Genomic DNA, 129861 nt, shown 5'->3' with positions numbered 1-129861 from the left:
GGACTTGTGGGGACAGAGGGCTTCCAGAATAAGTGCTGCTGGATCGCCCAAGAATGGAGTGGTCCTGGGCTGAAGTTGTGGCTCAAGTGGCAGAGCACCTGCCTAACAAGCACAAGAAGACTCTGAATTCAAACCCCACTACTGTCAAAAAAAAGAATGGAGTGGTCCTGGTCATGGTGGAAATGTGGAAGGGGCTGAAGCAGGGGATCTCAGATTGCAGAAGAAGGAGCATAAAAACAGAGCCTCATTTTTGACAGTTTTTGATCAGACATGTTTAGATGATGCAGAGAGGGGACAGAGGAACATGGCTGGATGGAACCATCTCCACAGCTCTAAGAACATGAAGGGTAGGGGTGAGGTGGCTGAACAGGACCTGACACATCTCCTGGGCTTAACACATACTAGCTATTGTTTTTATTTTCCATCAAGCATTGTCCAAAGTCTAAAGCTGGGTGCCTTAGGACTCTATTCCAGAGTTTGGAGTTGGGCCATGCCTCCTTTGAGGTTCCCAAGACCACACCTGAAGGGTAGAGCTTGGCAAACCTCTCTCAGGAATGCCAGCTTGGCCTCCTTGCCCCATACTCATCCCAGCTTGGCCCAGACTGGGCCGGGCTGGGGCTGGGCCAGGCTTAGAGCTGCCCTCCTCCACTTGGGGTAAGGACAGTTCAGGTTGCTCCTTCTCCAGCTGGGCATTAATAAGAAGGGACAAAGTTCAGAGTCTTGGAGACCAAGGTATACCCAGGTGCTGATTCCCTCCCTCTGAGCCCCCACCAGCTTCGAGGCTGGCAAAGTGAGTCTTCACCTGCAAAGTAGACACCTGGGTCCAGAGTGGCATTGAGACCAGTCCAGGATGAGGGCTGTGGTCCAGGAGTCCAAAACTAAGTTCTGTCCCATCCTGCTAAGGGGTCCTAGGCAACATCCATCAGCCAGAGGAGAGGAGAGAAAAAAGGTCAGCACTTGGACTCAGACCCAAGTGCAGCTAGAAGTGGGAACAAGGTAAGGATGGTGTTGAATGGTCTACTCTGGGCCTCACTTTCCTTACCTGGGCAATGGGATCATTGTACAATACCTGTCTGCCTGCCTCACAGGACTGTTTGGGTGATCAGTGACAAGGCGGAAGCAAAAGAACTAAACATTGGAGTGGGCATGAGTTCCAAATTCAGCTCTGAATCTTACTTGGCTGTAGCCTTCGGCAGGCCACAATCTCCTTGAGGCTTGGTTTCCTCATTTGTAAAGCTCTCCCAGCTCTGCCATTTGTCGTTGGCAGGAGGGTTAGATGAAGTCATGGACTGCAGAGGCTTATTGTTTAAGCCAACAGTCTCTAGCCTTCTGGGAGTTTCCTGTTTAATGTAGAAATGGCTGAGAAAAGGGCAGACTCATAAGGAAAGCGAAATAGAATGTAAACAATTCCAGATGGAGGAGGAAGCTATTACTCCAACAAGAAGGAGGGGGATCCCAGCCACCAGGAAGGCGTCCAGAAGAGAAGTGGGCGCTGGCTGGAAGGGTGGGTCTACATGGCTCTGGGAAACTTCTGGGCAAAGTCTAGAGTGGGAGAGCCCCAGGTCTGTGGGGATGGAGTGAGGGAAGGGTGTGACTCAGCCTGAACAGCTGTGCTCCAGGGGTACAGTCAGGAGCTAGGGCAGGAGGTCAGGCTAGAGAGGTCCTAAATGAGACACAGGGCTTCCCGGTGTCAGAATCCAAAGAATCACCACCAGGGTACTGCTCAAAATGCAGATCCCTGGGCCTTGTGCCTTTGATTCTGGCCCAGGAATCTGGCGCTATGGGGGTGAGTTATCTTGCAGCCACATGTTGGACTATATTACCTCAATGGTTCAAGATTCGAAACCTTGAAGGGTAAGGCTAAAGCTATGAGTTCTAATTCTGACTCTGCCACATTCTGACTCAGATCTTGAGTAAATGACCCCACACCCTAATCCTCAGTGTGTATGCCTGTGACATGGGAGTTGTTTCACCTGCCTTGGGGATGAGCCTGAGTGGGCTCTGTGCTGAATCAGTTGTAGTCCCTCTCCTGGGCTGCTGTTTCCCCTCTGCCTCTTCCTCCTCCTTCTGCTTCTTCTCTCCCTCCCAGAATCCCTCTTTCTCTCCTTTCTTCTCTTTGCTTCCGTCTCTGTCTCTCCTTCCTTCCTCTCTGCTCAGAACTGCATTATACACTCATCTTATCACCTGCTGTGGGCCCTGGGCAGGAAAGCCCAAACTGCTAGAGTTCAAACAAGGTTATCCCTCTTCTGAGATTGTTACTGGGGCCTTTCCTCCCTCTCATTCAGTCTGTGTCACCATCACCTAAAGGGACTGCTGCACATAGCACTCGCCCAGCGGTCAAGGGAAAAGAAAAATGTCAACCCTTGCCCTAGAATTCCTCATTGGTGCTATTTTTAGCATAAGGGTTAAGAAACTCTGCCTGGGTAAGCTTACTGCTTTCCTCAGGGCCTCATTTCCTCTCTAGGAGACCCTGGTAGACATGGGACAGTGCTTGTCTAGCATGTGCAAAGGCTCTGGGTTCGATCCCTAGCATAGCAAAACAAAACAAAAAACCCTTCAGCCTGTGCTGTTGATGCCTGGTGCAACCTTGAGCCAGTGGCACTTCTTGGAATGCTAGTGCCCTTCTGTACAGTGGTAGGTGAGGCAGCTCGCAGAGTGGGTACAGGGTCTGAACAGCTCAGCTCTGCCCTGGAGGTTGGAGCTCCAGGCTTGCAGTGACAGGGCCCAGGAGTCATCATATGAGATGAATTTGGGGTTGGACAGGGCAGGGCAGGAGGATTGAGGGCCCCAGCTCCTGCTTTGTCTTGGCCCTCCCTTTGGAAACTCCTCAAACTCTGGCTGACCTGACACAACCAAGAGGAGCAGCACAGGCCAGGGCTTTGTTTGTGAAGCCAGCTGTGGGGCCAAGGTGGGCTCTGTTTGTAAAGGGAAGAGGGTGCTGTTGATGCTTAAGAAAGCAGGTCTGGAGTGGGGTTCATAGAGAACAGCACCGCCATCCTAGGGAGCAGGAAATGCCAGAGAGCCCCAGAGGTATCCCTGAATCTAGACCTCCATCCCAGCACCCACAAACTGTGGCCCATATATGTTCTGTTTGGCCCACAGTATACTTTTTTCTTTTGGTGGGACTGTGGTTTGAACTCAGGGCTTCACACTTGCAAAGCAGGTGCTCTACCACTTGAGCAACACCTCCAATCCACTTTGCTTTGGTTATTTTGAAGCTGGGGTCTCTTGAACTATTTACCCAGACTGGCCTTGAACCTTGATCCTCTAGATTCCAGCCTCTCAAGTAGTTAGGATTACAGGTGTGAGCCACCAGTGCCCAGCTTTTGTTTTTTAATTGACATGTATTTTATTTTTAGACAACCTACATAACATTTTTTTTCTTAAAAACAATGACTTGGCTCCAACTAAATCTCATAGTAAATGAAAAGCTCAAGATAACATCAGTCCCATTTGTCCTGGGGTTAATGGATGATTAACAAAACCAATTATGATGACAGGTGATAGATCCAAAGCCATGGCTAAATTTGTTAACATTTTTTCCAGTTCTAAACCATCCTTGAAGAAAATCATATGAGGGTACTGAGTACAGTGCTCTAACCTGTAATTCCAGATACTTGGGAGGCAGAGATTAGGAGGATCATGACTCAAAGCCAGCTTGCACAAAAAGTTAGTGAGGTCCCATCTCAATTAAACTGCTGGGTGTGGTGGGGTGTGCCTATTATCCCAGCTATGAGGGAAGCTTAAGTAGTTGAATGGTCTAGGCTGGCCTGGGCAAAAAACCCCTCCAGTTCTACCTGAAAAATAACCAAAGCAAAATGGAGTGGGGTGCGCTCAACTGGTAGAGCACTTGCCTAAGCGTGAGACCCTGAGTTCAATTCCTAGTATCTCAAAAACAAAAAAAGTCAAATATGGGATCACATCATCTTTAGGGTATTCCAGTGGTACAACCCTGCCATCTAGATGCATATTTTTAACCATTAAGGAGCTGGTAGTTTTGTTTTGTTTTGTTTTGGGTTGGTACTTGGATTTGAACTCAGGGCTTTGCACTTGCTAGGTATATGCTATACTACTTGAGCCACACATCCAGCCGTTTTTGGGTTTTTTTAGACAGTAAAAGTAATAGTAAGGTTTATTAGGAAAGGAATTTAGTTTAACAGGATAAAAGTGGGGAGAAATGGGGGGAAAAAAGAGAGAGAAACATTTTCTTCTTCTCATGCAGGAAATGGGAGTAGAAACTCCTGTTCCAAAAAGAAAACACAAAACAAACAAAAAAATAAATAAAAGAAACTCCTGTTCTGGTTGTTTTTGAGATAGAGTCTCACTTTTGCCCAGGCCACCCTGGACAATTATCCTCCTATCTTAAGCTTCCTGCTGTAGCTGGGGTGACAGGTGCATGCCACCACACCCAGTTTTTCTCTGTTGAGATGGGGGTCTCAAGAACTTTTTTGCCAGGGTTGGCCTCAAACCACAATCCTCCTGATCTCAGCCTCCTTAGTAGCTAGAATTACAGGTGTGAGCCCCCAGTGCCCAACTGGAATGGGTAGTTTTTTTTAATTAACAAGGATATGTTTGATTTGTTCTGCAGCCCTGGTCATAAAAGGTTTTACTCTTTCTAGTCTCTGTTCTTCACATTTGCCTTTGATTTCATGTAATCTTTGATACACTTTTTTTTTTTTTTTTGGTGCTGGGAATTGAACCCACGGCTTTATGTGTGCTATGCATGTGCTCCACCACTGAGCTGTACCTGCAGTCCCTGATGTACTTCCTGTAGACTTCTTTTGTAAAGCTGGTTTCCTGCAGGTGATGGTTCCTGACTGGTGAGGGCTGCCTCACTGGTCATTGTGCATTTGGTGCCTTCATGCTCTAGGGACTTTGGTGGAGGTATTGCTATCAATGAGTACTGGGGTTTGAACTCAGGGCCTCATGCTTGCTAGGCAGCCACTCCACCAACACTGTTTAGCCTTGGTTTTTTTCAAGACAGGGTCTCAAGAACTATTTGCCTGGGCGTGGCTTCAAACCGCAATCCTCCTGATCTCTGCCTCCCAATAGCTAGGATTACAGGTGTGAGCCACCAGAGCCTGGCGACAACTGTCTGTGGTCTCCCAATCATGTAGTGTCAGAGAAGATTTCACTGTGTCTGATGAGGTCCTAATAGACAACGACGATGGTTTCTGGAGCGAGATAAAAGTGCTCTGGTGCCAGAGGGGCAGTAAGAGTGGGGAGAACACAGAAAAGCTGTACTTGTTTTAAAAGGTGAATTAGTTGGTGACCTCAAACAACCAGAAGATTTCTCATCTGGTGCAGGCAGAACTCGCTCTCTCCAGTTTCTCCATCAGCCCTTCCTTCAGCAGAGTCCCTACCCCTAAGGACATCTGTCCAAACAACATCACCTGCCTGGTCTCCCAGGCAGCAGGGTGTGTCGCAGCCCTAAGCTACTTCGAGTCAGGGAGACTAAGACCCAGAGAGGAAAGAGGACTTAATGAAGCTCACACAGCCAGCAACATTTTAGGCTGCAGTGGAATACAAGTGTCCAGCATTCTAGTCCCACCCACTGGGCTCTAGAGGAGGGTCTTGGGAAGGATTATGGTAACAGTGAGGGGTTCTCTGGAAGGGACTACCCTCTTCAAGAGAGTGACATTCCTTAGACTCAGTCTCATTCCCCCAGCTGGTCATTGGACAAGGACAGAGTAGGGCCCCTCAAAGTGACAGAGTGGAGGCAGGTGACAGGAGCACCCTTCTGCAGGGTGCTGGATGCACAGTGATGGGAGCCTCTCTCCCTACCCTCCCAGGAGGGATCAGGAAAGGAGCTTAAAGGCTGTGACTGGTGTGGACCAGGGCACCCAGATAGAGAATGGTGGGAGAGGGAGCTATGTCAGAGCTGGGGCATGGTGTTAAGGACCACATGGGACAGAGCAGCAGGGCAAAGAAGCCTGGGTGAAAGCTAAGAGAAGCCTGGTGTAGAGGGAGAACAGTAAGAAGGCTGGGTCTGGAGCCAAGCAAGCAAGGGGAGAAGAAGGGCAGGTGGTCAGAGTTCCAGCCAGCTGCTACCAAATCCCACTGTACCAGCAAGGTGATTAGAACCCGATGCAGGGGCCTTCACTTTTCTCTGGCTCTGTAGGCATTTAGAGGCCTACACAATACTCTGCCCAGACAAGGTGGAGCTGGAACAAAGGAGAGGGGGAAGGTGAGAGAGTGAGCAGTTCAGAGGGGAAGTGGAGTAGATGGGCAGGACCAACCAAGACCAAGGCAGTTAGTAAGAATAACTGTGGCAGCAGCTCTGCCATTCAGCTGCTTGGCCTGGCACTGTGATTGCTGTCAACCTCAGATTCCCCTTAAAGCCACCGTACAAGGCAGTGCAACAATTAGCTCAGACATGGAACAGAGCTCAGAATGGTTAACTTGCCAGCAAGCAGGGGGAGCTTGGGCATCCTGCTCACTTTTGCCTTCTGGTCCAGTCCTCTACACCAGGGAGGTTGAGGAAGTGGAAGAAATGAGGCTGCAGCGCCATTGAGGGTGTCAGTTCTCAGTGGAGGTATTTATCTACTCTAGGTGATAGAGGTCCATTTGGAGCAGGCAGAGTCCAAGTAAGATGGCTGCCCAGGGTTTCAGCTCAGCCTCCAGCCAGACTGACTCCCAGAGTCTTCTGGGAAACCAACTACAACCTCAGGATGTAGGACTCCTTTTAGGTGCCACATACTAACCATTCTCTATCCCTGTGCCTGGGTCAGTGACTCTGGGCTTCTTCTCCCTTGTTGGGAGCCCCTGGAAGGAGAACCCCAGGACTTGTCTCCAATGGCAGGAAACAGAACCCCACTCCTCCTTGTATCATTTCCTGGTTCCAACAGCCACTCCATCCCTTCTCAGTGCTAAAAGCAGAGGGGTAACAGCCCCTACCTTATTGAATGCTGTCTCTGTCATAGGCACAGTAGAGCCAGGCACTGTGTGTTTTATGTCTCATTTTCACAAGCAACCTATGAAGTGGCTACCTGGAACCAGTTCCCCCTGTGCTGCCCTGTTTCAGCTTCCAGCGTCCTCCTCCAGCCTTAAGCAGCCAGCATAGCCTCTCCAAACTTCAATTTCCTCATGCACAAAAAAGGAGCCATACTTTCTGTGATGGTCAAATATTGGGTGCCGCCTTGCTTGGCCATGCAGTCCATTGTTTGCTTAAACACTAGCCTAGATGTTGCTGTGAAAGGATTTGGTACCTATGACTAACATCTGCAAACAGTTGACTTCAAGTGAGGGAGATTATCCTGGATAATGTGGGTGGGCCTCTGTCAATCAGCTGGAGGCCTCAAGAGCAAAACCAGATTTCTTGGGGAAGGCCTTCTGCCACAAAAGCCCTGCTGGATCATTAGTAAAACCACTAACAACAGGTGTTGGCGAGGATGCGGGTGGGGGCTGGGGAAGGAACCCTTTTACACTGCTGGTGGGAACGCAAAGTAGTACAACCACTCTGGAAAAAAATCTGGAGGCTTCTTAAAAATCTAAACATTGATCTACCATTTGATCCAGCAATACCACTCTTGGGGATATACCCAAAAGACTGTGACACAGGTTACTCCAGAGGCACCTGCACACCCATGCTTATTGCAGCACTATTCACAATAGCCAAGTTATGGAAACAGCCAAGATGCCCCACCACTGACCAATGGATCAAGAAAATGTGGTATTTATACACAATGGAATTTTATGCAGCCATGAAGAAGAATGCAATCCTATCATTCACAAGTAAATGGATGGAACTGGAGAACATCATTCTGAGTGAGGTTAGCCTGGTCCAAAAGACCAAAAATCGTGTGTTCTCCCTCATATGTGGACATTAGATCAAGGGCAAACACAACAAGGGGATTGGACTTTGAGCACATGATAAAAGCGAGAGCACACAAGGGAGGGGTGAGGATAGGTAAGACACCTAAAAAACTAGATGGCATTTGTTGCCCTCAACACAGAGAAACTAAAGCAGATACTTTAAAGCGACAGAGGCCAATAGGAGAAGGGGACCAGGAACTAGAGAAAAGGTTAGTTCGAGAAAAATTAATTTAGAAGGTAACACACATGCAATGTGTGCGAGTCAACTCCCTGTATAGCTATCCTTATCTCAACCAGCAAAAACCCTTGTTCCTTCCTATTACTGCTTATACTCTCTCTTCAACAAAATTAGAGATAAGGGCAAAATAGTTTCTGCCTGGTATCGAGGGCATGGGGGGGGAGGGGGGGAAGGGGGGAGAAATGACCCAAACATTGTATGCACATATGAATTAAAAAAAAGAAAAAAGCCCTGCTGGAATGTCCAGGCAGCCACCACCATGAAGATTTCTTTCACACTTGTCAACCACACAGTCATGTGAGCCAATTCCTTAAAGTCCTCCTGCTCTCCCTCTCCCTCATTTCAGTTGGTTCCGTTTCTCAGGAGAGCCCTGGATGACAACTTTCTTTGTATAGGTTTGATGGGAGGGTTTGGTGGGGACGCTGTCCCTCTGGAGCCATCAACAGCTAGAAAGGGCAGGCAGGTACTGTTAGCTGATGGCTGCAGATGAGGAAACTGAGGCTTGGAAAAGTGACTCTTGCAAAGTTTCAGAGCTGGAGTCAGGATTTGAACCAGTCCTGCCTTCCCACAGCCATACCACAACCACTGTGTCCTTCCCTTGTCACCTACCTCCTTGTCAAGACCCTTGTAAGGGGCCACTGATGGCTCCCTCTCTTCTGAAGTTTCTCCTTTGGTTTAACAAAAGCCCTCAGGCCCTGGTAGGGGAGGTAAAACCAGAGGCACCGTTGGGGCTCCCTGTGAGTTAACAGGTTTTTACGTAAGACTAGTTAGGTTGGGACATGTCAACATCCTCTTGACCCAGAATTTTCATGGTCCTGGTGTGGGCTTTGAAGTTATAAGTGAAATCAGAAGAGCAGTGATAGATGAAGTGATGACTCCTGACCTCAGGGAAGGTTTTAGCCCATTCCTCACCCTGCAGTCCTAGTGAGCTAGGGTGTGGACTTGGAATCAGCAACACCCAGGCCTTCAGGGCCTACACAGGTGAAAGCCGCAGGCCTCTGGAGGAGCCTTTGAAGGGGGAGTGAGAAGAAGCCAAAAGGCCATAGACCCCAAGTCTCCAGAAGTCAGAGTCTAGTGTTGCTTGTGATAAGGGGAATGAGGGACAGTAAAGGCAGTTGGGCCCAACTGAAGTGCTGAGAGCCAGTGAAGCGGTGGGCCTTGTTCTGGGGGACGAGAGAACAGCCCCAAAGCCTTAGGGCTTGACCTTGGGGGCCTCAGCAGGGTGACTGTGCCAGATCGAGCCTGGGGGGAGTTGGTGGGGGCAGATAGCCACATGTTTACTCAACCTTCAGAGTCCATCTGGCTTGATGCAGTGGCCTGATTGTGACACCAGCTCAGTGCTTCCCCCCAGTTAACGGCCACCAACCCACTTAGCCTCAGTTTCCTCTTTGCTGAGCCACCCACAGTGAAGTCCGTTGGGACTCTGACATGGGGGGGCCACAGGAGGTATTCAATGAGCACATGTTGAATGAATAAATGAATAAGTGATAAATAAACAAGAATTATCTGTGCACTGGGTATGAATGAGTGTGTGTAGGAGTGAGTCCTCAGATGTCAGAGAAGGTGCCGTTTGTGGGTTGCAGCATGCAGAGGGGCTGGGGAACCTGACAGAAGTCATTTACTGTGCATCCAGTTGCTTGGACATCTTTGGGAGTCTACCCTGGGAAGCTCTACAAGCATCCAGGTCCTGATTTTCTGCCACCGTGGTCCACCCAAGCACCGAGAATTTTCGTGGTCCCAATGTGGGCTTTGAAGTCAAAAGTGAAATCAGAAAATTGTGAGATTATCTGATCTCACCATGGGCCTTCCAAGGTGCCATAACACCTTTCTCTGTTCTCACCATGGTACAGGCCACCTTCAATCCCAGTCCTGGTCTGTGGACTGTGAATATGTGCCCGGAAGCCCACTTTGGAGGTGAGGTGGGGAGATTGCAAGACAGACCACAGAGCAGGTGGCAAATCTTTGTCTCAGACCCCAACACCTGAACTCAGTCAGTACATCAGAAGGTGACCATGGCTATGCAAAATAAAACGTCCTCACTTTATTTTGGGAGACTACATTTAAGATCCCTTTATTTTTCTGGTACTGGGTTTGAACTCAGAGCTTCACACTTGCTAGGCAGGCACTCTACCACTTGAGACACTCCACCAGCCAGGTAACTACATTTAGAAAATAGTTTTTCTGTCTCAACAGACAGAAAACCACTGGCCACTCTGTTGTATTTTATTTTATTTTATTTTATTTTGGGGGGGGCAGTACTGGGGTTTGAACTCAGGGCCTCACACTCTACTACTTGAGATATTCTGCCAGCCCTCCTGGGCCACTCTTAAATGATAATTCAGGCTTGGAAGTTCTGCCAGGGAAGCCTTCTGGTCCCATTCATAGGTACACATACTGTCTCTCTCTCAAATACATACAGTCCTAGGCCCACAGGTGCAAGAGTCACAAATGTGCCCTCACACATGGCCACATGCCCAGCCCTCTCCTCATAGGGACAGCAACACAAATACCAACAGCCACAGGTAGCTGAAAGTTTCACTGTTACAGGAACACACAAATATGGACATAGTGTGTTCCAGTGTTGATATTGTCACACATGGACAGCCACAACTTGGTTGGGACATCACACACTTGCACTGAGCTGAAGGAGTCACAGCGTTGTGTTGCATCACCCTCACGGCCATGCTGCCATCACCTCCCCCACCCCAAGGGCTACCTAAATCTGTGAGGTGGCATCACAGTCATTTCCTCCACCTGCACTCCTGATGAATTTGGGGCTATCATGAGCCTTGTTTGTCCCTGCCTTGGCCTGTCTCCTTTGTAGTCACCCTGCTCAGGGCTGTCCTGATGGTCCTGAACAACCCTAAAACTTCTAAACTGACAAAAGCATGGATCCAGTCAAGTTATGTGATCATAACAGCCCTTCTCCTTTTTGGGTCTCAGTTTCTCCACCTATAAATGGGGGCATGGACCTGGTGGTTCCAGATCTCATCTAGCACTTGTGATGGGGACAATTCTGATTCCAAGGCCCCTCTGGCATTTCCTGGGTCATCTGGCCCCTCAGTCTTTACTCAAACCTTATGGTCAGAAGCCTCTCACTAGTAAACAGGCCTCTGGCAAGGTGACCTTGGGGCAAAAGAGAACCAGCCATTCCCAAGGCCTCAGAGAAGCCTCTGAGGCAGTCTGCTGCCTGGCTGTCTGCAAGGGTCAGAGGAGTGGCTTCCCAGTTTGAGGCAGGGGGTTGTCTGAACTGACCTCCTGGGACCTACCTAAAGCCTGGGTCACCTGGGCCCAGAGGATGGGTCTCGGCAAAAAAAAAAAAAAAAAAGTCTAGAAAAGCTATCTTGTGACTTGGACATCATGAGCTCACGCAGGGTGGGCACTCAGTACCAGAGATGGTCATTGTTCTGAGAAGGCCAAGGTGGGAGCCCTCCCTTATCCCCTTCTTGTTCCTGGATCCTCAGTGTTTCAGGGCAGCCCAGGGGGTCTATATATGAGGGGCTGTAGAGAAGTCTCTCCAGAGTTTGGGGGAAAGGTCAGTTGGTTTTGAAATCACCCAAGTTCAACCAGTATCACTGTGGAGAGATTTGGACACTGAGTGGTCACCCAGTGCCAGGTATAGTATGGGATCCAGAGAAAATAAACCAAAACACCCTGAGTTGGTATTTTTTCAGTACACTTTATAGGGTGTTCTCGAGTGTTCCATGGTCAAGCCAGTTAGGAAAGTGTATTGCATAATTCACCTGTGCTAAGCAAATGTTAACGGGTTTCATTGTTGTGGGTTTTGGCACAAGCCTTTGACAGGCTATGCGTTCAAAAAGCATTTAGGGGTGTGGGAGGAGTTGAGTGCAACTGGGTTCCCACCTGCAGCTGACCTCAGGACCTGTTTTGAGAGTATCTGGTGGGGTCTGGTGGAGTCACAGTTTTTCAGAAGAACTTGAGGGCTGGGAATGTAGTTCAGTGATAGAGTGCTTGTCTAGTATGTGTGACGCCCTGGGTGGTGTTCCTAGGACTGCAAAACAAAACAAAGAACCCAGAAGCACTGGAGTGGGGCTGCTGAGCTGCTGCACAATCCCTGAATGGGCCTTATGAAACAGAGGTCTATGAGCCCCCAGTTCTCCTGATTCAGTGGGGGTGCCTCAGGATCTGAGAAGCTACCTGCAGACCTCTCAGGTCCTTCCCTTATGGCCACTTGAGATACCTCTGATGGTACCTCAGAGTGGTGAGAGTAGAGTGACCTTTTGAAAGCCCAGACTGCTCAGAGTTCCTCTTCCACTCACAGCCTGCTTGTGACTTCCTCCCTTCTGGAAGCCAAGTCCTCATAGGAGACTGCTAGGCCTAGCTACCTATTGACTACTCCCTCCTAACTCATTTTTCTGTCCCTTAAATCATCCAGCAAATCCCTAGCTCAGGCCTTTGCTACTGCTGCTCTTTTGGCCTGTAGTGTTCCTTCTTCCCCACATGTAGGTGGAACAACCTTTTCCTTCCCATTCTCCTGTTCCATGCCTTTCCTTCCCTTTCCCTTCCCTGCCTTGTCCTTGTACCCCTACTCTTCTGTGAGGCCCTATACCTTTGTGCCCTATCCCCATCCAGTTCCCAGTCTCTTTCTGCACCCCCAACTTCCTTACCTTCTTAGCCTCTGTCAAATGTGGCCCAGTGAGTGCTCCACCATCTTACTCACAGCTCCTCCTCCAGTGCTTTTAAATGGGTAGAGCCTGGAGCAGCCCAGGGGGGCCCTAGGAGAGCTCTCAGGCCACCCAGGCCTGAGTATCTGGGATCATTGCATAGGAGGAAGCAGAGGGGGGCTTTCTAGTCCCATGCCAGGTCTGGTGTACTAGGAGCGTACAGGGAGGGAACCCAAGTTTCCTGGCTGGGGCAGTGGGGAGTGGCCCTGTGTGGTCCTTGAATCTTATCAATGTTGAACTGTGTTCTATTAATGGAGCACTACATGTTCCCAACGCAATGCCCAGAGATCAAGGCAGAACTGATGAACTCAGCTCACCCAGCTTCCCACAGTGACCCTGAGGAGCCCACAGGCTGTCCTGTGGCAGAAGCTACAAGGTTTTGAGTTGGATAGGAACCTGGGCTAGGTCTGTCTGTCCCAATCCATCTTCCATTGGTCCTTACCTGAGGATGACCCCAGGGAGCAGCTGTAGGGAAAAGGTGTAGCTGAGGCTTGTCCAATTGCTAGATGCATAGGTGTTACAGTAAGGGATGGGGGAGTTGACAGACCTCCTCTGACTCACTCCTCTGTCTGGTGGGGGGTGGCTGCCCAGAATTGCCACTAAGATTCCCAGAGCCTGGCTGATTCGGTGTCCTGATCCCTGTCCCCCAAGTGGCTATGCTGGCTGCACCCCACATCCCTCCCCCATCATGCCAAAGCTGTGGGTCTGAGTAGCCTTGGTTGTATGTATGTGTGTGTGGGGGGGCTGTCTGTAAATTTGCATATGATGTCATTGGTGGCCTTGCTCTTCAAGATTCCCAAGCAATGTTCTGATAGGCAAACATCTTTGACTTTGGTGGCCCTTCCACCCAGGAAGTTGACATTATGCCCTGAGCCTGGCTGTTTCAATCAAATGGGCTACAGGCTGAGGTACCTGAATCACCTAACCCAGCGCTGTTGGGTGTAACTCTACAAGTAGGGCTTTGCTTCCTGTGAATGCATATCTGCCTCAGCACACACATGCATGCACGTGTATGTGGGTACACGTGGAAAAGACTGCCAGCCTGAACTCTCAACCTCCCCTACCTGACACCTGATCTTTTTGCTTAAACTACCATTTAGTGAGAATTAGCTGTGTGCCAGGCTTTATAGCGTGTACAATGCCCTAGGGTTGTGTTCTCCTAAAAGATATGTTCAATCTTCAAACCCCCTCCCTCACTTGTGAATATGACCTTATTTGGAAATAGGGACTTTGAAGATACGGAGTTAAAATAAGTTCATATTAGATGAGGCTGAGCCTGAATCCCTTGACTTGTGGGTGTGCTTATAAGAAGAGGGAAATCTGGACACAGAGAGAAGTTGACCATGTGAAAAAGGAGGCAGAGGGTGAAGAGATACTGCCACAGCCATGGAGCTCCTGGGGCTACCAGAGGCTGGAAGAGAAAAGACAAGGTTCTTTGAGAATAACCCTGCCCACATCTTGGTTTTTGACTTCCAGCTTCCAGAACCACAAGACAAAACATTTCTGTTGTTTTGAGCCACCCAGTACTTGGCGCTTTGTCACAGCAGTGGTAGGAACTCATGTGCCTGGCCTCTGGTAGGATCTTGTCCTATTGGAGGCAGCTGAGGCTCAGAAAACCTAAGCTCTTGCCCTCAGTTAAATGGCGCCTGGGATGGGAGCCTAGCCTGCCCTAACTCCAAGCCTGTAGACTCAGCCTCCCCTGTAAAGATCCCCTTGACCTGTCACCTTTCTGGGTTCCATTTCCTCATCTTCTACAGTGCTACCTCCCAGCCCCAGGGGAGACCCCATCCCTTCCCTGCTGGCTCCGAAAGGTTCCCCCCTTGTCCTGACTTCCCTAAGCTCCAGCCCCACCTCTCTCCTAGCCTTCCCCAGCAGGCTTCAGGCTTGCCCTCACTGTCCTCCCACACCCCACAGTGGCCTCTGGGTGAGATTGGGAACTGTGCCCCTCACTGTACACCCAGCTCCCAGCACCCCACACTGCCTCTAGGGCAGAGGTCAAGTGCATCTGTGTAGCATTTGAGGGCTCATGGGCTTCTGTCAAGACTCCTGTGGGCCACAGCGTTGAGACAGAGGAAACCCAGGGTCTAGGCCTGGTATTTTTCTCAACAGCTGGTCTCCTCATCTCCCTGCACCCTCTATACTTTGACCCTGGCCTCCATTCTGACCTGACAGCAGGAGCTGCCACTGTCCACAGGGGGTACAGATCACTTTGGCCAAATTTATAAAAGCCTGGCATGATTTGGCAGATCCTGAGTCAGCCTGTTCAGGGAGGGAGAGGGCAAGGCCAGAGCTTGCTTGCGGTTGTACTGACCTTTCCTTGAACTAGAAGTTTGCACAAAGAAAGGTCTCTAGAGTTCCTGTGCCCATGTGGCATGGTAGGGGACCAGCACATACACGTAAGCATGACGCTCAGTGTAGCAGCTTGTATCGATCTGGTCCCTTCCCACCTTTCATTTTTGCCCACATGAGCCTGACTTCCAGCTTCCATGACCAGAGACCCTATGTGCAAGGCCTTTCCTTGACCCAGGAGCTCTGAGGCCCAGGTGTAGGGCAGACTAGAAGTGCCAGTCCCCACCATGTCTTTTGGGAATGGGTGGATAAACCAAGTCTGTCACTTCTCAGGGATGGCCCTGGGCATGTTCTGTGCTGTGGCCCAGGGCTGTCTTGTGACAATGGGCTCTGGTGACCCACCAGAGCAACTTGCCTAGTAACACATTTGTTACTATTGCTTTCCTTTCCCTGCCTCTCTTTCCCTCCCCTTCCCAGCGTTTCACACTCCCCGCCCCCCCTCCCCCCACCGCCCCAAATAAATGAATAATCTTTGCATCCTTTTTTCTAGGTCAGCCTCCAGAGGAACCAAAACTAAGAAACACAGCACAGGTACATGCATAAACTCACAAGGGCCCCCCCCCACCCACACAGACATGAAACCACATGCAAACGCTCAGACACAGCCACAACCACACAGACCCACAGATGCCCACATAACTGTAAACACATGCAAATACACATACACACAAAAGCACAGCCATCCCTCGCGTGTCCACGTGTGCATGCACACATACACACACTTACAGACCAGGCATGTCAGCATTCTTAGTGCTGCCACAGATACACACAGCTGTGACATATCTTCACCTGTTGTGTATGATGGAGAGAGGACCAGGATGAACTGACAGGACCTTTCTTCCAGGAGCACAAGGATCCTCAGCTAGAATAAGATGGGGCCGCCAGAGCCACAGGGGAGGAGGACTCAGCCTGAGCCCCCTGGGATCCAGAAGAGAGGCAGCCATAGGGGAGCGGGAGTATTTGAACCCAGATTCAGGTTAGGGGTCAGAATTATCTTCAAGGGGCCTGAACGTAGGAGCCTCCCAGGAATAGGGATCAGCATAGACTAGGCACAGGGTGGGAAGGTCTGGACATTGAGGCCATCGTAGTGGGTGGGGCACAAGGTGAGGCTGGAGAGGTTGCAGGGACTGAGCAGATGGTCAAGAGAGTCTGGCCTTATCCTCACATACATGACTTTGAGTGAGGGACCAAGAATCAAGGCCCAAGAAAACTGGCAAATGTAATCAACCACATATATGCACGCCTCCGCCTCCTCCTCCAGGCCCAGAGGACCAGCTTTCTTCTCTCTGGAGCTCAGCCTCCCCCCTTCACAGGGCAACTGTGTGGCTTTGAGCATGTGAGCAATTTGTGGAGATTGAGCCTGCCTGGGACACAAAAATTACTCTCCCTGGGAGTCCTTTGTCACCTGGATGAGCCCCTTGGCTCCTTGCAGCCAGGCTGAGAGGGGACAATTACTGAAGGTGAATCCCCCTCCCCACCCTCCAATGGACCTGCTCTTGTCCCCCTCAGCTCAGAAAAACTGTGTGTTCCATTCAGATTTTTTTTTTTTGGTCTTCCAGGGTCCAGAGCACACTTGTTGTGGAATATGTTCTTGGTCCTTCACCCCCTACCTCATGCTTCTCCTCCTCCCAGAAACCCCCTATCCTGTCAGCAGAGGCCACCCTCACCCCTGTGAGGACACTCAATGAGCTTCACCTCTCTGGTGGCCCTTTCAGTCTGCCTTCCCTGGAGCAGAGGCAGTATTAGCCATTGGCTTCTCTGAACCAGGCACAGGGGCTGTTATATACTTGCCACTCTGTCAGAATAGGGCCGGGCACATGGCCACAAATATCTGTGGAACACCTGCTTCTGACCCCATAGGAAGCCCAAGCCTCACAGAGGATTGATGGAGGGATTTCCTGGTGCTCCTTCTGCCCTTTGATTCCAGAACTGACTTGCCAAACAAGTCTGTTTGTGCCAGCCCTTTTTATGTGCCAGGCCAGGGAGGAGTGCCCAGTACCCACCAGTCACCAGCATAGCATGGTCCCTGCCCTTAGGGAGCGCATAGTGATAGGGTAAGACTGGGGAGGAACCCACAGCATGTGAGCATTAAGGAGGCTGGGGCCTGGAGGATGCTGGGGTGGGATCAGAGAAGGTGTCTCTGAGGAGGTGATGTTCAGGCTGAGGCCTCAAAGACCACAAGCTTCAAAGCAATGATCTGAGGCTGAGCTGACCAGGCAGAGGGGATGGCTAGCATGAAGGCTCTAAGAAAGGCCCAAGTTTGGCTCATGAGATGGGCAGCAAGGAGGCCAGTATAGTGTGATGATGAAGGAGGGACAAAGGAAGTCAATATGCTTTCCTCCAGAAAGTCCTCTGACCATGTCCATTCACTGAGATCAGAAACTCAGCTATGCATCTGGCAGAGAGACCCAAGCTAACTCCCCTTTTCCATAGTTGAAGAAGGCCAAGCCAGGGCCAATGGAAGGTGGGTTGGAGAGGACAGACCTGGCCTTGGTTCCTTCTGGCTTCTGCCACAGGACTGCCTGTGAACTCACCAGGGCCACTGTGGGAAGCTGGATGTTCTTATTTTACAGATGGGGAACTTGAGGCCTGAGATGGGATCACAGAACAAGGTGGGATCAGAGCTGAGATTTATCTAGTCTTGTGTCCCTGGCCAGAGCTTCATAACCGGGTCCCATTGCAGGATGTCTCCCCACTTTTTTTTTTGCAGTACTAGAGTTTGAACTCAGGGCCTACACCTTGAGCCACTCAGCCAACCCTTTTCTGTGATGGTTTTTTTTTGAGACAGGGTCTCGCCAACTATTTGCCCAGGCTGGCTTCAAACCATGATCCTCCTGATCTCTGCCTCCTGAGTAGCTAGGATTACAGGTGTGAGCCACCAGTGCCCGGCCAAGATGGCCCTTTCTTAGTGAGGTCCCAGGACTGAACTCTGCCTCCCAAGCAACTGGAATTATAGGCAGCATGGGCCACCATGCCTGGCTGGGAGAACTTAAAAAAAAAAAATCAATGTCCAAGCTCCCCATCTCAGTCAGGGCTGAGATCCACTGCGCTGAAGCTGTGTCACTTTATTTGCTGGAAAAGTTCTGAGTTTGGCTTCTTCTCTAACGTTGGCTGCTTTTGAGTGGTGAGCTTGTCCAGCCACAGTTATGACTGAGCCTGATGTAAAACCGAAGGCCTATCCCCTTGCAGATGCTCATCTCACCAAGAAACCATTGGACCTTGTTCAGCAGGTCATGTAACTACAAGCAGCTTCGGAAAGGAGCCAATAAGGCCACCAAAACCCTCAACAGGGCATCTCTGAGTTCATTGTGATGGCGGCAGACGCCAAACCCTTGGAGATCATCCTGCACCTCCTGCTGTTGTGTGAAGACAAGAATGTGCCCTACGTGTTTGTGCTTTCTAAGCAGGCCCTGGGGCAGGCCTGTGGGGTCTCCAGGCCTGTCATTGCCTGTTCTGTCACCATCGAAGCAGGCTCTTAGCTGAAGCAGCAGATCCAGTCCATTCAGCAGTCTATTGAAAGGCTCTTGGTCTAAGCCTGTGGCCTCTTCACTTTTCCCCACCCTCCCACTGAGGGTATCATATTGTTTGTGTTAGCATGTAGTATAGTATTTTCAGTGGCTTTCTATAAAATATTGTACTTAAAAAAAAAAAAAGAAAAGAGAAGTTCTCAGTTTGGAGTTCAGACCGTATGAGAGCTCTCAGCCTATATATTCAAGCTCAATGTAAAGCAATCTAGTTTTGTAGGATTTGATCTCTTACCCCAGTTGGGCTGCCCTGGCCCATCCCCTCTCCCTGGGCATTGTGAAAGAGGACTGGCATTTCTGATGGGACAACTCTGATGGACATGGGAGGGAGGACATCAGTTAGGCTCATGGGATATAGATAGAAGGACTTCGCACACAAAGGCATCCCCGTCTGACTTGAGTGACTGGTGTGGAGTGGTCAACTCTTATGTCCACATATTTCCTGGAAACTGGCCCTAGGGGTCCCTGGTCCATTAACAGCATTTTTTCCAGAAATCATGTGTCACTCACTACCTACAATATGGTTCCACACTGGACACTCATCCAGAAGGACTCCTGAATGTCCTTATCCGTGAGACCTTTTTACCAGAGTGGTCACTGCTGAGGGATGGAAGAGCAGGGCTTGGTGAGGCTGAAGGCTTATGGCCCCTTTGAACCTTTTCTTACTCTGGGATGTGGCCTGTCTTTAGAGAAAGCTGACTCACAAGAACAGGTCTTTTCCACACATGAGTGCCAGTGAGGCCCAGAATTGTGGTGGCACTCCCATTTTGCGGAGTCACTCACACAGGTAGGTCAAGGGTCACAGTCCCAGTTGTGTGTATATGTGTGGGGGATCTCCTTTGACTCACATCAGTCTTAAGAAGGGACATGTGACTCCCTGACCCTCTGAGATCAATTCTAAAGGACTTGTCTACGTTTGTGGCCTTATGATCTGGCTTTCCTCCAGACCCCATCTTCTGTGTTCCTGCTCCCCACACTCCTATTCAGTCCTGTCATCAGACCTTTGCTGAGTGTGTTTCTTATAATCAAACTACTTCCTTTTATATCTGTGCTCGAATCATGAGCCAAAGCTCAGGTCTCCCTGGCCCAGAGAGCAGCATTCCCTGATTATCCTAATTCCTGCCTCTTCTCTCCAGCTGAGAACCAGTTTTGCCCATCAGGGACCCCATTACGATCTATGAGCAGTCATGTTAATCACCTGCTTATTCAGCACATAATTATTGCATCTCCACTTTGTCTGGACCTTGTGTTGGGTGTAGCAGTACAGTCACATCTGTCCCCTGGAGCTGATATTCTCATGGATAGAAGACAACAATCAAACAAGTCCAGTGTGTCAGATGGGGATAAGCCACTGGAGGAGAATACAGCAGAGAAGGGGAAGGGGCGGGTTGACATTTTAAGTAGGGTGGTCAGGGAAGGCAATTCCAAGAAGGTGATGTTTGATGGACTGAAACAAGTGAGCACTGGGGCTGTGGCTAGTGCATTCTTGTTCAAGAAGGCCAATGTGGTCAGAGTGAGTTGGAGTGGCAGGAGTGGAGGCAGAGAGTTGTTGGCTAGGTTGTTGGAGTACAGGAAGTATAAAGTCACACACGTCACATAAAATGACAGCTCAGCATCAAGTTGTGACATGAATTAATAGTTCATGGAATCTCCCCTCTCTCACTGGGGCAGGTATATTATTATGATTATTTTATAATCAAGAACACAGAGGCTGGGAGAGGCGGTGTGACTATAGCTAGTTCACCCAGCTCAGAGGTGTCAGGGCCTGGATTCATTGCCCAACTCTGGGACAAGCCCAGAGATGCCCTGTTCAGAGTTTCAAACCCAGACTATCAGTAGGTGTAGAGCAGACTGATGGCATTGATGGGGCTTTCCTATGTGGCTGGCATAGGGTGGAGTGTGGTATGATTTCTGCCCCTCCCACTTCTTCCTCTCCCATCCTGGGTGAATTTGGCCTTTGGGCAGAGAGTTGAGAAGTTGTGACAAGATGAGAGGTTCTTGCAGGGGAATCTGACTGTAGGCTTTGTACCAAGACAGAGCCCCCCCTTGTAACAGGGAACTTGAAAAAGAAGCTCCTCTTCCATCCTCCCTCCATGTGGGGTCCCCCAACATTGATACTTCTTCAGTATTGAGCTCTGTCACATATGGAGGATCCAGTCAGAATTGCAGTCCAATTAGGAGGAGGCGGGGTTAGGGGCAGGAAGCCTGAGGTGGGATTTCCCCAGATCTTCTCCCCAGTGGGATTTGGAAAGATCTGGAGAGTGAGTAAAATCTAGTGTTTCTCACTTTGAGCAAACCTGAAATTTGAAAACCATTTTCTTGGTTTTTTGGTGGTAGTGGGTATTGAACTCAGGGCCTCAGGTTTGCGAAGCAAGCACTCTTCCACTTGAGCCATGCCCCATCCTGAAAACCATTTTATAAGAGAGTTTCCCAATTTTCTATTTTATAGGAGAGTTTCTTTAAATTCAACTTTCTAAATTGTAAGCTCCTGTAGACCAGGGGTGTTTGTGAAGGTCAGGCTGTGCCCTGGTCCAGAGTCACTCCATATTGTATAGAATAGTAGCTTTCAGGCTGCCTTGCCCTGAGTGACTCCATTTTATAAAACAGCAGCTTATTCCATTTTGCATGCAAATGCTGAGGCAGAATGACTCTACATCTTTGTGCAAGTAAACAACCACCATCTGTTCAGCACAAACCATGAGATGGACTGATAACTTCTTTATACAAATAAAAGATTGCCATCCACGAACTTATCAAATTAAACCAAGTACACATGGACACATAGGCATATCAAAAGCATATCAGAAAAACCAGCCCCATGAGCTTATCCAACACACTGGGCCAATGAATGATGCCACCCCCTCACCAGGATCATATAAAAAGGGGGGCACCTAACACTGGGGTAGCACAGCACAGACTGACCCATCATCTGATGGTCTGGTGACAAACTCCTAACTGTCTTCAGGGTTTCAGCTCAGTTGATCCCCCTGCTTGATGTAACACACTAGAATTGCTGAATTGCTGAATTTCAGACCCAGAAGCAGTTCTGAGCCTTGAACTAGCATTGCACCTTGAACTGACTCTGCATTTTTTTTGGGGTGGGTGGTACCGGGGTTTGAACTCAGGGTCTCACACTTGCTAGGTAGGTGCTCTACCACTTGAGCCACGCACCTAAGCCCTAGCTCTGCATTTTGACACCACTATCTCAACAGCTCTGTGACTGGCTATGTTAATATCTTGTCTAACCACCTGCCATAGCTCTCTTTTTATTGGTTATCAGCTCTCAGGTCTTGCCTTTGCAAGGTCTTTTTGAACTGCTTGAACTTTCTTAGCTTTCTGTAACCTCTCTATTAATTGTGAAATGTAATGTGTGATTTGAGATTTACTAGTCTGAGAGCTCATACTAGTAACTAAGACTGAAATAAAACAACCTGTTTACTAATTGGTTTATGGCTATCAAGCAAAACCAGCAGTATGTGACAAATTAATGACAACAAAATTGATGTAGCTTGTGAATTTACTGTTATTCAATAAATTCCCACATTGTGAAAGGACACAAGCATGTCCCTCTTTTTCTGACACAGCTTGTTCACAATGTTCCATAGCTAAAATTGACAAAAACAAGACCCAAAACTAAATATACTACCCAACAATAAAAGAACTCTTAAGTTTAATGAATAGATCTTTCTGTATTTTTTAACTTTGCTAATTTAAAAAAAATTGAATCGGTATATATTAATAATACAAGGGGATTTTGTTGTGGCAATTCCATACATGTATACAGTGTATCTTGATTTTTTTTTTTTTTTTTTTTTTTGGTGAGACTGGGTTTGAACCCAGGGCTTCATGCTTGCAAAGCAGGTGCTCTACCGCTTGAACCACACCTCCAGTCTGCTCTGATGTGGTTTATTTATTGGGGGGTATCTCAGGAACTATTTGCCCAGGCTGGCCTCAAACCCACATCCTCCGGATCTCAGCTAGAATTACAGCTAGGTATGAGCCATTAGTGCCCAGCTGATTTTTTTTTTTTTTTCTTTTTTATTTCACCCCTAAGTGTTTGGCTGGCAGACAAGAGAACAACAGAATAATATGTGAATGTTGGTAGACTTTAAAACTGTCCTTTGAACAATGTTGACCAATTTCAGGGCATGTGAACGACAATTATTTGTTTTAAGGATTTCAAAATGTCTGAGTTAAATTAGCCTGAATATTTCTAATGTAAAAGAACCAATTATATGCTAAATAACAATTAAGATGTGATTAAATGTATACCCATTTTTTCTGTCTGGCCATTCAAGACATTTTAGGTCCAGATGAGAGACACGCACCTCCATATGCACCCTCCCTCCATGTTCCAGCTTCTAGATTAAGGAACCTAGCTCAAGTGCGCAGATCCAGGAACACGGTGTCAGGACTACTATGCAAGAAACCTCAGAGCCTGGCTAGATCCTAATCTGTGTTGGAGTCCAGACAAGTTGGCCTGCCCTGGAGAGGTGATAGAAAATTCTTGAAGCTTGCAAAACATCCGGTTCAACTGCAGGTGGGGAAGATTCCTGCAGGGAAGCGACTGGGTATTTCCAACGCAGAAAGTGAATAGGAACGGCCTCTGGTGGCCAGGCCCCTGGATTACATCATCAGTTAGTTACTTAGTTACTGATTGATTGAAACAGTCTGGCGGTCACAGCGTTATTTATTTATTGAACAGAGTCTAGCTGTGGATTACATCGTCAGTTACTTATTTATTGAAGCAGAGTCTGGCTGTCCTTTTACGTCAGCTATTAGAGTATCGGGATTACAGATATGCTCTACGACGCCCAGTTCTTGTTTTAGACATACAATTTGTAATAGTTTTTCAGGGCCGAGGGTCATGAGAAGGCCAGCCAGGCTGCATCACATTCCCTAATAGTACAAATGGAGAAACTGAGCAGTGTTTCCGCCCCCCCCCCACCACCTGGGGTCACACAGCGAATGAGAAGTGAGAATGGAACCTAGGTCTCTTCACTCCACGTCGGTGATTCTGAGTGACTTTGGTTCTTTAGACACTTGTCTTAAGTGCGTCGGAGGGGTGAACCATTTATAGTGCCCGAGGGACTAATTGACTGGCTACCAACCGCTTCTGGCGCGGGTGCCTTAAAGCAAAGCTAACCCGCCTGTCATTTTTCCGGATCCCTGAGGCTGGAACTCCCGTGGTAAAGCCCAGTCCCGCCCCCGGTGCATCTCGGGAAATGTAGTTCCACCTGACTCCGACGCTAGGGTGTGGACGGCGCGGAACTCCACTTCCCAGAAGGCCGCGCTCCTCGTCACGTGGGCAGGGCGACCGGCCGGTAAAGCGAAGCCCTTATTTGCACTTTTTTAAGTTTTTAGGAGGAATGAGTGACGGAAGACAGAAGTTGGCAGCGCAGTCTGTAGATTGCTTGGCTTGGAAGTGCTGGGCGCGGGGGCCGTGGTGTCTGCCACACCGCTGTGCTTCCGGTCGGAGGACAAAAAGCTAAGGCGCCGCTCTTTCCATTGCGGTGGGCGTGGCGTGGCGACGCAACCCGCGTTGCTATTGGCGGCGTTTGGGGGGCGCGGAAACCGAATCCGCACAACTGCCGGGGCTGCTACCTCGGGCTCCTCTGGGCCCTCTGGCGCTGTCATTCCCGCCATGGCGGCGCCCTCTCTGGTAGGTCCCCCCGGTGGGTCCCCTTTGGGTCGGTCTGTCTGTCTGCAGCAGTGACTGCGAGTGGGGCGGGCGGGTTGGACGCGGGTTCCGGTCTGTGCAGCTGGTCTGGTCGGAGCGTTGACCGAGCGCCCCTGCGTACCAGGCCCGGTTCTGGGTTACCGGGGCGAACAAAACAAGTCCATGTTCTAGGGTTTGCATATTAGCGGGGCCGACTCAGGTGTGCCTCTCTGTGCTGTCTTCTCACCTGGAGCCGTGGGTGGCGGGCGCGGGTCTTGTTACTCTGCACTCTTTTTTTTCTTGGTGGTACTGGAGTTTGAACTCACGCTTGCTAGGCAGACGCTCAACTACTTGAGCCACTTCACCAGCCGTGTTTTTAATGTTGGGTTTTTTTGCGATAGGGTTTCGCGCGCTATTTACCCGGGTTGACTTTGAACTGTAATCCTTCTGATCACTCCCTCCTGAGTAGCTAGGATTACAGTTGAGAGCCACTGGTGCCCAGCTGCTTGGCACCCTTTTCTAGAGCAGTAGGCTTCTAGGAGGCCCACGACGGCCCAGGTGTGCGGTGGGACTTGGGTCCGCCTTCCCATCTGTGCTCCAGGCTTCTCCAGAGACCAGAGAGGAGAGGTTGCTGCCCGTGAGCCTGGTCTTCTCACCCTGACCTTTTTTAAAAAAAAAATTTTGGGCAGTTCTGGCTTTGAACTCAATGCCTATGCTTGCTAGGCAGGCATTCCACTACTTGAGCTACACCTCCAGCATTTGTTTTGCTTCAGTTATTTTTCAGGCAGGGTCTCTGATTTTTGCCCTAGCTTGTCTGGACTGTGATCCTCCTACCTACAGGATCTTGTGTAGCTGGGATCATGTACCACCACACCCGGCTTATTAGTTGAGATGGGGGTCTCACTAACTTTTTTTTTTTTTTTTGCCAGAACTGATCTGGAACCATGATCCTCCCTATCTCTTCCTGAGTAGCTGGATGACAGATGTAAGCCACGCTCAGCCTAGGACCCCAATATTTTGATTGCTAATTTGGTGTGCTCTCTTGCCCCCATCTCACCCTTTGCCTTTGTGGGGGATGAAGCCCACATGCAGGGATCAGCCTACGAAATTACAAAGGGAAGAGGGTGTTGGGAAGTTTCAAGGGTCCCACTGATCAGGGGTGGGCCTCAACTTGCTTCTCTAACATTGAGCCTAGAGCTGGACACTGTCCTATCCTTGTTTTTCCAAGAGGCTGAATGGGGCACTTGGTGCGCTGTTGGAGGCCCTCCCCCCGACCTGCCACTCCACCTGTTGTTGTTTTTTTTTTTTTCTTTTATTCATATGTGCATACAATGTTTGGGTCATTCTCCCCCTTTCCCCCCTCCACCTGTTGTTAAAAGGGGTACACCAGCAGGTGTGTTGCGGGGTGGAGCTGGGCAGAAGGCCATGGAGTCTGTTTTGGTTATAGCTCTTAGAGTGGCAGTGGATTTGCTGTGCTGCAGGGATGTCGTTTTCCAAGTTTTTTCTGGGCTCCGTGGAGTACCCAAAATGGATTTTTTCAGTTTCTTACATTTGAGGTGGAGAGAGATACTTGGATAGCAGGGGTATAAACCCCACAGTGCTGAGATACAAGCTGACTTGTGTCTCAAGTCAGCTGGAGAGGAGTGTTCTCTCTGTTGTCTTCCTAAGCACTGTGATGAATGTGCCTACTGTTTGATGTGTTGGATAGGGTACACATAGTGGTGATGCCACCTGGGGCCTGTCACTCATCAGTCCAAGGTGGGGTTAAGGTACAGGATCCAGTTCTTGAGATGAAAGGTATTGAAGGGCTAACATTTTTTTTTCTCTCTGGGCTTTTTAATCAAATAAATTTAGTAAGATATTCATGTACCATAAAATTCACCTTTCAACATGTATAGGTCAGTGGTGTTAGTACAGCCACAGTGTTGTGTAACCATCTTCACCAAAGGTTTTTTGTTTGTTGTCACTCAGTGGTATATAACACCTCTGGGTTTTCCATTTATTTGTTGGTGGACACTTGGGGTTATTCACTGTTTAGCTGTTATGAATAATGCTACTGTGAACATTTGTGTACAAGTTTTTGTATAAATGTTTTCAGTTATTTTGGGTATTTACTCATGACTGATGGGTCATTTGCTAATATGTATATGTATATATATATATATATATTTTTTTTTTTTTTTTCTTTTTTGGCAGTATTGGGGTTAGAACTCAGGCTTCTTGCTTGCTAGGCAGGTGCTTTACCACTTGAGCCACACCCGTAGCTCATCTTTTGCTAACTCTGGAGGAACTGCCACTGTTTAACACAGTGGCTATTTTGTTGTTCTTTTAAAAAGATTTTTGGATGGGGGATGTCTTGAGTTTTCATGTAGGTTTTAGGATCAGCTTGTCAGTTTCTACAAAAATGGCCTCTAGGATTTTTGACTGTGATTCTGTTGAATCTGTAGATTGATTTGGGGAGTATTGCATCTTAACAATGTTGTCTTCCAGTCCTCGAGCATGTATATCTTCAGTTCTCTTTAATTTCTTTGAGTGATGTTTAGTAGTTTTACTGTACAAGTCTTGTGCTTCTGTTGTTAAAATATTCCTAAGTACTTTTTTTTCTTTTTTTTTTAAGGCTGTCTCATTGTGCAGCCCAGGCTGGCCTCAAACTCACAATCCTCTTGCCTCAGCTTCCTGAGTGTAAGATTACAGGCATGGATCACCATGTCCAACTTAAGTACTTTATTTTTTTATTTATAATAATTGGAGCTGCTTTCTTTCTTTTATTTATTTATTTATTTATTTATTTATTTATTCAGTACCGGGCTTGAATTCAGGGCCTACACCTTAAGCCACTCCACTAGCCCTTTTTGTGTTAGGGAAAATACCTATTTCTCTGGGCTGGCGTTGAACCTCGATCCTCCTGATCTGGGCCTCCTGAATAGCTAGGATTACAGGTGTGAGCCACTGGCGCCTGGCATTACTTTTATTTTTGATTGTTCATTAGTAGTATACAGAAATATACTTTTTTTGTGTGTGTATTGATTTTGTATCGTGCTTCCTTGCTGAACTTGTTCTAGTAGTGTTTAGTGGCTTCCTTAGAATTTTCAACATACAAGATTACGCCTTGATTTTTTTGTGTGTGTGTGTGTGTGTGTAATAGGGTTTTGCTGTATAGCCCAGGCTGGCCTAGATCTAGGGAACCTCCTGCTTTAGCCTCCTAAGTGCTGGGATTACAGAAGTGTACCACCATGCCCATCAACCACTCGAGCATTTTTAACCTCTCTTGGCTATTGTAGGAAAAATGTTGGCCCCAGGAAAGCCCCTTCCTCACCGAGTCTTCTTCATTTGACCCTGCCTGTCCTGCAGGAGGACCCCTCACTGGAGAGGCATTTTAAGGGCCACCGAGATGCAGTTACATCCGTGGACTTCAGCCTTAACATGAAGCAGCTGGGTAAGAGAAGGCATCTTGTCTCAGTCTTCCATTCCACTGAGACCTTGTGTCTCAGGCACAAGGTCACGCTGTGAGAAGGCAGAGTTTCTATCTGGGAGGCATGGCATGGTGTGGGGGTTACAGAGCAAGGCCATGGGTGCTTTGTTTAGACCTGTACCTTGCCTCCACCTGCCAGCTTTCTGGGCACTGGGCTTTGTGTGCTCCATTTTGCATGTAAAGAGCGAGAGACTCAGAGAGGTTAGGGGCCTTCCCAAGGTCACATAGCCTTTGAGAGTAACACTAAGGTCTGAATTTTTTCTTGTACACCCCGGCCACCTGTAGGGTCTCTTCTGTGGCATTGCTGCTAAACAGCGACCCTTTTTCTTGAGTCTTAGATTCTGTTGCCCACAGTAATATGGCACGTTTTCTTGCTGTAGAGGCCTACTGGCGAGAGCCAGCACCCTTCCCACTGCCCTTTTGCTGTGGCTAGGACTCCCCTCCCTGAGGCTATTGGTCTTGTGGTTTCTGTAGACACAGAGAGAACTGAAGGCACTTTTGATCTATCTTGGCCCCTCCTTAGGCTTCTGATTGAGTTGGGCACTATTTTTTTTTTTTTTTGTGGTATTGTGGCTTGAACTCAGGGCCTACACCTTGAGCCACGCCACCTGTCCATTTTTGTGATTTTTTTTTTTTTTTTTTTGAGATAGGGTCTCACAAACTTTGTCCACTCTGGGTTCAAACCTCGATCCTCCTGATCTCTGCTTCCTGGTCGCTAGTGAGCTGGTGGCTCATGTCGGTAGCACGAGCCACCGACACCCAGCAAGTTGGGTCCTTTTTAATGGTACAAGGCCCTTTGGGTGGGGCCCTGGGGTGGCTGCCTGGTAATAGGAGTACTTGCTCTTATGCCCTGAGGGTGTCAGTGGGGAGACCCAGGACCTCACAGGAATGAGTCCTCCCCAGCGCCCTAGGTTGCAGCCTAGGGCTGGCCTATGAAGGTCCTCTGTTGGTCTGGTTCCCATGTCAGCCTGGTACTTGGAAAGCTGCAGACTGTAGGCTCTGCAGAGTCTCACCACTGGAGGTTGTCTGCCTCCAGCCTGACCTGTCTATGGATGCTGGGGAAGGTGGAGCCAGGCTTGTGGCTCTCCTGCTTCCCCAGTGTCCTAGCTGAGGCTCAAAGCCCACTAGAGCTGAGGTCATAGCTCACCTCTCTCCTCAGCCAGTGGTTCCATGGACTCATGCCTCATGGTCTGGCACATGAAGCCCCAGTCACGCGCCTACCGCTTCACGGGCCACAAGGATGCCGTCACCTGCGTGAACTTCTCCCCCTCTGGACACTTGCTTGCCTCAGGCTCCCGTGACAAGACTGTCCGCATCTGGGTACCCAACGTGTGAGTTAGAGACTTTGAGGGGCTTGACAGAGCTGTCCCCACCTGGGTCCCTGTCCTCTGGACTGGTCACAGTGGGGCATATATCCCACCTCCACAGAGACACCATCAGAGGCTGGGGCTTCATTTGGGGTGCTAGCCTCTGTTTGGGATAGGAATTCTGGGGTGGCTCCCGCCACCTTCAGAGGACTGCTAACTGGTGCTGCTTGCATATGGGCAGGTGCTGGTAGCAGTACTCTGCTCCTTTAGGGGAGGCTCTGGCCTTCGTTTTGGGGGTGTGGGGAGCTCAGCCTAGACTGACTTTGGGAAGGGTGTGTGAGGATGGGGAGAGCTTTGATGTACTTTGGGCCCTCTTGTCACTATTATGGTTTCCTGACTCTGGATGTTTGTCCTCATAGCAAAGGCGAATCAACTGTGTTTCGTGCACACACAGCCACAGTGAGGAGTGTCCACTTCTGCAGTGACGGCCAGTCCCTTGTGACAGCCTCTGATGACAAGACAGTCAAGGTGTGGTCAACTCATCGCCAGAGATTCCTCTTCTCCCTGAGCCAGCACATCAACTGGGTCCGCTGTGCCAAGTGAGCCTTGTCCTGTCTGGAGACACTGAAGGGGGCTGGGGCTGGGGTGGGCACAAAGGGGCTCTTAGGTGGCAACTGTGACCTTGGGGAAATGATTTAGTCACTCTTTAATCTTCCTGAGCCTTGGTTTTCTGTCTGTAAAACATCAGCAGTAATTGTTCCTATGTTGTATGTGTTGAGAAGCTTCACCAAGCTGGTGCCTGGGTATAAGTTAGTCCATTGCTAGCTGTGACCCTCTGGTGTCCGTATCTACTCAGCACCACCCGATTCATTTCTCAGCACCAACAGTATCAATAATAAGATGCTATCAATTGCTGTCTCTGGCAGCACATATTCTGAAATTGGAATGATTCAGAAAAAATTAGCATGGCCCCGTGAGTGAGGATGACACAAATTTGTGAAGCATTCCATATTTTTCTGTATACTTGCTCTTGTCCTATAAATCCTGTTTCTAAAAAGAAAAAATGCTATCTGTAGTCCCATTGTACGGTTTCTTCTTGTTCCTCATGACAGTTCTGCGAGCTAGGTAGAGTCATTTCCATTTGGCAGATGAGGAAACTGGCTTAGCACAGTGTCTTGACTCAGGGCATATGGTGGTGAGTGGCAGAGCTGGGGTCTGAACCAGAGTCTCTCTGGCGCTAGGCTTGCTTACTTTCCTCTGAACTGTTCTCCTCCTCAGAAGTTGACTGTACTTCAGAGCTGCCACATGGGACCTCGGGTTTCTGAAGGGACCCTGGCTTTGGTGTGTGAGGCAGTGTTGTGCACATGGGGAGCCAGGCATCCTGAAGGAATTTTCAAGGCCCAAGAATTGCTGACACAGATAAGACTAGTTTAGCTTATTCAATTCCTTTCAATAGAGTTTCTTCATGTCAGATCTCTTTGCTCCAGATGACGGGTTAGGGTGACCAGGGGACACTAGAATATCGTGGGAATAAGAGGTTTGGGCTCTTGAGCTGTCTTCTTCAGGGATGCCATGCAAGTTACTTTTCCCTTTGGCTGCCCCAGTCCTTTTTCCTGAGAGGCTTCTGATGGCTTTGAGAGGTCTCCTGGTCAGAATAGGAAGGGCCAGGCAGCAAAGTGGGTGTTACGTCCACAGTAGGCTTTGAGTGGTGGGTCACAGGACTTCTATCTTTTTTTGTTGGCCTGAAGGACCCGGGAGCAGGATAATTATACCAGTGAAGGGCTTTTGACTATCTTCATGCTAATAATGGCCACAAGTGGTGCTGGCTATGTGTGGCCACATGCCAGGTGCTTGCTGGGATGTGCATTGTGCTATTCAATGCTTACTGTGGGGTAGGTACTGCTCTTACCTGTCCCACAGAGAGGGGAGCCACTTCCCAGGGTCACTTGGGTCAGAGCAGGACATGTAACCTTCAGCAGTTCCTGGGTCAGGGAAAGGTAGCTGTGGAAAGTGGTGTGTGGCGCCCAGGCAGTTTGTTAATTGGTAGTGTGACTTGTTCCCCATCTGGCTCAGGTTCTCCCCTGATGGGCGGCTCATCGTGTCTGCCAGTGATGACAAGACTGTCAAGCTGTGGGACAAGACCAGCCGGGAGTGTGTCCACTCATACTGTGAGCATGGCAGGTGAGTCTTCATCTGCAGGTGCTCTAGCGCTGGGAACAGACCTGGGCGCAAGGAGGCCCAGTGGCCTTCATGGGCTGGAATTGTGGAGGGCAGCAGCCATGCCTCTGCTGCTCTTTAGCTGGTGCCTTTTGCATGAGCTCCGCATCTTTTCCTGTGTGGATGGAAAATTCACCCTCATCTTCATCCCACAAATAATAGGAATGCTTTATCCTGAAGCCATGTAATTCCTTGGCCTTTCTTTTTTCTCTTCACTTTGTAGTTGTTAGCATTGTGGTGTGCCGAACACAGCTCCCCAAACTGCATTTTTAAGTTTCTTAATGTTATCTGTGGAGATGGCTTTCTGAATGAAAGCTACTTCAGGTTCTTGTAGCAAATGGTGGTTACTCATACCATGCCACATTATTGAGAGAGGGAGGAGTCAGCATTTGGTTAGGTATTTAGTTTTTCTAGGTTCCAAAATAGACTGCAGCTTCTGCCCTCCTTAGTTAGGCTGGGATGTCCCTTCTTGTTAGATTGAGAATCACAGGCAAGGGCCTCTCCTGAGAGCCTGAGTATCATGTGTGGGCATATTAAGGGATCTTGGCCTCTCTCCTAGAGATAGCTAAGCCTGTATCTCTGCTGGACCTTCCCACCTGCACTTCAGCAGGCAGAACCTGTCTTGGAGCCAGCCCACAAGGGTATCGGCTCCAACTCTAGAACCCCCCAGAGCAGCCTGTCTGACTTGTGGGTTTGAAGTTAGCCTTCTCCATTTGTTCTTAAAAGTCAATGGTAAGTCCATGTTCATTCCCTGCTGGCCACTGTTTTCAAATACTTCTGACTTTCTCTTGGTCACTTAGTATAGAAATACAGCAGAAAGGAGATGTTCTGGATTGAGGAACAGCATGAACAGATGCATGGGAATGGGAAAGCAATTGACAGTTTTGGGTCAATCCCAAGCCAGGGTGGACCTCCTTTAGTGCGTGACAGCCCTTGTCTTTCCAGCTTTGTCACCTATGTGGACTTTCACCCTAGCGGTACATGCATTGCCGCTGCTGGCATGGACAACACAGTGAAGGTGTGGGACGTGCGGACTCACCGGCTGTTGCAGCATTACCAATGTGAGTGTTAAACACCTTCCTGGGACCAGGAGCAGCCATGTGGGACTGTGCTGGTGCCAGGTGTTTGGATCATTACTTCGGTGCTTACGTGGGCCTGAGGAGAACCTTGAGTGGGAAGGAGGCTTGGATCTGTTGGGATAACCGGAGATGAGTAGACTATGATGTGACTGTCCTTGCTTGGAGTGTTGGCTAGGGGGTGGAGCATGGTGCTACCTAACTTACCGCAAGCCCTTCGGTGCTCAGCTGTGAGAGGGCAGAGCCTCACTACAGCTGGGGAGTCTTCAGTGCACCTCTGCTAGGACTGTTCTTAAGAGCCACTTCACAGGGGCTGCCTGTGCCACTCCCTGCTCCCCATGCTGGAGGCTCCAGGGCCGAGGGATCTGGGCTTTCCATAGAGGTCAGTGTTGGTGCCACTTCTAGTCTTGCATTACCCTTCACAGATGGGGAGCCATTAGCCACATAGAGGGTTGACTCAGCTAGGGGTCAGGCTCAGAAGCTAGGCCCAGGCTATGCCTCCTGATTTAATTGTAGATTTTGGAAGGAATGGCAGTGGGGAGTTGACAGAGGTGTGAGTCTTGGGCTCCAGAGCTCTCCCCTGACATTTTATGAGTGCCTCCTCATTGCTTTGCAGATGTTTGAGAGGGGCATGTTATTGGAATAATTGTGTGAACAGTCCTCTCAAGAATGGGGAAGATCCTGGCCCAGAGCAGCACGTGTTCAGCATTGCTGGTTGTGTGGCGTTGTCACTTGGCTTCCTGGAGCTCCTGGGATGATGATAAGGCCTGTGTCACAGTGGTGTTGAGGGTTTATGAGTCAGCTTGTCAAGTACCGAGAGAATAGCTGGTACAAAGTGAGAGCAAGATACAGTGTTAAGGATGACAGTGCTGCTGCTGCTGCCATCCTTCTTCCTGGTGTCCAGGACTCTGGTCTCCCAGTGAGGCCAGCCAGGTTGGTCAAACTCTGTAGTTCCCTCCACCACCACCAGGTGGCAGGGCCTAGCCATAAGAACCAAGTCTTCCTATACAAACTTATTCTTGCTCTCTCAGAGGCTTCTAAAACAGAACAGCAATGGGGGCTGCAATGGGGGCTGCCTTCCACTTGGAGTACACCTCCACTTGGAGAGGTGTGGTCCCTCCCCTTCTTCAGGCTTTCTATTTCAGTGTCTTTTTTTCTGCCCTGGTCAGGCCTGAGTTAAGGGCTAGGATTTGGGATTAGCCATGTCTGTACATTGACTAGTAAAGGTGGGCAGGTGCCAAGCAGGAGGGCTTGGACAGGTTGAGAGATGGGTCTGGAAGGTGATGAGGTAGTTCAGAGGCCAGGAGCCTTTCTGTAAAGGGAATGATGACAGGGCCTCCCTCATGAGGTGAGGATCTCATGGGAGAAGCCATGTTAGGATCACAATACAGGCTCAGTGTGTGGTTTGTGCCATGTGAGTCCTGACACTGGGAGGAGAGAATCTGTAGTTGACTTGGAGAGTCCAGGCCCATCTCTGATCGGGAGCCTTGACTTGGTGTTCTTGGAGTTCAGCAGCAGGTACCCATTGGGCAGAGCCTTGAATGCCATTTCTGGCCCAGGTTCCCAAAGACTGTGGTGACTGGCAGTACTGGGAATGGGCCTGTCATTCAAGGAGTAAAAGGATGAGAGACATTTGGGTGGTCAGTAGTGGTGAAGATTTCACTTGGGTGGGTTGCTGGTGTTCCCTGGTTTCTGTCCATGCCCAGTGTTGACTTGGGGGCTGACATTGGAGTGGGATGAGTCAGGTCTAAGGGAGGCTGACACTGAGGGGGTAGAGGGGGAGCTGGGCACTGGGATATGGGATGTGAGAAGGTCTATGACCACATTCTGGGTCCCTACAATGGGAGAAGAAGCCCACAAAGCAGCCAGGGCTTGAGCCCTATCTCCCAGCATGAGAGGACTAATGGAAGGTGGAACTAGCAGGAGGAGAAGGGGTCTCATAGAGAGGAGGTTGGTCAGGAGATGAAATAATACAGAGCGAGTGAGGAGGATGGTTGGTGCTGGGGAGGTGGCCCAGTATTCTTGGTGGTGGACAGGAGTGGAGTTGAGTGTTGGCAGACCCAGGTGAGCATAGGGCTGAGTCCTGAGTGGACTTAATGCAGGCAGCCAACTGGCTTTTCTGAGAGCTTCCAGTCTGCTTTTGCTATTGTCCTTGCCTGTTGGGATGGAACTCCTCAGTGAGTCTGCAGTGTCTTTTTTCTAGCTGCCCTGATACATACCAGAGCCTTGGAGGGATTTTGCACACCCCATTAATGCAGCGGGGTTTTCCTCAAGCTCTCTGCCTAAAGCTGTTGCACTTGATGGGGGTTCACAAGAGAGGAAACTCATCTCCTCACTTCAGGGCTCACCTTCAGGAGCTTAGTGAACTGACTGTATCTGAGCTCATTGGGTGGGTGGCGGGGGAATGCCCCTTTCCTCTCACTCTGTTCACTTATGGAGGACCCTGCTCAGGTCTGCTTAAGTCTAGAGAGCTCCCAGAGTGGCTAAAACCCTACTACTTGAGAGACTACCACCCCACACAGGGGTAGTAGGATGTCTAGTTCCCTAAGAAGGGCCCTTGGCACTGCGGCAGGGAAAAGTTTTCATGGACACGGTGATGTCCAGTGACATTCTGGCACGTGAGACCGATGGATTTCTCTGAGAGAATTTGGTTAGTGATATTGTAGTGTACACCCAGCCTTTTCATGACCATGCTCTGTGGAGGGCACTTCTATCCTGGATTGGGTTGTTGGAGTCAAAGCTGTCTTGGGGTTTTGGGCTACAGCACATAACTGGCACCGTTAATCTAAGGCTGGATGACAGTCCTCCTGAGCAGGGAGTTTCTTGGCTCTGGCCTATTTCTGAGAGGAGTAGTTCTGATTTCCCAATTCAGTGAGGAGTTGATGGGCTGGTGGAGCCCTGGGAGTGCCAGTTCCCATGGAGGTGGGTTAGTTGGCTCCATATGCTCTGAGCCCACGTTAAGACTGTTCAAACATCTGAGCTACAGCCCTGTCCCAGGCTCAGAGTGTGTTTTATGGTTTTCAGTCACGTGTAGGTCCATGCTCCAGTGCTAGGCCTGGGTAGCCAGCAAGGCAGGGCCACACCGCACTTCACCAGTGGGGGAGTGTGAGACTTGCCCATGGTCATGCAAGTGGGAGGCCCTGAATCTGGGTCTCTAGCTCAGGACCTCTTTGGTTTTTTTTTCCTTTTCCTCTTCGTGGTACTGGAGATTGAACCCAGGGCCTCTCATGCTAGGCAAACACTCTACCACTTGAACCACACTCCCAGCCCTTTTGTTTGTATTTTGTTTTTGAGGTAAGGTCTTGATAACTTTGCCTAGGCTGGCCTGGAACTGAGATCCTCCTGCCTCTGTCTCCTGAGTAACTGGGATTACAGACATGAGCCACCACACCAGTCTTCTAGCTCAGGGCCTCAGGCATGAGGTCCATACCAGCTTCCAGCTCCGGGTCTCTGAGTCTGGCATTCTGCTCACCATTCCCACACTGGCTCCTTGCATCATGATGACTCTAGTGTTTTATTCTGAGACAGTTTGGCTAATATGATATCATAGTGTGTATCCATCCTCCCCATGGTCATGCTGTATGGGTTCCTGAGAGACAGTTTCCTTGGCTGGTCTTCAGTAGGCTCGGCCTGGCCTTTTCCAGAAGCTTGAGTTAGAAATCTGAGTTCTGAGTTTTCAAGCTCAAAGCTTGATGGAAAATGGATTGTTCCTGGGCAGTCACTGCTTAGGGCACTGTGAGCCCTCATGTGGGTCCCTAAGAGTGCCCCTGTACCCCTATTCTACTCAAGGTATAGTCACATAGGGTTTTTTGTGGTACTGGGATTTACACTCAGGGCCTCACACTTGCAGGGCAGGTGCTGTGCCACTTGAGCCAGTCTGCCAGCTGTTTGTTGTTTTTTTAATGCTATACTGTGGATTGAATGCTGGGCCTCACACATGCTAAGCATATGTTCTGTCACTGAACTAAAACCATAGACCCATCAAGGTGGGTTTTTAAGTGGTTGTACAGCTAGCAAGGTAGGCCTACACCTTTTACTTGGTGTTTTGAGACTGAAAGTATTGATCAGGAGCAGTGTGCTATCCCACCTGCTCTGGCCAACTCACCTGATTTTTTTTTTTTTTTTAACCATCCGGAAGTGAGCATTTCATGGTGTTTGCAAACAAGAATATTTCAGGTATCCTTGTTGCTAGTATGACTGCACTTCAGGTATGAGTACAAAGTCTCTTGGAAACTTCAAGCCACCATGTCATTGGTAGTACCAGTAGCCATCATGAGAAGTCATGCTAGACACTTGGAAGTGAGCTGACCTCTTTGTGCCAGGATGTGGAGATGGAGCTCAGCCCTGGCACATTCTGCCCAAATAAAGGTCCCTCCTAACTTGGGTACCTGGGCTTTCTCTGGGCCCTTTGGCTGGTTTGGAACCTCTCAGGCTCAGGTTTACCAAAGGCCTCTACACTGTGCAGAGCAGTGTATGCAGAGTGGATCATGAGTACTCAGGTCTTCCTTAGGTTCCCTGTTGTCCACAAGCTGCTGCTGGTGACCTGAAGAAATTTACTGTTGGTGTATCTCTTAACACTGAATTGAAGCTTCCCCTTTGGGAGTAATAGCCAGGAGTTCGCCACTGCCCTCAAATGAAGTCAGCAATGTAGTCTAGAAGAGGGCCCACAGCTTTGGATTGTTCTTGGAGAGTCATTTCTCAGGATATCGTGACCAAAGGCTTACTCCCTTGTGGGGAGTTGAACCCTCATGTGGGAGTATCGGGCAGGGATGGTTCTTTAGATGAGGCCTTCCTAGATAGGTCCTTCTCCACCACCTCTACAGCTGCAGAGAGGTGTGAGAGTTGATGCTGGTGTGGCCAGTGACAAGTAGGACAGTAGGGAAAGGTAGGTTGGGTATTGTGTCTCAGACATCCCCAAAGCCTAACATGGTAGGCCGAGCCCTCTTCAGGAGTAACTGACTCCAGATACTGGATATTCCTGGCACTTATAGTGGAGTGGGGTTTCTGTTGTCGTTCCTCTGAGGGAGATTCTGTCCTGTGGGTGGGTCTGACCGTGTGGGAGGCCATAGTGTGGTATCCACACACTGACTCTGCTGCCCTGGTGGTGCTAGGGAAGCCCAGAGCTCCCTGAGCATGCCCTCCCCTACTCCACTTTCCTGCCACTGGCTGCTCCTCTGCCAGCTTTTAGTTTAGTGGGGCAGGTGTTGCTGTCATCCCAGTGACAGCTTTGAGGTCCCTGTATTCTACCTCTAGGAGTGGTCTGTAAGGACCCTCAGCTCCTCTCCAGGCTGCCTTTTGGAGTTGCTGGCATTAGAGTGTGTGCTCAGATATAAATATTGTGTTATGTAAAGCTTTGGCTGTCTCCCTTAGGTATGCTGGGAACATGTCTCCACACTCCCCAGCACATCAGTATATCAGCTGGGTTGACATCTGAGGGGCTTTGCTGAGGGCTGTTTCAGGTGGGTGTGTTTACTGGTCCAGCAGTTGTTTCTGCAGTGTCTCAGTGCCAGGATGAGGGCTTGCCTTTATGTTTCTGGCATCGTTGACTTGACAGGGTCATGGTTAGCTCAGCCCTACTGGTTTTCCTCGCCAGGTCTGTGGTAGTGGATACGAAGGCACTGGGGTTTTCGTCTTCAGCGATGCTAAGTAAGAGTCTGTGATGGGCAAATCCACATACTGGCTGTGGATCTGCTCCGTCCCTTTGTGAATTTAGAGTAGCTGAATCTTGAAGAGTGAGAACATCCTCTTCCATAGGACAGCAGCATTGTATTGGTATTTCAAGGGTTTAAGCTTTCCATTTGGTTTCCCTAAAGTAACAGAATGTAAAACATATTCAACACAATTTTAGGGTGCTCTCTTCTGCTCCAGCTTGACTCCTGGGTCATGAGATAGTGTGAAGGAATCACTCTCTTTCTCTGGCTTACACATCTGTTTCCTCCTCCTTGTGTTTTCCACTGCCTGCCCTTGGCTCTAGATGAGTCTTCTTCCACTCTTGATCGTGCCACCATCCTAGGAAATTCATCTGGGCCCCCACCCCCAACTCTTCTGAGCAATGACCATCCTGGCCCAGTCCTGTCAGATTTGTGCCGAGACACTGTTGACTCTGATTGCTGTGCTCTGTGGGCCTTCCAGGCAGTGCCTGACTAATGTCCTTCCTTCAGTGCACAGTGCAGCAGTGAATGCCCTCTCTTTCCACCCATCTGGAAACTACCTGATCACAGCCTCCAGTGACTCAACCCTGAAGATCCTGGACCTGATGGAGGGCCGGCTACTCTACACACTCCATGGGCATCAGGTGAGGGGCATTGGCCCTGATGCTGAGCACAGCTTTGATGGCAGTACAAGGCTGGGGTTCACCTGACAGGGGCTTCCCTTGGTGACCACTGTGGACCCCTTTTAGCCTGGGCAATGGAGTGAGATGCAGAAATGGGCTTACCACCTGTGTGACCTACAGGAAGATGATGAAGGTCTTTCCTATGGTATTGGCCAGTTCCTGGGGCTGGGGTTGAGCTGGGCCTGGTATGACAGAAGGAAGTCACATTGGGAGGGGTGTGGGCATGGTTGGCACACTCTCCCCAGGGGTCTAAACGGAATCTTTTCTCTAATGACTCAGGCATCCCTTGGTCTCCTTGTTGAGTAGAGCCCTGGAATACCATTAGAGTTCCTGGGGATCCTGGGGTGGCTGACATCCATACCTTTAGAGACAGAGACAGTGACACATGTTTTGCACAGACTGGGGCAAAGGAGGAAGATCTGCTTATTTGTTGTTTGGGAATTCCTGGAATTGAATCAAAGGAGCAGAGGCCTTCTGACTAGCAGGCTTGGCTTCAAAGCATCCAGAACTGGGGGCTCTGTGGGTGGGTGGGTGATGGCCAGTGTGTTGTCTCTCTGGGCTGGCTCTGGGTGGTAGGCCATATGTAGCTCTCTCCAGCAGCTGGCCCTGGTTCAGGCCTCTCACCTACACCCCACCCACCAGGGAAGTTGTGTCCTAAGTGTGTCCTGCTAAGATCAGTCACCACAATGTCTACTTTTGGGACATAGTCACTACATGGCAGATAGGGCAGGGGACATGGAACCCAAGATTTTAAGTTTATCCCTTCTCTACCTGTGAGCTGGAGGCACACAAGATGAAGAATAGGGCAGGTCCTCGGGGATGAGGGAGGCCCTTGGGAGTACTTATGTATCCTGGCCAGCAGCTAAGCATGGGTGTCTAGCCCAGGGCTCTCTGAATGGTTTGGGATCCTCCTGTCCTCTGAGTTAGGGTAAATGGGGGCCATTTAGCCATTACTGGCAGGGTGGCGGTGCTGGTGAGGGCATAGACTTTTCCTTGGCTTCCTTAGGTCCTGGAGTCTGCTTGCTATCCTCATCCTAGTGGTGGGGTAATCTCTTGTCTTCCTTGTCAGGGACATGCTGGGTATTCAGGAACAGGCCTGTTCTCCCTAGACCAGCATGCCCAAGTATAATGTTCAGGTTGGGCTGCGGTCTTTGCTGGTCCTGCTGGGTAGCTACCTCTGTTAATCCTTTAGCAAGTCGATAATTTAGATTTACACGTAAGCAGTTTTGTTCTTATAACCAGTAGGGCCTGTGAAAACTGTGTGAATGGTGCTATCTCTCCTCCCCATGAACAGAACAAAAAGCACTTCTCAGAAACAATGTGAAAACAGGTGCATATCAAGTGACTACCCAGGACTTTCGCTCTTTTTGCAAGGGTCTCTTTGTGCGTGTGTAAGTGTTTATTCGCTTTTGTGTGGGTCCTTTTATCAACTGACTGCCCTCTTAGCCTGAGGACACTTCAACGTGAATTCTGAAATGTCATTCCCAGTGTTCTGGTGCATTATCCAGCACATAAAGGCAAACCTGTTGACATTGTTCTCCCTGAGAAGTGAAACAGGGACCATGAGCATCTCCTTGTCTGCTTGTGCAGCTGCTTGTCTATGTTAAACCTGGACACATGGGGCTAGAATGAGGGACAGTTAGTTAAGGGCTTGGGATGTAGTGAACAGGAAGTGGCTGAAGGACTTAGTGGGCCATTTCGTCCTCAGAGTACCAAGCTCACAGTATCAGCGGGAGGGGGAAGAAAGAAACGAGCTGACCTCTGTTTTGTCATCTGTTCATCATCTGCCTCTGGCTCACTAGCCTGGGCATGAGGGCAATGAAATGAATGCCATGATCCCACCCCTGGGCCACATGGACCAGACAGTGGGGAAGTTGACAGAGCTGAAGGCAGGGCAAGATGAGTTAGGAGACCAGGAGACACAGGCAAGTCTTAGGAGGTTCTTGGAGTGTTGCGTGAAGGTGGGTAGGCCTTGCCTCTTTCTCCTACGTTGCAGCTCAGGTGGAGGTGCCAGTCAGGGTATGAGGCTCAAATATTTTCTCTCCCAACCTCCCAAACTGTCTGTTCAATATAAAAACTTAAGGTTGTTTGCCATAGGTTTCAGGAACTCATCTTTCTGGAATGCTTGTGATGCCTGACCCCACAGTAGGGTACTGCAGGCCTTGGGTACTGTTGGGCTTGGCTTGCTCAAGTTTCTGCAGACTGATGCAGGAGGGCAGGGTTTGACCATTGCCCTGAGTCTTCCTCTTCCCTGTGCTGGCTTAATCCTTGCCTCTTTCTAAAGATGCTGATTCTCTGCCCACCCTCCTCTTCAAGATCCATGGTGACTTCCACAGCTGGCCCTGGTCAAAAGGTCCCACATGGGCAGACCTAGTCCAATTCCCTTCCCCCCTGTGCAGTGTAGGGTGGCTGACTTGAAGGGCTTTCTTTTGGGGTGCTTACTTGTGATGTGGAAGAAATGTCAAATTGAAGCATCCTGTGCCTGGGCTGAGGTAGGGGTGAGTTTGTGGGGCAGGGCTGCCTGAGAGAGCATTTATCCTGAGCAAAGCCCAGCTCACCCTCCTGGCTCTGCCCCTGGGTTTCGGGTGATTAATGGTCAGCTTGTGTTGGCTCCCAGGGGAGGATGTTACATTTGGGCACCCTTAATTTGGGATGTTGGTTAAAATAGAGAGCCCTCCAGCTGGACTGAATTCTTAGCACTTACGGAAACCTGTGGTCAGAAGTGAGGTCTGCTTTGTTGCATCCCAAGGAGAGAAATCCTTGGAGGCTGGCCTGTGCTTTCTGTCTGGAATTCATGAATTTGTGAGATGCTGTCAAGCAGGTTTGGCTCAGCTCCGGGAAGTTCTGAGCACCTCCCTCCAGCTGAGCCTCAGGGCTTGACTGGGGGCTGCATCATAAAGGGGCTGCAAACCAGTATGGCCCCGGCTGTGGCTGGACACTGCCAAAATTGTGTAGTCCTCAGAGATTCCCTGCTTGTGATGTCTATTCCCTGCTTTGTCATTTCAGGAAGGTGTGCAGCTGTGCTCTTTGCTGACCTGAGCTTTCACATCCTGTTCTGGGAGGTGGTGATATGGTGGGGGTTAGAGCACAGCTGCTGCGAGTTACTTCCTACTTTGTGTGGCTTAGTAACTCCAGGGCTTCTAAGTGGGCCCTGGCTGCCCAGGGATTCTGTCCTCTAGATAAGAAGGAAGGCAGACTTGAAAGCTTGTTTGAATACAGGTGGTGAAACAGGCCATCTGGACTTGTAGGGGTCTCACACTTCTTAGGGTGACAGAGCTAGGACAAGTACCTACATCTATGTAGTTTCTACCACACTCATTGGCCCCACGCACGGTTTTAAAGTTTGAATTGTGATTTTAGTCTTGTTTTTGGATCACTGGTCTGGGTAAGATGCCAGCAGGTCTCTGGCTGCTTGTATCCCAGTATCTCAGCCTTGTTGCTACAGGACCCTGTTCTGGGCTAGCAGGAGGGAACCCCATGATTTGATTTGAACTTGGAGGCAGTGCCCAGGTGTAGCCCTAAGAAACTATGTGAGGAAAGGCCACTGAGTTTTCAGGCCAGTGAGACAACAATTCCCTTGTGCTTCCTTTCCACACCTGTGAGAAGGGGACAGCACAGGCTGAGGTGAAGATAGAGAGGTGGGGAGACCTTGACAGGAAAGAGGGGTTCTGTGGGTACTAGGGAGGTGCTTCTCTGTCATTCTCTGGGGAGAGTATGGGGGAAGGTCCTCCATAGGAGAAAGAAGGGTCAAGGTTTCAGTACTGCTGGGTGACACTTTTCTTGTCTGGGTTGAGCCCAAAGTTGTCTTGATGTACCTTTTCATTATCTCCTAAGGCATGGGGGCACCAGGATGAAGGAACCTGGTAAGTGCCAGGCTAAGATCAATCTAGGTCTCCTGGACTGGATCTGTGTGCTGATGTGGAGGACAGCTCATCAGTGAGGCAGTTTGGTGGTTCTCTGGTACCTGATGGGCCACTTACCAGTGGCCCATTTGAAGGACCTTTTATTTAGACAGGCTAACTCTTGTGGGGCTAGAGGGTATTTAGGTTCACTTTGAACTGCTATAACAAAATGCCTACTAGGTACAGTGGCTTATACCTGTAGTCCCAGCTACATGGGTGGCAGAGATGGGGAAGATCGTGATTTGAGGCTAGCTTGAGTAAAAAGTTAGTGAGAACCCATCTCAACAAAACAAGCCTGGTATCACACACCTGTAAATCCCAGCTATGCAGAAGGTATAGGTAGGAGGATCATGGTCCGTGCTGGCTGGACAAAAAGCACAAGACACTGAAAAATAATTAAAAGCAAAAAGGACTGGAGCATGGCTCATGGTGGTTGAGGAGTGCCTGCTTAGTAAGCACAAGGTCCTGTGTTTAAACTCTAGTATCTCCAAAAAAAAAAAAAAAAGTCTGAGAAGCTATGGTGTGGTGTGGTGGTATACATCTGCAGTCCCAGCACTAGGGAGACTGAGGCAGAAGGATCATGAATTTGAGGTCAGTCTGGGCTATATAGTAAGACCCTGTCTTAAAACAATTGCAGCAACAATAAAAATACCTGAGACTGGGTAATCTATAAAGAGCAGAAGTTTATTTCTTATAGTTCTGCAGGCTGGGAGGTCCAAAATCAAGGTGCAGGAACCTTGTGAGGGCTGTTACTTGCGTCTAAGATAGCACCTTAATATTTTGTCTTCCGGGGGGGAGCGTGTGTCTGCCTCATGTGGCAGAAAGCTGCTGGGCAAAAAGAAACCAAACGCCCTCTTCCCAAACTCTTTTGTAAGGTCCTAATCCCGTTCATAATGGTGGAGCCCATATGACTCACCTCTTGAAGGCCAGACTTTTCACTTCGTTGCATTGGGAAGTAAATTGTTTTGGAGGGGACAAAAACATTTAAACCAGAGCAGGGAAAGACATTGGTTATAAGATTATTGTGGGCCTGAACAATTCTGGTGCTTCTTTTGCAGTCCTGGCTTTGGTACTCAGGTCTACAAATTGCCATTTGGGTGGGTGTGGCTGGGGAGCGCAATGCTATGCATGCCGTAGTCTAGGAGCAGGGCTGCTTGGATACTGCTGGGGCACATGTGGCTCTTCTTAGGCTTCCATGGCTAAGTGTCACTGAGGGATGTTGGTGGCCAGCTAGAGAGCTGGGTGGGACCTTTGCTGGCTCTGACTGGCATGGGCCCTGCCCGGCTTCACAGTTCTGCTGCTCTAGCTTCCAGGGTACTCAGCAATGACTGAAGGGAGCGGCTGGCTGCAGGTTTCCAAATGTAACCCTGAGCAGACACTGACCCCTTTGCTGGGACAGGACAGCCCCAGAGAGAAGCCTACTTGAGTGGACAGTGAACAGATAGAAAGGGTTCAACCCAGATATGGCACAGTGTCCTCCTTCCTCAGCCTTCGCACCTGGAATACCTGAGCCTGTACAGTCACCAAGACAAGGGTCTTTGATGAGGCTGAGGAGGGCTCACACAGCCTTGTCTGGTGAGTGATTGTGTCCCGATATTTCCAGGAACAGGTTGTACCTCTCCATTTCTGGTTTTGAAAGCCATGTTTCCCCATCTTGTTCAGCCTATTTAGCCTGAGCTCCGGGAAGCTACAGATAGCGGAGGAAATGGTTGGGCACTGGGTTTGATTGTGTTAGTGTTTGTTGACTCCTACTGTGCGATATTGAGCAAGACCTTGTTTTTTTTGGGTCCTGGGGTTTGAACTCAGGGCCTAATGCTTGCTAGGCAGGTGCTTTTACTGCTTCAGCCACTCCACAGTCCAGGCAAGACCTTGACTTATCTTCTGTCCTCATCTGTGAGATTGGCATTCTATTACGTCCTCATCATAGGAGAGGTCGGGGCCAGATTGCCCAGCAACCGACATGGTAGGTCCTCACAGATGTTAGATCCTGTCCACAGCAGCTCTTGGAAAATGAGCCCATGCTGTTTTAGGTGAGTACTTTTTAAAACGCCATGAAAAGTTTGTTATGTGCACAGTTGTGGCACTGAGTTGATGGAGTAGGTGGGCAGTCAGTGCTGGCTGAGAAAATGAGTCCCTAGGGCTGTCTGAAGACACAGCCACCCCCATGGTGGGCACAGACCCATGGCTGTCAGCCTCTTCTGGGATGGAGGTCTGCCTGTTTCCTCTCCTCCTACACACCACAGTGTCTCTCAGGGATCTATCTGACTTTTTATTTTGGTTTAGGGGTGTTGTCTTCTCCCCCAGAACATCTTGCTTTGGCTTCTCTAGTCATGCAGCTGCTGAAATCCATCCCTTGATGAGTGGGCTGAGGCCACTACCTTGACCCAAATGTGTTTGTCCCAGCTAGCTGTTCATAGTGGGCTTGCCTGGCCAGGTACCTTGGTCTATGGTTCCATTTGCAGTGCACCTGACTAGTTCCCTCCATGGAGTCATCTCTTCCAGGTCCTGACATGGGGCATCAGGAGACCTGCACAGTGGTATTGTGTTGGCTGGGGTGCCAGGGCCCTTTCTGTGACCTGGGGGATTTGCCATGGTGACAATGGTTAAGAAGGAAGAAAGGGAGTCCCTGATTCTCACTGGAGATAATGCAGATTTGGGGATATCAGAGTGGCAAAAAAGCTTCATCATCCTCATGCACCCCCTCATTTTATGTCAGGGAATACCAGAGGGAGAGGGAAGGGCTTTTCTACCAACTGTGGCTGTCATTTGAAGCCTCATTCCCTGATTGAGGTCCTCCCGGCTCTGTGTGTGAGGCAAGTGTGGGGGCAAGAGGCTAGAAATACAGATTTATTTTTCTGTGTTTTCTGAAACATAATCTTGCACCATGCTCATTTGGTTTAAGTCCCCTGAATCTATTTGGAAGAGGATGGTGGGCGGGCCGTGGCAGGGAGTTAAGTCTGGCATTGGTGGCTATGCAGTTGGTGTGCATGTCTCTGCAGTGTCGTTGCAGAGTGACTGAGCTGCATGTGTTCCGTGAGCCCAGCCAGCCCCCAGTGTCAGTGAGCAGGCCTGAGACCTGCACAGGACTGCTAACTGCCTGGTGGCAAGAGCTCAGACTCTGAGAGCAGGACCTACAAGTGTTTTCTAGGCACTCATGCCATCCAGCCCTAGGCCAGGGTTGGGGAATTGATGACAAAGGGGGCTTACCATGAAGGAAGGGAGGCAGCAGTGTGACAAGAGTCCTGGGCATGTGGGCTGCCCTGCAGGCTGCCCTAGGTGGAAGGAAGATCTCGGAATGTGCTTCTCCTCTTTCTTCAAACACTGTGCAGCTCTTGTTCAGTCATTTCATTTTGGAGGATTATTTTGATGCTCAGGAGGGCCATACCTAGTTTGGATGGTTGGGCTCCTTTTGGGAAAGGGAAGGGGACATGAAGAGAAAGAATAGTTCGTTTATTCCACTCTAAAGTAACCTAGTGTCAGCCTGGCCCTCTGTCCCCTGCCAGCAACCCAGAGTGTTCACTGGGTTGTGATGGTGAGGGCACCTGTGGGTCACCACTTGGACTCAGGAGCCCTTGTAGGGGTTTATGGAGGGAGCAGCCTGTGGACTGGATTGCAGTTTCTCTGCCTGAACACAGGGATCAGAGGCCAAAGCACCCATGCCAGAGTCCTCTCAGGCCTTTTTTGGTCTTCATGTCTCTCTGCTTGATGTCCACTCTACTTTTATCTCTGACTTGGTGGCATGTGGTGTGACATCCTATTTGTTTGCTGGTAGGCTGTGAATGTGAGAGCCAATGTAAAATATTTCACAGCTTTTTATGAGGTGTGGTGGGTGAGGTCACCTGGCTGGGTTTTTGCCAGCATAGCTGTTGTCAGCACTGCAATCAGAGTTCAGGCATGCAGGTGCCTCAGCAAGTCAGGCGGGAGGGTTCCATTGATTTGTTTGTTTGTTCCATTGATGTGTGCTGTTCGAAGAAACCAGACAGTGTGGATCCCTTGCATCTGGAAATTGGCAACGGAGAGGTGGCGTGTGATAAAATGACTGGATGTGGATCCAGCCAAGTTCAAGGGCCAGTGTGATGGAGTCAGGAGGGAAAGGATGGGTACCAGGTATGTCCAGTGCTCATAATAGATTAGGCAAGATCATTTCATAAAAGGTCTTTTAGAGGAAGGGGTTGGCCCTGATTGAGCCTTTGGAGCATTGCTGCCTGTGAACCTGCCTAGGAGTCAGGTGGGGTCCAGGTAGGCAGGCCCTTCTGGTGCTCAGGGAAGGCAGAATTCACACTGCTGAAGGCTCAGTCAAGAGCTGCTGCTCAGGTAACAATCAGGAGTCCTTGTGGAGGCACCCAGGGGCAGGCCTAGCCTATGGGAAGAAAGTTCAGCAACATCCCTGTCCAGAGCTGCACCTGGTGCATTGAGATTGATTAAATGAAAGGAATAGGCCACCATGAAGATGGAACATTCTCAAAGAATATGTATCCAATCACTACCCTAAAAGATTCCTCCAAGTGCTCTTAGTTTGGAAACTTTAGAAGGCACTTGCAAGTAACCAGCGGCCTAAAGAGGCTCTCAAAGTGGAAACTAATAATTTAGAAGGGAGTGATAGTGAAAACATTGTGTTAGAAACTCTTGGGATCTGACTAAGGTGGTCATGAGAGACAAATTTGTAGCCTCAAATGAATTTATTTAAAATGAAGAAAGATTGGACTGGAGACATGGCTCAAGTGGTAGAGCACCTGCCTAACAAGCTTGAGGTCCTGAGTTCAAACACTAGTATTACCAAAAAAAAAAAAAGAAGACTGAAAATCACTGAGTTAAGAGCTCAATGCAGGAGGCTAAAGAAAGAGCTCTGAGAAAGAGAAGACTTTTTCTAGCTCAGCATTTGAAGAGAACTGAATAAGTAGTCTCATGAGCTGGACCATTGCTGAGGGCAGAAGGAGAGGGCCTGGCAAGGTTGGTAGGGGCTAGCTTGTCTGGGTGTAGAAAGCCAAACCCCAAAGTGGGTTAGCATTGGACAGTCTGGTCTATGTAGTTATGTGATGTTTAACAATGGGGACATGATAGGAGAAATATATGAGGTGATTTCAACATTGGACAAATATCAGAGCATGAACTTGCACAAACTAAAGGCTACAAAGCTTCCCGAGTGATATAATCTGAGTGCCCAGGGCTGCTGTGTGGGCCTGGGCAGATGAGCAGTAGTCTCTAGAAGACCACTTTTTCTAGGAATGTGGAGTGCCTGGTGCGGGAGCTGTGCAGTCCTCTTGGTCAGTGGGCATTGCTGGGAAGGACTGCACGCAGGACTGGCTACTTGCTCTATCCCTGAGTTTCCTGAGACTTGATCTGTAAGTCAGCACTACACTTGTTGTTTGGAGGGTTCCCACCACCTGCCCTCTCTCTGGTCCTAATCCTCCTGCTGAGCTGTGGCTGCTGGGCACATTCCCTGGTGTGTCTGCTGCTGTTGCCACTGCTCTCTCTGCCTCTGACATCTTGTTCCCAACTTGGCATCTGGTGGTTGAGTGATAACAGTCAAGGAGCATGACCCATGAGTATTTATTTGGTCCCTTAGTGGCTGAATCTTCTTGGAAACCTGCCATACCCAGTGAACTCTGGGTAGGCAAAAGGCCCATCTTTTTTGAAACTTCATGTACTGGTTTCCTTCCCTTTTCTTTGTTCCCTCTTTGTTTTTCCTGAAAATGAAATCCATTTTGTTGTTTTGTCATTATGTTAATGTAGAAATGCCATATACGCATTATTAATATTCAAAGTATGAGAATGGCAAAAATTTCTAAGAATCAAGTAAAAATTATCTGAAATTGTGCCACCTCACTCACTCAGCCCTGTTAACCTCTTGCCAACTATTTACCTGGAAGGATGCCTCAGTGATTCATGCCCTGCTCCCATCCTACACTCAGGCTCTGCACTTGCAGCCAGTGTTATGCAAACGGAGCCCATGGCCCATGATGCCAGGCACCTGGTGTTTGACTCTCACTGATGTTAGTAGGCATTTGTTCCCCATCAGCATAAGTGGATCCACTTTATCCTTGTTAATGGCAGTTTAGGATTCCTGGGGCTGCTGGAGCAGGCATGCTCAAGCCCTTGGCTCCACTTATGTAGAGAAGACAGGTTACCTGCAGGTATAGGCTAAAGGCATTGTCTTTGTGTCCTCTCAGGCTTTGTTCCCCTCACTTGGAAGGGTAACTGCACAAACTGTCCTCTGAGGACTAAGTGGGTTAGGGTGAAGTGCTCTGAGCCAGTATTAGCTAGTGTTGAACTCTTCCTTGTCGCCCTGTTGTGAGCATCTCTGAGAGGAAAAGCACAGGTGGACTCCAGAAGCATGGGTCAGACATGTGCCCTTCTGTCCTATGTGCCTGACCCTGGCACCTCTCAGCCTGCTTGTCTCTTGAGGGAACAGAAGCTCCCTTGCTCCATGGCTTTGGTGTTCCTTTCTGGCACTGAGCAGAAGATGCTTGTCTCCAGCCCAGGCTTTGCTGCTGAAGCCCCTCTTGTGGAGAGTTGGGGCTCTTGCCATTCTCTGTGCTGGTCTAAAGAAACTGAAGTGGCCTTTGTGATGGTGGCTGTATGGTCCTCATCTAAGAGAACCTCTTTTCTCTCTCTCTCTCTTTTTTTTTCCTTCGTGAGAAATGCCAGGTACTGGCCACAATTCAGATTCAACTGGGAGGAATTGATGGGAGTAGCTGTAGGGGTTTCAAACAGATTCTTGCTTGGTATATCTTTCTGGAATATATTTCAGGTGGATGGGGAAGAACCCTCTTTCTTTACCAGATCTGACCTCAGAGCTGCCTAGAATGTGCTTGGCATTCCCTTGCAGATGGTCTTGCTGCACTTCAGCACCTGGGAAGACAGAGGGGCACATTTTCCCACACAAGGAAGATGGCATGCATGTTACAGGGATGCATCATATTGGTCCACTGCCTAGACACCTTCCTGCCACCTGGGCCTGCAGTTGTGCCCTGTTTACTTGAGCTTCTCCTCAGGGCTCCAACTTACTGCAGCTGGATCAGAAGATTGACTTCTGGTCCCTGGGCTATAGTCATGGGTCAGTTGGTACAGCTCTCTGACCTCTCAGTTCTCACTGGGGAAGCAAAGACAAAGATGCCAGCCTTGTAGAGACTGTGAGTGTAAACTATCCTGTTCACTTGTCTCTACCTTCCCATAGTCCTGCATCCTGGCAAGGTGCTCGGCAACAGAGGGCTCAGCAGTGGTATTTGCACCTGGCCACGTGCCGGCTTCTCTGGCAAAGGCCAGAGAGGACTGGGGACTAAATGGGTGTTCAGTCCTTTGTCCCACTGCTGCTCTGTGAATGAGAACTGCTAGTTTTCTTCCTGTACATTTAGACTCTAGAGTGACCTTTGGTGTTTTTTTGTTTGTTTGCTCTTTTAGGGACCTGCCACCACTGTTGCTTTTTCAAGAACAGGGGAGTATTTTGCTTCTGGAGGTTCTGATGAACAGGTAAGAAAGATTGGCCTGAGGAATATGAATTGATCCTGCTCAGATTCCACCGAGAGGCTGGGCCTTGCTGACTTTCAGCAACTATGATTGCAAAGTTCCTGATGGAGTTTGGCGTGGGAGTGCTCAGATCCAAGGCCTTTGCTGCCCCAAAACAGGTCCTGCAGTGCCAATCTTGTGGCAGAGTCTCAAAGTGCCTAGTGTGGGTGGGAAGGAGTTTGGGCTATTGTTGCTATGAAAACGTTGAAGCTTAAAAAATTTTTTGGGGTGTGTGTGTGTGTGGTACTGGGGTTTGAACTCAGGGCCTACACCTTGAGCCACTCCACCAGCCCTTTTTTGTGAAGGGTGTTTTCAAGATAGGGTCTCCCAAACTATTTGCCTGGGCTGGCTTCAAACTGCAGTCCTCCGGAGTAGCTGGAATTACAGGTGTGAGCCACTGGTGCTTGGCTTTATTTATTTATTTATTTTTATTATAAATAAATAAGATATTGGATACTTACTGCTGGCCTGGTAATGTAGTCAGTGTAACAAGAGTTTCTTACCTTCTTTGATTCTCACAACAGCCCTGTAGGGCAAACCTGCATCTTCTGTAGATGAGAAAACTGAGTCCTAGCATATGGCAAAGATGGAACAAGTACCTGGCCAGTCTCACGTCAGAGCCATGCCCCTTGGAGCCCCAGCTCCATTGTCTACTGTCCTTTGCTCCCCAACTCACTTGAGCACTTGAGGGGTCAGTATTTTAATATTCTTGGCTACAGAGAGAGGACATTTAAGAGGAAATACTGTCCTGTCCCGTCACCCTTTGTACAGAGGCTCCAGCCTATTAACTCTGGTGCCTCTTTGTCCAGACTGCTAAATGCCAATGATTTGTCTGCTAGCCAGCACCATCGCCCCTGGGGTCTAGCCAGAGCTTAGCAATAGAAAGGTCAGGAGCACTGAGCAGTCCACCTGTTGGCAGACTTTGCTCCAAGTATCTTGTGCAGCCCCTCTTCTCTAGAGAACCATCCTGAGGTAGGGAGGAAAGGTTGACTGCTGTGAGCCACTGTTAACCTGGTGGATTGCTGAGAATGTTCATCCCGCAGGTGTTGGCCTCACAGTTGTAGCTGCTTACCCCAGACAAGTCCTGGGCTTACACGAGCCCCAACTCCAGCCAGCTGTACTTACTGATTTGGTTGAGTGTCTGCCAGTAAGGCAAATGGTAGCTAGGGACTCTTTGACCACAGCCTGGGTAAGAGCCAGCGGGCATCTTCCCCCCGACTCTGGGGACAGACTACCAAGGGAGGAGGAAGTATTAATTGGGACCCCTGAGTCTTCCTATGAGGCCTGGCTCTTTGCTTAGATGACACAGAAATTGTGTAGTAGTTTTACATAGTAAACAGAGTCACGGTGCAATCAAATCACAAGAGGCAATCTAGTGGGAAATAGGGCTTCCACTTGCTCTGGCCCCTCCTTAGGTAGCTATGGCTATCAGCTCCCTACTTACCTTTTTGGTTATTTATTTATTTTTGTAGTACTGAGGTTTGAACTCAGGGCCTTGCACTTGCTAGGCAGGCAATTTACCACTTGAGCTAGGCCCTCAGCCCTTTTGGATGCCTTTTTAAAGTCTGCTCTGAGAGCTTTTCTGGAGTGATATTTGGCATTATCTCTTCACATTCACACTAGCCGGTCTGCTGGTAGGAATTGTATGCAGTTATACAAGGGCCACATACACAAAAGTGTGTTTCTGTAGATGTTCTATTTGTAAAGTGACAAATAAGAGGCACACCTGACTGTCTCTGAGAGCAAAAATCAGTGGTGCTTGCTGCTCAGGGAGTGGTGAGGAACCTCTGAAAGAATCAGGCTCACAGCTGTGTCCTGACAGGGATGGCATTGAGGGCACATTGAATGGTCATCTTATATATGATTGTTTTTTGGTGGCCTCCAATGACTACTTGGCCACCCTCCATGATTCCCATTGTGAAGCCCAAGCCAGCCATCCTTGACGTGGCCCTGGAAACACCCAGCTGTATATGGCCTCCAGCCTCCAGCAGGGAGTGCTCTTGCTCCCCAGCAAGGCAGCTCCCTCAGCTTTTGTTGAGGAGCCTCTAGCCTTGATCAAATTGAGGTGTGTTTTTATGACTAAACTTACTGACTAGCCTTGGAATAACAGGTGCGTTACTGTATACTGCCCAGATGCCAGTGTCTGTGCCACACTGTGTCCTGTGAGCCTGCCAGCAGCTTTACGAGGTGGGGGCTAAGATCATCCCCTTTTCACAGAAGAGGGCTCTGAGGCATAGGCTGAGTCCCTTGCTCAGAGCCTCACAGTAAGGGGTGGAGCCAGGACCTCAGCGGTCTGGCCTGGAGTCCATATGTTCACCACTTACCACAGTGTCACAGGCCAGGCCACCACCCTCAGGAGCTTCCATTTTAGTGCAGAGATAGGTGCTAAACAAGGAAAAGTGACGAATAAATTTCAGTAACTACTGACTGATGCTGAGGTATAAAGAAAATATGGCATATGTACACAGTGAAATATATATACACTCCCAGATAGAGAGACAAGCAAGTGCTAAAGCCTAGTGGTGGCCGCACAGTAATATTCCATCCGTTGTACATCCAGGTCCTATTTATTTATTTATTTATTTATTTATTTTTGCAATACCGGGGCTTGAACTCAGGGCCTACACCTTGAGCCACTCCACCAGCGCTTTTTGTGTTAGGAAGATAGGGTCTCATGAACTATTTGCCTAGGCTGGCTTCGAACCATGATCCTCCTCATCTCTGCCTCCTGAGTAGCTAGGATCACAGGCATGAGCCACCAGTGCATGGCCCCCAGGTCCTCTTGAGGCCTGTCCCCAAAGTCTCCTTCAGAAAGTAGGGCAGGTGGGTCTCTGGGCCCATTTTCTCCGTAAAAGAAGCTGACAAGATATTTTCCTCCCAGGCAACAACAAATGCTGGTGAGGATGCAGGGAAAAAAAGAAACCCTTATACACTGTTGATGAGAATATAAATTAGTGCAGCCACTGTGGAAATCAGTGTGGATGTTCCTCAAGAAACTAAAACTAGAGCTACCATATGATCCTGCCATACCTGGGCATATGTGTGAAGGAATGTAAGTCAACATACACTGTAGACAACTGGACATCCATGTTCATTGTGGCACTATTCACAATAGCTAAATTGTGGAGTCAGCCTAGGTGCCCATCAGTGGATGAACATATGAAGGAAATTATGGTATATGTACCCAATGCAGAAGTTATTCAGACATAAAGAAGAATGAAATTATATCATTTGCTGAAAAAAAGGGATGAAACTAGAGATCATCATGTTAAGTGAAAGAAGTCAGACTCAGATAAATATTGCATGTTTTTTCTTGTGTATAAAATTTAGATCTAAAAACAAAGATATGAATAGGGGGACTGTTTGAGGGGGACTATTTTGGAGGCCAGGGCGGGGGATCCAACAGGAGGGGAGGAGACAAAAGAGGGTGATGGGGGAATGTATAGGTTATAAACATATGAAAATGTCAAAATGAAACCCATTATTTTGTACAATTGACAAAAGGGCTGACGAAAGATATTTTTCTCCCCCTCATTCTCTGTGCCTATTGGTCTTGGCAGGTAATGGTTTGGAAGAGTAACTTTGATGTTGTTGATTATGGAGAAATTATAAAAGGGCAGAGGTCCCCAGCCACACTGACCAGCTCTGCAGGGAATCTGGTAAGTTGTTTGGCAGACATGTCCATGACTTTGGGCTTGTGACTTTGGGCTGGGTCAAAGTGATCAGCCTTGGACTCAGACATGGTGTGTACTTAGGCTGGTTACTGGAAAGGGACCCTAGTGAGATCTGGTCACCTACCAAATAATACTTTGGTGCTTTAATTCATATCTAGAATAAACATAAAAGGCTGTTGGGTGCCAGGACTCTGGCCCATTTGGTGGGGGAGTGTTTCTGTGACACATCCTGCTGCTACAGTGAGGCCCAAGAAAAAAACACTTTGTCCCTTGCCAAGCCTTGGGCCACAAGACTCAAGTATAAGGTTCCTAGAGCGTTCAGGTCCCAAAGCTACAGCTGAGATGAATGGGAAAGGCCCTCATTTTTGTCTCTTGAGTTTCTCTCACTTCCCCCACTCCCATTTTTTTTAAACCATGGAGAGAGAGTTTCTTAGCCACAAACATTTTTAATACCTTTTTTGGTAAAAGGGCATTCATTGTTCCTGAATTAAAATAATTAATATTTTTTGACAAATTTTGGGGGAAGAAAAATGCTAATTGATATAGTATCATAAGTAAAGCCAAATTAACCTTTAACTGAAATAAAAGGTTGCAGAACCCTAAGAGTTTTGAGCTTGTGTGGCTCCAGGTTACTTAAATCTCTCCCCACTGGATCTTAGAGATAGCATAGCCTCCCCCACAAGCGGAAACTGGCTCAAACAACAGGAAGCGGCTCGCCCAAATCCCCCAGAAACTCAAGGCTGGGGCCCAGAATAGAACCAGGAAGCCTCCCTAGTCTATCCCGGATCTTACTGTGGCTCCAGCAGATGGATCTCCCCCCCACCATGCTCAAACACATCATTCTGTGTGCTGGGGCTATCTCTAGGAATAGGCCAGATTGGTTTTTGTTTTGTTTTGTTTTCAATACAGGGGTTTGAATTGAGGGCTTCACCACTTGCCAGGCAGGTGCCCTACCACTTGAGTTATGCCCCCAGCAAATAAAGACATGTTCTTGGAATTTAATACCATTTGAAAAAAATTTTTTTTGGCTGTACTGGGGTTTGAACTTGGTCTTGCTCTTGCTAGGCAGGTGCTCAGGTTGGGTTTTACAGTTTTCTCCCAAGGATCACTGGCCACCATAGCTGGGAGGTTTTGTTCTTTTATCACACTTGCTAATTAGTTCTCAGCTTTTGAGTTTGTTGGAGTGACTGAATTGCATGATAGTCTGCTTTCTGCCGGTTCATCTTCACCTAGAAAAGCATTTCCAACTGCAAGGTTGGGATCCTCTGGGATCCCTGCCCTGCTCTTTCCCCATGACTCCCTGTCTATTGGGTACTTACGGTGAGTCAGGCATACCAAGGCCTTTTGCATGTGCTACCTGCTCATTCCTTATCAGAATGAGTGGGTAAAATTACAGCTCCATTTTATAGGTGAGACACCTTGGGCTTAGTCATCCTGGCCCCTCTGAACAGGGCTAAGGAAACTAGTTGCTGCAGGTCTGGAGGACTGTCTGGCAGCTCTTTTCCCTCCTAGGTAGAGACTGCTGTCTGTCTTTGGGAATGGTTAGTATCCACAAGCTGGGGGAAATCCTGTTCTTTTTCTTAGAGATGCTAGGAAGATATCTTCCTTCAGTCCTAGCTCAGAGATGGGGTTTTGGGCCCCCTTGTGCGCCAGAGCTTCAGGTCCTGAGAATCTGGGTTGAGGTCATGTGGGATATGGGGAGCCAGCATGATGGGAAGGGGTAGGGATGAGTGAACAGCTTAGCAGAGTTTGAGGAAGCCAGCTGTTCCCTTTAGGCCTACATCAGAGCTGTTATTATAGCTCTGGCACTGGGCATCCCCATGGGGCTCAAATAAGGGACAGGATGTGGGTTCTGGAGTCAGGGAACTGGGTCTAAATCCAGATAACATGTGGCCCTGAGCAAAGCACCACTCTCCATTTCCTCAGTGGGTCCTGAGGACCCACATGTAATGGTGAGCTCTGTTATCCCCTGGAGTGAGCTAATCCTCCTGTCATTCTTGGTGGAGATCCAGTCAGAGCTCTTTGCTTGTTTGTCATAAACCCCTCTGAGAGTCTTGAATGGACACATGGCCTTCTCTAGACATATCCTTGCCAAACATACATACCATGTGAGGCTTCTCTGTGCGTTTTGTTTTTTTGTGCTTTCACCACACACACACACACACACACACACACACACACAACACAAACTTGACCATTTTAATCTTTTAAGAGCATAGCTCCAAACAGCATGAAGTACACTCACATTGCACAGCCATCACTGTCATCTCTAGAACGTTTTCATCCTCCTAGACTGAGGAGGCTTGGTTTTTCTAACACTGTTGGTGATTAGGGTTTCTCCTGAGATAGGAAGAGAAACTGAGCCCTACTTGCCAAAGCTTTCACTGGCACTGAGAGTCCCTGGCTGGCCAGGGTGTCTCAGCAGCTCAGGGAAGCCAGGACTGCCATACCTGCAAACTGTGAGTCCAATAAGCCCTTCCCTCCATCTCTGTCCACATTCCATCCTTCCATAAACCCAGGGTTGCTCAGCCTCAGCCATGTTCATACTTTGAGCCAGATAATTCTTTGTCGTGGATGCTGCCCCATATAGAATGTTTTGTTGCATCCCTGGCCTTTACCCAGTAGATGCCAGCAGCGTCCTGCCCTCTATCCCGCAGTTGTGATGACCAGAAGCATCTTCAGATATTGTCAGATGTCCCCAGTTGAGAATTGCAGCAATACCTTCTGCCTCAGAAGTGAGCCCAGAAAGGAGGCTGGCCTAGCAGTGAGAGGAACAAGGGGGCTGGAGGACTGTGGGAGGGGGTATGGAGAGGGACAGGAGCATGGAGAGAGGCAGCTGAGAAAGGCCATTCTAGCAGCCCTGTGTGAGGATTCTGCTCTGTTGGGCTGGTTCTGAGCACCTAGCAACTGTGGCCCAAATTTCTCAGTGGTAGCAGGATTTGAACTCAGGGCCTCAAGATTGCTAGGCAAGCACTCTTACCACTTGAGTCATATCACCACCCCCCCCCCCACCGCCGCCCTTTTTGCTTTGGTTATTTTTTAGGTAGGTTCTCTTGTTTTTATTGTCTGATATGGCCTGGACTGGGATCCTCCCACATAGCTAGGATGACAGGCATATACTATCACATGCAGCCTTTTTGTTGAGATGGGGTGTCTCTTTTTTCCCACTCTGGCCTTGACTGTGATCCTCCCAGTCTCTGTCTTCAGAGTAGTTGGGATTACAGGCATGGTCCCCTGTACCTGGCCTTCAGCCTGTGTTTCTAATGAAAGCCCATTTTGTGGAAATGTTTGGTCTATCAAATTTAAGAGTGTTCTAGAGATAATGGCCTTTTGCAGAAGGCCCTAGGTTCAGTCCTCAGTACTGCAAAACAGACAAACAACCTGCCAAGAAAAGACCTTTTGCCTTTAGCAATTTAATTTTCTTCACTTAAAATTGGAGTTTGTTCTTGCCCTTCCTGCCTAAAGGCTTCCGGGGCTCTTAGATAATATCTGAAGAGAGGTTTGGTGGCTGACCAGAGTTTGGTGTCTTGACTTCTCACAGAGCCCATAACACCACAGCCGTACCCCAGGAACTCATGAATTTGATGACCCCCCTACTCCCCCACCCTTTCAGCTCTGTCCACACATTGTGCCTAAGGCACTGAAGCGTCAAGAAGCACTCCTAGGCATGTGGATATTTAAGGACGTCCAGGGGCCAGGCGTAGTTTTGAATTCCTGACCATGTGCCTATTCTAGTGTGGCCATCGAAAAGCTAGAGGAGCAGACCCTGCCGGAGTCCCTTCATCTGCTCACTCATCAGCAGACCATGGCAAGGGCAGCCCTGTGAGTCCTTGATAGTCCCTTCACTCTGGAAAACCCCCTGCCTGTGACCCCTTCTTTGACTGTGGTGTTTCAGCTTTTCTGATCTTGGAATGAAGGCTGTCCATGAGCCCACTCTGAACAGAGCTCTGTTCACTGCAGAGCTATTTTCAACCTCTGGTTAAAATTCACAGCTTATTTTTAGGCACATTTCATGTTGAAAAGCAAAAGCCATTTCCCAGCCATTCAGAATGAGAATAATGGGTTCCATTTTTCCTCTATTCTTGGCTGAGTTGCACATGAGGAGAGATTTCAGGGCTTGTGGCTGGGGAGCCTTCTCTGTTTGGAAAGCAGTAGATGAAGGATTCCAGGCCATGCTGTGGGTGACAGTGGGCAGGAAGTTCCATGTTCTGCCCTGTGACATGTTGCAAGGCTAGAGGAAGGTTGGAAGGGCTACTTGTGGGCAGATGGATGAGAGTAAGGGATGAAGGGCGGGAGCACTGTCTATAGCAGGTGCTCATGCTAGTGTTTTCAGAGTCTAGTGCTGTTCCCTGCCCCAATTCTGGCCTTTTTTCCCTCTCTGTGCTTATCTACCCTCCTGCTGTCTGTGCCTTGGGGTCTGCCCCTGAGGCAGAAGGACCCCTCTGTCCTACCTGACCTTAGAATTAGCATCTGCTCCCCATCCCAAACCCCAGCCACCACAGGATAGATTTCTTCCCCAACCACGGAAGCACTTTAAAACCACTTTTAAATAGTAAAGATGTGATTATTTTACAGATGGATTTACACTAATTTTTGCCCTCCCTCCAAATGCCTGAGGCCCATTATGCAATTGGGAAGGAAGGTTGTGCTGGGTGCGGTGGGAGGGGAAGAACACAGAGTTCTAGGTAATTCAATGAAACTTAAAAAAAAAAGGAAAACCACTTCCTGCGTTCTCAGGGTTGGCTGCTCTCCTGTTCAGACATTAACCTTGAATACTGGGGCTGAGGGCTTTTCTCCGTTCACCTCTCAGTATTGTGTTTGAAGGAGAAAAGCTCACCTGCGGTTAAGAGCTTGGCTTCTGGTTTCTGATCAACCTATGTCCACTCTTGTGGACTGTGACCCTGGCAAGTGGCTGGCTCTCAAAGGTCCAGTTTCCTCTTCTGTCCAATGGGGAGATTGCTGGGCCCTCCTTCATAAGATTTCACGGGTGGCATGCCAAACAGCACTTGGCACTGTGCCTGGCACATGGCAAGTACTCACCAAGCTGTACTATTTTAAAAATGTTCCTTTACCCTCTTCTGTCCCACTGAGAGCCAGTCAGGGTGAACATGTGTTTAAAACCTGCAACCACGTCAGACAGGCAGGGAAGGGGCATTTGTTATGCTGACTTCTTTCTGCAGGTGGTCCTTGTGAGGGCTGGGGAGGGTTTTAGCCTCTTGCAGGCATTGGTTGTGTTTCCTAATGACAGACCTAAGTCTTTTGTGCTCTCAAATGAGGAAGCAAATCTCTGAGGTGGGTGGAAACAGACTTATTTCCTTCCCCACTGCTTCCTGCACCTCGGAGACTACTTGGGGTAAGTTTGCCCAGGAACCTCAGAGCCTCAGTGCTAGACCTGACCCTGGAAGAAGGAATGGTCAGCAGGGAATATCTGACCTGAACTTCAGGTCTCCCTCTTCCCGAGAATAACCTGTTTCTTCTTCTTTGTGCCTCTGGTTCTAAGAACAAAGCTCTAGCTACTTCCTTTACCCATATTTCTGTTGTGGGGTGCTCCCAAAGGCAAGGATTTGACAAAGGTTCTAGGAGACCTGATTCCTGGCCCAGAGATTCTCGGTCCTGGATCTTCCCCTGTGAGGTGCTGGGGTTCCCGAGTGCCTGTGGTGGTTGCTTAAGACTTGGCTTCTCGTTCTATGCACCTTGCCTGAGGAGTCACCTTATGAACAGGCATAGAGGAGATCTGCTTCCATCTGCCTCAGGGATTTTTGTCTTTGTCCATTCAGGTTTCTGTGACAAATACTGCAGAGTGGGTAGCTTATGAACCACAGAAATGTATTTCTCACCGTCCTGGAGTCTGGGAGGTCCAAGCAAGGCACCAGTGCATTCAGTGTCTGGTGAAGATTTGTTTTCTGGTGCATAGACGGTTCCTTTTCTCTTTGTCCTCAAATAGTAGTAGAAGGAGTTAGCTAAGTCTCTGGGGTGTTTTATAAGGGCACTAATCTTATTCATGAAGGCTCCATCCTTATGACCTAATTTGTTCCCAAAGGTGCAGCTACTGATTTCATCACCTTGGGGACTGGGATTCCAACATAGGAATTTTGTAGAGGACCCAACATTCAGACTATAACAGATTTGATTTTACTCTTGACAGCTTGACAGACTTGGGTCTCTTTCCCAGAACATAAATTTCTGGCTTGGCATTTATTTTCAAATGATCTAGCTGCCTGGGATGAAGATGGGAATCTTACAAAGTTACCTTCTCAGGAAGCCCCCCGCCAGGAATATGGAAGATATGGAAACTTCTAGCTCTGAAAGCCACTTGAAGAACTTAGCTGGCCATAAGAGCTATACTGACCCTGCAGTATTTTGCCCTTGGTATGCTGGACCAAGCTGAGGCTATGGGCGGTCCAGTGTGGAGTGCCTTTCCTTTTCCTTAGGAAGGTTTTCTTGATTCTCTGCCTCTTGGTTTCTCTCCACTAGGCTGCATTTCATCCTCTGCACGTTTTCTATCACATAGACTCACTCTGCAAAAAGACCATCGGGGGAGGGGTGGGCATTGCAGTCTTTGCTGACTTGGGCCATGGAAGCTTTTAAGAAAGAGGCCTCATTTCACACCTTTACCTCAGTGGAAGTTACGGAAAGTGCCCTGGGGTTTTTTTTTAGCTTCAGTGGGAAGAGAAGATCCTAGATATAAATATTTAATATGTGTTACCATTTTTTAGTGGCTCACGCCTATAATCCTAGCTACTTGGGAGGCTGCGATGGGGAGGATTGAAGCTCAAAGCCACCCTGGGCAAATAGTTCATGAGATCCCAACTCCAAAATAACCAGAGTAAAAATGGACTAGAGGTGTGGCTCAAGTGGTAGAGCACCTGCTTTGTAAGCATGAAGTCTTGAGTTCAGACCCCAGTCTCACTAAAACAAACAAACAAACAAAAAAACAAAAAACCACAGAACATCTTTGGATAGTGGCTGTGAATAATCTAGAGGTACAAGAGCACCACAAACACTATAGTGCCCTGGCAGAGGGGCCACCCAGGCCCAGGACTGAATCTTGTCTCCTTTTTCTTCAGAGGTCACTGCTGACTTTATTTCCAGACACTTGATAAATAATCCCATTTCAGCAAAGGAAGATAGTTTGACAAGCAGGAGGCCATGTTTGCAGAAGTCCATCAAGAGATGTTAGCTGGGCATCCTAGGCAGTGTTAGTGAAGAGACAGGCCTTTAACATTTGACATGTGTTGTCCTAAGCCTCTTGGACTTGTTCTCAAACTTCAGCGTGTGTCAGAATTGTACACTGAGGGCTTGTTAAAACAGCTGCCTGGGCCCATCACCAGAGTATCTGATTGAGTAGGGAGTTCACATTTCTAACACATTTCTCTGTGATGTGATGCTGATGCTGGTCCAGGGACCCACTTTGAGAACCACTGATCTATTAGAAGACAGTCTAGCCAGTTGTGACTGTGGCATCCTGAGCAGGAAGGTGATGAGTTATACAGCTGTACAAGATCCAGGAGCACCAAAGATTCTAGTGCTCCTGACAGAGGGGACACCCAGGTTCCCCCCTGCTTCTTGGAAGTTTCTGTAACTAGTAGAGGCTACAGCTTGGGAGAGGTAATTGGAGATTTAGTGTCCCCCTCAGCCCACTATGGTGGCAAAAGGATGTGGTCTTTGTTCGAATCTCAGTTTTGTTAAAAGAAATCCCAGTGTTGCACTGTAAGCCCAGAAGCACTTACCAATGTGTTTAGAACTAGGCAGGCAGACTTACTGTTTTATTATCAGCAGAGGATATCAGTAAGAGGGAAGATGGGACTTCCTGTGACTCTGCTGTGGGCAGGCCTATCTTCCTCTCCTAGCTCCTGACTTGCTCAGTTGTGCTGCCATTAATCCAGTCACTTGTTTTTGTTTTTAATGGTCTTACTGATTTATTATTTGTTTTTTTGTTTTGCACTCTCTCAGGTATACTTGGTATTCTATTATTGCTTCTGCCAGATAATTTCTTTTTTTAAAATTTCTTTTATTCATATGTGCATACAATGTTTGGGTCATTTCTCCCCCCTTTCCCCCACCCCCTCCCTCTCCCCCCCACCCCCTCACTACCAAGCAGAAACTATTTTGCCCTTATCTCTAATTTTGTTGAAGAGAGAATATAAGTAATAACAGATAATTAATTTCTTACCACTTCATCACAACACATTGTATTTTATGTCCAAATGTCATGTTTTCCTCATTTTTGTCTTTCAATTTATACCCTGACTTTTTTTTTCTCCCCTCCTTCACAACCTTCTTCTTGCCCCACTTAAAGCAATTGCAAGAGGTTTCATTGTTCTGTTTTATATATTTATGGGAAGCCCATCAGCCATATTCCCCCACCTTCATCTCCAGAAATATGGAGTACTTCACGAGCTTGTGTGTCATCCTTGCGCAGGGGCTATGTTAGTCTTTCTCTGTATCATTCCAATTTTAGTATAGGTGCTGTTGAAGTGAGCACTCCAGTCACTTATTCTTGAATTCACATTCTCCAGGCCATCTGCTTCCTGCATTGTCCTCTGTGTCTCTTCTTGCTTTCTTGGTGTCCCTGCCTTCCACCTCTCCCCCGTAGATGCAGGTACCTAGGTCAGCTTCTGTCTTCTAGAGAGCCTGCTGAGTGAGACTCACACCAGAGAGTGTTTGGGTGTTTGTGACTCAGTATTTAAACCCCTTTTTTGCTGAGCTTTTTGGGGAAGTATCTCCAGGTACCAAGAACAGGGAGGGATAAGCCCTGAAGCAACAGTGACAGTAGAGGCAGGAAAGATGGGGCAGAAGCCAGAATTCCCTTGTCTGAGCTGCTCTTTTGAGGGGTTGATGATAATCGGTGACTGGAAAATTCCCTTCCATTCCACAAGCAAGTAGGTCGCTCTACAGAGGAGACTAGTATGACATTGAAGAAGGATGACCTCTTTGACTTAAAGCAATGGCAAGTGTGTTCTCAACATCCAGGGCATGACATATTAAGACAATTGTAGTATTATGGACACAGGAGAGAGAATGTGTAGAGGCTCTTGGGTCTGGTTCTGCATACATCTGGACACCCCGATGCATAAACCCAGCCACACCTCCCCCACTTTGAGCTCCATTAACTTTTTTATTATTTATTATTGCTATTTGTGTTACTGGGGTTTGAACTCAGGGCCTCATGTTTGCTAGGCAGGCCCTCTTCCGCTTGAGCCAGCTCTTTTTTTGCGATGGGTTTTCTTGACATGGAGTTTTGCAAACTATTTGCCTGGGGCTGGCTTTGAACCAGGATCCTCTGATCTCTGCCTCCTGAGTAGCTAGGATTACAGGTGTGAGCCACCAGTGCCTACCTGAGTTCCATTACCTTTCAAGAGTCCTAGAATGGTTTAGGATTTTTCTTTCCCCCAGGAAGCTAAAGCCTGGGTCCCAGATTATTGGCTATCCCACATTTGCATGTGAGGAAATGAGCCTGAAACACAGGACAAAGGACAGTGGGGTCTCAGTATTACAATACTTTACTACAAGGTACACATGGCCTTGGAACACCTGTCATTTCAGCCACTGGAGTCACTGCTGTGACAATGGCATTTGTGATGACAAACCATCCACTTGTCATACCATGCTAATAAGTCACCTTTCCACAGAAGAGCCAACAGAGGCCACAAGAAGAATCTTTTGCCAATTGTGTAATGCAGAGTAGATCATAGGCAAGAACTGAGGCTTGTGGCATTTGAGGATTTTTCTTTCCTTTGAGTTCCATTCTGTTTTTCAATCCCAAAAACTTAAAAGTGGAAGAAATGAGACACAAGTAGAAATAAACCAGTTGCTTAAGTCTGATGATGCTTCTTTGGACCACTGTCCACTGTCCCCAAAATCTTTGTACTCATCCTTTTAGTCTCTTTGCAGATGGCACTATCTCCATGCAGCCGTCCCCTGGAGGCCAGCTGGCTGTGAATTCTCCCTGCTTCACCTACCTGGAACAGCCCTTTTCCCATTGTCAGTTATTTGCAGCTCTAACTAGTCTCCCTGGAGGGTTGGGGCCTTGCTCTCCCTGCAGTATCCGGCAGGTGCCTGGTATACCAGATTCTCAGGAAATCAGAGTCATTCCTTGGGCAGCTTGGGTTTGAGGCTAAAGGTAGATTCTGACTTTTTCATTTGGGCACTTTTCATGGTCCCAGACTAAATGAAGGAAGTTACTTTCTAGCTTTGTCTGTTTTGTAGCAGATGGCTTGGGGTGGTATTGGCAGTGACCAGGCCACACAATAGGTAGTAGAGTCTGCATTTTCTAGACTACAGTTCCAGAACTTCATTTTAAATGGGAAAAAAAAAAACAACAACACAGCCCTTTGCAGTGTATATTTTCCAGACTAGATAGCAGTATTGCCCATGTGGTATAAGGGTGTTGGATAGTGCTTGTGTTTATGTTCTTATTGGTTACCATGGGAAAAAATCAGAATAGATGGTTTCCATGGAGATTATCTTACGATTAGTTACTTTGAAGATCCGGACATTGCTGTAGGGGTTTGATGAATGCTATCAATGCCATCAGGGGCTATTTCTCTGGCAGTGCCAAAGGCTGCTCTGAACATTTTGGGGACTTAGACAAAGTCATCTGCTTCCCATGCTTTCAAATCTCAGGACACCAGGGTGCCACTGATCCTGTGGCTCAGCTGCCTTGCCCTCAGCACCACAGCTTGTTCTAGTCACTGGGAAGCACTTTTTATTAAACCAAACCAAAAAAACCCAAAACAAACCTTTGTATTATGGAAAATTTTAAGCTAGCACAAAATTTTCAACCCTCCCCCCATGTACCCTCACCTAGCTTCAACATTTTGCCAATCTTATTTCATCTCTATACCCCACATTTTTTTAGAAGTTAATTTTTTTAATCCCAGATATTTTAATTTATCTCAATTATATAACTGCAATACTCTTACCACACACAAAATTGATAATTCCTTTATATCAAATACCTAGCACATATTCACAGTTTCTATTGTGTTAAGAATGTCATTTTGTGCTTTTTGTTCAAATAAGGATATGAGAAACTTTGGCACCCATGCATGTTGCCTAGTCCTCTGTGCTATACCTATACCGTGCCATGGTTCTGGTGTACAAGGGGTTGAGTGTTTAGCCTGCAGTTGTAGTTGGACTGGAACAGGGGGAGCTTTTGGGTCCATGCTATCCCCGCTCAGGGAGAGTTTTGTACTATGAGCTGCTTGTTGCTTCCTGGAGATAAGTCAGGGGCAGGCGTCTGCTGGGAGGTGGTGGTGGTGGGGGGTGCTGGACCTCTTTGAAACCTGCAGGGGGAGGGAAGGAGGAAGAGAGGTGTTGTAATCCCCTTTCTCACAGCTGCTTGCAACTTTATTTTCTAGGAAGATAGAGGCTGCAAGACCCTGTGAGATTCAGCTTTCTCTCTGAGGAGCATAGGGACACCGGTGAAGGGCTTTGGCCAGTCTGAGGCCTGTGGCCTCCGTAGGTTGAGCAGAGCCAGTCTGGGTATCTGTCCTGGCAGACTTTGCTCATGTCCTGTGATGCTGCACAATATATGAATTACCGAGCTTGGGAGTGATGCCCAGGGTATGATCAGTGGCTCTAACACTCTCCATTGAACTAAGTGCAAGGAGAGTTTAAAATAGCCAGCCTTTGTTCCGAGGTTTTAAAAATTCAACTCCAGTAGTTACAATGAGCTGTCTTCAAGTGGATCTATAAATAAACCGCTACTGTTCCTCTTTGTCACCAAGAGCTTCGGCGTCTTCCAGAGACGTCGCTGTGCCGCTCATCTTCATTAGATAGCTCTCATCTGTGGGGCAGCTGCAGCCATCCGCAAGCTGAGCAGACATAGAGTTTGTAAGGACAGCAACATATTTGTTCCCTTTTAAAAATCCAGTTCCCCCAAAATTAATTACACAGGGAAAGATAGTAACTTTGCATTGGAGAAACCTGGCAGAAAGATCGGTGTCCCCATTGGTCTAGGTCAGCACCACAGTATTAAGTCCATGTATCCTGTGATATTGTGCACAATGCTTTTGTGGTGTTGCCAGAAATTTGTAACCTAAATCCAGTCATGTAAAACATAAGACAGATCGAAGCTGAGGGACATTTGACAAAATAACTGATAAGTATTCTTCAAAAGTATCAAAGTCATGAAAGACAAAGAAGAACTGAGGAACTAACCCAGATTGTAGGAGGCTAAAGCTATAATAAAATATGAACGAAACCCTAGATAGGATCCTGGACACTAGTGGAAAAACTGGGGAAGTTCAAATAGTTTGATGTATGGTATTTCCCAGAGTTAATTTCCTGGTCTGATCATTGTCCTACAGTTATGTAACATGTTAACACTGGGGGAGGAATATATGGAAATTCTCTGTGCTATTTTTTGCAACTTTTTTCCAAGTTTAAAATTAGTTCAAAGCAGTTTAATTTTTAAAAAATGTACAGCCAACACTTGGTCTTTATCAGAATCCTTGATCTCCCTCCCACGGTATCTTGGTTCAGGTGTTTGCTGTGGGGAAGGTAGGCATTTCTGTGTACAGATAGGGCGTAGGTAACCCTGAAATACTCGGCATGGCTGTACTAGGCCCTCAGGAATGTTTGTGGAACTGAACTGAACGAAAGCTGCCCTAAAGGGAGCCATGTTTATGTTCTAAGGGAAAGCTTTTATCTGAGGCTCAGTCACTGGTGTGGGACCAAGGTGGTAGGGGTGGCTGCTTATCTGTATTGTTGTTTCTGAGGATGCTCCAGAGGTATACCACTCCTCTGGAAGTCCAAGGTAGACTGTAGGCAGGAGAGTTCTCCCTGACTGGAATGGTCCTATCTCCTCCCAAGATTTCTGTGGACCAGACAGGGGTCCTAGACCTCCCTGCCCTTGATGCCTTGTTCCACCTTCCTGCCACCAGTGTATGTTTCTGGTTGTGTGATGATCTGAAAGTCTTCAGCCCCAAAAGGCTGGGTATTTTCCCTCTCCCTGAATCCTTCCAGGAGAAAAGGCCAGGGACCCCCTCTGTGCGGGGAGTGCTTTGGCTACACAGTGGGCATGGCTGCCTACTTCTTGACAGCCTCACCAGTTTGAAGTTGCTTAGCCTTCCCTTTCATTTCATCTTGCTCCTTTTTCCCTGTGACTTCCCTCACACATGTGTGTCATTTCAGTAAGACAGACCTCCCACCAAGACCTGGGGGCATATGTGGACACTGAGTAACTTTCCATTTCTTGCCTGCCAGGGCATTCCTTTCGTTCTTTTGATGAATCCCCTGAGGGGGATTCTCTCTCTGGGGGGAAATGTTTGGAAATCCTTGCAGAGTGAGACTGGGGAGCTGTCAGTTTGGTGGGGGATGAGCCCAGGAGTGGCTGTCGCAGTTCTGGGGCAGGGACCTCGGCCTTACCATGGGCCTAAGTGGGAAGAGTGGGGTGCATTGGTTTGTCCACTCACCATCTCCCATATGCTTGCAGGTGTGTGAGCCACAGGTGTAATAGAACCACAGAGGTGCACTTATTGTCCCTGTCTCTCTGAGAGGCGATCCTGAGATAAGAAAGTGTACCATGTTGTGTCTGGTCCTGGGACCTGGGCAGCAGTAGTTCTGTGTGTGAGACATGGTTGATCAGGAATATAGATCCTTCATCCTCCATTTTAAGGACACCTGTGTTCCCCACAGGGGTCAAGGGGTGGCCCTGGAGCCTGACTGTGGTCTGTGTTTGTGGAGTATCTGATTCAGTTTGCAGGCTGCTGTTCGAGTCCAAGGCCCTGTGTCTCTGTGTTCCTGAGCTTTTGCAGGTGTCCTGCACATTGCCCACCCCAGAGCCTGGCATGAAGAAGGCACAGAGGGTGCCCTGCACGTTCAAGCCAACAGCAGTACAGACCCATGCTCATGCCTGGGCTGGCTGGGGAGAACGTGAGTGAGGTGGCCAAACAATTAGATGATTTTAAGAAACCAAAATAACTCTTGGGTTCAGGGCTACTTTTAGAACCAGAAGTGTCTTGTGTTGTATTCCAGGATGGAACCCTAAATTATAGGGCAAATAAGGCTATAGTATATCTAGTCTGCAAATATGTGTGGTGAATACAGTACCAGGTTTCTTTTTGAGCTTTGATTTGAGAAAATAGCCCTGCCTCTTCCTTTTGAGAAGCTGGACCTGAGACTAAGCCCAAGTGAGCTTTGCCCCTTGCATACCTCCCTCTCCAGGGCCAGGTTTAGCAAGCATCGAGGCAGGCAGACAGGGATGCCTTTTCATGAGGGCACATCATCACAGTCAGAGGCCAGAACTAAGAAACACCTGTGTCTTATACCCCCCATGCTTACTTAGCAGGCTGCGGTGAATAGTCCAGTGAAAGCTGAAGTGATTTAATCATGGCGTATGTGTCCATTTCTTCCAATTTTGCCCTCAACCCTGCTTTGGAAACAGTGACATGCTCTGATGTGTTAAGTGGGCAGTGGGCAGACAGGCTCCCCGGAGCCTGGGCCTGTGCAAGAAGGGTGCTAGTGAGAGAGCCCAAGTCACCTCATTCTCCCCTCTCTGGCCTAAACTCAAGCCATGAGTCAGTTCCTGGATACTTTTATCTATTATAGAGTTTCAGGAGAATGCTGGACAGAGGGCAAGGGCCAGGGTTACAGATTAAAACTAAAGGAGAAATTTCCACCTCGATCAAGTGTTAATCATCATCCATTCCACCCACCAGAGTGGGGTGTTTGGTCAAGTCAGCTCACAGTATCTTGTGGTCAGACTCCAGCCATGCCTGACTGCTGGCCAGCTGTGTGCAGACGTTGTTCCCAGTAGTCCCACTGTGTCCTAAGTGGCTGAGGACTGGACAGCCACTGCTTAGGAAAACCTGCCCATGGATGTCTGCTTTTTTTTCTCTCTTCCACTGAAGAAGTGAAGGCTTTGGGAGTTGAACTACACAGAAACGAGATTCTCTGGCTTTACACATTTGGAAACACAGTTTGTTTACCTGATTATGAATATTGGATTATTTTCATTATTTGACTATTAGAAATAAAGCTACTGGGAACTTTCATGTACATATTTTTCTATGGACCTGTGCCTCTGTTTTACTGGATAAATACATAGGAGTGTAATGGCTGGAACTTTTCATAGTTATATACCTGACATTTTAAGTAACCATCAAACTGTTTTTGAGAGTAGTCATAGCAACCAACACTTGGTATGACCAGTCTTTTAACTTTAGGCCACTCTAATAGGCACGTAGCGGTATCCCCTGTGATTTTAACTTGCATCTCATTAGTGGCCCCTGCCATAAAGCATCTTTTTTGTGTGTTTGTGAAATGTCTCTTTAAATCATTTAGCTGAGTTTTTAAAATTGGAATATTTTCTCATTATTGAGTTTTGAAATTTCTTTGTTCTTTTTTTGAACTCGGGCTTCATGCTTGCAAAGCAGGTACTCTACCACTTAACACCTCATCTCCATGACAGCATTTTTTTTTTTTTGTAATGGGTTTTTTTGAGATAGGGTCTCGTGAACTTTTTTCTTGGGCTGGCCTCGAACCACGATCCTCCTGATCTCTCTCCTAAGTCACTAGGTTTATAGGCTCGAGTCACCAGTGACTGGCTCTGGTTTGTTTTTCAGTAAATTTTTATGGATTGATTCCTCATGTGTCTGGGTTACTGAGCATCAACTATGGCTATTAATACAGTTCCTGCTGTATGAATTGTTGAGCCCTGGTAGCATATGACAGGTGGCAAAGGAAACAAGAACCCAGACAGGCGACCCATTAATCTACCATGAGAGCCTAAGATTCTACAAGAGTGGCATGAGAAGGGGACCCTGCAGGTCTCAAGGGAAATTTCCACAAAGTTAATTTAAGTGGATTTTTTTTTTTTTTGTGATACTGGGGCTTGAACTCAGGGCATCATGTTTGTGACGCAGGCCCTCTGAGCCACGCCCCCAAGTAGATTCCTCTTTTGAGATTCACCATTTTTGTTCTGCTATTAAGGTGTTTGTATTTGATGAAAGTGAAAAGTTGCCTTGGCGTAGAACTCTATATGTGTAGATTAGTTGCTGAGCTCTTACTCTTGATTTACCTAACTGAGAAGCACCAGGCAAAGCACCTTGGATCCTATGATGCTGGACAGACAAAATGCTGCTGTGGTCATTACTCATGGCTCTGGTATGATAACGAGTCTCTTCCCATCCTCGCATGTGGCTTTCTTGCTTATGTGCCAAGCTCTAGGGGAAATGACCCAGCTCCAGGGCTGCAGGCCCCCAGGGTCAGGGCTGCTGGCCCTTTGCTGCGGTGCAGACATTGAGGTTTTGTTACACAGGAATTCTACTGTCCCAGTGGGCTGGGCTCTTTGAGATAACAGATGTTTGTGGAGGGCCTCCTTTGTAGTCTCAGCTCTGTGCTGGGAAGGCAGGGTGGGGAATGATGCAAAAACTGTTAGACCCAGGAGAGATAGTGGCCTCCACGGAGACGCAAGAGAGAAGCTGTGCACATGAAAGCAGCTGCAGGTGATGTCACCTGCCAAAGGCCACCTGATCTGTGGGAAGAGTCTGTGCTTCATGTTCAGATCCTAGCTCTCCTGCCAGGTGACTTAGGGCAAGTTACTTAACTTATCTGAGCCCAGTTTTCCCTATCTGGAAAATAAGATTAGTTATCCCTGTTGTGAAGGACCATCATAAGGATTCAGTGAGGGGACATGCATTAAATGAGGTGACAGTAAATCGGCATGTAGTGGGGGCAAGTAAGTGACAGTAGTTGCCAGACTGGTAGTGTATTACATGTTACAATGTCTTCTTATGAGAGTGGGCAAGAAGCAGGGAAGTGGCTCAGACTGAGGCTGGGCATTTTCCTTTCCCATCAGTTTCCTTTGTTGTAATGCAGAGACGGCCCAGGAAAGCACGGTGTAGATGAGAACTTCTCTCTTTCCTATAGGCCAGCTCTCCAGCTCACGGCATTGGGGCTGCCGTCTTTCCTTTGGCTTTCTATTGCTAAAAGTTGATACTCTCACCCCCACCCTATCACCCATCATTTCCAGATGCTCAGCTCTCAGTATTGGCATTTTCTGTACAATTCAAGAAACATTCAGGCTGGGCACTGGTGGCTCACACCACCTAGCTGCTTGAGAAACTGTGATCAGGAGGATTGCTGTTTGAGGCTAGCCCAGGCAAATAGTTCAAGAGACCCCCATCTCCAAAATAACCAGAGCAAAATGGACTGGAAATGTGTCTCAAGCAGTGGAGCACCTGAAGCCCTGAGTTCAAACCATAATCTCACCAAAAAGAAGAAACAGAATTTCAATTCCCTCCTTCCCAGGCAGCAGGCAGCACCAGTCTGGCCTACCCCATGAGGATGCCTGCTGTTGGAACAGTAGAGCCTTCCTTGGAGTTGCTGTGGGGACTCAGTGACTAGGGAAAGAGTATAACTGTCTAGAAGGACTGAAAATTTCTCAGCCTGCTGGTGACTTCATATGAGCACCTCTCACAAACTAGTCATCTCCCCCATTTTATAGATGAGGAGGTGCAGGCACCAAGAAGTCAGCCTCTTACCCTCTGCCCTCTACTATGTCTCCTGATAGAACTTCCTGGGCCTGGGGGCCGCTGAGGTGGCTAGAGGCTGTCCTGGCAAGTCTGGTGGCCTTCTGAAATGTTTACTTTGAGAATGAGCTTCTAGGTGGGTATTGAGATCTGAAGTGCATTGATTTCCTGGAGGACTGGAAGAGCCCCAGTCCTGATGGCCGAGGGCTTGGAGAATGATAACAGCACACTGCACCACAGCCGAGGGCATGGTGCTGCTTCTGTTCTCAAGAATGTCCCTCTGGCTAATATCTTACATTCAAGTTCTCCTTTAGCCATCAGGGCATGCATTTTTCCAAGTTCAAGTCAACATGCCCTTGAGAGTTTGCAGTTTATGAGAAGAAAACTCTTTCCCAATAAAGGAAAATATGCAGGTAGGGACCACATGTTAAATGGCCCTTGCATTCCTCCTGTCAGTTGTGAATCCTCTCCTGGGCTGATTCTTTTCAAGGACTCTGATGCTGGCCCAGGTGAGCATGACCAAAGCAGAGCATCTTTCCTGGTCTGGGCTTTTGAGGATTATTACAAGAACCAGGAAGTTCACAGGAGATGCAAGCCAGCTACTGATGGTGGGCATGCAGGCAGCTACTCTATTGTCAGGGCTGGGTGGTGGGTGGGTGTGCAGGCATCCTAGGTAAGCCCCAGTCATAGCCAGTTTATTCCACTGGCTGTGGCACTGGGTACTGGGGTGCTGTTTGGGACAGTAGCTTTGGCTTTGTGGCATATAGGTAGTTGGCAGGCTTCCCCCCCACCCCGCCCCAGTATTGGGGTTTGAACTCAGCCTTGGGCTTGCTAGGTAAGCACTCTACCACTTGAGCTATGCCTTCTGTACTTTTTGCCTTAATTTTTTGGATAGGGTCTCTCACTTTTTGCCCAGGCCCAACCTTGGACTGCAATCCTATGTGCACATCCTGTGTAGCTGGGGTGATAGGTGTGTACCATCATGCACTGCTTGTTTGTTGAGATGGGAGTCTCACTAACTTTTGGACTGGCCTTGAACTGTAGTCCTCCCAATATCTACCTCCTGAATAGCTGGAATTACAGGTGTGAGCGTCTGTGCCTAGCCTAGGTGGCAGGCTTTGAGCCCAGTAACATCCTGGATTTGGGAAAGGAGGAGTGATGAGTGCATGTGGGAGACAAGAGAAGTACAAATACATGGGTAGATAGTGGACCCTATAGGCAGGCCAGCATTGATTCATCTACTCATGTGTCTTGACCCTTGCCCTGGAGGTAGGGTGGCTGGAGGAACAGGGCAGGGATGGGCCAGGTCCAGATAGGCAGGACACAGAGGAGCTCCTGATTAGGAGTGGGAGATGGGGAGGCAAGGGAGGACCAGATGCCTGGACCAAGAGAGGAAGGGTGGGTGAGGGCCTCCCTATAGAGAGGGCTTTGTTGATCTGGATGTGAGGGTGCAGAGAAGGAGAGGAGCCATGGAAGGAGGCAGGCTGGATCAGAGTGCCTTGTCAAGGGGCTTGGATTTTCTCCCAAAATACTGGCAAAGATGAGGTGTGATGTGGTAATGTTTGAAATGTGCATTAATAAGATAGTGGTTTAGAACCAAAGCCCCAAAAGAGTTGGGAGATAGGCTATATTTTGCCAGTCACTGAGGCTTTGGGGCTGGCTGAATGTGGGGCATCACTGAGAATAGCAGTCCTGCAGAGAACAATTCACAGAGGAGCTGCATGCTCCCAAACCAGAAGTGGACCATCTGTTGGCCTGCCCTTGGGCACTGTGGCTCTAGGCGTCCCACCTAATGAACACATGCATGTGCTTCCTGGGTCAGAAGACTTCATCTATTTACAGAGCCAGAAATCCAACTGTCATGATTTCAGGGGCTGAAGGACCTTAGACAGAAATACCAAACATCTCACTTTCTTGGAGTCATGTTGGAAACAGACCAATAGTGCCTGTCTTATTCATTCTGTCTCCTTTGAGCCATCTTGCCAGGACATTCACACCAAAATCTTTGTTTTCTCAGGAGATCTGGGTTAGGGTGGGGCTAGAAAATCCCTCCAATCTCGGGTTCTGGGCCACAGAAGTTAGGCCTTTACGAGGCTTTAGTAAAGCATGGGACACCCTATGTTTGGGTAGGGAACTGGAGTGGGACTGACTGAAGGTGACTTCAGAGCCAGGTAGTCTTCGGTGTCCCCAACCCCATAAGGATGGGTCAGCCTACCTGAGGGCCTCTGAGGGCATTCACAAGTTCTTTCCAGCCTAGACTGCCAGACATTCTGATTCCACTCCTCACTGTGGTCTCTGCTCTGAAAGATGGGTACATGGATCTGGATATGGGAACCTCTTCATACTGCCATTTCTTACCAACACTTGGAAGTCATTTTCTCAAGTTTACTGGTAGTTTTCTAGGTAGTCCATTAAAGGGGATATCTTCTTAGCATTTCCTCAAGTACTGAACAGACATTTCTCTGTCTTTAGCCAGAAGTGGATTTGCCTGTTCCTTCAGGCAGAGGCAAGAGTCTGGAGTCCATGCAGAGCCAGCCCCAAGAGCCTGTCAGCATGCCCCAGACGCTGACCAGCACACTGGAGCACATCGTGGGCCAGCTGGACGTCCTCACTCAGGTAAGGCATGATGATTGATTGTACTTGGTCTGGCATTTGGACCATTTAAAGTTGATCAGCAGGTGCTGGGTTATCTTATTTTTATTTTTATTATAGGGCCAGAATCTCACTGTGTAGTCCAGGCTAGTCTCGAACTCATGATCCTCCTGCCTCAGCCTCCTGAGTGCAGTGTGGTGGTAGGCATAAACCACCACACCTGGCAGGTACTAGGTTTTAAAAAAAAAAAAAAAAACAAACATAGTTATAATAGACCTGTTTTTCAGCCCTAATTAATGAAATAGCAGTGCCTGCCCTGGGATCCTGGCTCTTAGAGCCATCTAAGCCCTGGCAAGCCACTGGACTCCTAAATCACCAATTCAGCGTGCTGCCAGGGTGTGCCTACCCAGATATGGCCTGAGTCACAACAGAGCTTTCAAAGAAACACTGTCCCTACATCCCACTCATGGCTGAGTGGGCCCTCTAGGGACATGCAGGTGAGCAATGAATTGAAAGCCCAGGCTCTGGGTTCGAGCCTGGCACTGTTCCTTCAAGTAACTTTGGAGAAATCCCTTCAGTTCTCCAAACCCTGGTACATTTAGCTGTAATATTCAGATGGTCCTGGGCTCTGCCTCCCACATTTTTGGTGAAGATTGTGGGCAAAGTGTTTGGCCCATGCCTGGTTCTGGGTAGCTGCTCAATAAATGTTCTCTGTGGCCCTTAATATGACCCTGATTAGCAAGACAGATATGGGCCCCTCTCTCTGGAGCTTACATTGGCAACTTACAGATGGCAGCCAGCACTGGGTACATGCCCAGGAAGGCATCTCACTTATGGGATACAAAGTGGCCCTGGCAAAATGAGCAGATCTGGAGGGGCCAGTGGACACATCCAGGGACTGAGCAAAGCCCAGGATGGCTGACATGTGACATGAAATAGGACAAGGGGCAAGACAAAATTTAAAAATTTTCCAACCACCTTGGCTCGTGATGCCAGGCAGGGACTCCACAGATCCCCTTCTCCCATGCCAGCTTATGGTTAGAGTAAGGCTGTGGGAGGAACATGTGGCTGACTAGGAAAAGAAAGAGTTGCAAAAGCGGTGTGTGTGTATGTGTGTGGTCCCCAGTTCAACCCAAAGGAGGGTTGCAAAGAACCCTTGATGTCTCTAACAGAAATGCAGCTAAAGTAGCATAGTGTCCTTTCCCCATCTCTGGATCTTGGGCGAGGTGAGAAAAGCTCTTCCATACCATGTCACATAGGAGTGTCACAGTATCCCAGCTAAGACTGCACAGACGGAAGCACACAAGGGAGAGGCCAGGTGTTGGAGGACTCCAGGATAAGGTGTAGAGACATTTTGGAAAGCCTGTTAACTCTTAAGAAGAAGGCCTGTACCAAGAGAAAGATCTGAGCAATGTGCAGAGACTTTAAAAAAATCACTTCAAACCCATCAGAGACTGTATAATGTTCTTCACAACCTTGTCAAGTGAGAGATCAGGGGAGGTGGAATCAATTAGGTCTTTATAGGATAAAATTGGAAATGAAGTCTGAGAAGATGGTTAAAAATAGCTTCACTGGATCCAGAGTAGTATAACACTAAAAACATTTCCTGTCACTGTTTTAGGGGTGCACATGAAGGTTTTGTTAAGTGTTAGCAGTTAGGAATATGGTAGTAACTGTGCAAGAAACTTGCATCACCATTTAAGTGAAGGGTGTCCTGTAGCCCGTGACTGGGTGTCTGGACATTCCTGTGGCACCCTTGTCCTACCTCACACCATTCAACCCCTTTAGAAATCTGTATAGCAATCTACCCTCTACCAGATGTCAACCATATGAACCTGTCAGTCACCTGCTTTGCAAAACTGACCATGGCTATGTGTTCCTGGGTGCCACCAAGTGAGAAGTGTTCCTGATGGACTCAGTGTGTCCTGAGGATATGTTGATTCCACAGACGAAGCCCCAGGTGAAGGCTTAAGGCTCAACCCACTTTTGTACAATTGCATTTGGATTAATCCAACCATGCTCTTCTGGGGTTCTACTGTCATTTGTTTTCCAGGCCCACCTTTCTCTCCTGGCCTTGGGACTGTAGCTGAGACATCCTAACCACAGCCAGTACTGTTGCCACCAGGGGTTTTAGGTTTCCCTATCCCTTCCTTTTGGGATCAGCTCAACAGAGGGCAAGCCCACAGTAGGCCCTTTTTTGGATGGTCCAGCCCGCTCCTGAAGCCTAGAACCAGGTGACTACCGCTGTCCTTCCCCAGTGGCTCATTCAGCTGGGCTCCATACTTGGTCTATGAGTGCTGGCCTCAGGGGCCACCCCCTCAGCAGGTACTCCTTACCATATGCTAGGTCCTGAAGTGCATCTGTGTTCTAGAAGGTAGGAAGTCATAGTCACCCCAACACTGACTCCTTCAAAGACATCCGTGTGGGGTCGGAGACATGGCTCAAGTGGTAGAGTGCCTGCCCAGCAAGTGGGAGACCCTGAGTTCAAACCCCAGTACCACCACCATCAAAAAAACAAGGTGTCAGTGTGAATCACACTATTCTGCTCTGACCTGCCCCTGCCTTACTGCCCCTTCCTCCCCTCCAAGGAAGTCTACTTAATAGTGGCTTCCTAGAGGAAAACAGTTCCTCACACCTCCATCCTGCAGAACACCTTTCCAGGGAAAACCGTGGAGACTGCAGTGGGCAGTGGCAAAGGGTGTTTACCTTATGAATCACAGAGCCTCCAGCCCCTTAGGTGACTTGAGCAGGATACCCCATTATGGAGGTTTCTAGTCCTTCCTACTCAACAGGCTGGGGTGGCCCAGTGTGGCAAGGCCGCCCCTGTGGGTGTTTGTGGTCCATTTGGCACCACCACGAGAGCCTGAGTCCGTACTCCATCTTAGTCATCTCCAGCAGCACCTCTGCAAAGCAAAGGCCTGAGACCATGAAACTGGGAGAACTTATGGGGAGGACTGAGGAAAAGTGAGCAGTTCTGGCTTCACTTCAGCCTAGCTTGATGACCTTGGGCAAGATACTAAGCCTCTCTGTGCCTCATTTTCCAAATCTGGAATATTCCTCAGGCTTCTGAGAGAATTAAATGTGTTTACTTGTGGAGCAAGTCACCCAGTGCTCAGCAATGCCATGTACTGCTGACATGTTAGGTGCTCTTGCTGTTGCCATTTTCACTATCCAAGACTTGGTGGTGGTATGGGCGTTTTTGTGACAGCATCAGAAGTACTTGCTCCCAATTTCCCACTGCCTAGTGAAGCTAGACCCTTTCCTGCCCAAAAGACTCTGACCTGCTCTCAGAGTCCATGTGATGGGTTCCCTCTGTGTATGCACATTCATGGAGCCCATTCTGTGTATGGCTCCATGTGAAACCCAGTCCCACCTTCAGGAACTTTCCAGGACTGAATCTGCTGGTGACAGAGCCAGGTCTCGCATTGGGAGCAGGTAACTGGACCACTGGAGACAGCTGGGAACATGTACAGGAGGAGCCCAGCATGCCAGATAAAGGCTATGAGTCCTCTTGTGTGAGGTGACAGAAGCAGGTGCCTGGGACTTTGAGCTTCATGTGTGGAACTTTGAGCAGAGCAGTAGGAGTCTGACCCAAGCAGAGGCTCTGGAGTGGAGTGGAGATAGGGGCACAGAGAGGTCAAGACTTGGGTGAATGACAGAGTTATCATGGGCTTACCCCTGAGAAGTGATGTCTGCAAAATCTTGGAGACAAGTTTCTCTGAAGGCAGGAGAGTAGGAAATGGCTGGTGAGATGAGCAGGACTGTGCTGGTGCCTGCCAAGCAAGCAAGGAATCAGGGCAGCTTCCCCAGGTCCTCCCAGACCACTATACCTCTCAGATCAGCAGGAAGTTCAACTGCCCTTGGGTCTTTAGTGCCATCAGAAACCCAGTCCTTTAACTTCTGAATTGGGTTCATACTCTTTTACTTGTTTTTAGAAATAGCCTTTTTTTTTTCTTTTTGAGATGGGGGTCTCACTATGTAGTCCAGGCTGGCCTTGATTTCACAGTCTTACCTCAGCTTCTCAAGTGCTGGGATTACAGGCATGAACCACCATGCCCAGCTTAGAAATACCGTTTTTTTTTCTTTTATTGTTTTATTATTCATATGTGCATACAAGGCTTGGGTCATTTCTCCCCCCTGCCCCCACCCCCTCCCTTACCACCCACTCTGCCCCCTCCCTCTCCCCCCTACCCTCTCAGTACCCAGAAGAAACTATTTTGCCCTTATCTCTAATTTTGTTGAAGAGAGAGTATAAGCAATAATAGGAAGGAACAAGTGTTTTTGCTGGTTGAGATAAGGATAGCTATAAAGGGAGTTGACACATTAATTTCCTGTGCATGTGTGTTACCTTCTAGGTTAATTCTTTTTGATCTAACCTTTTCTCTAGTTCCTGGTCCCCTTTTCCTATGGGCCTCAGTTGCTTTTAAGGTATCTGCTTTAGTTTCTCTGCATTAAGGGCAACAAATGCTAGGTAGTTTTTTAGGTGTCTTACCTATACTCACTCCTCCTTTGTGTGCTCTCGCTTTTATTCATGTGTTCAAAGTCCAATCACCTTGTTGTGTTTGCCCTTGATCTAATGTCCGCATATGAGGGAGAACATACGATTTTTGGTCTTTTGGGCCAGGCTAACCTCACTCAGAATGATGTTCTCCAATTCCATCCATTTACTTGTGAATGATAGGATTTCATTCTTCTTCATGGCTGCATAAAATTCCATTGTGTATAGATACCACATTTTCTTAATCCATTCGTCAGTGGTGGGGCATCTTGGCTGTTTCCATAACTTGGCTATTGTGAATAGTGCCGCAATAAACATGGGTGTGCAGGTGCCTCTGGAGTAACCTGTGTCACAGTCTTTTGGGTATATCCCCAAGAGTGGTATGCTGGATCAAATGGTAGATCAATGTTTAGCTTTTTAAGTAGCCTCCAAATTTTTTTCCAGAGTGGTTGTACTAGTTTACATTCCCACCAACAGTGTATGAGAGTTCCTTTTTCACCACATCCTCGCCAACACCTGTTGGTGGTGGTGTTGCTAATGATGGCTATTCTAACAGGGGTGAGGTGGAATCTTAGTGTGGTTTTAATTTGCATTTCCTTTATTGCTAGAGATGGTGAGCATTTTTTCATGTGTTTTTTGACCCTTAGAATTTCTTCTTTTGAGAAAGTTCTGTTTAGTTCACTTGCCCATTTCTTTATTGGTTCATTAGTTTTGGGAGAATTTAGTTTTTTAAGTTCCCTCTATATTCTGGTTATCAGTCCTTTGTCTGATGTATAGTTGGCAAATATTTTCTCCCACTCTGTGGGTGTTCTCTTCAGTTTAGAGACCATTTCTTTTGATAAACAGAAGCTTTTTAGTTTTATGAGGTCCCATTTATCTATGCTATCTCTTAGTTGCTGTGCTTTTTTTTTTTAAATAGAGTTTATTATAGGCAAGAGAAAGGCATTAAAAAAAAGCAATGGTGGCCCCACCTGGCATTGGGCCAGGTGGAATGGAAGCCGGAAGCAGAGAGAGCAGAAATACCTTTTTTATAAACTGTGCACATTATTTTTCAAACGTCCATTTGTATGGGATGGCCTTGAAGGTATGTGGTCCTTTGCCTTGTCTCTGCCCGTCAGTGCCCTCCCAGAACAGATGCAGTCTTTAGGCTGTCCTGGCCAATTAGAACTCACTGAACTGTTGTTTTAGATGGAAAGTCCTCAAGAGTATGAAGAGTATGAGACCTCACGTTCTTATCCTTATCATCATCCTTCTGATGCTTATCTGAGGCCTGGAACTTTCCAAGGACTTTCTTTTGCAGCTTTCACTTCATCCTCCCACCCAGTTCCTCAGCAATGAGCATCACTCCAGATGCAGATAGGGTGTTAATAATGGCTTGCTCCTGGACCAGCCCTGGTGAGGTATGCACCTAGCCTGCATCTTCCCCATATGATCCTGATCTCAACCACTAAGGGTTAGAGTGTCCTCAGCTTCCCTTGTTAAACAGTTTAGGCGGTGTTTTGAGTAGTATCACCTAAAAGTTTCCTACAGACCAAACTTGACCTTCCTGAAAGGTAAGACTGGAAGTTCTTGCTCAGGGCTCTGTGATCATAAAATCCAGCAGGCTGGACTCTGAGGTCACAAGCCCGGGAGCCCTTGCCCATGCCCTGGCCTGCCCTGTGTGGGAGGGACCCTTCCTTATCCCCGTGAGGTTACTGTTTGGGACATCACTAGTTTCTCTGTTGAGCCCATCAGGGCCCTGATCCCAACTGATGCTATATTCTGAGCAGCCAAGACTTGTTCAGCTGCTATGAGGAGGAGCTGTTCCTCTTGGGTCTCAGCAAGCCACCTGCCCATTAGATGCCTGACATACCTGCCCTCCTGGATTTAAGGGCTACCTCCACCATGGATCACCTAGGTGACCTTGGGCAGGGATATCATCCCATAGCCGGTTTCCTCCCTTTGTGAATGGGGATAGTGAAGCCTCCTGGGGTTCTCTGAGCACTACTGTGAAGCTATTGGCATTGCTAGGCAGTGCCAGCTGTGGTGTGTGAGGGGCTGGGTGGGAAAGCACCAGGTGGCCTGCGGCATGGGAGCAGCAGAAGTGGATCTCCACAGGCCTCTTTTGACTGCTAAACTCAAGTTCCAGGGATCCTGTGAGCTGCCAGTGAGAAGCCAGTATCTGGCTAAGCAGGAGAATGGGAGGCAAGAGAAAAAAATCTCCTGAAGTCTTTTCCCCAGCCTCAGGAAGGAGGAGAACACAGGAGGTGAGATGTACTAGGGAGCAGGTATCAGGGTCCAATATTGAAGTTCTTCAAAGATGTGTATCTTTTTGTTGTTGTTTTGTGAGACAGGGTCTCCCTTTGTAGCTCAGGCTGGCCTCGAGCTCACAATCCTCCTGCCTAAGCCTCCTGAGTGCTGAGATTATAGCATGTTTCACCATCTTAAAGATGTGTACTTCTTGTGACTTGTGTACTTCTTGATAACATGAATCAAGTTACCATAATGGACTAGGCACCAGTGGCTCATGCCTGTAATCCCAGCTACTCAGGAGGCAGAAATCAGGAGGATCTGATGTAAGCCAGCCTGGGCAAATAGTTTGTGAAACCCTATCTCGAAAAACCCTTTACAAAAGTAGGGCTGGTGGAGTGGCTCAAGATGAAGGCCCTGAGCGCAAGCCCCAGTACTGAAAAAAAAAAAAAAAAAAGTTATCACAATGGCTTCTGGAAAAATATATTTTCTAATAGTGGAATTTAGATTTTCCTTGGGGGACATTTTGCTCCTCAAAATCCCTGTGGGAGTTCTCAGGAGGTACTGCTGTGCCTCACACACACTGCACATATGTCCCTTGAGGGGTTCCACTCTGAGCCTGTCCTCATGCCCAGACCCTCCCCTCCCCAACATACACCTGTCCTACAGCTGCCTCAGGTCACTCACCATCTTGGCCTGCCTCAAGTCTCTGCTGAAAAAGCTGGCTCCACCCCAGAAGCCTGAGGAGTCCCAGGAAAAGATAGGACTGAGAGTCAAGAAGCCCCAGCTGCTATGATCTGGCTTTGCTTCTTTCTGGCTTCTGTAGGGTGCAGATTTGGGTCCAGCACTTAGGTCCATCCACTTCTTCTACTCCTGTGCCACTGCCACCCTGGTCTTTCCCATACTGCCCCTCACTCAACATCTCTTGCTGTGTCTATCTTGTTGGCTGGGCTGCAGACGTCAGTGTGTCAGGTAGGGCCAGGACTTCTTTGGAGCCTTGTTTTATCTGCTCTGACCCCAGGTCAAGCCTCTCCATTGTGGCCACCCGTGGAGGATTCCAGACTGGACCCTGTGGTTGCTAGACCTGCCTGCTTGGTGAAGGGTACTTAGTGGGGGTCCAGGCATAGGCCTGACCTGGGTGCTCTTTCCCCTTGTGCTCTTGTAAGGGTGCTGTCAAGAGGTCTGGGAGTCCTTTTCACAGAACTGGAACACCAACAAGCAAGCAGAGAAAGCCTGTTCCCCCAAATAGCCTTCCTGCATGAGCTCTCGCCATTGGCTCCCTTGGCTTCCTTCATGGTCTCTCTGAGGCTGGGAGGACTGCTGTGTAGGGTCAGGTACCCTCATAAGTGACAGGTTCTGGTAGAGTCTGCAAGTTGCAGAGGCCTTGGGCCTTCCTTAGGGCAAAGGTCTGGAGATTGGAGATGTGGATGGTGACCCAGAGCCTGGGAGGCTGCTGTGGGGCCCGGCGCAGGCCCAGCAAGCATCTTGGTGGTTTTGCCTCAGAAGCTCACAGCAAAGTTATTTTTGACTCCAGTTTCACGTCTTGCTGTTTTTTAAAAATACTGAGCCATGAAATTCTTTCTTCAACTGTTTTTTTATGGCATCCAGTGCTTCAGGCTGGCCCAGTGATGCTGTGATGTCACATTAAGGTTCCTATGACTCATAGAGGTTGTTGGGCTTCAGGACTTGAAATTCACACAGTAGGAACCAGGCCCACCCTTTCCTTTTGGTTTGGATCTCTTTGGCAGTTGAGATTGTTAAATGTCCAGGTCACAGAACTCTGCTGATCTAATTCAAGGCCAAGCATTTTTGTCTATTTGACTTGGGGGTTTTAGAATGGCCTACTTGCTGAGATACCCTAAGCACTCCCACCCTGGGTCCTGGCAGTTCCCTATTTGATGGCTTGTTCAGGTGAGGCATCCAGCTCCATATCAGTGGGGAAGCTGGGGTTACTGGGTCCTGCAGTGGACCAAGTTGCCTGACCGCTCTTTGGGCTCTTGGTGTCCTTCTTTACCAGGCAGGACAGCTATTGTTTGTGGAACAAGACTCCAGATTTTCCCTGGGGGTTAGTCCTCCAGGTGCACCCAAGTCCAATTTGTTGGGAAGGTACAGTGTGCCCTCTGGTGCTCCATGTTTACAGGAGGGTGGTGCGTTTGTTTCTACAAACAAAACAAAAAGCCTCTCTCCACAGCAGCACTTGCCAGCCAGTGCATGTAGCCACCTCGAGTGAATTCATTCTTTATGGACATTCAAGGGCTGTCCTTTCAGGCACAGTCAAGTTCAAAACAGTCTGAATCCCCACCACTTGGGGTTTGGAGACAAGAAACTTATTTTTCCTTCTATTAAGAGGCTACTTCTGGTTGGTGGAGTGGCTCAAGCACCTGACTATCAAGCATAAGGCCCTGAGTTCAAACCCAGTTGCCTCTTAAAAAAAAAAAAGACTACTTCCTGGGGGGACAAGTGACTCAAGAAACTGTGGACTATGGCAGGGACATACTTGGTACCTGACTCTTAGTCAATTGCAGAAGGACTGGGGAAGAATAGAAAGAATATCTGTCTGGACCTCTGGCTCCTCCCCAGCCTTGTTGCTCTTTTTGGCATTTTATCCACAGGCTCCTGACTTTGCAGCGGGGAGGGCAGGGAGGCTATGCCTTCCCCCAGGTACCAAGTCGAGGTAATACATGGCCTCCCTCATGGCATGCAGCTTGTTGGTAATGCTCAAAAACTGGCTCGTGTTTGTTACTGCATGGGGGCCAGAGATGGCAGCTTCCACGGGGATCTGGCAGAAAACCCTTGCATTCCATCTTCTATCCCTGCTGTGGTTGTGGGGCAAGAAACACTCCCTCCCTAAAGAAGCTGCAGATTGAAAGCCCCTGCCTGCCAGATGGGCTGGGCAATGGCTGTGGTTACCTCTGGAGCCTGGGAATGTTCACGGTCGGTCATACGAGATTTCTTCTGAGGCTCCAAGCAGGCCTGGAGGTAGGGGGAGGGCTGGATGATGGTGGGTGGGAATGTGGGGTGAGTGAGGCCCATGCTGGGACATGTCATTCAGGCTAACTCAGGATGAGCGGACTCCAGGTGATTTGCTCTCATTCCTCTGTGGACCAGAAGGGCTGGAGCACAGACCACAAGGAGCCTTGAATATTATGGCAGGCAAACCCAAACAAGCCTGCATGGCTCTGCAATTACCCAAGCCACAGCTGACTCTGCCTAGCACTCTCCCTGATGAAGTGCCACTGTAGCAGGGCAGGAAAGGCTGCAGTAGGGCCTGCAGCTTCCCTCCACTTGCTCTGATCCAAGCTTCTACTGTGGTGCAGACCCTCACCATACCCACACAAGCCTTGGCGGGAGGGAGGCAAGAAAGCAGAAAGAAGCATTGAACTTAACTGTGGCAGGGCTGATCTGGGCCCATCTGGTGGCAGAACAGGAGAGGCCTGTGAATCTGCCCTGGTAGCCTATGCCCTTCTCCCTCCTTGCTGTGATCCTGTTGTCAGGAACTGCATCCCAACTTGATAGGCTCCATAGGTTTTTCCAGGCCTGGACGAGCTACCAAGTAGTCTCTCAGGCTTGGGACAATCGTGTCCTGTGGGGTCTTGGCACATTTACTACTTTGTATGGATTGTTGGGAAAGATGGCCTCTATAAAAAATGGGATGTAGAAGGTGGCCAAGGTAGGATTCCAGCACCACCCTAGCTCTGTTGGACTCATCCGGGATGAAAGTATAGCAGAGCTGATGGCCAAGTGTGACTGGCATCCTATACTTTGGGTTCTGTCCCAGTTAGACACCTGGCTGATGGAGAGATGTGCCTGAACGCAGGCCTTGTTGGCAGGGCCGTGGCTCCATTTCTCTCTGGTGTGAGCAGGCCCTATGGGGCTAAGGAACATCTGGTTTTACAAATATTGATGAATGGGCCCACTTTTTATAGTTTCTCCTTTTAGGGGAAGCAGTTCTACGTCTTATTTAAAAGGAGTTACTATAAAGCTGTGAGATGATAAATTAGCCAAGATTCCTTAATCCGCTGGCTAATCCACTGATGGAAAATAGTGTTTCATGTATTTCCCGAAGACAGCTAATCCTCAGTAGAGGTGGGGGGCTGGGGAGGCAGAAACATCAGAGCAATCCTATATCCCTGAGATAATGTGAAACAGAACCGTGGGCTCAAGGAGCCAAAAGCTTCCTTCATGTTGTGTGCAGAGACTGGGCTGAAGAGGAGTGGTAAAGACAGTTGTCAAAGCCCAGAGACTGCGAGGAGACTCTCTAGATACTCACGTTTCGTGGACCAACTGTGATCTTGGGCACTTTGCATGTCAGGCGTCAGCGCGAGAGGAACTCTATGCCTTCCCTCCACAGTTCAGACCTTCAAGCTTTCAGTCATTGTCAAACCAGGCTTGAGGTGGGAAGGGGAGGAACTGGGCTGTTTCCTCCACTCTCAGCCCCACTTTGTCTTCTCCCGCTTCCTGAAGCCAGGAGGCCTCCCTCTGATGGCCAGCTGGCAGGGTCTGGTCCTCCTGCCTGTCCCCCTCCCTCCCCTCAGGCCTGCCAGGTCTAGGGTCCCAGCTGGAGTATGTACCTCACTGCCAGGCATACCTATCCCACACTAGGGCTGCCCTTTGGCCTTGGGGGCCTGGGCTGGCAGGTATGAGACCTGTGTTCTCCACACTCCCACAGCACTCAGGGTCCAGTGTGTGTCCATCTAGTACTCAGTGTACACTTTTCCTGTATGCCAGGTGCTGTCTGGGAACAGCAAGACAGTTATGAGCAAGAATAGACAGAAGCCCTGTCCTTATGGTGCTGGCACTAGACTGACATTGACAGGCTGTTCAGGAACCAGCGTTTGCACCCTCTGACTTGAAAGCCCTTGGGCCACAGACCATTAGGTCCTGGGCAGTGACTGGACTGGGAAGCAGAGCTTCTGGGTGGTGGGAAGGGCTGGACTCAGATCATAAACCTGTACCCACAGAACTGGGCTGGTCCATCCAGCTTCTAATCATCCTTGACATGTGGCGAGGAACTGGCCAGAGCACCATTGGCAAGGCAGGGCTGCCTATGTGTACATGCATGCACACGTGTGTACACATGGGCATACACCAGGAGACAGCTGGGGTAGGCGACAGGCCCAGCATCCCCTCTGTTTTGATAGCTCATAAGACCCACAATAAAAAGACTCCCCTTTGATTGCATCTGGTTTTGATCTTTAGGATCCGAGGAAAGTCAAAACCATGCTCCAGGGGAGATTAATTCCACATTTTCCATCTTTGCAATGAAGCCAAAGGAAAGTTAGATATTCTGTAAAGTACAGTCAGATCAGGGTTGTTGAACCAATGGCCAGCCCCAGAATATTTCCCCAAGCCTGTGCAAGCATCCCCAGTGGTGTGGCAGGGTGACTTTGCCCTTTCTCTTTGGCCTGCATCAGCTGGGACATCCTGTCCCCCCAAATCTGACTCCTGTGTTTTGGTGGGGGAAATGAGCTAGAGAACCCCAGCCCCTCAGCCACAATCCTGGAAATGATTAAAAGCAACTTTCCATCCCAGGAGAACTTTTAGGAAGCAGACAGACCACCATGTGCCTTGCTAGCTCACACCCTTCCAGGCCTGACCTCAGTGAGTCCCATATGTGCCCAGACTTCCCCAGTACCCCAAAGTTCAACCAGGGCAATAGCCAGGGGAGTCACATTGCCCACAGTGTGTCCCTCTGCCCATCCTGACAAAACAAATGCTGCCTAAATATTAGCTGTGAGTAGGAGTATTGTAGTGGCTCTACAAGAGATGCATTTTACAAAGAGACTGAAGACCTGAGTCAAATAATGTGCCTGAGGCCAGTTGGCAAGTTAGTGGTCAAGTGCAGATTTGAACCCAGGCCATATAGCCCAGCCCGTGCCCTGCCACACTAAAGCTGGCCACTGGGGATCACTTTGGTGGCATTTCCTAAGGAGGCAGACCTGAATATGGGCTGGGGCCAGCAGGGGATGTGGGAGAGAAGCTGGAGAGCAGTAGTGACTGGCAGCATGGGGCTGTCATGTGCCATGGCAAGTGCCTGCTATAGTTCCTGAGCTCTTGGACAGAAGTGAGGAGGGTGGGAATGAAGAATGACCCAGGAGTAGGACAGGGGAGTCACCAGGAAGCTGAGGAAGTGTGAAAATGGGGATGGGAGAGGCAGGCAGCAGAGTGCTGAGGGCAGAGCCTGGGCCCGCATGCTGACTGCACATAGTGTGTCTTAGTGCTGGAGGAGCTCAGTGGGGTGAGGATGGCTGCCTGAATCTGGTGCGGAGGCGAGGAGTCTCCTCTTGGCAGAGCCCTGACATGACTGCCCCCGCCAATGGTGTGTTGCTGTGCTCACCGTTCCTGCTGCCCCCTCAGGCTTTTCAGTGTGAGTGACTCCCCATCTTGCCCCATCAGACAGAGGTACACCAGGCTTCTGGGTTCCCTGCTGACTGCCAGCCCTGGGCAGCTGCAATCCCCCATGCTGCTGTCCCCAGGCAGAGTGTTTGGTGGGCATGTGCCTGGATGTCAGCTCTGCACTTCCGTCTATCATCTGGTCTATCATTCCTGTCCACCTCAAGCTACCTGTCTTCCAACCACGGGGAGAGGCCCAGGAGGGACCCTCTGTCCTGTCCACCTCAAGCTACCTGTCTTCCAACCACGGGGAGAGGCCCAGGAGGGACCCTCTGTCCTGGAAACCACTATCGCTCACCAGAGAGGACCCATGGCTCTATTCAGAGGAGGATGTAGACATGGAGAAGCACCTTGACCAGGGGGAACAGGGGCTTTTGGGAAGAAGGGTACCCCTGGTTTCGATGGGAGTGAAGGTGAGGCCTCCACACGCAGAAGTGTTTTTAAGCACCTAGCCAGGTGTCACAGAAGCATAGCTAGAGTAGCTGGCTGATCACAATGCCTAATAACTCGGCTTCTTTCCTCCCCTTAAGATGTCATTCACATCAGTGATAGTAGAGCAGCTTTGCTAAAAGGCAGCCAACACTGGTGCTGTCGTCACAGCAGTACCTGGAAGCCCCAAAAGCCCATCTTTTGTGCTGTATGTTGTGGGTGCCTGACAAACATGTAGATATGGGAAATGTCGGATGCCCTGGTGAGTCTGAGGGCCCTGTGGGTGATCCATAGCTCCTTGGGCTCCAGTTTCCATGAGAGAGGCCTTCTGTAAAGGTGGTGGTGGTGACAGTGGCTCTCAGGTGCACCCTTGTTCTATATTCCAAAGTGCCAGTTCAGTTCCTTCCACTCCACCGCTTATAGGACCAGGGGACTGTGATCAGTTCTTCTCTCAGAGTTCATTCTGGAACCAATACTCTGTACATTGGCCCAGGCCTGTGGGAACACCATCCTCCCTGGCTGTCCCGGCTCAGAACTATGAGCCTGGTGACCCAGCACCATAGAGTATCCCTTCTCAACCACTCCAGGCCAACCTCACTGGCCTCCTGACAGTTCCAAGAGTATGCCTCAGGGTCTTTGCAGCTGGCTGTACCTTGCACTTGGAAAGCACTTCATGCTGCCCTGCTGCCCGTCTTGTGATGATCCTCACAGAGGCTTTCTTGCCAGAGGTGGCACTTTCCTTCCCAGATCTGCCAGTCCCAGCCTCAGCCCCAGAGCAGGTGAGCCCCATCAGGGATTCAGTCCCTGTGGGCCAGACACAGCCCTGCTCTACTGTACTTGCCCTCTCCCCAAACACTAAGTGAAAAGTGGGATGAAAGGGGCAGCAAGAGGGCTGGAGGCTTGCTCAAGTGGTAGAGCACCTGCTTTGCAAGCATAAAGCCCTGAATTCAAACCCCTGTCCCACCAAATTTTTTTTTGGGGGGTGGGGCGGAGGGACAACTGAGAATTGAGAGGAAAGAGTTGAGCAAAAGGACAAACCCACTTCAAGAGAAAATCAGGCCAGGGAGGAAAGAGTCATTGTGGCTGAAGAAGGGGAGGGCAAATTGTAAGGAAGTTGGAGGCTGAGAAGTAGTGGATAGCAGAAGGCTAAAGGGACCAAGGAAAGGCTAACACAACCCAGGGAGAGCAGGAGAGGGCGTGGGGGGACCGTGTATCACCCCACAAGGCATGAGGGGCAGCCAGTCAAGTCATACCTGCCCTTGTCTGCTATTTCACCTCTTCTGAGGGAAGACACACATCTTCAAGGTGCTGAGGGCATTCACCTCCCTATAATGCCCAGAGAACTCTTTACTGAAACAATGCAGAGCCCACCTGTGCCCCTCACCTGCTGTGGGGTTAGGCAGCCCTGCAAACCCACTCTAGCCTCCTGTGCTGTCCTAAATGCTTGAGTCTGAGTCACACAAGTCACAGGAGCTGCAACTATCCCTCAGCCACATCAGAGGCCAACAGAGAGGCTCCATTGCTGCAGGGCACCTGAATTGGCCAATTTGGTCCATTGTGAGCATGAGAGACAATGCAGGATGTAGACTCAGCTCTTTCAGCTCCCGTAGAACCCTAGCAGGCCTTCGGGCACACCTAATAACTCATTGCTGGTGAAAAAAGAGCATCTGACTGAGGGAGTGCAATACATAGTGGGCCATCTGCCGAAGTGGCCCCAACGCCCCACTTGGGGTCTAGGTGACAGACGTGTGTCTGAGGATTGGCATTTCAGTGCAGCTTCTTTGGGCATTGCTCCAGTTTTGGGGGGACTAAAAATAAAAGCCTGTCACTTTAAAATCAGTTCTTTTTCAACTGTGCAGAAGGCCGTTTGGGGTATTACATAAAACGTCTTACACGTCTTGAACTGTGAGTGAGAAGATGCACTCGCCCTGTGAATGTTGCCCCAGTAGGAGACAGATCACTCTCCTCTCCCTGCACAGGAAAACTGGGATGGAAATAGAAAGCCACTGCTGAACCTGTCCTGGGAGGACTTTCCTCTAAGCGTTCAAGCAGATGAGTCATGCTGGATCTCCACCCTGGCTCAGCTCCTGGACCACTGTCCAGCCCAGCTGCTTCCCCCTATGCTCCTGATTCTGGCCCCCAACCCCCTCAGCTCCTCCCGCCCTTCACCTAGGTTGAGCATTTCCTCCTGGCTCCTCTGTGAGACTGCCTTCTGCCGGGCTCAACAGCATCAGTGGCCTCACACCGTCCTGAGTCCTGGCAGGGTCCTAAGTTTCCCTGCATTGGATTCTACTCTCCAGTGTCCAGGGGCTTATAGATTCGATGTCCTCCCCTCTTTCCCCCACCCTCCAACTGCTCTGGTGGTGAGGACCTGCACAGCTCTTGAATGGGCCCTCCTTGAGGAGGGGCCTCCCTCCACCTGTCCCATTTGGAGCCCGTCTTTTTGCCTTGACCTATGTCTTGTACTCACTGAGGTGCTGGTTCATTCACTGTGGATAGCTCTGGTTGTGTTCACATTCCTCCCAAGATCCCTGTCCCCAGTCCAGACCACCACCATCCCCTCTCATTGTCATCTCCACCATGCCTCCCCACATCCACACAACTACTTCCACGACCATCCCCAGGTAGCAGCCAGAGGAGTCTTGCTCCTCACCCTCCTGCTGCTCTGTGGGTGAAGATGAAGCTGCCTTGCAGGGCCGAGGTGCTTTCTCCTTGCTTAGCCCTCTTTCACTTCATCCCTCCCCATTACCTTCCCTCCCAGCTCAGGGCCTTCCATGCACTGTTCTTTTGGCCCTGATGCTCTTCCTGCCCCTTTTGCCTGATGAGCTCCTCCTCAGCCTTTGCTCATTCCTCACTTCCTGGAGGTCACTGTGGCCACATCTGTCCATTCTTCCCAGCACAGCTCCCTGGTCTGTTTGATGGCTTAGCATTTGCCTCCTTGAAAGTCCCCTATCCCCCTGGTCAGGCACAGGCCATCATGGGGAAGTCTTCAGTGAAGAATTGAACAAATGGTAGGTGAACTTTTTCTTAAACAGTGGAGATTCTCAGCCCTATGGGCCATAAAGTATCTCAAACTACTCTGTCCTGCCGTAGTAGGCAGAGGCAGCCATAGCCAGTGTATTTGACCAGTGGGCAGGCATTAAGCCTTATTTACAGAAGGGGCAACGGCATAGTTTGCCACCCATTCATAGAGCAGAATATGCTCAGTGGTGATCAGTGTGTTCCAGGACAAGACTGTGGCTCCCTGAAAGTCGCTGGTATTGAGGAGAAGGTGGTTCAGTCCCCAGATGACCCTCTGAAAGGTGTGACTTTAATAATAAAATTTCTGGAGCCCTGATGACCTCTCCTTACAAGGCTCTGCTATACTGGCCTCAGGAGATGTGACCCTGGGAGGCAGATGGTATTAGCAGAAGGATGACAGTGACCAGGCATGGGGTCTTCATTCTGTTTTCTTGTTGCTCAGGTATAGGGAGGGAGACACCCTGCTTAAAATTGAGCTTTTGAGGGCTGAGCCACCCTACAGTGACCCAGGTGTGTTTTGGGACTGATCTCTTTGGCTACAGTGACACAAGTGACCATTGAAGGAAAGCATCCAAGAGAAGGGTAGTTCCCACTGCATATCCTTTAAAAGGCTCCTGTCAAGCTGGTGGGGTGACTCATGCCTTAATCCCAGCTACTCAGGAGGCAGTAGGATAGTAGTTCAAGACCAGCCTCTAGCAAAAGATAGATTACCACCTCCCCAGTTTCAACAAATATATGGGATGTGGTAGTTTACACCTGTGGTTCCATCTATGCAGAAGACCGTGGTTGAAGAATCAAGGTCCAGGGCAGGCTCTGAGTTTAAAAAAAAAAAAAAAAAAAGAGAGACCTTAGCTAAAAAATAACAAGCAGAAAAGGTCTGGGAGAATGGCTCATTGGTAGACAGAGCTCCTATCTAGCAAACACAAGCCCCTGAGTTCAAACTCCATCATCACCAAAAAAAAAAAAGAGATTCCTGTTGGTATGTTACTTTTTTCCCTATGATACTACCTTTTTGTGGTTCCAATGAATTATTCTCATGACTTTTGTCATGAGACCTAGTGTGTAGATAGATGAGGGACTTTGTCTAGGGAGGGGATGCCTGAGGTCTGAAAACTGCACTGCTGCTGGATAGCCCTGAGGGTCACCCTTCCCACCATGGTCGGACAGTAAGGAGCTTCACATTTCCTCTGGGGTGGCTAGGCCAGGAGACCTGAACCAGAACAGAGGCAGCGATGCTGGGTGAGCACCGGGATCTGCAGCATTCTTTTCAACCCACTTGGGTTTGGGCACTGGGGCTGAAAGTTGTGGAGTGGGGGCTTCATGACCAGCAGTCCTCAGACACAGCCAGAGGTGAGTGGAAGGCCAGGCCTCTCCTTAGGTAGGTGTGGCAAGGACAGAGCTGAAATGCATGCCACCTGATGCTTTAGCATGCATTCTGAAGCCAGGGCATCAGTGTTCAAGGCCCATGTTGGTCATTGGAAAGCTGTGTTGCTTAGCATCTCTGTGCCTCCATTTCTTCAGCTGAAGAATGGGTGAGAAAAGCCCCTACCCTGAAGGGTCATTGAAAAGCACTGGCACATTATGAGCACTTAGTGCATGTCAGCTGCTTGAGTGACCAGGCCTGGCTGGAGATGGGTGGGGGGTGTGGCCTGGCATCCCCTTTATGGTGCCGGGCAGCAGGGAATAACGGCTGCCCTTGTCCTCTGGCATGTACTTACTGAGCCCTACTGTACGCCTGACACTGGTGTGGGCGTGTATTCCCCCTGTGTTGCTCTGAACTATAAACAAGGCCACATGAGGTGGCCCTGGTGCTCTCTCTCCTCCCGCAGGCCTGTCACAGCTCAGGAGCAGGGTTGTGTTCTGCTGTCCTGGCCCAGCCACTCTAGCCTGTGACTTGTCTACACCATTGCTACCTGATGAAGGCCTCTCCGTTAATAGGAAATCCTTCCCCCACCCCACCCCCCAGAGGGAGCACACATGGGCAGAATTCCAGAACAGCATTTCCAGGTTTCTACTTTAGCATGGGGATAAGTCGTTTCCTGTGAAAATGAAGTCCTAGGCTTTATTGGAATAGGATTATTAGGAAAACTGTGAAAGAGGGTGTCAGCCAGCATTCCCAGTACAGAAATCCAGAAAGCACCCTCCTTTCCCTGCCCACCCTCTGAACTCAGGGGATGGCTGGGAAGTAATGCCTGGTAGTGTTATTCCCTGGTGGTGGCCAGCACCTTAGCAGAGTAGTGTTGGGGGTAAAAGGGACGGAGAAGTGGAAACCAAAACACAGAAACAGGATTTCTCAGAAGCTTGACCAGAATGGGGCAAAGATGGGGAGCAATGGTGGGCAGAGGTACTGGTCTTAGGGCCTTTTAAAGTCTGTCTGTCCAAGGCTGGGGATGTGGCTCAGTAAGCCCTGAGCTCAAGTGATAGGCTTGCTAAGCAAGCTCTCTGAGGACCAAAGTTCAAGCCTTAGTCTGTGTAGAACACACTAAGGAGTGCGTGCCCCTCAAAGCTGGAAAGGAAGTACCCACAGCAGGGCTGGCACCTTCCATTCACTGATTGAGAAAGAGGTGATGATTTTCTGTTCAGAGGAAGCTAATAGTGACACATTTAATGACCACATTCCTGCTGAGCTGAAGTATGGGCCCCTGTGGAATTAAGTGGAGGCCCCCCAGAGTTGCCAGTGGCCCAGCATCTCACCTACATGTTTTCTGGGCCCACACTCTCCATGTTTGGAAATTGGGTTCCTGTGAAAAGTTCGAAAAAAAGGTAGAAAGGAAATTCAGCAGGCTGGGCTCCCCCACTGTGGCCTTGAGTACCGCTGTCTGTCGGAAAGATGCTGGATGGAGAATGATTTTGGCTGTGTGAGTTTCACAGCAGTGAGTGGAAACTTCCAGGAATGCTGCTTGGGCCAGCCGGGGGCTGTTTCCGCCACCACTTTTATGAGATTCAGACCCTTTCCCCAGCAGGTTGGCCAGCATGGGGGATGTGGAGATCTCCTTCAGCTTCAACTCCACTCTGCCTCTCGGGGTACAGTTCATGTTCTGCGGGCAGTAGTTTTTCCAGGCTCTGTCCTGTGACCTAGGGTGTAGAGCCCTCACATCCCCAGCCAGCTCATTTAGAAGGGGCCAGCTGCCAGTTGGGGCACCCTCCATGGCAGCTGACATCTGTGCGGGACACTATGAGAATTTATAGCAGCCTTAAAGGGGAAACTCCCTCCCAAAATGTTTCAATGTTTTATTAAACTATGAAAGTTTCATTTCCGCTGGATCAAGGCCCAGAGCCTTCGTGGAGCCTCAGGGAAGGGGATAGTACCTCTTTGGATAGTCTGTCAGTGAAATTAATCCGTCCCTGTGGTACCTATAGGCTGCATGGTGCAGGAATCAAGCCTGCCCCATTCATAGTGACCTTGTCCATAGTGGCACCGCTTGACAATGGAGGTAAAGTGACAGCAGAGCCATTATCTCATGGCAGCCCAAACCAACCTGGCAGAGCAGGGTGGGGCAGACCTGGAGTGGGCCAGCCTTCTCTGGCAGGCATGAGGCTGTCCTCTCTGCTGCCAAAAGCCCAAGGTGAGCAGATCTCTGCAGCCTGTCTGTGAGACTGGCACTGACTATGGAGCATGCGCAGCCCCAAGTGATCAGGTTCACAGAGCAGCCATCATGCTGGGTGTTCGAGTGAGGCTAGGGGAGCAAGAGCTCAGCCCCAGGAAAACAAACACGTCACAGTGGCCAACAGGGTCAAGCTGCACAAGTGCTGGGCACTGTGCTGAGGCAGCAGTCTAGGAATTCAGAGTTGCCCTTCTCAGCTCCAGAGGAGGTGTGTCATTGTCCCTTGCCCATGATCACCTCGTCACTCACCTCAGGCAGCACATTTCTACAGTGGTCTCGTTGGACTTGCACAGGCAGAGACCCTCCTGGACCTCCCAGCCTGCCAGTGAGTGTCCTGAGTGTAAGGGAGAGGCCTAGTAACAGGCAGCATCCAGGTGGAGCAACTTCATTTGTGGGTTCAGGTTCCTCGCCTCTGGAGTGGAGAGGTTGTTCCTGGACAGAGCCCAGCCTGGACAGCAGTCTAATCTGGGCTGAGGATTTCTTTTTTTTTTTTTCCTTTTTCTTTTATTATTCATATGTGCATACAAGGCTTGGTTCATATCTCCCCCCTGCCCCCACCCCCTCCCTTACCACCCACTCCGCCCCCTCCCTCTCCCCCCACCTCAATACCCAGCAGAAACTATTTTGCCCTTATTTCTAATTTTGTTGTAGAGAGGGTATAAGCAATAATAGGAAGGAACAAGGGTTTTTGCTGGTTGAGATAAGGATAGCTATACAGGGCATTGACTCACATTGATTTCCTGTGCATGGGTGTTACCTTCTAGGTTAATTCTGCTTGAACTAACCTTTTCTCTAGTACCTGTTCCCCTTTTCCTATTGGCCTCAGTTGCTTTTAAGGTATCTGTTTTAGTTTCTCTGCGTTGAGGGCAACAAATGCTAGCTAATTTTTTAGGTGTCTTACCTTTCCTGGGCTGAGGATTTCTGATCCCTCGGTTGTCTTGGGGAATAACCAACAGCTGTGAGACCTTCCACCTGCTCTTCCCTCTCCGTGCCCTCCTTCTGCCCACAAACACCAGCATTCAGCTCTCCAGCAACAGGAGCAGAGGATGGGAAGGCCAGGGCTTCCACCAGCAGCCACTACAGTAGGGGCCAGGCAGAACCCGCAGTGGGAAGAACTGGTACCTGGCACTTGAGCAGCAGGTGGAAGTGGCTAAGGGGGGAACTGGCCAGTGGGGATGCCTGGGGCAGGTAGGGGTCCCCTCCATCCTGAGCCTGTCTTCCATTTGTCTTGCAGACAGTGTCCATCCTGGAGCAGCGGCTGACGCTGACAGAAGACAAGCTGAAGCAGTGTCTGCAAAACCAGCAGCTAATCATGCAGAGAGCAACACCGTGATCAGGGGATTAAGAATCAGGAGCTCGGACGATTTGGGGGGCATTAGGCCAGAGATTTGTACCAGGTGACTGGGGAATCAATAAAGGGATTCGACTGGGAATCACTTCTGTGCCAAGCCCCAGAATTATGCAGTGCTGCCCTGCACTTGGCTATTTGCACTAGGAGGTACTCCACCTGGTGATGGGAGGTCTGCAGCAGGCAGGGCCCTCACAGAAAGGATGCTGGAGGCCCAGCTGGCAGAACCATGCTTAGTTTGATGCAAAGGAGCCACTTGCAGCATTTGCTGTCTCAGAGTCCTAAGATTGTGTCTCACCCTATTGTGAGCCTTGCTACATTTTCACCCACCTTCCAGCCCTGTGCCTGACTTTTCCCACTCCTGCCATGGCTTCAAAGTCCACTGCTCATTGGTTGGATGAACCAGGAGTTTGCTCTGCATCTGACAAAAGCCCCAGAGTGGGCCCATCTGAGTCAGGTTTGTCCAGGAACAAGCTCTGTGGAGTGGGTGATGGCTTTGCAATGGCCTTGATTTCTGTTCCACATATGTTCACTGGGGCCTGGCAGCTTCCTCCTCTCTGCATGCATGAGAGCAAAGGAATCTGAAAATTAAAACTGACTTTATTGATCTTGTTGCAGGAATGGCTTGTTCTGGGTAAGACCTAATCAGTCCTCCCATCCCCAGGGCCCATGGAGGGAGAATGAAGGGGGCAACCTGGGCGGCCCCCTGCCCTTAGAGGATTGCCTCAAGCCCAGGACACCCTTGTGTGCATTTGCTCAAGGTGTTGGGGGAGGAATAGCAGCCAAAACCCCCTCATACCACCCACCTCCTTCTGGCCGGCCATCATTGGCTTCTGTGGGGTCCCAGAAGCCTTCGGTGGGGACCTGCATTTCTATTTGCTCAGGAGGGTTTCCATGGCTCCTTCCTCCACATCTGTGCTGGGAAAGCCAAGGCGAAGTGTTTTCCATATGGCTAAATGGCCCTCAGCCCTCAGCTTCTTGGGGCTCGGCCAGCTGGAGAGGGCTTTATTCTCCAACACACCTACCCTGCCCTGCCCTACCCTGGGGGTGGGGGCAGAGTGAGATCTTCCCAGGAGCTGTCAGTACCATGTGGCTATTGGGGGTGTGAGGGGGAAGGCGGTTTCCCAGCCTCTGGCTTCTAGTGGCGGGCAGAGCCTAACTGCCTCAGAGCTTGGACTGACAAGGAAGGGCAGCCTGTGCTGAATTCTGATAAGCAGCAGGCACAGGGAAGCTGCCTCCTCCAGCCTGGGTGAGGAGAGCTGCCCGTCCTGGCTGTGACCTCAACATTGGGTTCTTATGTGAAGTGGTGGAGGCACCCAGTCCTCCAGGGGGTACACAGGTACTATACCCTACTGGGTGCAGAGCAGGTGCTCAAGGAAACTCATCTGATCCACTAGATGACAAGGCCCCCCATTAACACAATTCCCTGAGCTACATGTAGGGAAGAGGCTGTGGGCTCAGGAATGTTCTGGAGGCTTCTGGGGACCTGTGGTGTGTGGAGGAGTGTGGCAGGCCTATTGGTCAGAAATGGGAGGTAAGGCTCCCAGCTTTCTTGGGAGGTAGTGAGCTCCCATTCCTGGAGACTTATGGGGAGCCCAAGCAGATGTGGGCCCGCCTGCTCAGAAGGGACACAGCTTGTGGGACCAGCTTTGTCATCCCCGCTCACCCTGCTTCTGCCATTGACCCGCACTAGGCTGCCCATTGTGGCTTTCGGACTTTGACTTGGAGCTACCTGGTGTTGGGACTCTGGTGACTTGAGCAGCCAGCCCAGGACAAGGCCACCTCCAAAGACAATTGGAGGTCCACGGCTGGGAGACGCCCCCAACAAAACAGGGTCTCTAAGGAGTCCTGTGGCGGGTTTCTTTTTGGTGGGGGGGAGGTATTTTTTTTTATAGTACTAGAGTTTGAGCTCAGAACCTTGCATTTGCCACACCCCCAGTGCCTGTGGCAATTCTTGCTCACAGGACAGACCAGGTTGCTCTGACCTCTGTCTTCAGTTTACTCTAGAATATCAAGTTTATAGTCTGAAATTGTACTTCTCTGCAGGAGAAAGACTGGGGAGTTGGGGGCAGCAGTACTGGAGTTTGAACTCAGGGCCTCACGCCTGCTAGGCAGACACTCTACCACTTGCAAGCCCCTGAGAACATAGATTTTTAGAGATTGGGGGCCGGTAGAGGTATTGAAGGTGCCTTAGTGGTTCACTGGCAGTGGAAGCTCCATGGGTTACCATGTGGTCTAGAGGGGCCAACAAACTTCCTCATGTAGGATGATGCTGGCATGTCCTGAGACAGCCCTTGGATGTCAGTGTCCAATATGGGCTCTCCAGGCAGCAGAAAGTCTCAGCTGTGGCCAAGCTTGGATAAGTCATGTGCACAGCCCCTTGGGCCGTCTTGCAGGGCCTTCCCTCCCCTCCCCTTCTCCCCCTCTTCCTGGTAAGATGAGGTATCTGCTTTAAATTGCCATTGCCTACCAACCCACAGATCCTTGGGGTTCCTGGGGTGAGCCTGCACTTCCTGTCAGAGTACCTGAGGTGCTGGGCCAGGCAACTGCTGGAAGCAGCTATGCCGAGCCCATCTCTGACCCAGGGCAAGCCCCCCTGTCCCACTTCCCTGAGTCACCACACCCTAGCATACCTGAAAAGGGTCCCCACAGGCCTGTGGCTGCTTCTCCAGTCTTAGGGCGCAAGGTAGGAACACCCTCCCACCCAGCACAGTCCTGTGCCCTCTGTTTCATGGTGTGCTGGCTGTGGCCTCATGACTTCTCTGTGGTGGCAGGGCTCTGGGCCCCTCACCATTTCCCAGGTCCTGGTTCTGCCTACTCGCTACATTGGATGAGGTCTCTCACACTTTTGGGCCTTTGTGTGTAAGATAGTGCCTATCTCCTTGGGCACTCAGAGTGAATATCCTCGGTATGTCACTTCTCCCACAGCCAGTCCCGTTCCCTGGAATGTGCCTCCCCATGTCAACGGAGACAGGGGTCCTTCTGGCTCAAATTATACGTAGCCCACGTTATTGTCCCTGATCCATGACCCCTGCCATGGGCTTCCCCAGTGGTGCGGAAGAAGTTGGCCCCTCCCCAACCAAGGACGGAAGCACTCTAAAGCCACTTCTTCTATCACAAAGGCCACCACTAGGGCCAGCACAGACTTGGAAGTGGGTGTTTGTGATGACCCGGAATCCCGGAAACCCAGCCCACTGAGCAAGCGAGAGCACAGTGACTCACTGGGCCCTGCTGCCCCAGCTGCCTCACTAACCTCATCTTCCTGAATGATTTGCTCGAGATGGGCCCCTGATGGCTGCAGTCTTCATGGGTGTGTGGCCATTTAAAGGGGACCCAAAGCTAGCTACAGTTTTATCCGCACCAAGAACCCCCAGTCCACCCTGCCCACCATTCCTTGGGCAGCTGCAGAGAGAAAACGTTTGCTGAGGTGGCAGCAGCAGACAAGTGGGGCCCTGGGGCATCATCCCACTTGCTGTGAGTATTGCCGCCCTGGCACCATGGGCTCACCGCCCTAACCCTTGCCATCCGTGAGAAATCTACGCTGGGATGAGGAACTCACAGAGAGGAAGTGATGTTTCCTGCCGCTTTCTGTCTTCGGCCTCCACTTCTCCTTTAGGCCCAGGCATGTGTTCCTGAAAGGGAGTTCGGCATGTTTTATGGGTCCCTGTGGGCAGAGACCCACCCCTGTGCAGGGCAGTGTCACTCAGCCACACTCACTGATACCAGCCCCTGTCCATCTTCATCTTCCCGCTGAGCACCTGGACTTGGTTTTTGAGTCAAGCCTGGCTTCAGAGCCGTGGGCATCCCTGAGCATGTGGGGTTGTTTACCCAGCCTGTGATCTCTTGGTCTCAGGCCTGGCTGAGGACACCTATCCCTGCAGATAACCCTGCTCACCTGGTCTCTTTTTATAGCTCCCCTGGCTGGGCTCAGCCTGAGCCCTTGCTTTCACCTGGCAAGGTCTCTAGGACCAGGTTACTCCTCTGCGCAGCCCACCTCTACACTGAGTGCCTAAGACTGTGACCCCAGCCAGAGCAACCACAGACATACCCTTCTACCCAAAGTCAGGATGTGGGGTGGTCCTGCCCTCAGGACCAGTACACCATCCCCCACCCCCACTCATGATCGCTACTCCTGAATTTGTTCCTCGAGCCTCAGAACCCTGGAGCAGGAGAAGCAATGTAATTTGCCTCCCTTCCCTGCCAGGCAGTGGCATGCACCCACCTTCCAGAGTACCTAGAACCAGGTACTCTGTTGCAGAAGCGTGGGCTGCTGTGTGGCTCCCTGGCTGGCCCTGTGAAGCTGACCTTTGCTCCTGAGGCTGTTCCTGGTTCTCAGAGTTGGTCTAGCTTCCCAGGTAGTTGGGGTACACCTGTGAGGCTACACAAGGATGCCCATAGCCCTTTGAAAGGTGTCCCAAAGTCTCCTGTTGGGGACAAATGCCTCATTTGGGAGAGTTCCAGCTCCATAGACCCCTCTGGTAGGGGATGGGAATGTCAGGCTGGGCTAGTCAGGTGAGGGTCCCTCCCACCCACCCAGAAACATGAGCTTGCCCACCTCTCAGGCAGTCTGGTAGTGAGTCCCCCACAGATCCAGGACCAGCTTACCTGGGGCCTGCCGTTTCCTACTCTTTGTCTCCCACTTCTGCCCTTGGCCACCCGACCTGATCTTGGCAGAGCTGCCAGACTCTGCCAAGATCTAAGCCTAAAAAATAAAGCATTAAAAAAAAATTGTAAGACAGCTCACGCACCCCTCAAATGGTTCCCCAGCCTCCAGGCCAGGTGCTCCCCCACTACTGAGGCCCTACTCACATCTGCCCTCTCCTTCTACCATCCTCATTCCCATTCAGCCCCAGGGCCTTTGCACCCACCGTTCGTGCTGCCAGGAATGCAGAACTTCACCTCCGAGGCTCAGCCTCTATCAAAGCATGCAATAAGAGTACCTTCACAGGGGTAGCTAGAAGATCTACTCAGACAATTCTCGAAAAGTCTAAGAGCTGGGCAGTGATATGTGGCCCAGGGAGTAGATGGCAAGGCTGACATTCAGCTTGGCCCCTGCTGGCCAGTTGGGCTCAGCCAGTGCTCCTAGAGTGGGTCCATCATGCCTCTTGAGGCCCTCACACTCCACCCCCTAGCTGCCATGGGTCTCTCTCACTGACACCCTCACCCCACACCCCTGTATGACTCCTGCATGATCTATTCCGAGTGAGGCCTTCAGCCATCAGGCAGAGCAGGAACCCCTGAGTAGCCCCGATGGGACGGGGCGGGGGGGTGTGGGGGAGGGAGGATGGGCACACGCCAGGCCTCCTTGTCCATCTACTCACTGAGGGGTAAAGGTTGGGGGGGCAGCCAGCCGAACTTGAAAGACCATTTCGCTGTTGGCTGGTTGGCTGACTGGACAGACATGGGGCTTCTGCCTCCCAGACCCTCCAACCTGCCTGGTTCTACCCTGCCCCATCATGGTTCAGGATCCAGGCCAAGCTGGGCCAGGATTTGGGCTTTTTCTGTCCAAAGAAGAGCCTCCCACTGTCCCCATAGCTGGCCACTGGCCTGGGGCCTCCTGCAAGGGCCTGGAGCCTTGCTGCCAACCTGGGGGGTGGTGTGGAGGAGTGCCCAGAGCTTCTGGGGATGAAGCCCTGCTCCTGTCTCTCTTCCTCCTCGCTCCTTCACTGACACATGTTTCCAATCCCCTCTCAGCCCCTCCCCTCCCCAGCCCCTTCCCATTTCCTCTCTTAGGCATCCGCTGGCATGTGGAATTTGTTAGGGAACCCTCAGGGCCCGTAACCTAACTCTGGCCTGGGCTTGGAGAGGGGGCCCTGTCCGCAGCCCCTGTTCACAGACGCAGCCACCTCCCCATGTCTGGCCCCTGTCTGGCCCCCCACACAGCTCTGAGCTGAGACCACAAGGAGCTGGTTGTGGCCAAGAACTGGTGGAGGGGGGCGCAGCCAGGCGCCCAGCTTTTCTTATTCTCACCAGCCTTCTCTTGGCCTCCTTCAAGCATCTCAGCCTCCATAGCAGCCAGGTTGGGGCAGCTACCTTGAGGACCCCCAGCTTCCTATCTGAAACACAGAAAACCCAGAGAAGATCAGTTCTCTGCATAACAGCCACTGAGCAACATAGGGCCGCATTTTCCCTTGAAGGCCTGGTGCCGTGGGCTTTGCAAAAACTAGTACAAATTCTGTGGTCACCAGAATTTGGAAAATGCCAGGATAAATAGGTAATGCCAGCTGCTTCCCTGCAGGACTTGTCAGAGTCTTTAACACACTTTTCTATATGGAGCAGCTGGGGCCCCATAGTACAGTGTTTCCAGACATGTGACCAAATGACTCTCATGGAGGTGTACCTGGTGGGCCAGGTGGGTTCTATAGAACCCATTTTGGAAAAGGGAGGAGCCAAAGCCCCCTAATAGGAAAGGCCCTCTGAGGGTCTGAGCAGAGATTGTCACCTGGCTCTGAGGAAAAGTGGAAATTGAATGGAGGTAACAGCTAAGAAGGAGAGCAGGAGCCAAAGGGGATGCTGTGTGACCAAGGTTAGAGGGTACTTGAGCCAGTCAGGACCCTCTGACTCCTCCCTAGCCTAGTGTTTCCTTGGTTTTTGGGTTTTTTTGGTGCTAATGGAGGTTGAACTTACGACCTTGAGCTTGCTTGAGACTGCTTGAACCATGCCTCCAGCCCTTTTCTCTTCAGGTTATTTTTCAAATAGGGTCTCGTGTTTTTGCCTGGCCAGGCCTGGATGGTGATTCTCCTACTAGAGAAGCCTGGCCTTGAACTGAGATCTTCCTGATCTCCACCTTCTGAGTAGCTGGGATTACAGATAGGAGCCACTGCACATGGCTACCCTGGTAGCTAGCTGGGTAGGCCAGCCAAAGCCGGTGGGCAGGGCCTTCCCCACATGATGGGACCTGCTCAGGCAAGCCCAGAGTGTTGGGAGTGTCCATCCTGCCACTCCACTGTGACATCAGCCTGAGGATGGGGCAGCCACTGGCTTGAAATCCAGGAAAGCTGCATAGTCTCTCCTTCCCTCCCTGATGGGACCAGCTTCTGCTGTGGAGCTCACGCTGCCACCGCTCCAGGAGACCATCCCAAGGGGTCCTTGGCCTACCCTGGCTGGGCCCTCACCTCAAGGAGGGCCGAGCAGGGGCGGGCAGGGCCCCAACACAGCACCCTTTCTCCATCTCATAGCAGTTGTACATGGTCGACTTCACCCTCACTTTATAGGAAAGAAACTGAGGCTTAGAGATGGGAGGCTGGTGCTGAACTGGGATTGGAACCAGAGTCTTAGGCCTCCCAATGTCCTCTTCACCCCATCTCACCTCCTGTCCCAGCACACTTGGTACATTCACATCTTGGCCGTCTGAGGGCCACACAGGGCTGTTTTGCTCTGTCCAGCACAAGGTCTGGCAGGCGGTCAGCAATAAGCCAAGACCAAAGCCATCCTGCTGCCCGTGGTGCCTGGGGGGCAGCCAGGATCTGTGCCCAGCCCCTTAGGTCAAAGAAGGCCCTTCCCTCCAACAATTACAATGTAGACCCTGCCTGGCTGTCCCCTGGGAGGCAGGCAGACAGTGTTACCCCACTTTACAGATGGAAAGACTAGGGCCCAAGGGCTGGGGCACCATCAGGGACCCTGTAGCAGGTGGCAAAACTATCGCCACAGCTCTGCGGGCCTTCATGTTGCCTCGGGGAGCCCCAAGTGTGGGTAGAGCCCAGGGTCGGTCTGGGAGTCTAGCCAGAGTCCCTGGGCTGGGTCTGGTGGTTCCAGGATGACTGATGCTTCGGGGTCCCTGAGGTGGCCAAACACCTTTCTATGTCCCTCAGCCCTGTGGCCCTGGACTCTGTGTTGCTGAGGGTCAGGGCAGTGCCTTCATCTGACAGGGAGACTGCATGAGCCTCGGCGGGTGGAGGTAGGGGGCAGGAAGCAGGCAGGGGACCTCCAGCAGCGCTGGCCCCTTGTCCGCCCTGTCTCCACCTCAGAGGCCCCACTATGAGCCCTGAGAGTCAGAATTTATTGAACCCCTCCCTCCCACACAGCACCCCAGTCTTTCCATGGGTTGGACGTGGCAGGAGTAGGGAGTCCCCACCCCCCCACACACTGTTTCCCGGTGCTGCCAACCTGGGAACAGACCATGTCCAGCTCCAAACAGGCAGCTGGACAGCTGGGCCCGTGTGGGATGGTGCTGGGTAAGCCTGAAATCTGGGATGGGGTTGGGCTACAAGGCCTCAAGCTAGCAACCCTGAGCCTCCCAGGCAAGGGTTCCCAGGCCATTTCCCCAGCCTCATCATGATAACCGTCATTGTCACCACCATCAATGAATGCTTCATGGGAGGGATTCCTGAAAAACAGGGCTGTGTAGGCTGGCAGGGAGGGGACCAGACAAGCCCAGGCAGCTGGCAGATGCTAATGAGGCAATTAGACCTAGCAGCTACACAGAGACCTGCCCACCTGAGGCAGACCCAGCCCAGGCCCCCTGGCACATCCGCCTGCCAGGTGCCCTGGGAATTCCAGCCTTCTCCACCCTCCTATCCTCAAAGGCCGAACTGGCTTCACTGGCAAGAACCTCTTTACTCTGGAATCAAAAAGCCATAGGCAGGTTTGGCAAAGACAAAACCAAGGCACCCCAACTCCATTGGCGCCCTTTACCATTGCTTAGGCTGAGAATGCCTGCTGCAGGGTGAGCTGCTCCCCAGCCTTGCTCAACCCTTATGGACTCCAGGCCCTTCATAGCACAAGTGGCCTTACAAGGATGAGAAGTTTGGCATTGGAGGCCAAGCATGACAAGGTCAGCAGTGGGCAGGTCACCAAGGCCCTGGCTTCCAACCCTTAGAGCCCTAGGTGGGCTCATGGGGAGCCCTGGCCGTGCCATGTAAGAGAGAGAGACTAAAATGCTGGTAATTCTGGGGACAGGCTTTAGCTCTGCTCCTTGGTTTTGAGGCAGGGAACCCAGCCCACCTGGGCTTATCCTGTCTTGCCATCTTTGCTCTGTCTGCCTCCAAGGCCCAAGGAAATCCACCTGAAGCCCACATTTCCTCCAGGCTGTTGAGTGGCTTTTCCCAGCTCTCTAGGGGTGACCTCAGTGTCAGCACGATGAGGTCCAGTTGAGTCAGAGCCCCCATCCAGCCCAGCCTCTCCTCTGGGCTTGAGAGGGATTGTATGTGGGTCTGGAACCCAGGTTTTGGACCCCAGTTGACCCCTGGGTCCAGACAAAGGTGGAAGTTGTGGTCAGGCCTGTGGGGAAAGGGTAAGTACCCCTGGCAAGCAGTGAAGGCCTCTGCCAGGTGGTGAGAGCCTAGGGGCAACGGGGTGTTCCTTCCTGGCAGGGGGCATTCTGGCTCCAGGGGCTCCCACTGAGTCACTCTAGGCAGGTCAGACAGGACACAGAGCCCCAAGTGAAGAATGAGGGAGACTTCTGGAATCATCCTATGTGGCAAGGGAGATCCAAACACATTTAAAGTCACCATACCATGTGCTCAGGACTGACACCACAGCAGATTCTAGAAGAATGCTGTTAATCCTGACCCAGTCACTTCTCAGGTGCCCACTCTGGCCCCCAGGAGACAGGTAGGTCTGGGGAAAAGATAAGGCAGTCAAAGGAAAGAGCTGGGAGAGGAGGGTCCCCAGTAAGAGGACCTCTGACAGCAAAGGGCTACAGAGGAACCAAGATGGATATTGTTGGAGCCTGGGCTGAGGGAGTGAGGAGAGCAGCTGAGAATCAGGACCCTGAGGAGAAGAAGGGAAGGACAGATCACCAAGGGCCATTCTGGCTGTAGAGCAGAGTCTGGACTCAATGTCAGGGACAGTGGCAGGCTGGGGACAAGGGAAGACCAGAGCAGAGTCATATGCAGAATCTTCCATAGAAGATTCCTATGGCAGCTCTGTGGGGAAGGGACTGTAGAAATGGAGGTGGCTAAAAAGAGGCTGGAGAACAGACCAGGGAGAGGGCAGAGGGCCTGGGCATGGGCAGTTGTGGTACAGAGCAGATGGTGTCTGACACTGGATTACCCATGACAGCCATGGAAGTGGAAAAGGCTTCTGGCAGCCTTGGAAGTGAGTAGCTGCCTGTCCCCGAGACTGTCCCTTGACCCTGTCAGCACTGGGCCTCCCCAGGGATGGGTAAGAGCTGGAGGAGGCCAGAGCTAGCTGAGAACACCCAGGCTAAAGGAAAGGGGCTCTGGGTTTTCATTCTGGGACCCAACCCCTTGCTGCAGCTTGATTTGTGACCGTGAGCCATAGATTCCTCATCTGTCAAAGTTTTGGGCCGACACAAAGTCCAGATGTAAGGCGAAAAGGGAACATGATTTGAGACAGTCAGGTGTGCACCTGGTCATTTAGCCTCTGGGGACCTGTGTGTGGGAACTCAGAGCTGGCAGCCCCAGGCAGGCCTCCACCCTCCCCCTGAACCACCCTTCCCACTTGCTCATGTTTATGTGTTTCCTTCCCATCACCTGGGCCACCGTGACTCACCCCATGCCTGGTGGGTAAGTGAGTAACTGGCTGGGCCACAGCCAGGCCCTTGGGCAAGACACTTCCCTTCCTCGACCTCAGCTTTCCTATCTGTAGAACGGTGAGATGAGCTTTGCTCTGTTCACCTGGCTGGGGACTTTGGGGCTAATGCAGGGCTGAGGATGTAAAAGCAAGAGGTGCAGAGTGAAGGCAACACAGGCCGTAGCCTTCCTGCAGGCCTGAGCCAGCTCTGAGCAGAGTGTGAAACCTGCCCAGCAGCCTCCATCCTTCTTAGGGACACCTGGGAGAACTTGGAAAGGTGGGCCCACCAGGGAGGCCTAGGGGCCTCAGGACTCTGGGTAACCTGTGAGAGGTGGGATTCCATCACTGGAATTCCAGTGATGAAAGGGAGCCTCACCGGGGAAGTCACAGAGGTGACACCCCGTCCCAGTAGAGGGTGGAAAGTGCTGGACCACAGAGGAGGGTTAGAGCCACACTGCTGGGGTAGGCAGGGCCAACTTCCTGTGGCTCGGGGTAAGGACAGAGTCATACCAGCTGGTTAAGCTGAAAATTGGCAGCATGGCAAATAGGTTTTTGTTTGGTTTGTTTTTGGTGATACTGGGGTTTGAACTCACACTTGCTAGGCAAGCGCTTTATTGCTTGAGTCACAATGCCAGCCCACAAATAGGTTTTATCTCCATAGCCTACTACATTCACCTGGTCGTGTCTGCTTGGGAAGATTTCAAGGCCATGATATTGCTCAGAAAGAAAAAGTGCTCTGATCAATTAGTAATGTTGGCCAAGGGCAGAAATGGAAGTGTCCCATGGTGGATGAACGGCTCCTGTTTTCATCCTCAGCTGGCCCCTGTGGGTGGGGCATGTGGCTGGGAGAGAACACTCGAGTGGCCATGAGAAGGTTGGCCAAGAGCCTGCTCTGTTACCGCTGAGTGGGGAGCTGAGAGAGGTGGGGAATTGTATTGGTCTCATCCCAGCTGGATCCCCACTTCACTGTCACTCCCTGGCACAGAGCAGGGGATCAGCAAGTGTTTGAGAATGAATGGGCAACGGGCCGGCCTGAGGCCAGCTCTCCTCTCTCCCTCCCCTTTGCCTTTTCCAAGCAGCCTTGGGGATTCTGCAAAGACCTCCTAGGCCCTTGCATCCATCCTGCCACCTCTTGGGCTCTGATTGCCCTAGGCATGGTCCTATCTCTCCTGTCAGGGTTGTTTGTTCCCCAGGGCCCTACACTAGCACCAGCTCTGCCCCACTTATCTGGGCAACATGAATTTCTAACCCCAGGTCTGTGCCATACTTCTGTCAACCAGGGCCTGGCAGTCCCCTACTGGGAGGAAGGCAGGGGTGGAATCCTCCATCCACAACTGGAAACCACACAGGTCCCAGCAACAGCTAATAGGACAAAGTGAGCCCAGTTTACTGGCTTACTGGATTACTGAGGAAGAGCTGTGTTACCAGCCCAGTGACAACCCCTCTGCTGCATCCCTTCGATAGGAATGGCAAGTGCCAGACATGGGTCTGAGTGTGTGTGCACAAGTCAATTTTATATTTCTGCATGCATGCACAGGTACCCTTAGGTACCTGTGAGGGCATATATGGATATGTAGGTGGGTCCGTATGTCTTGAGGCCCGTGTTGTATGTCCTTGCCTGTGTGTGTGTGTGCGCGCGTGCACATGCACTGGTATAGCCAGTTCTGGAACGGGCAGAAGCGTTGCTAGCTCTTTCACAGCCCACTCCTGGCCTGGTTTAGGCATTACTCGTCTAAACATCATCCCAGATGGATATCCAACCAAGGGCTGGGCAAGAAGCTGTCCCAAGGTTCAAGGGCAAGCAGAATGAGTCTGGGAACAGCAGGTTTCCCACTGCAGCCTGGGAGGGCTTTATTGGGCATAGGTGGGCTTAGTCACCAGCAGCAGGCATGGCAGACCCCATCCCAGCCCAAATCCCTGCTCACACAGATGGGTTACAGACCCCGTTAAAAAGCCATGCTCAGTGTAATGGCACATGCCTCTAATCCCAACACTTGGGAGGCAGAAGCAGGAGGATCTCAAGTTGAAGGCCAATCTGGGTTACCTAGCAAAACAAAACTAACCAACTAATAAATGACAAAAAAGAAAGCTGCCCTCCTGGTAGTGAGCAGGAATGCACCCTAAATTTTTGATAGCTTCCTTAGGATCAGGAGGGCAAGAAACGGACCCTCTCCCAACCTCTAGCATATGTCACTTGAAATATGGTGCCCCCATCTCTAAGAAATCCACGGGCAGCATGGTTTTATTTCCAAGATGCTTAAACTGTTTTGATGACATAGCTCCTGGGTTACTGAGCCACATGGAGGGGGACAGTGAGTATCAGTTCACATCTGATCTTGGAGACCCTCAACTCCTCTCAGAGAAACTGCCAAGGGCCAAGAATCAGTCCGCCATGGTGGCCAGGCCTTGCCCTGGCCAGGGAGGCCCTTTTTCTGTGTGGTTCTGGGTTGGATGTGTGCAGACAGGGAAGGCAGATCCAAATGTACCTTGTAGGTCCTGGCCTAGCACTTTTGAATGACTAAGGATGACAGGGATGGAAGAAGAGGAATGTACTTGAGAATACAGACCTACCGTTTGGGCATCCAAACTGAGGAAGTCTGGTGGGGGATGATGAAAGGTGGATGAGCAAGGATGGGGGCAGGGGTCCTGGGAGAATGCGGCAAGGGAGCTAGCTAATCTAGCCTGGAAGATCAGAGAGGCCTCCCAGAGGGTGACATCTGAGCTGGGATCAGAAGGCGGGCAAAGACTGCTGGGAGAATGATGTCCAGGCCGAGGGAGTGGAGTAGATTGTACAAAGGCTTGGCTGGAGGTATGTGGGAGAGAGGCAAAGCCCTCAGAGAGCTCAAACAGATCCCCCTGAAAACCTCCTCCTGGGACCACAGACCCAGACCTATTTTGGGGGCTTTATCCACTCCTTCACCCTGCCCCTCAGGGGGACCCTGGCGAGCTGGGCACCTCTCCTCTGGGCTGCAGGTGTGTGTAATGGAAGGGTAGGAGGGAGAGTAGAACTCAGAAGGCCAGGAAAGGCTGCCTTCCACAACAGAAAGAATGTCTTTGATTTCAAGGCCTCATACAGGGCATAAGGTTCCCGCCAAGAAAGACCCTCTCCCAGGTACCCTCTTCCAGCATCCCTGAGGGAAGTCCTCAGCTGTAGAGCCTCCACTCAGAACAGAGGCTTTGGGCCTTTGCACCAACCTGAGTGAGGGGGCCCCAGGTCCTGCTGGCACCACACAGGGCCAGGCTGGTTCTCTTGCTGTTCATTTGCTCCCTCTGTCACCACCTCCCCACATGTTCTCATACCCTGCTGAGTGTACCCCCAACCCAACCAGGAGCTTTTTCAGTTCTAGGAATCCTCAGATCTCCTGCAGACATGTGTCCCCTTCACTCCCTCCCCGCTCCCAGGACTCTACAGGGGAGAGAGACAAGTGAGGAACCACAAGCTAATGTGAGGGGTGGCAGGGGCCCCCTTTCTTCTCTCTAGGACAGGGATTGGAGATTAGGGGGACCCAGAGGAGGTGTCCATTTCAATTGAGCTCTCACTGATTCCTCACTAGACCCTCAGAAGCAGGCTGCCTCAGCTCAGTGGGACATGTGGCCCAGTCTCACTTGAGGACAGCATGACTCTGATCTATTCCTTACGGATGTCTCCCTGACATCCCTAAGTGGCACAGGATCTGATCTGGGAAGGGGCACCAAGCCCAATCTGTCTCCTAGAGAAAGGGGTCTCAATTCATCCTGCAGTGGATCTGGGGGAACACTGACCAGTATTTAAGCACCCCTGGTGGAATAGAGGTGCTGCCACATGGAGGAGGGGAATGTAGGAAGGAGGGTAGCTGTGGCTGCTCCAGTCCCAGGCATGCCTGCTGTGAGTGATTCATGATCAGCAGCCTGCCCTCCCCTAGGGGACTGCTCAGGCCTTCTTTCTATTGAGTGTCGCCTCCATCCCTGATCCCCAACACCCAGACTGCCTCTCAGGGAGACAGCCTCAGAGGATGTCTTCCCAGCTAGATGGATCTGTAGACTGGACATTGTCCAGACTAGTACTCCCTACACTTGGGGCAACTGAGGCCAAAATGTGAGAACCATACTCAGGTCACACAACACATCAGCAACTGGCAGGACAGAATATGAGTCTTAGCCTCTCAGGCCCTGGAAGCTCTGTCTACAGAGCTCAGCCACCCCAGGGCAACCCTGGTTGATTCTCCTTCACCTTTCTGGGTATTGGATCCCCCCCTGACAAGATCATCTCTGGCTGCCCTGCTGTGGCCTTTCTGGAAGTGACTGTGGGAATGATCCTGGCTACTTTGGGACATAGTCCTGCTGCCTGGGATAAGAAGACTAGGGGGAGAGGGGGGAGGCGGGGAGAGGGGGGAGGCAGAGAGCGGCTGGAACTGCTTTTTTGTGCCTTCTAGTCAGAGGTCAGCTGCAAGATCCTTTGGGTTCCAGAGGCCCTCACTATCCTCAAGCCCTATACCGTCCTGATGCCACTACCACCCCAGCTAGGGGTAGGAGCAAGGTGGTTCAGAGCTGACTGGCCTCGGCCGGGGCGGGGTGGGGAGGGTTACGACCCAAGACGTTGGTGGCACCCTGCCTGCCAGGAACAGACCAGGCAGATGGCTTCCTCCCAGGATGACCACCCTGGTTCTATAGAGAAAGCACGGCCTGCGCACGCGCGCCGCCTAAGTTCGGCAGCTTTGTTCCAACCCTACCTGCAGATCCATTCACCTCCTTTGCCCCGCCCGCCAGCGAGTCTATACACCACTCTCATGGAGACTCCTCCCACTTCCCGCGCGGGGTGGAACCGGCAGCGGACCCCGCCTCCCTCCTCCACCTTCTTTTTCGGTCGTGATTGGTCATCTGCGCAGAGTGTGCCCGCCTACTGCGGAAATTGATTGGTGCATTGAGAGAGAGACAGAGAGAGAGGAGAGAGAGAGAGAGAGAGAGAGAGAGAGAGAGAGAGAGAGAGAGGCAAAAGAAGGAAAGCAGATTATAAAGAGCGCTCCCCCTTCCACCCGCCCGGGTGGAAAAGTCACGTGGCGCTTCGCTCGGCGCTGATCACCACCAGGCTTGTAAAGCTTTCTTAAAGGGCTCCTGCTCCTTTCTCAGGGATGGTCCTTTCTAGGATTCATTCACCTCAGCCTGCGGAGGGCGGCAACGGCCCTGAGCCATCCTACCCTGCCAGTCTCCTAGGTGATGATTTTCCAGCAGGCCTGCTGGGGTGAGACCCTTCAACTCAGGTCTCGGAACCTGCCGTCAAGGGGACGATGCGGTCACCGTGATGCAGTCGCCTAAAACGGTGGCCGCTTAACACAGTGCCTGGCACGTAGTAGGCGTTCAATTTCCATTTGTTGAATGAACTCGATTGAAAGAATGAACAGGCGGGAGGAGGGGAGGTTAGCTTAGTCTGACCTCCCCCCCCGCCCCAGTCTGGGGCAAACTGCTTCTGTAAGTGTGGGGTGGGGTGGCAGGCATAGGACGCCTCCAGGGCAAGCTCTTCCCGTAGGGTACAGAGGAGCTGAGAGCGCACTAAGGGAGGACCTAGTAGGTCTTCTTGGCTGGGCCCCCCTAGGCACGTTGAAACCAGTTCTGTGCTAAGCCAGAGGGCAGAGGCGGGAGTAGGGCCCTGGCGCGGGTCTCCGGGAACACCGAACCGAGAGCGCGCCCGCGTACCCCGCGGGGAGGGGCAGCGGGGGCGCGGCTCCTTTAAGCCCGGGCGCCGGCCTCGCGGCCCCGCCCCCCGGAGGACGCCTGGGCGCGCGGCCGCGGGAGCCGCTGTTTAATTGGGGCTGTCAGGCCGCGGCGCGCGCGGAGGGCTGGGCGGGCGGGACTGAGGCCGGCAGGCCGGGAGGCCGGGGCGGCGGGCGCGCAGCTCGGCGGGAGGCGGGCGCCCGGAGACGCGGCTGGGGGCCCGCGCGGCCCGGGCGCCGTCCCAGGGCAGGACTGCCCGGCCCCGGCCCCGGGCCGCCGGCGCTCCCCAATGAAAAACCAGCTCCGCGGCCCCCCAGCGCGGGCGCACATGTCGGCTTCGGGGGCGGCGGCAGCTGGGGACACCCGGGCGGGGTCGGAGCCCGGTGCGGGGTCTGGGTCCGGCACCGGCACCGGGACGAGCGCGGCGACGGGAGCGGGGGCCATGCCCTGCAAGAGCGCCGAGTGGCTGCAGGAGGAGCTGGAGGCGCGCGGCGGCGCGTCCCTACTGCTGCTGGATTGCCGGCCGCACGAGCTCTTCGAGTCGTCCCACATTGAGACAGCCATCAACCTGGCCATCCCCGGCCTCATGCTGCGCCGCCTGCGCAAGGGCAACCTGCCCATCCGTTCCATCATCCCCAACCACGCCGACAAGGAGCGCTTCGCCACGCGCTGCAAGGCGGCCACCGTGCTGCTCTACGACGAGGCCACGGCCGAGTGGCAGCCGGAGCCCGGCGCTCCCGCCTCCGTGCTCGGCCTGCTCCTGCAGAAGCTGCGCGACGACGGCTGCCAGGCCTACTACCTCCAAGGTGAGGGCAGCACCTAGACCCCATACGGGATTGGGGTTTGGCAGTCGCTCCCCGACACCCCCGCTGCAGGCTGTTTCCTCTCCATGCGCTGGGCCAGCCTGGGCGCCACGTCGCCCCTGGCCCGTATCCGCCCTCCCGGGAGCCTGTCCCCCCAAGGTGTGGGTTTAGGCAGGCGCGGGGGCTCCCTCTGCGGCCCCATTCTTAGCACGATTCGAGTGGGTGGAACAAACTTTTCCTTGCCTGGGGTTTTCTTTTTCTTTTCTTTTCTTTTTTTTTTCCTTTTGGGGCGACAGCAGGGCATAGGCTCCAACTGAGCTCTGAGGAGGGAGAGGCCTCCTCCTGGAACCCCAAAAGCGGCAGGGCCCAAGTCTAGCCTGGAATTCATGTCCGTGGAAGGGCAGGGTCAGGGAGGGCACCTCTCTCGGCCAACCTCCTGTGCATGGAGACCATTTAGGTTGGTGTGTCCAGGATCCCAGTATAGCCCCCACCCTCCTGATTGCTGCCTCTTGGAGGCACTTGGACAGGGCTTAGTCTATTGGCTTGGCCCAGGGTCCCGGAGGCCCCCCAGGTCCCAGTCTGCTACCTCAGAGTTTGTGAAAGAGGGAGGCAGCGGGTTGGTGGGGAGGGGGGGGCGGCGAGTGACTGCAGCCCGGTGTTTCCAATTAACATTCCAAAATGGCCTCTCCCTGGCAGCCAAGCAGGGCAGGCGGGAGGGGAGGGGAGGCCTGCGGCACCCTCGGGCGCAGGGCCCATGCCTAGCTACAAGACGCTCCCCATCTCTCCCGGTGGCCATCTCTACATGTCCTTGTGTTCCAAGGGAGGGCTCCAGAGAATGGAGCTGGGACCCGAGTCACAAACCCACCTCAACTGGGGTAAAGGACCAGTCAATACCTTTAACTACCTTCCCCAGGGTTGTGTTTGGGGAGTGGGCAACCAGTAGAGGTCCAGGCCCTCCCTGCCTCTAATTGACCCAGATGTGGCTGTGTATCTCATCAGGAAGAGGGTTTTCAAACCCACAGGTGCTTGCTAGAGGTGGGATTGTCTGCTTTCTTTTCCCCTTGGCTGTTACTGAGCACTCATGGATGCTAGGTGTACGTGGGAGCTGCAGAAGAGGAATGAGCTGGGGCTGTCCTCAAATGCCCTGAAGCTGGTGATTTGGACAGTGGCCCTGAGGTGTGATGGGAAAAGGCTCAGAGCTCAAGCCTCAGTTTTCTCATCTGTCAAGTGGCTGTAGGTTAGATGAAAAGAACACAAGAGAGGGGCGGTGTAATGGGCTTGGTGTGGCTCACATTGGCCATTAGTGTTGTGGTGCTTGATATGGGGGGCCCTGGCCATCAGTGGCCCCCTGTGGTCCCTTTGGGCTTTCAGCAGCATCTCACCCAGGCCTGTCTCATCCTGGCCTCAGGTGGTTTCAACAAGTTCCAGACAGAGTACTCAGAGCATTGCGAGACCAACGTGGACAGCTCGTCCTCACCAAGTGGTTCGCCGCCCACCTCGGTGCTGGGCCTGGGTGGCCTACGCATCAGCTCTGACTGCTCAGACGGGGAGTCAGACCGAGAGCTGCCCAGCAGTGCCACCGAATCAGACGGCAGCCCTGCACCATCCAGCCAGCCAGCTTTCCCCGTCCAGATCCTGCCCTACCTCTACCTCGGCTGCGCCAAGGACTCCACCAACCTGGATGTGCTCGGCAAGTACGGCATCAAATACATCCTCAACGTCACGCCCAACCTACCTAACGCCTTTGAGCATGGCGGCGAGTTCACCTACAAGCAGATCCCCATCTCTGACCACTGGAGCCAGAACCTCTCCCAGTTCTTCCCTGAGGCCATCAGCTTCATTGGTAGGTGTTACTCTGCGCCATGCACAGTGGATGGGTGGGTGTGTCAAGGTGTGTGCAGGATGCTGGGTGTCACCCCTGCCCAACTGGGTACCTCTGGGCCTGTCGAGACTTGTGTGTGCCCTGCATGTGCAGGCGTGTGCTCGTGGGTGTACCCCTGCCTGCTGTGACTCATTGAGTCCCTCAGGCCCCTCTACGTGTTGGGGCCTGAGCAATCCCCCAAATCCTGTGCTCCCCCAGGTGTTGGCACCTCGTGGGTTCTGTGTAGTCCGTCTTATGTTTTTTTCTGGCTTTTCCGTTGTTTCGGGCTTAGCTAGCTGAAGTGTCACAGCCCACAGACTCCCACCGGTCTCGCTTGCTCTGCGTCACGCCTTAGCACATGTGTCTCTCCAGGATGGGGCTGACATGGTCCCTCTTTGGGCTTTATTCAGTTTTTTTGTTTTGTTTTGTTTTGTGTGGTACTGGGGTTTGAACTCAAGGCCATGTGCTTGCTAGACCAGCACTCTGCTTCTCAAGCCACACTTCCAGATCGTTTGGGCTTTAACTGTGTACTTGAGAGGGCTGGAAGGTAGTCCTGGAGCCAGAGACTTCTCCCAAACAGGCAGCTTTTGGAATGTGGGGCCCCAGAGCGTCTCTGTGAGACCCCCACTGCTCTTAGCAGCCTGTGGGGTTTGCTGAGAGCCTAGGGGATGTTTTGAAAAGGTGGGGGAAGCCTGAGAGAGGCTGATATCCCCAGCCTCAGCTGACTTGGGCTCCCCCTCCTGCTTCCTCCTTGGCCAGCTGGAGGCTTTCAGCCCACAGGTTGTCTCCCTTGGCCTTTGGTCTCACCCAGGCTGCAGGATAAATACAAGCCCTGTACTCTCAGAGCCTGGTGCCTTAGTGTTTCAGCCCAACCTCCTGTGGCAGGGTGGGGGTGGCCTGGGCAGCCTTTTCCAATGGCGATGGCGGCTGACTGTGTCCAGTGGAGGGCGTTTGGTGTCAGCTGGGCTGGGCTAGCTTTAATAACAGGAAGTGGAGGCTTCCCCGCCTCATCCGCTTACTGGGAACCAAAACTAGGTGCTTGGCTTCCTTCCTAGGAAGGAAGGGAGCTGAGGCTTGCGGGAGGGGCTGCCACTGGGGCTGCCGGGAGCTTCCAGCCCTGCCTCGGGGACACCAACAGGCTATAGGTGCTGCCTTGGCATTGGAGCTCTCCCAGAGAGGAAGGGGAGCAAAGAGACAGACCCTAGGGCTGAGTTGGCTTTTATCCTTTGTGAAGGCTCTTCCCCATCTGGAGGGGGGGTGAGAGGACAGAATAGAATGCAGAGGTGGAGGAGCCCTACTTGACAAGTGACAGAATTGAGACCCAGGCATCCCATAGAACTGAGTGGGACAGGATCAAGCCACAACCTGAAAGGGCTCCAAATAAAGCCAGCAGCAAAAGCTTCATTGTGGGTCACCCAGGAATGGGGTTGGGGACCAGCAGGTCCCACACCCAATATGTCACTCCTGGAGGCCTTTCCCCACTACACTCTTCTCTTGACCAGATCTCAAGGTCAGATCACAAGGCTCCTGGAGCAACATCTGTCTCCACCCCATTAGTCTGGTCCCCAGTGTCAATATTGTGGGGCTACCCTGTCAGTCCCTGAGTGTGGATTAAGCACCTACTGTATGCCTGGATCCCCTCTGATGAGCGGACATGGGGAGGGGAAGTTGTGTCAGGCTAGAGGCAATAAGGAACAACTCATGGACTTGTGTGTCATTTTGTAGAAGAGTGCCAACTGTGTAGCAGGATTCCAGTGGGTTTGAAGTCAGAGAGGACCTCAAGAACCTTGGAAGTGCCTCATTAGTCCATGTCCCTGGCATAGCTATGGCACAAAGAGAGGCAGCTACTGCAGGGTGCGGGGGGGGGGGGGGGGGGGGGGGCGGGGGAGGACACAAGTCACAGAGCTGAGTTGTTAAGTAGCTCAGCCAGTATTTACTGAGTTCCCACTGTGTGTCAGGCTGAGAGTCTGAGTGCAGCACTTGGGGAAGCTGGGAGGGAAAACAGTGGACTGGCCAGATCCAGCTGACTGTCTTGGGAGATGTCACTGCATGTGGACCTGCTGAGGAAAGTCTAGCAAGTGGGGAAGGTGGGTTCCCACTTGGACAAACACACTTGAGAAACTTCAGGTATGGCTATTACCTTGTCCCTGGGTGTTGCAGAGCTGGAGCTAAGGCCTCGGGGACTGGCTGAGCAGAGCACATGTCTAGTGCAGGGCCAGGCTGCCCACTTCTTTCTGAGCAACCTCCCTCGGGTCTGTTTCCCAGGATACTCTAGGAGTAAACCATGGGAGCTGCGCCCGGAGGACCAGTCACAGCCTGGGGTGCTTGCCACTTTGTCTCTGCATGTGTTCCCATGAGGGTTTACTGGCCATGGTGCAGATGCAGTTGACACCTCGTGTCCTGTGTCATCTGTGGCAAGCTGACTAACAGTGATCACAACGATAACAGCTTGTTGACCCCCTCACTTGGCTCAGGTTCTTAGGCGAGCAGTGAGGGTGAATAGGCTCAGGCAAGGTGTAGATGAGGACACTGAGGCATGGCAGAGACCTTTCCACAGCCCCACATTGCTGCCTCTCATGCTGGGCTTGACCGGGTCCCTCAAGAGTCAGGCAGTATTAGCCAGCCACCAGGATGCTCTTTGTGCCCCAGCCCACCTGCCAGGCCCCTTTGTTGGAGGGGGCCAACCTGTTTGGAGGCTCTTTGGAGATGCCACCTCCCTGACCTGTGCCCTGTGTATTTCAGACGAAGCCCGCTCTAAGAAGTGTGGTGTCCTGGTGCACTGTCTGGCAGGTATCAGCCGCTCAGTGACAGTCACTGTGGCCTACCTGATGCAGAAGATGAACCTGTCACTCAATGATGCCTACGACTTTGTCAAGAGGAAAAAGTCCAACATCTCTCCTAACTTCAATTTCATGGGGCAGCTGCTGGACTTTGAGCGGACGCTGGGGCTGAGCAGCCCATGTGACAACCATGCGCCCAGTGAGCAGCTCTACTTCTCCACGCCCACCAATCACAACCTGTTCCCACTCAACACGCTCGAGTCCACGTGAGGCCAGGCGCACAGGTAGGCGTGGCATCAGGACCCGCCCAGCCTTCTACACAGCCTGGTGGGTGCCCCAAGCCTGCTGACCCTGGCCTGAAGAACCCACAGACTTCGCCTGTCTCCAGAGGCCCAGGCTGAGCAGTGGTTGAGCTCCCTTGCCACCCTGTTGGGGCAGAGCCCACAGGCGAGGCCGCCCTCGGCAGGACTTGCTGGAGAGGCCTCAGCTCTCAGATACATGGCTGGGGGCCATCGAGCCTCGCCTCTGCATTCTGCTGATAGCCTGGCCAATCTGGCTATTTTTAAAGACATCCACGGACCTGAGTTTACTTTTTACTTTTGGCAGGTAAATCCAAGCTCCATGGAGCTCTGAGAGTGTTCAAGCTCTTCTTGATTTTTCTTCTTTTAACAAAAAGTGTTATTTTCAGGCTACATGCAACAGTGGATTGTATAAACCAGTATTTCATCCCTTTCTTTGTCCTGCAAGAGAGAGAGAGAAGTGTTCTCATTTTCGTTTTTCTTCCTATTTCAAAACAGCAACTATCAGTGTGTTTTTTGTTCTTAACGGAAAACACAAACCCTATGTTGATCTTGACCAAATGCATTTTGCACATGTGTGAATCCTCCATTTCTCCGGCAAGCCCTTCTTGAAGGGGGTGGCTTGCTGCTCTCCAGGCATAGAGCCCCTCAGTTGTGCCATCTCCCACCCATGGCCCAGCCTGACTTGGTGCAAGTTGTGCTTGGTGGGCTGCACTGGTGGTCTTTGCAGTGTCCATCTTCCCATCCGCCCTTCTGGTGGTCCTGTAGGCCTCTCCAAGGCAGAAGATGGGGGCTCTGCCATGTCCTTTTGGAGGTGGGACCACAAGGGACTGCCAGGCAGTAGCATTAGCCCTCTGGGCTCAGCCCCTCAGAGGTCCCTTTTGTAAACTTACCTACTACTTCTGTCTCATTCTCTTGCCCGGTGGCTGGGAGTGGAAGCCTAACGGCTGGGGAACACTTAGGTGATTGGGCCCAGCCCTCTCTTCCAAGTTCTTTCTCTTACCCTGGCTCTTGCTTTAGTCCAGCTGCCACTTACAATTCCCTGTCCCATGGAAACCTGCCTTGGTCACATCTTGCCTATGCCTTCTGCTAGCAGGAAACGTGCACCCATTTCAGTCCTGGGGCAGGGGCAAGTGGGGCAAAGATGGACCAGTGGGAGGTATGTGAGCGTTTATCCCCCACCCAGCACCCACAGCACAAAGCCACGGATTCCGTTATTCTCCAGTTTTTGTTTCTTCTCTAGTCTTAGTTCTCATCAGTCGTCCCGGGAGCGGGTAGCTGCTGGGCCTGGGTCCCTGATGGAGCCCGCATTTAGCATGTGAGTGAGGCCACGGAAACTCCGCCCCCACCACATCTTACCTCACGGGGGGTGGTTTTCAGGGATTCTTTAGGGCAGCAGATTAAAATCTTGCCACAGTTGAGAAATTGACAAAAAGCTACCATGCTGTACATGGTTCTCTCTCTCTCTGTCTCTCTATTTTTAAAAAGAAAACCCAGAAAGATGCATCAGATTTATGTAAATGAGGGTATGCTAGAGGGTGGCCAGTTTTGCTTTATGATCTTATGAAGGAAAATTTGTGACCCTACACACATACACATATATATATATATATACATATATATACATATATGTATATATATATATATATGTATATATAAGTATATATATATACACACACATACACATATATCCCGAACCAGCAACGGGACTTTGTTTATATTGCAAATAAATAATTATTTTTTCTTTAAACTGAGTCTTGGTGTTCAATCAGGGTTTGGAACCTGGGAAGGAGAGGTGAGGTTGCTGTCACCTGCACCTGCCAGGGTCTGCTTCTGTTGGGGGTGGCCTGCTCATACCTTGGGTCTGCGGGCACCTGCTGGGCTGCCAGCATGCCCAGGCACAGAGGTGACCAGTGATAGTAGGGAAGGGCCAGGGCTTCTAGATAAAGCCTCAGTCTCCCATCTCTGTAAGATGGGACCAAGGTGTACTGAGACCCCAAGTGCTTTCATGTTCGCAATGATGAGCTCACATTCCTGGTGAAGGTCTGGGCTTGCAGGGGGGTCCCGAGACAGGATTAGCCATGCTCAAACCTCTACAGCGCAGGTTGAGCCTTGGCCCTCTACCCAGGCTCCCACAGCGGGGGACGGGCAGAGAGGCCCTGGGCTGCAACTGGGAGCAGGGAAGGGGCTTAGAGAAGGATGGTGGCCACAGCTCAGGGGACTGAGGCCCCCAGTGGATAACAGTCCTGTGTTACAGATGAGGATGGAGCTCCAGAATGATTTATGCCTCCTTCACCACTGGGTGCTGACTCTTTCTCCCCTTCTGCTCCTCAGCACTGGGCTGGGCCCAAGTGACGGGTGGGCAGAGCCGAAAGTCTGACCCCAGGATTTTCCCTTTGGGTTGTCCAGGCCATCCCTTCTCTGACACTGGCCCATCGCTGCCCACAAGTCACATACGGCCAGAACACAGTCACCACCTTCACAACCTGGCCTATGACCAGGGGTAGAGGACAGGTTCTGCCAACTATGGGACCTGGGTTTGGGGGGAACTGTGTGACTGCCAGCCCTTGGTCTTCCCACACAGTGCTCTAGGCTTGAGAGTGGAGGGGATGCTGCCATTCACACAGCCCTGCAGGGTGGGGGCCAGCAGGGACAGGGCTCTCACAGCATTGACAAAGGGTTTGGGCACTGCTTTTGCTCTCAGGCTCCCTCAGGGCCTTGGTCCTTCTGTGCCAGGGGCAGGCAAGAGAGTGAGGGCAGAGACTGCCCCTTTGTTCCCTCGCACTGCCCTTGCCCAGGACTGGGGAAGCCCGCGGGTGCCGGGCTGGGGGCTGAGCCCTCAACGGGCCGTGTAAGCGCCTGGCAGTACCAGTGTGCCCAAGCACAAGGAGCAGCAGTCACTTCCTGAGCTGACTCGTCAAATCAAGGACTAGGGGGCTTGGGGGTACGAGAAGACAGCCAATCACAACTTACCTCTCATGCACTCTTAGGCCAGGTGGTCTCTCCGACCCTCACTGTCCTCATCTAGAACTTCCCGCCTCAACACTGTACTTGGCTAAGGCTCCCTGCCAGGGGACAGAGGGCCAGCTTGTGGCTGAGTGACCCGGTGTCCCTGCTCTGTGACCATGGGCTAGGCCATGCTGCTAGGAACTCCTGCCCCCACCATGGGCCACAGGCTGCCACCTCATGGACCCTGGTACTGAGCTTCTGACATGCCTGTCTTGGCCTTGCTCGCCCACCATAGGCCCTGCCTGTCCCACGCTATCCTCGGCCTGGGTCTTCGGTGCCAGCATCCCTTGAGCTTTGGACACCTAGCTCTGTGCTTTGTCTCTCCACTGGAAGGCCTGTCACTCTCCTCCTGACCCTGTCTTAGCCCCCTGGGCCCCTGTTTCTGCCTCCATCTCAGCCCCAGCCCCAGGGACTCATCTACTTCTTTGAAGCTCCTTAGCGTTCTCAGGGGAAGTGGTTCCAAGCCACTTACTCACGGCACATTCATACAGCAGCCATTTCCTGTGCTGCTGGGCAGTCCCAGGAGTGGGAGCCCGAGGGGAGGCTCGCTGATGTCAGGCTGGGTAACAGGATAATGAGTCCCTTTAGCTTGTCCTCTGATAAACGAGTCAGGTCGCAACAGCAAGAGTGACTAAGGCTGGACACCGAGAAGAACTTGTAGCACTGTGGATCAGTCACCACTTGGAAGGGGGTATGACAAGGAGACAACAAAAGACATGAACATTTCCTCAGGGTAGTCCTGCCCTGACCCTGGGGGGGGTGGCAGCCCTCAGGAGAAAGGCCTGCTCTGCCTGCCACCCCCCAATGAGGTCCCTCCCCAGAGCACAAACACAGTCACGCCTCATGAGTGGGGCAGGGCGGTATCAAGACCTTACTGGAACCTGTCCCCTCCATGCTGCTGCTGCTGCATGGCGCTTAGGCATTGGACCACCCTCTCATCAGGGTGGCTGTAGCTGGGTGGCCAACACCCACCCCAAGCAGAAGCCACAGGAATTATGTTGACTTGTGAACTTCTAGACACTCTGGTTTGGGGAGGACGTCCAGGTCCTGGTCTTTGATTTCTTCCTTCTGCTTGTTCTGGGCCCCACCAGGAAAGAGCCCTCTCATCTCCTTCCAGAGGCCACCTGAGACTAGTCCACCTGCTACCTGAGAGCCCCAGGAAGCCTCAAAATTGTCTGTCTCCCCACAGAAGGGGTGTCTTAGAGCGAGCCACTCCCCAACCCTGATGCCCGGATTCTTTTATTAGGCCATAGTGAAAGAAAGGAGCCTTCTCCCTCTGGGCCTACGAGGGACCGGACACACAGTCACACATGTGCGCACTCACAGCCTCCTCATTTCTCAGACTGAACAGGCCCACGCAGGTCCTGGGCAGCTGAGGCACGCCTGTCTCTGACTGCAGCTCCTCTCTTCTGGTGTGCCTTGGGTGACTTCATCCCTTCCCAAGACCTGGCCATTAAAGCCCAGCATTAACAACTCTGGAGGCCCAATTGTCTCTGGCTGGACCAGATTAATCCTAACAGGTGACACAAGACTCCAGCCCAGACCAGAACTCTCCTTTGCCCAGGTGGCCAGCCCCCTCCCCAGGGCAGCCCTGTTGCCCACCTCCAGAGGCATGGTCTATTCCGTAGCTTCCAGCACCGTGCCTTTACCTTCTGTGGCCTCAGGGCTGTAGGCAGAGAAGGAGCAGCAGTGCTCTTCACCAAGGGTTCCTAAAGAACTTCAGGGCCCAGGCTGCCAGGGGCTGATTGTCACTCTCAGATGCCCTAGTGCTGAGCGCAGAGCAGCTGAAAGGGCAAGTGTGCAGATCAGGGGACGGTGAAGAGACTGGGACACTCATTTGGAGTAGGTCAAAAGGGCTGGACCATGTGGTTGAGGAGGAGTCAGTTAGAAGACACATGTACAGGACCGAAAGGGCTGCGGCTCCATGGGAGGCAGGCACCACTGTGCAAGCAGGGAGTCCTGGCTTGTCTGTGTCCAGGCTGAATGTCAGCCACTGTGGGTCCTAGCCTGGAAGGCTGTGTCTTAGCAGGTCTCCAGGAGCCTCTGAGTCCCCAGTCATACCCCGCATCCCTGAGGGGAACCCGCCCCACCCTCACTGTCATCTCCATACTGAACACCCAGAGAGAGTCAGGGTCACCAAGGTCTTCACACATGCCAGAGACTCTCTGGGGACGGTGTGATGCTGATGGCCCCTCTCAGAGCCTAGGAATGTGAGCCACAGGGCTGTTGGTGTGACCAGGAATTTCCCATCCCTGCTGAGGGACGCCTCCTGGGGCAGCCACTGCTCATTTGCGGTGTGATCTTGGGAAAGTCTCCCCTTACCCAGTCCTCACGCAGGTGACAGGAGAATAGTGACCTGAGGGGTCTGGCCCTCGAACCCAGGACCTGGGGATCATGACCCAGACCCTCATTTCTATCCCAAGGCCTGAACAGCCTGGTTTCAGTACCCAAAAGGATCCCAGGAGCCAGTGCCCAGTTTAAGAGGACAGGGCTGAAGACCAGTTAAGAGAGCCCTTGACTGGGGGCTGGGGGGGTGAGGTGCTGTGCTGAGCAGGGTGCTGATGATGGGGGGTAGCCAAGGCAGCTGGCAGGGCTGGGTTGGGCCAGGCCTCCCTCTGCCCCAGAAGAACCCCCTTTGCTATAGCCCACTGAGAATATTTCTTCCTTCCATCTCCACCCCTCCCACCCCACAGGGGACACCCCTATCTTCTTCCCTTCATCCCGAAGTCCAGAGAAATTGCTTCCAGGAGGAGGGCACCTAAGTGAGCCGTGGTCCCTGGTCACAGCTCCACCGCCTGCCCCTCTGTGCTGTAGTTGGGGAACAGTCTGAACTTGGACTCTAAGCTGTCCACACGGGCCATTAGAGAAGGCCTTGATCCCAGTCTGTTTCTTCAGTCTGATTGCATTCATGGCTCAGCTGTTTTCCTACCCTCCTACCCATAGACCCTCCACACTGGCTTCCCAGCCTGTCCATTCTCAGCCCTGCACGTTTAGGAGCCGCCTCCAGCTTGCCCCCCACCTCCTTTAACTCTGCCCCAGACCTGGGCTCCAAGCCCTAGAGCCACTTCTCTCCCTCTTTACAGAGGAGCTTGGGGACTGGGGATGGTACTCCTGGGGGGACTGAGGTGGCAAAGGCCCAGCTCACACCTGTCCCCAGATCCCTAGAGATCAGCCCCTGCAGTCCTGCCCTGGGGCAGAGGAAGCTGGATTTAAGTCCCTCCCCTGGTGGCTGGGCATTTGGGTGATCGCACTGCTTCCCTTGAACAGGGAGTCTGAGTGTGGTTTTTCTGCATCTCTGATTCTTTCCCTGGGCCTCATGCCCAGAAGTGGCATTTCTGGGACAAACACCTGTGTTCCATTTTTCAGACTCAGCTTCAGAAAGGAAAGGCGAGCAGGACCATTTGCCATTCTCATTGGACTATTACTGCTGCTGATTTAGAGAAACTGAGTTCCAGCTGTGCAAAACGCTGGGGGTAGAATTGCCCCTCCTCAGCCTGAGCTCCTGCCTGGCAGGGCTGCCCCTTATGGCTGGCCCTGCCTTCCAGTTGTGCTGATGAATCTGGCCCTTCTGCATCTCTAACTGCAATGATAATAATGATAATAATAACAGCCCTTGCTCTGGGCCAGGGTGTCCTGTAGGCTTTACGTGAGAAACTCATTTAATCTCCCAAGAGCCCTCAGAGGGGGGTGCTGGGCTACCCTCGATGGGCACATGAGGAAGAAGCAGAAATAGCAGCAAAGTCACATGTCAGGAAGGGGTCACACTGGGGTCTGGGCACAGGTCTGGCTGATGGGAGCCCCTACTTTCAACTACCCCAGGCCTGAGAGATCAAGAGGGCCATTTGGTCTTTGACTTCCCTTCCAACCCTGACATCACCTGGGCTCCCATCTGTGCCAACCCTTGGCAAACATCTCCTGGAGCCCCTCCCTGAAGGAATTCCGTGCATCTCAGCTGGGCAGGGGAGGTGGAGGAGGAGCTAGGAGAAGTGCTGGAAGCTTGGGCGGAAGAGCTGAGCCAGGACTGTCCTCCTGCAGTGTGGAGGTTGCAGGGGCAGAGAGGCAGGGACACCGATTCTAACAGGGAAAGCAGCCTGGGAGGCTTCTCAGAGTAGGCAACATCTTCCAGTGAAGATGAACCTTCCGTGGCTCCTGCTCCAGCCTTTGCTCATCCAACTTCCTCTTCCTGAAATGCACATCGCCCATCACCCATTTCAAACGAAACCTCTGTGTACTCTTTTGCAGAACCCAAGTCCAAGTTCTCCTCCTCCAGGAAGCCTTCCCTAGCCTTATCCCTTAGCTGGGTGTCTGGTGACTCCTCTGGCTTCCATGGGCTTCTGTGCAGGACATCCCTGGCTGGGCCCAGCTGGGCATCAACAGCCTCTGGTCATCCATCTGGGGCAACTGTGGGAATATGCCCAGCTCTGGGTATATTTCCAGTATGGAGGGGTTGCCTGGGTCCCCAGAGAACTTCCTCCCTAAATCCCTTCACATGTCCAGGTGTCCTGATACTGCCTGCCCAAGGAGATGGCACTGGCACCTCTGCTTTTCTGTCTCACTGCCTCTGCCCACCCTGATCGCTGCCTTCCCCTCGACCAAGTTCCAGCCAGAGAAAGGTCTGGCCGCTCCCATTTAGAAAGATTTGCTGCTGCTACAGCTAAGTGGAGGGGTCAGGAGGCCATGCTAATTGATTAATTAAACCCTCTCGGTTAATTAGCTGCGTCCCTCCAGAGAAAAAAGTCTAGCACGGAGCCAAAGCCTCCTCTGGGCTGGGGGAGGGTTTCTAAATTAGCCGATGTCAGGCAGAGCTTGATGCCACTGCGGAGGGGGGGGGGGGCGAGCAGTGGAAAGCCCCCCAGGGTAGGGGGAGTATTTCTGAGCTCTGGAGTCATCCAGGCTTACCTGGGCAGAGAGAAGTGGCATCTAGCTTTGACCTGGACCAGCCATTCTTGGGCACACCCGCGCTAAGCTCCAGAGGCAGCTGGACCTGGAGAAAGAAGAAAGAGGAGGCTGCAACTAAGCAGGTAAAGTGGTCAGTATTTCCGTGCTGGGCTGCAGAGGATCTAGACAGGACCCCCACTCTGCTGCTACTATGAATGGAGGGGGGGGTCTTAAATGCCACCACTGAGCTTGAACTTTCTCCCCACATGGGAGACTGTGGCTGGTTTGAAGCTGGGGTGGGACCTGATCCAACCTAGGTTTGAAAGATCTCAGAGTAGACATGACATAGGGAGGCAAGTCCTTTGGGGGCCCAGGCACATCCCCATGTACACAAGTCATGCAGGCTTGACACCCAAGCCACACCCTCAGAAGCAGGAGCTGTAGGACAGGGTGGTGGCCTCATGGTGGGTGCCCACAACCTAGGGCCTGCAGACAGCAGTGGCACTGATAGCTCATCATCCACTGGGGGGCAGGAGGCTTGATCTGCTGGCTCCTGGAGAGGGTGGGGGCATAGATTGCCACAGAAACCCATAGCTCTCGGGGAGTGTCACCCCTGTGCACATCTGCATAGCGCAAGCCATTCGAGCACACCAAGAACACCCCAAGTAGCTAGAGGCAGCAGGCAGGGCTGCAGCCTTGGCGTGAAGCCCACCCTGGGTAGCTGCTCAGGGGAGAGGGTTGGAGGGACAGGAAGGAGGTAGGGGTGAGAATTGGGGATGAGGACTTCAGGTGTTCAGAGAGAATGGATGTCCATTAGATCTGGGTACTTGTAGGAAGAGCAGTCTAGTCTTGGTGTCAGCAGATTGGCTTCTGCTGTGTGACCTAGGGCCACCCAGTTCCCTTCTCTGGCCTCTCTCACCTCATTGGCAAGGTGGTAGGAGGAGAGGAGATGCTCCTGAGGCCCCAGCCTCAGAATGGGAACATCACTGTCATGTTTCCTTGCCCCAGGACAAGGCACATTCTTCACCCAACCCCAGGCTCTCCGTGGTACTCTCAGGCGTCTGGTCCAGACCAGCCCCCAACAGGGGGCCAGCACTCCATTCAGGATGTGCGGTATCACCATCTTAGAGGTAGCAGCTCAAGGGAGGGGAGCCCGGAGTGGGGGAGGGTCACCTATGCCCAGACTGGCCCTAGGGGAAGAGGCGCTGGCCACGGGTAGGAGGCAGAGAGCCCAGAACACCCCACGTGGCCAGAGGCAGCAGGCAGGGCTGCAGCCTTGGCATAATGCCCACCCTGGGCTGGTCCTCCAGCTCCCTGAGTGGCTGCCCAAGTGGGAACAATGACCCTTTCACGTCACGCCTCCTCCAGTCACAGCAACTTTGGCGCCGCAGGACAAAGGAACTGTTTCATCATTGTTGAGCTGGATCAACAGCCCGCCTGCTGGAGCCCTGATCCCCACCCAGCCAGGCCCGGGAAGGGACAGCCAATTGCCCAGCCTGGCTGGAGCTCAGGACCTCTCTATCTGGTCTCGCCACATCCATCCCAGAGACCCTCCTCACTTTCCTTTCCATCCCTTTTCTGGCTCAGTCCTGGCCTACTGAGAGGACGCCTGACTCTGCTCCTAAGCTTTGGTTTCCCCGTGTGTGGGAAGGGGTGGGGCTGATGGGCTGGTAAGCTTCATCCTTGTCCTTCCACCTGTGTTCTCTGCCCCCAGCCAGCCCTGGCCCCAGAGAAGGCACTGAGGTGGGTGGGGCAACACCTCCTTGGGAAGGGGCCTCTGTTCCAGGGGTTGGGGAAAGCAGAAGTCTCTTGCTCTGTGTCCTTGTCAGGTCCCTGCCTGACAGTGACCTTCCATTACATGAGCTAGTCCAAGGCCAATTCACCTTTGGGCTAGCCTCAGCCCTCCATGGATATCTGTCTATGCAGCCCAGAGGGTAGACACCCCTACATCCAGTTCTTCCTTTGGTTAGAGACTGGGGGTTTGGGACCCCGAGCCCCATGCTTCCTCTCTTTTGCCTTTAACCCCAGAGTCCACATGCCCTGGCCCCCATCTTCAGGTCTCTGCCAAGGCTCCTAGGATTGGCTTAGGGCAAGAAAGATGGGAGGCCTGGACTTGCTCTTGGTGAAGAGGTTCCAGTTTGGGCACCAAGACAGAAACTGCACCCCTCAGCCACTGTGTTCAGAGCTAGCTTAGAAAAAAGCCCAAGAATTCGATGATCAGGGGCCCAGGTCACACTCTTAGAAGCAGGAGCTGTGGGACAAAGTGGTGGCCTCCCGGTGGGTACCTGCAGACAGCAGTGGTGTTGATAGCTCACCAACACGTGGTGGGCAGGGGCCTCCATCTGCTGGCTCCTGAAGAGTGTGGGGTGTAGATGGCCGCAAAGGCCAATGGGTCTGGGGGCAGTCATTCCTGTGCACATCTGTATAGTGCAGACCATTTAAGCAGCCTGTCTAGAGGGAGTCATGCTTCTCTGGGTGTGGATTTGCCCTTTCTGTGCACAGACTCTACTTTGGTGGACTCTTTCTAACACAGGGCACTGAGTGTGGACCATCCTGAAAGAACTCCTGATGTTGGGGAGGAAGGAACTAGGGACTCCACAGTCTTTCCCATTTTACAGGTGAGAACCCCAAGGTTCAGAGGCAGTAATTATCTAAACCACAGTGACATCTAACCTCACTGGCAGGTGAGAGGCAGAGCAGAGACTCAGGAGGTAAAGGTAGCTGGAGACCACTGGGGCCTGGTCTCGGGGAGACCCTCCCTAGGAGCGGGGCAGTGGGCTGGCTGTGGAGGGCAGGCCCAGCACGTATGGGTGTGGGAGGCTCCTAGGGCCAGGCTGACTCCACAGTTCCTACAGCCGTCCCCATGCAGCTCTGTGCACACATCAACCATTTGCCCTGCCTCACTTCCTCTGACTAAGACTGAAGAATCACTCCTCAGGGGAGTGGAGACCTGGCACCCATCAGCAGGAAATGCCTAGTCCAGTCCTCCCCAGATTCTGCATGCCCTGGCACCTCGCTTCAGATCTCTGCCAAAACTCCTAGGAGCACATGGGACGGGGGTTACTGGGCTTAGCCTGGACTACCATCAAGCAGTCTGGAGTGGACACGGGTGCCCTCCCACACAAACCTTATCAAGGGCCCCTCTGTCCCCTCTGCCAGTCTTACTGATACCTTGCTCCTGAGTCTGTGGTGTGCAGAGGTGCGAGGCCTGGGCTCTGAGCACAGCTTCAACCTCCTTCAGTTCTGAGGTAGCCTCTGAATGGTGTTCCAAGGAGCGGAGAGGGAGACGTGGCGGGGAGAAGGGGATAAATTTGATGAAAGTATGTTACATGCATGTATGGGAATATCGCAATGAAACCACTTTGTACAATTAATACATGCTAATTTAAAAAGAAAAAAGATCAAAGGACAGAGATCCATGGCGCAGGAGTGCAGCACAGGGACAGAGACTTGGTTTACTCAGCACCACATGACACCAGATGAAGCCCAGACATGATATGTGCCTCACAGGAGCATCCGGGGCCAGTGGAGCCAGGGAAGAGGCTATGTGCCAAGCTCCATTCTAGGCACGCATCACCCCAGATTCAGGCGACAGAACAGGGGTAGACAAAGGAGATTGAGGCACCAAACCAAGGAACTCAGCCATGATCCTGCAGGCAGCGGAGGGAGCCCTTGGAGACCTAGGAGCAGGGAGAGTGTGTAAGACCTGCAAGGTCCCTTGAGACCTGTCCTCTTGGGACTTCACTAGGCCACTTCTTATGGCTCTGCAGCAGGTTTTGGGGGGTGTACAAGGATGTCTGCCTTGGCCTCTCCTGGCCACGTAGGCCCAAGTACTGGCTTTACCTCACAGCCTTTGCTGCAGTCTCTGGATGTGCCTGGAATTCCAACACTGGGCCAAAGTCATCTACCCAGAGCCTGCCAGCTCCAGGCAAGGCCAGTCCCTCTCTCCCTCTCTCAGCATTGCACCACTGCTGCAGCTCGTCCTCAGGGACCCCACTCTGGGAAAGGGGAGTGCATCAAGCCTGGCACCCGCTCCTGCTCCACCTCCAGTCCTAGGAGAGAGCTGGGGGTGGGGGTGGGACCCCTACAGAGCCCTGGACCCCTCTCTGCAAGCTGGTCACTGCCCACCCACCCCCACCTGGGCTCAGAGCTCTGTCTAGAGAGTGGAACACAGAGCCAGGCAGCCAAGCCTAAGCGCCTCCCCTGCCACCCGGCAATTTATTACAGAGAATCCTGTGCCATAGGACAGGCTGTTCTCCACTAAGGGCCACAGATAGCCTTGGTGTTGGCTAAGCAGGTTGCTGCAGGTAGGGAATGGCCTGATTGGAGTCCCAGCTTTGCCACTTATAGTTGTGTGACCTTGGTCACATTGCTATCCCTGCTAATCCCAGATTCCTCATGGGAAAATGGGGAGTATGTGACCAGACCCTGACAGGTCACAGCCTTGGTTTGCTAGGCAAGTGCTCTACCACTTGAGCCATACCTCCAAACCCTCTTAGTTTATTTTTTAGTGGTACTGGGATTTGAACTCAAGACATCATGCTTGCTAGGTAGGCAGTCAACTACTTAAGCCACACTTCCAGTCCTTTTTGGTCTGGTTATTTTTGAGTTTTGCCGAGGGTGACTTGGACAGTCATTTCACAGCAGCTAGAATGACAGGCACGTACTACCATACTCAGCTTTTTCTGTTGAGACGGGATCTTGAGCACTTTTT

At 51.0% G+C, this 129861-nt stretch overlaps 2 protein-coding genes, 2 non-coding genes and 1 pseudogene across 7 annotated transcripts; 4 read left to right on the top strand and 1 right to left on the bottom strand.

Moving 5' to 3' along the window:
• Window positions 1-18233: 18233 nt before the first annotated feature.
• LOC109685352 (NHP2-like protein 1 pseudogene) lies at window positions 18234-18620 on the top strand (annotated as a pseudogene).
• Window positions 18621-23886: 5266 nt separating this feature from the next.
• Window positions 23887-95441, top strand: Poc1a (POC1 centriolar protein A). 4 transcript variants are annotated; one of them, XM_074058885.1, is made up of 12 exons: window positions 23889-24273; window positions 25200-25255; window positions 27622-27706; window positions 28902-29073; window positions 29469-29648; window positions 31123-31230; window positions 32212-32327; window positions 38504-38637; window positions 49980-50048; window positions 53645-53743; window positions 73711-73854; window positions 95240-95441. In XM_074058885.1, exons 2-12 carry the CDS (start codon window positions 25247-25249, stop codon window positions 95336-95338), a joined length of 1215 nt encoding a protein of 404 aa, XP_073914986.1. In that variant the 5' UTR covers window positions 23889-24273; window positions 25200-25246; the 3' UTR covers window positions 95339-95441. The 4 variants fall into 4 exon arrangements, with proteins under 4 accessions (XP_020017743.1, XP_073914986.1, XP_073914985.1 ...); XM_074058884.1 differs by having other exon boundaries at window positions 27552-27706; XM_020162154.2 differs by lacking the exon at window positions 25200-25255 and having other exon boundaries at window positions 23887-24273.
• LOC141418671 (U6 spliceosomal RNA) lies at window positions 29961-30065 on the top strand. The gene has a single exon (XR_012443335.1). It is a non-coding gene; the product is annotated as a U6 spliceosomal RNA (small nuclear RNA).
• Window positions 62136-62243, bottom strand: LOC141418653 (U6 spliceosomal RNA). The gene has a single exon (XR_012443320.1). It is a non-coding gene; the product is annotated as a U6 spliceosomal RNA (small nuclear RNA).
• A 16302-nt stretch (window positions 95442-111743) lies between the features above and the next one.
• Dusp7 (dual specificity phosphatase 7) lies at window positions 111744-119010 on the top strand. The gene is made up of 3 exons (XM_020162158.2): window positions 111744-112323; window positions 113729-114163; window positions 116924-119010. Exons 1-3 carry the CDS (start codon window positions 111807-111809, stop codon window positions 117229-117231), a joined length of 1260 nt encoding a protein of 419 aa, XP_020017747.1. The 5' UTR covers window positions 111744-111806; the 3' UTR covers window positions 117232-119010.
• Window positions 119011-129861: the final 10851 nt, after the last annotated feature.

This window comes from Castor canadensis, chromosome 17 (genome assembly GCF_047511655.1).
Source record: "Castor canadensis chromosome 17, mCasCan1.hap1v2, whole genome shotgun sequence".
In the NCBI taxonomy this organism is placed as follows: domain Eukaryota; kingdom Metazoa; phylum Chordata; class Mammalia; order Rodentia; family Castoridae; genus Castor; species Castor canadensis.
This window is presented reverse-complemented; position numbering and strand designations above follow the sequence as displayed.

Bases quoted from the DNA above. Each gene is read 5' to 3' on its own strand.
- Poc1a (XM_074058884.1), top strand. The intron at 32,328-38,503 runs GTGAGTGTTAAA...TCCTTCCTTCAG, and splicing joins GCTGTTGCAGCATTACCAAT to TGCACAGTGCAGCAGTGAAT. The intron at 73,855-95,239 runs GTAAGGCATGAT...TTTGTCTTGCAG, and splicing joins AGCTGGACGTCCTCACTCAG to ACAGTGTCCATCCTGGAGCA.
- Dusp7 (XM_020162158.2), top strand. From the start codon at position 111,807: ATGAAAAACCAGCTCCGCGGCCCCCCAGCGCGGGCGCACATGTCGGCT. The intron at 112,324-113,728 runs GTGAGGGCAGCA...TCCTGGCCTCAG, and splicing joins CCAGGCCTACTACCTCCAAG to GTGGTTTCAACAAGTTCCAG. The intron at 114,164-116,923 runs GTAGGTGTTACT...TGTGTATTTCAG, and splicing joins TGAGGCCATCAGCTTCATTG to ACGAAGCCCGCTCTAAGAAG.